At 41.6% G+C, this 142,307-nt stretch overlaps 5 protein-coding genes across 11 annotated transcripts in view; all 5 read left to right on the forward strand.

The window, feature by feature from the left end:
- RP2 (RP2 activator of ARL3 GTPase) overlaps positions 1 to 8,115 on the forward strand; it is a 16,426-nt gene extending 8,311 nt beyond the window's left edge. Inside the window, exons 2-5 of one of the 2 annotated variants that reach the window (XM_041468591.1) lie at positions 617 to 1,282; positions 2,913 to 3,027; positions 4,219 to 4,304; positions 5,587 to 8,115. In XM_041468591.1, coding sequence (XP_041324525.1) covers positions 617 to 1,282; positions 2,913 to 3,027; positions 4,219 to 4,304; positions 5,587 to 5,670 — 951 coding nt within the window. In that variant the 3' untranslated portion in view covers positions 5,671 to 8,115. Of the gene's footprint in view, positions 1 to 616; positions 1,627 to 1,883; positions 3,028 to 4,218; positions 4,305 to 5,586 lie in introns of those variants that run through there. The other variant, XR_005955237.1, reaches the window with a different exon arrangement.
- Positions 8,116 to 15,326: 7,211 nt separating this feature from the next.
- On the forward strand, positions 15,327 to 79,165 carry JADE3 (jade family PHD finger 3). Of its 2 annotated transcripts, XM_041468556.1 has the most exons (12): positions 15,327 to 15,431; positions 32,944 to 32,996; positions 47,053 to 47,112; positions 48,169 to 48,251; positions 58,571 to 58,728; positions 60,585 to 60,775; positions 62,899 to 63,110; positions 65,741 to 65,908; positions 71,331 to 71,447; positions 71,896 to 72,369; positions 74,097 to 74,214; positions 75,697 to 79,165. In XM_041468556.1, exons 3-12 carry the CDS (start codon positions 47,064 to 47,066, stop codon positions 76,581 to 76,583), a joined length of 2,457 nt encoding a protein of 818 aa, XP_041324490.1. In that variant the 5' UTR covers positions 15,327 to 15,431; positions 32,944 to 32,996; positions 47,053 to 47,063; the 3' UTR covers positions 76,584 to 79,165. The 2 variants fall into 2 exon arrangements, with proteins under 2 accessions (XP_041324490.1, XP_041324491.1); XM_041468557.1 differs by lacking the exon at positions 32,944 to 32,996 and having other exon boundaries at positions 15,353 to 15,431.
- A 6,456-nt stretch (positions 79,166 to 85,621) lies between these two features.
- Positions 85,622 to 97,706, forward strand: RGN (regucalcin). 2 transcript variants are annotated; one of them, XM_041468472.1, is made up of 7 exons: positions 85,622 to 86,297; positions 86,664 to 86,829; positions 89,578 to 89,760; positions 90,999 to 91,214; positions 92,674 to 92,805; positions 96,546 to 96,700; positions 97,433 to 97,706. In XM_041468472.1, the coding sequence occupies exons 2-7, from the start codon at positions 86,667 to 86,669 to the stop codon at positions 97,481 to 97,483; spliced, it is 900 nt and encodes a 299-aa protein (XP_041324406.1). In that variant the 5' UTR covers positions 85,622 to 86,297; positions 86,664 to 86,666; the 3' UTR covers positions 97,484 to 97,706. The 2 variants fall into 2 exon arrangements, with proteins under 2 accessions (XP_041324406.1, XP_041324408.1); XM_041468474.1 differs by lacking the exon at positions 85,622 to 86,297 and adding an exon at positions 86,352 to 86,389.
- Positions 97,707 to 106,026: 8,320 nt separating this feature from the next.
- On the forward strand, positions 106,027 to 111,869 carry LOC121354100 (regucalcin-like). The gene is made up of 6 exons (XM_041468475.1): positions 106,027 to 106,192; positions 106,642 to 106,824; positions 108,028 to 108,243; positions 109,700 to 109,831; positions 110,473 to 110,627; positions 111,819 to 111,869. Exons 1-6 carry the CDS (start codon positions 106,027 to 106,029, stop codon positions 111,867 to 111,869), a joined length of 903 nt encoding a protein of 300 aa, XP_041324409.1.
- A 19,481-nt stretch (positions 111,870 to 131,350) lies between these two features.
- The window catches only part of PLCXD1 (phosphatidylinositol specific phospholipase C X domain containing 1), a 20,770-nt gene continuing 9,813 nt past the window's right edge, over positions 131,351 to 142,307 (forward strand). For 2 of the 4 annotated variants that reach the window (XR_005955233.1, XM_041468526.1), the window contains exons 1-3: positions 133,367 to 133,548; positions 138,021 to 138,163; positions 141,468 to 141,604. Coding sequence is in view for 3 of the 4 variants with exons in the window: in XM_041468526.1 (XP_041324460.1) it covers positions 138,052 to 138,163; positions 141,468 to 141,604 (249 nt within the window). In the remaining variant the exon portion in view is untranslated. Of the gene's footprint in view, positions 131,427 to 133,366; positions 133,549 to 137,474; positions 137,566 to 138,020; positions 138,164 to 141,467; positions 141,605 to 142,307 lie in introns of those variants that run through there. The other 2 variants (XM_041468528.1, XM_041468529.1) reach the window with 2 other exon arrangements.

Here is a 142,307-nt window from a genome sequence, read left to right on the forward strand (position 1 = left end):
ACATAGCTAAAACAATCTCTGTATGTTTTGTTAGCACAAAAATCTTGTGATTGTTAGCACAAGACAATGCTGTGGCACAGATTAAAAAACTCTCTGTAGTTTGCAAACATAATAGAGAAGATACAATTTGACAGCAACGAGGTTTTCTTGCAATGTGTTGAGGTAAAATATGGCCAAGAAAATTACTCAAAAAAGAAAATACTGTGTATCTCCAGTTTTATGAATCTGTAAGTATGTTGGACAATTTATTTATCACAGTTACTACTCTGCCCAGAACCATCATCCTTGTTGAAACATTTCAGAGTCTACAGTTATAACTAGCACCCCTTGCCCCTTTCTTTATTAAAGGACAAACTAAGTTGCTTTTTTTTTTTTTTTTTTGTTCCCCTGGAGATTCTCAGAGGCGTAGTTTCACTTCTTAGTTGTATCTCAATACTATGTGTTCCAGTAGTTTACCTGAAAGAGTTGCTTCTGATCTTTCATCACTCATTGAAAACCAGTTTTTCCTGTACTATTCAGTGCTACTGCAATCAGTGCAAGTCAATGGGCACTTAGCATTTTAATATTCTCTGTATTGAAGACTTTAACCTTTTTTTAAATTTTCTTCCTCCTTCAGATTGACCCCAAAGATTACACTTTTTCCGGACTGAAGAATGAAACTGTGGGTCGATTGCCTGGGAAAGTAGCTGGGCAACAATTTGTCATTCAGGACTGCGAGAACTGTAAAATCTACATATTTGACCATTCTGCTACAATCACGATTGACGACTGTGTAAATTGCCAAATCTTTTTGGGACCGATAAAAGGCAGCGTGTTTTTCCGTGACTGCAAAGATTGTAAGTGTGTGGTTGCCTGCCAACAGTTCCGCGCGCGGGACTGCAGAAAGCTGGAGGTGTTCTTGTGCTGTGCCACCCAGCCCATTATCGAGTCCTCCACAGGTATGAAATTTGGATGTTTCCAGTACTATTATCCCGAGCTTGCTTTACAATTTAAAGATGCTGGTTTGAGTATCTTCAATAACACGTGGAGCAACATCCATGACTTTACCCCTGTGTCTGGAGAAAATAACTGGGGCCTTTTGCCTGAAACTGCTGTAGTCCAAGATTATGTTCCTCTGCCCAGCTCTGAGGAGCTGAAAGCTGTCAGGGTTTCCACTGATGCTACAAAGAGCATAATACCCATAACTCGAGGGCGGAGACAGAAAAACAGCGATGAATCGTGTTTGGCCGTGTTTTTTGCTGGTGACTACACAACTGCAAATGCCAGGAAGTTAATTGATGAGGTAAGCAACCTTTGTCTTCATTCAGATTTTTCAATTCCTAATTCAGCACTCCTGTGGACAGCCTCTGATTCTCCCTGAAGGAGGAATATAGAGTCTCTGTTTGTCTATTGACCATACTGATCAACTGCATTGTTTAAAACTTCAAAGCAAGGTAAGAGACTGAATCTCATTTGGTCAGTCAGTTGCTTTACAGTTGGCATCCTGTGAGTGGCACATCTATTCTCTAACAGCTCTGGTGTACTTTTCCATCATGGCACAGCAAAGAGATGCTCTGAAGAAAATATGTAGTTGATTTGATTAACTCGGTCAAATATAGACTAAGTGATTGACAATGCTTGTGAAAGGTATGTAACCAATTAACTTGTTAGCTTATTGTCCTGAAAGTCTCAGCTAACAAAAGTCTGTCCTGAGAGTTTTTGCTGTACTAATAGAGAGTCTTAAAAAGAAAAAAAATGTATCCTCCATGTCATCCAGTACTGGAACTCTTTTTCTGAAAGGGGCAGTGAGTGTTTATCATGGCTGGTCAGCTGTCTTCAATGACTTAAATAGCTTTTTTTTTTTTATTGGTCTTTCTTTTTTTATTTTTTTTCCTGTGAGACAGCAGCTTCCAAGCTTGGCTGAGTTTGTACTTTCCTGGGGCTAAAACCTGGGAGTGGCTGGCTGCTTTCACCATCCTGAAGTGCCAAGGATGTCACAGAGCAGAGCCAGTAACCATGGGCTACAGCATCTGAGAATGGTATCTTCAAAAGCTGCTGATCACAGTGTTGTATGACCAACTGAACATCTGGTGGAGCTCTTTCCCTTGGGTTTTATCTGCAAAACTCAAAGACAGAAAGCTGTAGGTGTCTCCTTGCCTCCCCACTGCCCAACTGGGCTTTTGTGGGACTGAGTCCTGAGTTACTTGAGTGAAGGGAGATAATGATACTTATGGGTGGTTTCTTTCCTGATGAAGGAACAGCTACAGGAGGAGGGTAATAGATGTGTTCTCCTCTGTTAGTAGTTATTTAGAAGTTAGAGTTAAGAAGGTGCTAAAGGACTAGTTAGTGAGTTTCTGTGGCAATCTAACTGCTCCGTAGGTTAATGGATGTTTTGGAAGTAAAAATGTATTAGCTCCTTTACCACGTGTTTTTAGTTTCATAAAAGACTTGGAGTAAAAAGGAGGGGGTGGGATGTATATATATGTTTTCAAACTTTGGTAACTATTTTTCCAAAACTGAAAACTTAGCAGTGGATAGATGAGAGTTTGAGCTAATGCTTGACTGAACTATTGCAGACCAAAGACAACTGACTGCTTGTTTCCAGATGCTGAATGCCTTTAACTCCCATTAGTTTCTGCTTGTGAGGGATTGTGGGGAAAAACACATAACCCTGGGCCCTAATATATAAAACAAAAACATTCACATTTCTTCCTCTAGGTGCACTAGGGCAGAGGAGAAAGTCTGGATGAATGGAATGAAAATAAACAGAAGTGTAGAAAAAGCAAATGGTCTCTGAAAAGAGCAAAAAGGGTCCCTTTGCTCTGAGACTTAATGTGTATGGGAAAAATGAGTCTATTACAGTGTAATCTGGATACTCAAGTTGAACTCTACCTTAGAAGCATTTTTAACATGAATTCTTCCTCTGTTAACAGATGACTAGCAAAGGCTTTCAGCTGGTACAGACTAAAGAGGTTTTAATGAAGGCAGAGGATGCTCACAGAGTTTTCCAGCAGAGTGCATTAGAATTCATTCCACTGCTGGAAAAAGGTGAGTTTGTGTTTTCTTTCTCCTCCTGATATAGAAATCTGTCACTAGAGAGTTCTGGAGAAGAAAGAGGAATGAAGGACAAATTTTTATTTCAAGGGCATACTGTAAAACCTGTTGAGATGAATTTTGGAAGCCTCAGTGAGGCCCTAAACCAGCCCAAACTCCTGAAGGCGTCAGAAAGAGTTATTTCACATGTATTTTGTGTTTTTGCTCCCCCTCTAGTGGTCCAACTGCATAGTTCAGGAGCAGTGGCACATGCAGATCTGCCTGGAGTGGTCAAAAATAGCTCATGCTTTTAGATTATTTCTGACTTGCCACCAGTGCTGCTCAACCACTGAGCTGTTCAGTGTTTCTCTATAAATTATTTAAGCAAATCAATATAGGTGTACATAAAGCAGATAAATGTTTAAAATTCTTGTTTATAACTGGTGTACTGTCAGAGTATTTCAGAAGCCTTCCTATTGAAATGACTGCAGCTGGGTTTTGTCTCTTCTTTCAGAAGTACTGACATCTTGTTATCTTATGTTACATGCTAAAGCTCACTGCACATTCCCAAACTTAGGAGCAACATGTAGGGTTTTTCATGGTGACGTGAGAGATCTGTGATGCTCATTGCAAGACTAGGACAAAAGTCATTGCACTTGTAAGATGCTAGTCCGGCTTATGGGCTATATGGCAGCCATGTAGGAAGAAATATCATGTTCAGAATGAAACCAGAGAAAGCAGATCTGCAAAAAGTGAGTGAGAACAAGTCTAAAAATCAGACAATTCACTATCTTGGGACTGAAGCAAAAATGCTTGAATGACTCAGTCCCACTCCAGATGTCTGTGAAATGGCTCACTATTTGAGCAGTATAGTCTGACTCATTTCCATGATGCCTTGCACTCCTTAGCATTTTTGTGCTATTGCTGCCTTTCAAGAAGTAAAACTGGAATCCTGCCCAAATCTCTGGGAAAAAAAAAAAAAAAAAGAGAGAGGAAAAAAAAGTACTCAAAACATGAGATAACACTGTACTTTTTTTTGGTAACATGTTTAAGTCTTTTTAATTCTTTATCTGCTGTCATGGTGCTGCTCAAGCACAAAAATAAAATACTTCTTGCAAGCTTCACAATTCCCTATGGGTTGAGAAATCTACTGTTTCAATGCCAAGCTTGAAAGTATTATTGATTTTAGATGGAACTATTTTCTAGGTCCAGTGGTTGCTTTGGAATTCAATGGAGACGGTGCTGTGGAACAATGTCGAAGCACTGTAAATGAAGTTTTCAGTGGCACCAAGGTAAGCTGGTGTATTGCTTTATTCACAGAAAATATTACAGAATGTCTGAGTTATTTCATGGTTAAGATATAGTGTTGACATACTACACAATATTTTTCAGTTCATGGGTAGTAAAATTGGAATATCCTTTTGATGTTGTTTTGGTTTTTGTACTCAAAACATGAGTTACTTTTTGCTGACAACAAAAGTGTCCTAGGAAAGAGAATTCTGAATTCCCATATCCACTGAAGAATACAAGATTTCCACTTAAAACTGTTATTTCACATAACAGCGAAATTAAGCTCTACAATTGTAGTACAAAAAAGTTCCACTTCAAGTCTTGGATTTAGTCACTTAACTTTGTGGTGTCCTGTGTATTAAACCACGACAAAGATAATATGATGGGATTTCAACTTTTTTCCATGTTTACTTTTGCTGTGTAGGTTACCACAGAATGCCTTCCTTCAAAGACAGTGTTCTTTTTTCTTCTGTCAGCTTCTTTCGCTTTAGCTTCCTTACACCACGCCTCCACTTTCCTTGCTGTTCCCTTTCTCTAAATGCCAATGGTTTTGAGAAAGTTTATGGAAACATTTAGAGCACTCCTGATGACAGGAGAGTGACAAACCCTTTGCTTTCAGGCAGTTGTTCAAAGAAGACTTGAATATCTTTAAGACATCTAGCATCCATGCAGCTCCTTGCTGTCTTTCAGTTCCTTTCAAAAGATTTTCTTGGAACTAGGCTGCCCAGTTTCTGGAAAACGGTCATCTTGTAGCTGGAGATGGACTTTTGCATACATTGATAAATTTTGAAAAATGAAAAAGTAATTGAAGTAACTTTTTAAAAAATAGTCATCTATTGGAGAAGCAATGAAGATATTTTGAGGGTAATATAGTACAAGGAAGTCTTTCTTACAAACTCTCCCTATCTGTTAAAGGAATGTAGTAGTCTAAGGATTTTATATATTTATTTTTGCCCCACTCTTCTGGAGAGAGTTGACTTTACCAATCAAAATACATTTAAATAGACACTAACTGAAGCTGTGACCCCTGAATAATGAAGCTCCAAGCTCCTGATCCTGAAAGCAAGGGTTAATGCAGCCAGCATGTGAGCTAGGAAAGGGTGACAATAACAAATGGAGGATGCATCAGGGCTGAGAGAATACTAGGATTTGTTCTGTCACGCAGTGGGAACCAACAGAGTTGTGTCTCTCATGAAATGCAAAACTAAAAATAAGCATTACTGCTTCCAAATGAGCACGTCTGCTTTTACTGATGCATAACTCTTTCCTTGTTTATCAAAACAGGTTTTTGTATCGGAAAGCAAAGCATCGGCATCTCAAGATGTAGACAATTTCTACAATTTTGCTGACATGCAGATGGGAATGTGAAGTTTAGCATGAAGATGCTCACGTATGGTTTGTCTTAGCACTTGGTCGTCACTTGGCTTGAATATCTCAGTAGTTTTGTAATTTAGTTTTGTATTTCTCACATATCCCTTTTATAAAGCCAGTGGTGGTTTTTAATACCATATTATCTCAACTGGAGTAAACTGCATAGCTAGCCATGTGCATTGTGTTTGAAACTTAAGCTTAATTTCAAAAACAATTGAGCTTTTCTACTAACTTTTTTTACAGTGATTTCTAAACATCTATCGACACTTGAATGTTTCTAGACAACGTCTAATGATTATACATATTTTAAAAGTGCAATGCTGATCCAAGTTTCATGCAGTAGTAATTGTTATCTTGCACTCAGACACGTTGTTTAGAAAGTGTATTTATGTGAAATTTGCCCTTCAAGATTTTCCCACATGCAAATTTGTCTTCACTGGGGGTCCAGGAAGGAAGCTGTAGTCATTTACTTTTTCTGAGAGCTTAGTCTGAAGTTAATTGTCCTTGTAGCATGCTTTCAAAAGTGGTTTGTGTCTTTGGCTCACTCTGCTTCAGCATGCTTTTTGAATGAAGTTGTTTGCAGCAGCATTTGTGGTGAGAGTTGTCACAACACCATTCTGGTAAGTGAGCACTTGCCAGGCTTTTCTGCTTTGAGGTGAATCCTGAGCATGAGTGCTCTGCTGAAGCTACTCTAAGGTCTGCTCAGGTTCTTTGGTGATACAGCTGCCTCTGGCATTGCCAGCTCACACATGGGATATATTTGAGCTTTCTTTGCACTTGAACAATAAACCTCTGGCATATTGGTTTTTGCTAGAAGGGACATAGCCAGTAGTCAGAGAAGGACTCTGATGGCATTAAAAACCCCTTCTTCCTTCCTAGACCCCATGAGAAGCTTTTACTTGCAGAAGTAATATAGAAAGTGCTGTAAAGTGCTACACACTGCCATAGGATTTATTTTGTATTAATTCTAAAGACAGACTGAAGAAATACTACCAGCATTTTGTGAGATGCATTTGAATAGTGTTCAGTAATAATGCTTATTGCTAAATAATGCATATTAGAATGCAAATCTATATGGGTATTAAACACATGATTGATTTATTTTTGCATATTGCATCCTTACTGACTTTTCTACATGAACTTAAAGCTTCAGTCCAGGTTTACAAGCCCTCTGTAATACTTGAACCAATTGTGCATGCAGACACACAAAACCAAATTTCATAATTAAAACATGGCTTGCCAGTTTGCATAGCCTTTACAATTCATTGAAAGGATTGGGGCTGTGTTGAGGTGCTAAAGCCATTTCCTCATTATGGTCATCCATCAAAAGGGAAGATCTTGCAAATTTTAACTGAAGATGAGTCTTGACTCATCGGTTTCACAGCTCTGGAGCTCCAAAGTGGGTGGCTGAAAACATCTCTAATTTTTTTGAATTAGAATGAAAGAATCATGAAAGAATTTCTTCTCCTGAAATTCATAATTCTGTAATGGCCAAGAGAGGTTCTGAACTGTCATCTTGTTGCTGCTGGGCAAATGCTTGCCTTTAGTTTAAACTCAAGAATATTCTTTAGGACCTCTTGTTGTAGTTATGCATAGATTAAATAAGGAAGAATATGTCCTGAATAAACTAAACCATTGGTGTACTGGAGGTAAGAAAATTGCCAATTCTTTGAAGTGTTTTTATTTGACAAAGTCGAGCCACCACCAGAATTCAGCTGGTAGCAGAAATTACCACTTACTTGCACTTAGGCAGCCAGGAATTTGTTTTTGTTTTTTTTTTTTTGGTAAGTGTGAGGTGAAGCCTGTAAAAAGAGCTAAAAATTTTATCTTGCTCTCCAAAGTACTAGCACAGCTCATCAGTCAACATGTACAGGAATTAATCTAGACATTTACAGTAAATGTATTATTTTGGTATGGACAGTACATTGAAATTGCATCATGTGCTTCAGAGCTGTCATTGTGTTATTTGTATCAGCAGTACTGTCTTGGTCTCTAAGCTTCTACATATAATATTTCCAAAGATACATGCTGACACATGATTGTGTGTATGTTTATAACTTATTTTTTGTATCATCAACCTGCTCTGGAAACAAAGTGCTAAATGGACTTTTGTGACTCCATTTTTTGGAGGACAGGAAGATTAATTGAAAATTAATCTAGGCTTGAAAGTGGAATAACTTTTCTACATGCTGGGAAAGAGCAGTGTTGTTTTTTTTTTTTTAAACATGGATGGTCCATTTATTGACATCAAGAATTTGTAATTTAAAAATCCCTATATAATGAAGGAGTTTCTCAATCCAATTATTTATCCATCTTTTGATTTCCATTTCTTGCTAACATGTGTTAACACTTCTAGCTTAAGAGTCAGGAATTCTTTGCATTACAGAATGGTACGTGTTTGATGTATTCTTTGTACATTTCTTGTGTAGCTTTTAATGTAATTTGTATTACACTGTGAATGTGATTCATAATAAACATTTGAAATATTTGAACTCAGGATTCTGAAGATTTCTTAAAATTATGGTATATTGAAAAATATAGTTACATTATATTAGGCATAAAAACTGGGATATTAAACAGAGATCTATCTTGAAGTAGATATTAATAGTTAATCAAAAATAAACTTTTACTCTCTAGGCATTCATCCTCTGAAAAAGGTGATTTTTTGACAGCAGGGATTTTTCGTCAGTCAGAGATTGTGGTGGTTATAGTAGTAAAATTGTTAATTTAGAAAGCAGGTGTATTTAATATCTGAAAACCAGTAAAATCCTCCTGAAAATAGGTAAAAATTTAATACATTTCCAAACATGGCTTTAAACTGGTCAGAAATGTGACTCTTCCGAGGTCTAGGGTAGCTCTCACTAAGCATAAATGTTTGGAAAGAACATAAAGTATTGTATCAATACAATTGTCTTTTGAATATATTGAGTAAAATTGTGAAGCTTTAAAGTAGCAAAGCTTTTGGTTTATCTTTAGCTATTATTGTACAATTTTACAGTTTGAAAACCATCTTGTTACCCCAGTTGGATCCAAGTTGCCTAATAATCTAATCTTTTTTTTTTGTGTCTGACTCATAGCAAAGCTGACCTTAAGTATTTTCACCATTTTTACCAATCACATCTTCAAATATGAACATGAAGAAGTATCTGTGCCCCAGTTGCTAGAAGATCACCCAATTTCTTTTGTCATATCTAATATACATGCATTCTTTTGCATGACTTTAATCCACAGACCAGGCTGCACTTATATAACTTGGACAGATTTTTTTTCAATTCCATAAAGCAGCCTTAACCTTTTATTACAAAATACTTGCTTAAGTCATTCTGACTAATAAGGGGAAAAAAAGTTTTACTGACTTAGTAAAACTCTGTAGGTGAATATTTTCTTATTTAAATGCTGTTTTTAAAGTATTTAGGTTTTATTAATACAGACTTCAGCGTTCTCCACAAATTTCAATCCGCGTTGACAACAGTATCTTCTAAAAGATGTCGATTTCAAAGGCCGTTTTCCTAAAAATTTAATGCAGAACATAGTGAAATTAATCTTTTAACACTTAGGAGCAGCCCATTTGCCTGCCTGATTATTTCCTAAACTCTTTTGCTATCAAGTTTCTTGTTGACTCATTGGGACCTTTGTGCCATTTCTTTTTGAATTAATGAGTAAGCCTCCTGAGGCCACAAGGGTGATATAAGTCTTTGGAGGTCTGCAGGAACAGCTCTTCAAAGGCATGTTTAAATCTGACCTGAACCATGTAAAATCTAGTCCAACAGTTTCAGAAGCTGTGAATAAGTGCCAATTGCAAGTATTGTCTCTAGCATCCATGGATTTGAGTGGGATGGTGCAACTGGCTGTAGCAATTCCTGAAGCTGTGTGCTGTAGTGCTGCATTTTGCTGCAGTATATGTTGGAAGGCAGCTAGTTCTGGGAGTCCACCCTGTTCCCTGGGCTTTGATTGCACAGTTTGCAGTATGAGCTATAGTCATTTGCTGAGGAAAACAATTTCTGAAAGGTAATCATTTGCTGTATTGCCATCCTGGAGTTTTTCTTAAAGCTGTCTGTTCTGAGCTCTGTCTCTCAACACAACCATCTACATATGGCAAAACCTTGCAAACATTAACCTGCTAGAAACAAGACATGCAGGAGGATTAACTGAATGCCTGGGAGTCTTGGAGCATTAACAGTCCAGACATTAATATCTTGGTGTCCAGTTTGATAGAAAAATGCTTTTTACTGCTTTCATCTCTTCAGAGTGCTCAGTTGCCATAAGGCTATTGCTGGTAATGTTTGTGGTCAGAGCCTTCCTGAGGCACATGTAGTCATTGCTGCTTCTGAGTAAGAGAGAAGAAAAGGAGGGGGAAGTGAGAGCTTTTAAAAAAGCTCTGAAGTTTTCTGAGTACATAAAGAAAAATGTGCAACTGCTCAATCCTTTTTTTTTTTTTTTTTGATGCATTTAGTGATAATCTCCAGCTATGACAATTTCATGGCCAGAGTATCTGAGTATTTTCCCAGAATGTATATTAAGCAATGTGGCCAGCATCTGTCAAGGACAAGTCATCCTCTTTTCAATTGCTCAAGGCTTTAAAATTGCCAGTGCTGCAAGGGTCTAGGAGATCTTTCAAATACATGTGGATTTTACTTGTATCCTTTTGCTAAAAAAAGATGTAGAAAGTTTGTCCTTCAAACAACAGGTAAAGTTCATAGATAGGAAATTACAGTGATGTTAAAAGGCTCTTGAACAGTGTTTAAATGAGTGTTTGTCTGATGTTCTCAAACTGCAAAGGCTGAAAGCAATGTGCTATTGTAAGGTCTACCCAAATGATGAGGCTAAATTTAAGGCAAAGCACCTCTGCAGCACTGGGAGCTCAAAGGACTCTGTGTCTAGATGACCGTGGTATGTACCTCTCTGCTTTTCCAACTTCATTTTAGCACAAGTGTTGTGGTAGTGAAGTCACTGTTCACAGAGTCATGTGAGAATCTGCACTTTAATTTTTAGGAACCTTTTGTCATAGGGAAGAAAACTTGGAAATCTTAGGTTTGTTTCTTTATTTTGGTTTGTCTTTTTATTTTCCTGCTTAAGCCATTAAACTTATGTCTCAAAAATAAAAATAAAAAGAATTAAACCTTTTGGGGGATATGGAAAGGTGGGGTCACCACAGAGCTGATTTCTGAGCACTGAAGGGAGCAGCAGCGCTACTTTCCCCTACTTACAATGATGCTGTCTGCTGTGGTGAGATTTCCCCCAAAATTATGTACATCACCAGAGAGGCAGCTAACTTTCCAGGTCTTTTAGGCAACTTTATTTCCTCACTAATACAAGCATAAGATGTATTCTTTGATTCTTTTTTTGTTAGGTACTTACTTCCATGCATTTAAGGTACAGAGCTATAATACTAATTGGTTTTGAAAGATACTGGCAGCCCTCTCCATTCTGTGCTACTGTCTTAGAATGAGAAAGATAAATCAAAGATCTCCCTAAGCACAGAACTTTGAACTTGTCAGATCCTGGGAAGTGAATCTGGCACATTTTGCTCTTAAGAGAGTAAATGGTTCATGATTGTGAAAGTTGGTGTTTTTTTTTTGTCTGAATGTGCTGATCTTTTTATTAAGGAAGAACTTCCCCCCCATTTCTGAAGTCCCTCTACAAGAAAAAAACCAAACACTTCAGGGGCCTTTTTTTATCGGGTCCTGGAGATAAAATGGAAGGGCTGTACTATGACCTGAAGGCATCCTTTGATAGCTGCCCCAACAGGTGCTAAAGGATTGGATTCAGTGTTTAAAGACTGTCTTTGAAGCTCTGAGTGTTCTTTGCTTCTATTTCTACTAGTGAGTATCAGAAACATTTTTAGTCACAAGGGTTTAGAGATGGCTAGCCATCCTTATTTGAGATTCTGATTTGCATTTTTTACACAGAAGAATGAAAGTTTCTCCACAGTCATAATTAATGCTCTCATTTGCAGGTGCATGTTTTTGCTTTATGGTAACAGTTCAATAGTTTTGCTCACTGTGAAAGGAAAATAAAGAAGTTAAGCTTTTCTGTCTCTTGCCAGTAACTGCCAATCCTTGCTCTGGTTTCAAGGACATTGTATCAAGTTTTCATCAATGGTATCTGCTCAATGATATGGGAGTTTTATGCAGCATCTATGCATTTCAAAGAAAAGAGGAATTACCAGCCTTTGGTATCTCTGTATTTCTTTTATCAGAGACAATTAGAATTACTGGCCATGGAGGCTTCTACGTGCAGGCTGGGAATGCCACAAAGACTTGGAGGTAAGGGTTTTGAATTAACTTCCCAGGCCTTTCCAATGCTTATTTCCCCCGACTATTCCTCTGTGACATACTTGTTGTCTTTTTCTTCTCTGGCATCTGATCAGTGATAGCAGTATAAAAAAATACTTTTTGTTGTTCAAATTCACTGGAGTACTTCTAGGTATTTCAGTTAGAGGTGCTTCTTTTGTGGCTCAGACCCATGTCAAACTCTGCGTGACCATCTTCTCAAATGTTAAATGCTACTGCAGTGTAACTTTCTTAATATCCTAATATACCACAGGCAGCTTTTGTACAGCTGAGTTAGGACTTGGTTCAACTTGGGTATGGTATATGTGCATACATTATTTTACCCTGATTATACCTCTTCTAGTTTCCAGATCATTCTTCCTTTGGGAAGACTTCCTGTTTGTGCTACATTTTATCAATGTGTTAACATCTGGCTTTGTAAATTCCTTATATTCTCTAGGTGCATAAGAGCATCTGTAGTTCATCTTTTTGTGAGCAAATGTAGAAACTGTGTTGCATGTCTTCAAAAAGAACAAAAGTGTACAGTCTACTTCCTATTTAGTCATCTTGCTTGGTGTTCCTATAGAAATACACAGTGAATGTAAAGCATTTATTAAAATTTGTAGCCTCACAGACTTTCTGATATGAGTTTTCCTATGTCACTTATCTTTTGGCTATGAGCCCACCACGTAGAGCTGTGGATTTACTATAGAATTAGAAGCTTGGATGTCATTTTCTCTTGACATGTGACAGCCAGTGTAGGGAGGTGTGTGTGATTCCAGCCATGGGAAATGAAGATAGCTGCTAAACACCTTTCCTGGGTTGGGCTGCATCTGCTCCTGATGAGGTCACTCATATATAAAGTAATCTGACAGGAAACTTCTTGTAAGAATGTTTCCTTCACTGATGGGAATACACATTCTGGATCCTTCAGAATGATGGATACTTTAAACACTATATGTGTGTGTGTACTGTGAGTATACTCTACTAAGCAGGTTTCATGGATACACAAAAAATATAAATTGCTTTGAAATCCTAGTGAAGATATTGGTACTTGAAAATGGTTTTTGTTTAGTTTAACTCAATCAGACTTTATTTCTTTTATGACAAGAAAACAGGCCTTTAGTACATGAACTTGGTTTTATCACTCTGAATTCCCTTCATTTGGGTCTTCAAATCTCTTGTCTTAAATTCAATATTGCTTGCCCTGCTGCCTGCTCCACCTGGTTTCATAGAAAGGATTTTACAAGTGGCAGTGGTAGGGGCAGCATTCTTGGTGTTTTACTCGATATTGTGGTTTTCTGAAGTTGCTCAGAGTGCTTTTTTGGCAGGTAAATGAACTGAAGGCAAATGAGGTGATTGCTGGTGTGTGAAGGAAGTCATACGTGTCAGCATTGGCATTGCTGTTTAGTTGTGGTCTAACTGCATTTGTAGAAAGCTATGCCTCATATTACACTCAGGAATATGAACCAGTTATTCCAAAGAAAAAAGATTTTTTTTTTTTTTTCGTTTTGAAGCAGGTAGTAGATGCATGGAAGTCCTTGCCAGCGGTGATTTACAGTCAGAAGCCTACAAGAATTCAGTGAGAGTTGACTTGGACAAGTACTTGGAGAAGTGATTTGTTGAGGGTTACTAAACAGATGCTCCACATACTACTGGGGAAACGTGATTAAGTACTTGGAGAGTACTCAGGGAAGTATCTTACTGTGGATGCCCACATGGGCCAAGAGGAAGTCAGTGCGAGGTGCCTGTGACTTGGTAGAGCAGGTGGGAGGCTAGGCTGAGCTATATGGAACATTTGGCTGAAAAAGTGCCTCCTTTCTTATGATCTGTTTCTCTTCATCTTTCGGCTGCTGTCAGAAAACACTGTAGAAATGCAGCCCAGGCACGCCAAACTATCCGTTTCATGCTTGCTGCTTATCTCTTCCTTTTTCTCCTTTGTACTCCTTATTATAATCTTGCTGTTTCTTCTCTGTGCCTGGCCTCAACAGAAGGCCTGTACCCAAGATCTGAGTTCCCAGGTTCCATTTCTTTCTCTCCACAGCCCTTCCATGCCTCAGTTACTGTGTGCATGGAGAAACGGGGCTGCAGCAGCCAAAGGATGATCTCCAGCTAAGACTCTTTGCAGCAGTTCTTCTGGTAAGGAAGGCAAAAGGGGTTTCCAGAGGGTTTGACACAAGCAATACTTGGTAATAGCAGTATGGGCAATGAGTGTGGGTGTGGGGTGTAACAACGGAGGAGGTTTGCTGAATTTTTGCCACTTTTTCCTTTATTCTGATGCTTCCTACTGTGCTTTCTATCCAGTGTTGTTTCAATGTCATAGGCTGAATGACTAACACTGATAGCTGGCTAAAAGCTGCCTTAAGGCAAACTTTATTCTCCTTATTTTTCAAATTGTGCCACTGAGTTCTCAGTTTAATGCTGGGCTGCGCTGAGATGGGTGCACTCAGAAGCTGCTGGAAGGTAAAAGGGATGTGGTGAGGTGTCTGGCCACCTCTGTCGCTGCCACCAGCTGCCCAGTCCAAAGTTGAGTCTTGGTAGCCAGTGGCTTCAGGGATGCAGACCAGGCATTGCCCCTTGGCTCATCTTCTGAAATGGCAAAGAGAAAAGTAACACATGGGAGTGGCAGGAGCCAGCTCCTGTCTCTCACCCTGACAGCCCAGCCCCCAGCCCACTGGAAGGGCTGAGACTGTGACCTTCCCTTCCAGCCCCTTCACAGAATCACAGAACGAATTAGGTAGGAAAGACCCCTTGGAGCATCGAGTCCAACCCATGACCAAACACTACCATGTCAACTAGACCATGACACTGAGTGCCAAGTCCAGTCTTTTCTTAAACATCTCCTGGGACGGTGACTGCATTACCTCCCTGGGCAGCCCATTCCAATATCTAATCGCCTTTTCTGTGGAAAAATTCTTCCTCGTGTCCGAGCTAAAACTCCGGTCATAGTTTTAGACTATGACCTCTTGTCCCGTCGCTGGCTGCCTGGGAAAGAGGTCGACCCCCATCTGGCTCCAGTCTCCTTTCGTGGTTATAGAGAGTGATAAGGTCACCCCTGAGCCTCCACTTCTCCAGGCTGAACAGCCCCAGCTCCCTCAGCCGCTCCTCACAGGACATGCGCTCCACACCTTCACCATACACACTGCCCTTCTTCCTCCCCTGCCGTCCGCTTCCCGCTCGCTCTCCGGGCGGGGGGCGGCTCTGCCGGCGCAGCTGGCAGGAAGGCCCGGCGCGGGCAGGGAGGGAAGGGGAAGAGGCGGGGCCTGGAGCCCAGCAGTGTCAATAATACAATAGGGCTCTTGTGCGGCCGCCGCCGCTGCCGGAGGAGGAGCGGGCCGTGCTGCGGGCGCGCCGAGCAGCCGGCACGCAGGGCGGGAGGGGGAGGCGCCGGGCCTGCGGCGGCGGCGTTTGGCGCCAAGGCCGGGCAGGAGGGAGGAGGAGGAGGAGGAAGCGGCGGCGAGCGCGGGGAGGCGGCCCGCGCTGCGGGTACGTGGGGCACCGGCGGAGAGCGCGCGGAGCCGCGCCGGGGGCGGCGGGCGGGCGGCGCGGCGGGCAGTCCGTCCGGTGTGGGCGCTGCGGCCCCGGCCGCGTCCGGAGGGAAAAGTTGCGGCGGCTCCAGAGCCGGGCGGGCGCTGCACCCGCGGCGGGCGGCAAGGGCCGGGCGACCTCCGGCCAAGCGCCCTTTTGTTCGCCGCAGCCCGGAGAGGCGGCGACCCGGCGGTGCCCGAGCCGGCGGGGCCCTGCGGAGCGCGGCTGGGCGTGGCTGGCGGGCGGGCAGACAGACAGACAGACAGCCGGCGCTTGTCCGCCGCCGAGCACCGCTCCGCCGGTATGTCGAGGAACTTGCTAGAACTGAGTTTGACAATGAAGCGCTAGCGCAGCCCTCCCGCCTGCCCGGCCGCGCCGCCAAGGTAAGTTTTTTCCTGAGCGGCGGGGGCGGATGGCCCCCCAGTGCCCCCTGTGCCTGCAGGCAGAGGAGCGGGAAGGTCCCGGCTTCACTTCTCCTGATCAAACCTTCCTCCCTTGCATGGTGTTTGCCTGTAGCTGTTCATCTTTCTGCAAAGGCATGGCTGCGTTCTACGGATGTACCGCGACCGGTGTGGTTAGCGGCTGGGGATGTAGTAAAAGTATTTATACTTGCAGATAATAATGGGATGATTAATGAGAGAATTTGGTACAGGGCACCCTAAAACACATCTTACCAGGCAAATAAACCCCACTTTTTCTGTCTTTTAACTAGAACTATTTTATAAAAAGTACTTGTAGTTACTTGAGGAGTTCAGCTATTGTTTGCAAATTGCTATAATGGGTAGCTATGTATTTTTATTAAAATATCACTAAATTTGCACTGTGCTTCAAGGCCCAGTGGTTTTTTTCATGTTCAGGAGAAAAGGGGTGCTGAAGACAACATCCAAGTACGATTAGAAAACCTTCAGTTACTGCACACTAGATACTTGAAAGCTGTTCTGCTTCTCTGTTAATGTGAAAGAGCCTTTGCCCTAAAACTGAAAGATTAAGAGAAATGTATTTTGTCCTGGTACTTGCAAGATGCTTAATCAGCAGCCGACTTTTTAAATCAGGTTGGTGCTTGTTATGGGCTGTTCTGTAGAGCATCTCGAGCACACCTGCTCATCTCTACACAGTGAGACTGCATCTTAGTGTTGGTTAGAGAGCTGGCTTGAGTGTGAGAGCCTTAGGCTGGAAAGGTCGACCTGGATGAAGGAATATGTTTGCATAACTTTCCAGCTTGCCACGGAGTTCCTTAAGGAGACATCAGAAAAGTCTTTACCTGCACTTACCAATGGGAGAAAATGCAGTTTGAAGTCTCTTTGGTTAAGAATGGACCTTTTCAAAGTAAAAGCAAATTAGTACTTTTAGGATCTAAAGTTTGTGTTGTTTTTCTTTTTTAACTGAACTTCTGACCTCTTTTCAGACTAGACATGACATGCCCTGTTTTTATTGCACAGAGGAGGAGAACTCGAAAGCTTTATTTGCAAAACTTGGACTTTAGATGCAGTAAAAGTAATCAAAATAGCAGAACTGTTTGTTACCTGTCCCTCCTTTGATGTTTCCTCTTTCTATGTTCCTCTTACAGAACAAGCCTCCCTCCTCCAGAGGGAAAAATTCCTCTGAGTTGGGTCTGAGAGTAGGTCTTTTTTTGTTATATTTTTGTTATGTACATGTAGCAGATACCCACAGAGGGGTGCCCACAGAGATATCCACAGAGGTTTGCTAGAGAACTGGTGTAGGAACATATGCAGTGGCATTTATTGGCAAGGATGCATGTTCATTTGGGATCTCATTAAAACCATGAAAATCCTCTGTGGATGTAAGAGCCTCGGATAGATAGATCTCAGTGTAGTGTTGGAATAAACGCAGCTGGTTTTTTCTGTGCTGTTCTGTGCACTTCCTCTCAGCAGCAGAAAATCAGGAAGTTTGTGTTTGGGATTTATTGGGATACCTGGGATTATTGTGGGCTTTTTGTTTTGATTTGTAAAATATACATACTTTTCATAGACCTGGATGATTTGCTTGTGGAGAAGAATTTATATGATGCCTTCTTATCTACAACTGAATATTATTTTTACTTGTACAGTTTTATATGTATATACCCATGGGCAGAGACATGTGTGTATGGTCACTGTGGTAGCTTCCACATGATGAATGCTGTAGAGCATTTTCCCCAAGAGCTTGCTGCAGCTGGTCTGGGGGATGTCTTGACTGATGACCAAAATTCCTGGCTAGTGTGTTGGCAAGTGTCTAAGGTCATGGTGAAAATGGGTAGATTTGGTAGACCTGGTGGGGAGAAGTGAAGCTAAACCCTGTACAAGCTGACTTGAGTTTGAAACACTCCTGCAGTGTTCCTTGTGGTCTATTTAGGTAGCTTATTTCAATCTTTGTAATTAATTCCTACTATCATGCCCCAGTGGGTGAAAAGTGGGGCATGGTGCCTGCATATTTTTGGTTAGCTTGGCAAGACATGGGATGCATCTGGAGGAGGAATGTGCACCCATTTCTGTTGTGCATCTTTTATCATCCATGGATGGAAATGTCATGTAAACATCTGTTTCTGTGGTTTGTCTTCTTCCTTTAGTCCCTGGAAGTCTCCTCCAGAGGCCGGTAAGTGCTTTGGGGGGCTATTACTTGAATGGGTTTGATGGTGTAGTGTTATGACCACTCTACAGACAATACCAGGCAATTTGATAGCAAAGAATGTTATATTCAAATGAAACGTAAGTTAACATTCAGATAAGTATAGGTATCATTCTCTCAATGCATTTTTTAACAAAAAATTTACTGTTTTGCCTAGATCAGTGGTAGTGTTATGTTTTAGTGGGTGACTTCTTTCATTATGGACAGAAATGGACTGAGCCAAAACTTGCTGTTTGCACATGTTGCTTAATCTCTCCACTCCCACAATTTTTGTGAGAGCTATAGCTAAGGGGGCTCGGGGGCTTTTGAATTCTGCAGGGAGGGGAACCTCTGAAACTGTGTGGTGTTTCTCTTTTCTGAAGATTTGAAGTGCCTGTAACGCTCGAAGCTTCATGTAATTGGAGACATATATACAATTTTTACATACTTTACTTAAAATGGAACTAACAAGTTAATAATAGCTCTTATCGGGGGTATTTATGTAATGGAAGCCAACAGATGCTATTTGCATCTTGAAGAGCTGATGTACAAAATGTTATGTCAAGGCCCTGGCAGGTTTTATGCTGGTGGAGGCTGGGTCAGGTGGGAGTGGGAGATGCTGGAGATCTGGAGGGCTTTATGGCACCTCTGAAAAGTGAGATAACTGTATGAAATGTTGCATTTTAGCACATAGCTTATTTTAATCTAATGCTGCTAATAAAAAGAACAGAGTTTTGATTTGAGAATTGATTTCTTTTATATTTATTCATGTTAAATAATCAATTACACCTGTCACTTTAAAAGTACTTTTCTTTATGCTGTTTTCCAGCTACAACTATGGCTCCCCCCTAAAAATTGTGTCTATAGGTACTATTTTTATTGATACTTCAACTTATTTTGACTACAGGAAGATATCTGGTAAATAAGTTTCAGAAATGTAATGTGACAAACCGGATGGTGCTTTCTGTGGAAAGATGCCGATGTAATTACCAAGCACCTCCCTGTTTCCCTGGGCTGTTCACTCTTTCTTATTCATTTGCTTCCAAGTTACCCTTTTCTAGATGACATCTGAACTTTTCCAACATTTAATATCTTATTTCAGTGTGTAGGAGACTAAGAATTTAGGGATTAGAGCAGTCTGGGATGCGTGATCTTGGACCTAAGGAAAGCTCCTGCATTTGTAGAGCAATAATACAGGCTTTACTCAGATTTAAAGGAATGGAAGAGACCCTGAGCTGTGAGCATGACTGCGGAGGCTCCACTGGCACTTCCTTAGTTGCCCTCTTCAGAGAAGCAGGAGAAGGTGGGAGGATAAGCTCGTGACTGCTGATGCTATTTGTTATAACTTTCTCCTGGATTGAATACTGGGATGCTTGCCTTAGCTTGTTAAACTTTGTTTGAAAACTTTGGAATGCGTTTCTTCTTCAAAGTACACCTGTTACAGCATTAGATTAAAGAGCTGTGCTTCCTGATTATTGAATTGAATGGTGAACATAAATCGTGTCATTAATGTCTCTTTGTGTTTTCATTAGAGCTCTAGGAGATGTTAAAAAACAGGTTTATGCCGCATGCCTGACTGATTGCTAAACTGAATATGCTTGTCACACAGTCTTGGGGGAATTATGTATTATTTTGCTAATCTACTGTTCTGGGCTTCCCCCAGCCCCCTCTCTTTCCTTTTTTCCCACCTTGCTCTAAAAAGTTACTTTTGAATATTTTCTGAGGGTTTGTCTTACCTGCTTAAAGCTCCTGACTGTCGATTGCCTTTGCTGGTGAAAGGCTCAGGCTCTTGCTCATGTCTTAAAGAGCAGTTTCATGCCTGCACAAGTGCTTTGGTGCGCAGCAAGTCCAGCAGCTTCTGATACTTAGGGTAGTGCAATGCGTGAGTAGCGGCTGGAATGCCTGAGATCCTCCAAAGGGAGGGGTGATGCCCCACACACCAGGAGCTGCAAAGTGAAACAACTGACCAGGAACATTTATTGGAAGTAGGTAATTTTGTTTGACTGTGTTATGAAGAGTTTTCCAAGCTGTTTTGTATTTTCAGGTAGTTCATGTTTTGGAATATGCTGTTGGGTTGATGACAGAATAATGAGAGGAGAACCGCGTGGGAGAAGTTCTGCCTGGGTGCTGTCTTTTAATTGTGCTATATAGTTTATCACGTAATATTGAATGACTGAAATTCTTTAAATCTGTAGATAAATGATGGATTTACTACAAGTGCTAGACAAGAGCTACAGTCTCATGGCTGTTCACAAGCCCTTGAAAACCGTAACTAAACTATGAGCTTTCATTCATACTTAAAAATGTAAGTCTTTGTTTAACAGACCTAAGGAGAGTTTTTTAAATAATGATTCCTCTATAGACTATGGTGGTATTGAGAAAATTACTACTTATAGTGTGCAAATATTTAAATCTTCCCCTACATATCAAGTATGGCAGAATTAAAAGGTAGTATTTTCTATCTGCTGACATGTCAGAAAACCTGACATCTTGAACCGCTGGATACACAAGTGTATGGGAGAAATGTCTATCCTGTCAAGGGAGGAAACAAATGTCCCTAGTGGGACTCCAAGTGTTTCATTCTCTTTACTTGTTCTGCTTTTAACTGCTTGTACTTATTTAATATTTTTTCATGTTAATTTGCAAGCTTTGATATAAAAGTGGCTGTAGAGGACTCATCATAGGATATAGTGTCAGTGTCCTGTACAGGTTTTGGCTTTAATGAAAAAACAAGCCAACTGAGGACCTTGTGGAGCTGAAATACTCAGTATGTGAGTGCATTAGGGACACACAGGAAAATGTTAGGCTCAGCAATTATCTGGCCAGGAGGAGCCTCAGCAGAGAGATAGGACTAATACCTCTCCCACTTTTATTAATACTTGGATAGAAAGAGCAGTAATAAAGTGGTGCTCTTCTTCCTGATTTCATACTAATAGACTCTTTTCCCAGCAGGAAAATAGTGACTGAAATAGTGATAACGAGTGATTACTCTGCAGTGCAATGTAAACTTGTTAGATGCTGTTTGATAGGAGGGAGGATAAAAATGCTCATTTCAAACACAGATAACAGCTTTTTATGGTAGTCTTTTTTTTTTTTCCCCAAGAACTGCTGACCAGAGCACTGAAAAAGGAAGGGGTACTGCTTGTCAGCGTTGCTGCTATGCTTTGACATCATTAACCTTGTTTGGGGGAGTTCCAGCAACTCTTCGGCTTCGGTCTAATTCAAGAGCAGTTGTGTTCTTTTACAAAAATCAAATTGCCTGTCATTTAAGTAACTGAAAGGGAGATACTTAAACCTCATAAAGAAGTTGCAGTCTTCTTTATGTTAACAATGTAATAATTTCCATTGTAGCATGAAATGAGCAATCTTGAGAAGTGAAGCATTTTGCTCAACAAATTTGAACTTGCAGCTCAGCAACAGAGTGTGCTAGGAGTGAGGGAGGAACCAAAAAGTTGATCTTAATAAGGTGCATGTTTATGAACAACAATATTGTAATGGCTGTTGGCATACCTAGGAAGTAAAATTCACTTCTTATGGTACTGATTCTTTTATGGAAGATATTTTTCAAAATACTATGTCTGTATAACAGATACTAATTTTCTTCACTTTCTTTGGTTAGTTCTTGTTCATTTTTTTGGGCCAAAGAAGATGAAAAAACCTGTGGGATGAAATAATTCCGTATTTTTATATAAATAGAAATAATGCAAAATGGTTTTGTTTGCTCTTTGCAACTGGTATCCATAAATTCAGGTGGTTTCATTTTGATTCTTGTAGTTTTGTAATTGTAATGATTCATACTAAAATTTCCAGTGATATTTTATGAAAATCGTGAAAGCTGTTCTTTATTCAGGTATTTTTCAGATGCCTAAGTTTGCTCAAGTTAGTAGTAAACATATTTTTGATCCAAATACTTACGTAGATAGCGAGTGCACAAAGAGTTTACTTAAAATGGCAACTGAATGGGATTTTGCCAGTGACTGGCAGGTTACATTCATGTGTGTTTCTGGAGTTTTGATGGAGATAGATCTGACTTGCCTTATTTGGTTGTGTACACCTGTACAAAGACAGAATATTTGTGGTATAATACTGTAGAAAATGGGACTCTGCTCTGAGCTCCAAGAAAGAGGAGGTTAAACTTTGTTTCAGTTCTTAGTATTCTTAGTAGTCTTTTCTCTGTTGCTTAAAACTGAATACATATGGAACTGATGCATGGTGTTTTCATTTTTCTTCCTCTGTAAATGCCTTAAGACTTCAGAAGGTGGGACATAAGTTATTAGAAAGCTTACACTCCTGCCAATCAGCTCAGTATCAGTCGGAGCCCTGTGACTCCCATTACATAGATTAAACTGGCTTAAGTGCTGTCTTAGATCCTTTGTTTGGCATCTTCTATGTACTTGTTCTAGATTTTTCAGAAGCCTCTATATGTAACAGCAAACAGGGATGTGCATTAATTTAGGGTACTGAAATCTAGTAGCTTTTGTAGGTGCCATTTCATTCTCTAAGATTATTGAACTACCTTTTTTTCTGTGTTCACTTGTGTGTGCTTGACTTCTACATTTGAATCAGTCCATTTTTGAAGTAGGAATCGGTTAAGAATTGGAAAAAAAAAGTCTGAAGAAACTTAAGAAAAAAAGTCAAGCCTCTATTTCAGATGAGAACTTGAACATGATTTGTAGTTCTTACTTACCTCTCTCAACCATCCATGTCTTTGATGCATTTGTAGTCTCCCTTTGGCTGTCCCCTCTTCTTTTTGACTTAACTTTCCAACTTTTTCCTTATTATTGGAGAAAACAGTGTTTCCAGTGAGTGCCTCACAGACTTCTTGAGACCCTATAAATCATCTAGGTAAAATTAAATTTGTCTCCTATACCATACTACAGACAGTATGGACTTCCAGATTATTTGTAGTCAACCTGAAAGTATTTTGGCGGACTTGTTGGTTTGTTTTTTTTTTTTGGTGTAAGTTTGCTCAGTCTGATAAAGGGGGCCTTTTCCTTCATCAATGTTTTTTTGTGAGGGGTTTTTTTTTTTTTTTTTTTTTGTGGCTGGTACATTTGTGGGGGTTTACATATGTGTATGTACAAAAGCATCGTGCACTGCAAATTCAAGTTGTATTTTTAAAAATTCATTAAAATAAGTATTTGTCATATTAAACTTTTTTCCTGGTGAATGCTGATATTGGTGTGATGACTATTTAGCTAGTGTTTAGCAAGAAACCCTTCTGTGTTATGCCTGTACATAGGTAAATTTTGCTTGGTTAAGGAGGTTAAGTCTGTATGTTGGACTTAAACACACATCAGCAATTGTATTTACTTTGGTACAGATAATGAGAGTGTTTCAAAACAAACTTGCTTTTATATAGGGAGGAACTGCTAGAAAAGTGAGACAGTGGCGAAGCGTTGGTTTAGGGGAATAACTTTTAAAACACTTTAATGCATCCTGGTTACTTGTATCAAACCCTTTTTTAACCATTTGCTACCCTAAGATAATTTTTTTTGTCAAAATGCTATTTTTCTTTCCCCCTTTAAATAATTTCAGGGAATCTGTCCTAAGCTCATTCTGTCAAACAAGTCAGCTTTCATAACAGTTTGAAGGTGTTGCTCTGGTGTGACTCTGTTACAATGATCCGACTGGTCATGTATACCTAATTCTGGAGTGGCATTAGTGTCAGACTTTGCACAAGGGCTGTACCAGTTGAGCCACCTTCACTCCTGTACCGGATTTCTTTGGCCATAACAAAGCGTCTTTAGATCTAACTTTCAGAGGTTTTAATGTCATATTAGGGTACTCTATGTCACCTCTATGCCTGTTTGTGGTCTCTTATAGGTTCACAGGGATTTAATCAGTCAGAATTGTGGATTTAACTGCATGATGGCAATTCTCAAAGGAGACAAAGCTCAGCTCCTTTGTTTACTTCTGCTTTTGAGCTTTCCAGGTCTGGCAGGATTATTGATGTTTTTGTGCTTCAGGTAAGCAGAAGTAATGTAAAACTCTAAGGGAGCAAACCTATTAAGGCAAGTTTTATCTTTTATTTTTTTTTTTTTTTTTGAATGCCAGTGTATTGTGAAGGGCAGTGTTACCTGCTGTCCTTGGAACTGGTGGAAGCCCATCCATAATGATATGGCTAGGGGACTGTCCAAGTCTAGTTTTATCCCTTGCTAAACAATATCAGAAGTTTTGCCTCCATAAAGGCAACAGCTTTGTATAGTGGAAGTCTTACATTAATAAACTACAAGAAAAGAGAAAGATCTAAATATTTTAGACAATTCTGTTAAAGGTTTTTCCTTTTGACAGTAAGTTTTTCTGACAGTGGGTACTTTAAAAAAGAGTAGTTTTCTTGCTTTACAACTTGGTCTTGCAATCCCCCACCCTTCCCCAATATATTTGCATCAGAAGATTTTAAGAAGAAATAAACTCAGTTTTGTAATTTAGGAATTCTGATCACAAATTTGTCAGATAAATGTTTTGCTAATTCCTGGCTTTGTTTTGGCACTGGCTTTAATTCCCATTGACTCCACCAAGACCAAAGTTTCCCTGCTTGTTTCTCAGAGTTTGTCATGTGTTTTGTCTAACTGAGTAGGAATGACTTTGGAAAAGGATTGACACAAGTTTCTCCTTCATAGCATTAAAAAAAAAAAAAACCAACAGAACCCTTTCCAACCATTTAAGATCATCTTCAATGAAGAAGGCATATTTGGTTGCTGCTATGGGATTTGCAGCCACAGAGGATGAAGGTGATGAAGTCTTGTTTACTGTGTTTTAGTGTCTGCTGCTTCATTAATCGTCATTTGATTGTGTTCCAAGCCTTGTGTTTTTGCGGTCTAAGGGCAAAGCTTGGGTGCTTTATTTATTTATGCAGTTTCTTTGCAGGGGAAGGTGACAGTTTAAGTGCTGGTGTGATGTCTGACCATGAAGGAACAGAGAGGCTTTCCTTATGAAAAATCACAAATACCAATGTGCCAAGTTTGATAAAGGATGTCAGAAGTACTTTAAATCACTGTGATAATCAGGTGAAGTTAACACTGTTACCTTTTTCTTGCCCTTTTTTTTTTTTTTTCCCTTCTGGGAGCTGACATTCAGTTAAATACTGAGTAAATGGTTTTATGTGAGGTGAGCTGTTTATGGGGGTTATTTTTCTGTGGCCACTGAGGCCCCTTAAGGGCCAGGAATATTCAGTATCTACACTGCTCTTTTCTCAAATTCGATATAGCTGGAGCATTTGAAGAAACTCAAAAGAGTGTGCTCTGTAGCCTTTCTGAAGCCCTGTGTTGTACACTGGTGAGCATCACAACTTAATGTGTCCAGAAAAGGAGACAGAATCTTTTCTTGCTGTCATCCAGTTGTGAGATAACTTTCCTCCTGTAATCCAGGCATAAATTATTCTCAATCTTTTTGCTTGTAGTTTCCTCTTTCTTTTTTTTTTTTCTTATTATTTGCATTGACTAGGATAGGAACAGAGACTCAGCAGGCTCATTAGTTGTGTAAAAGCGGGTGGTGGTTTGAGCCATGAGCTCCTCCTGACACTTCCTAGCAGGTGGTGGTTGGTCATCCTGCAAGTAAATGGTTGAAGCAAAATATCACAACATAGATAAGAAATGCTTGCACAGAGTGGTCTTTTGGTGAAGTGGTGGGAATGACCATAGATGCTTAAGTGCTGTAGGTAGGCAGCAGCAGAGTTGTGCAATGGAAAAGGGTTTGAGGAAAAGGCAGAGAGTGGTGGGGCAGATTCTTGGTGGACGAGAGAGGAGGACTGGGAAGATGGGGTGAAAACTAAGGACAGCCTTTGAAGGTGTGGCAACTGCTGACACCTTATGTGATGCTGAATTTGATGCCTAAAGAATGCATATGAGGAGAGGAGGAAGAAAGGTCCAAGCATGTGTCTGATTCCTGAAGGTATCCTTAACTGCAAATCAGTAGTTTAATCTGTGAGAAGAGAGAGTTCTGGCGTCATTCCCTGTTTGGTGTGTGAGCTGGCTGTCCTGAACATGCTGGGCACTTTGAATCTCACTGTCAAGACTTTCCATTTGCTGCATTGGGAGTTGAAACCTTGTGGGGTTTGCTGTTTCTTGTTCCAGAGCTCTAGCTTGAGTGCATTGAAATGCACTTTGGTATTACTTTGGTCCAAAGTTTAAATATGTCCCTTCATATTTAATATTGTCATTGTGTGGAGGATTCACATACTGCTTTTAGCATTTTTGACTCTCTTGTGTATGTGGTGAGGTCATGGAACTTGCTGTGGAGAATATGGAAGTTGCATAGCTGTGCCATCAGAAACATCTGTTATCTTACCATACTTTAGAAGTTCTCACACTTAAATACTTTTGTTTTTTATTTTAAGATTTCCACTAAAGATCTGTGTACAAATATAGTTGCATTAAATAATAGAATTTGGCTATGGAAAAAGATGCTTCTAGGTCATCTAGATTATTGCTTCTGAAATGTTTGTTTGAACCACCCTTCAGAAAATAGCATGGAACAGTACTGCCATCATTCAGCTACAGGAAATGCACACGAGCACATCTGTTTAGTACATGAGGTAGAAGTCGAATGACGTGGGTTGGTACTTAAAATCCAACTGGCCAGCATGTGGCTGTGGCTAACAGCAGGACATGTAATGATCTCCTTCCTCAAGAACTACATCCATTTTGTTTTGCTCATATCCTTATAAATAGCTTGGTTTTGCTGCTCTGTGGCTCATAGGCCTGTTTTCAAGTTTCTGGTAGCAGGTAGTGCCAAAATACTTTTGTTGTTTCTGCCTGTACCCCATTCCAGGCTTTGTGGATCAGGAAGCCTCCTGCCAGTTTCTGATATTTTTATCTTACTTTAGATCTTGTTCTGCAGCCTTCTGCCTGTGCATTTATATTCTCTTTCTGCTATATTCCTTTGTGTTGAGGTGCATCCTGCTGCAGGGAATACCTGCTCTTCAGAGAGAAATACATCCTGCACCAGGCTGAAGTAACACATCACCTTAACATTTCTTCCCGCAGAAGAGGAGCGGGGGTCTGAGCTGCTGTGCACTAACTGTCCTTGCATGCAGTTGTACACTGTAGCATCTGTCAGGGATATCTATAGATAGCTAGCTATACCCCTCAGTCTCTGATGTAGGGAAGAGAGATGGAATGGTGGAATAGCTACCTGGGATTGCTTTGCTCTCACCAGCATGCAGCAATACACATGAGTTCTGTGGAGTATCTGATGCACAGTATTTGCTGCTCCATGTCTGCATGGTGAGGTGCAGCCCTCAGTGCAGACAGTCCCAGCAAACCACTTTGTGCAGTGCTCTTTACACTCAAGTCCCATTTATTGTTGCCTTGCCCTCCGGCTGGGTTGAGAAGAGCTGAGCTCCATGGAGCATGTTGTGTTGGCAGTACAGCAACCAGGACTCTTGTCCAATCTTTGTTTAAACGTCAAGAGCTGCAGCCTCCAGTCCTCCCCCTGGGGACGTGGGTCAGCAGTTCTCACTCTCAGGATGTTTCCTTAATGCTAAGCGTAAACCTTTCAGGTTTTGTCTTAAATTTATCCCATTACATTTCACCTCTTACAGATGCAGGCTTTTGTTTGAGTAATTGTAGTCTCCTATCTGTATATGAAGAATGTAAATGACTTTGCATCTTAGAGTAGGTGTCTGTTTATGTTGGTGTTAGTAGCATTTCCCTGTAAGGGCAGCTTTTTCAGCCTGACTCAGTTTTTTTGCATGTGTATGTTACTTATGTTGTGTAACAATGATTTTCAAATAATCGATAAGATGTTTTGAGTGTTTTGCAGAATGGTTGGCACTACACACAAGCTAAATAACTGCTGTGTTGGGTCACCATCTGAGTGCCTGGGGCCCAGGACTTCAGAGCATTTCATAAAATGTCTTGATGTTACTTGTTAGTTGCCTTATGAAACCTATCCTTCTAGACATCCTGCTGCATTGTTTATCTGAAGGTGGGGTAAGCCGCTGTGGGAAATTTTTTTCCCACCAAGTTTTAATTGGTTGCTGGGAATTACTAAATCACTGGCTGTTATTAAGAATAGGCTTGTTGCTGCATAAAGGTGTCACAAAATAGTTTTGTGACAGTGGAAAGAAGTGAAGGTGCTAGAGAGTTGCAGGCTTTACTAAATGCTTTCAGTGTCTCTGATCTACCTTAAGGTGAGATGGACTGTCTTTAGATTTTTATAATGAAATTGTGAATTTATGCTGAATTACTTTGTTGGCTAAGCCAGTGTGGAAGGGGGATAAAAATCGCAAAGCTGCAGAGTACTCACTGTAGTCAGGATTATTTAGAAGCTTGTGAAGAAGAGGAAGAATAAACAACAAATCAGTTTATTACAAGCAGAAATCCAACACTGTTTGCTTCAAAGACTTTGTAGGGATTTTACAAAACTTTTCTTAAAGCTTACTGACTTTTTCTTTGCTACCTCTAATCACTGTAGGATAAGTATTGCCTGGAAATAGCTCTTCAGTTAAATATGATGGGTACTGTTTTGGTATTTGGATACTTGTTCTGTTACGATGTTTTCAGAACTATAAGGGAAAGAGTACCGTTACCTTCCTGCTTCATACTATATTTATAACCTCAAAGACTATTGGCTTTATTTATTTTGCTGTCTTGGTAGTATTAATTTTTAGACCTGCCTTTTGTTAGGGGTTTGTGTGATGTTTACTGGTAGTCCATGGGGGGCTGTCTGTATGGGCTGGATATCTGAAACAGTCTGTGAAAAACCAGGAAATTATAAAATTTTCTAATACCTTTCCCACCTAAGCAGTGTTGTATCCCTGGGATTATTTATGGAGGAGATGTGAAGCATCACAAGACCAGCTTTCTAATTCAGTTTTGAAAGTAATTTGTGAGGTAGGAATTGCACAGTAGACGATGCAAATTATCAGGCAATCCATATTATCAGAAGCTACCTAAGGAAGCATGGATTAGCTGAAATGCTCACAGGAATGTTTGTAGCTGCGGAGAGAAACTGAGAGGATAATTGCTAATTAGTTTCAAACAAGACAGGTGAATTAATATTTGCAATTAATGATGTGGGTAAAGGAATGAGGCCTCTGTTCATTCAATACCTGAATCAAGCTGGGTGGAGCTGCATGTCTACTTGAGAAGATGCTTTGAACTCAGAGTTACTTTGATTGGGGATGGAGTCTGGAAGGAGGGATTGGATGGGGCTGAGCAGGGCATGGAGGGGCAGCTCTGTGACATAAAGGTTTGGCTGCATGCCTGCAGGCTGGGAGCAGTGAGCCCCAGCAGCAATAATTGCTCACAGCCAGGACTTGAGACAACAGTCAGGCTCTTGCAAATGCAAATCCACTGGAGTTTACATGTAGGATTATTATCTTCAACTCATATGACAGTAAAGGATATTTTTCTGTAAAAAGAATAGCATTTTTGTGTAGGGAAGGATTCAGATGGGAAACTTTGTCGAGGACATCACAACTTCATACTGGTTTTGTGTGCCAGCCCTGGAAAGGGTGGCGGATGAAGAATCAGAAATGTAGAAGACATGTCCTATAAATAGAGGGTAAGAGAACTAACTGGGTTTTATTTAGTCTGGAGGGAAGTCAAGGACCTACTGACAAGAGAGTTAAGTTGGTGTTCAAACTGTGTCAAGAAGAAAGAGGTGAGATCAGGGTCCAGTGCTAGGAGAGACCTGGTAAAGGCTCGAGCAGCATGGGGAAAGGTGTACTTGAAGTGCTGGGACAAACTTGCTGGCAGTGAGGGTCGCACAGTGCGGAAGGAGCTCCCCTGGAGAGGCTCAGGAGCCTATGAAATGCAGAGTCTGAGTTCTTGGTCCTACCTGGCTGCCCTTTTTCAGGACCCTGGCAGATCTTTGTTCTGTGACCATCTCTGTTTTTGCAAATGGCAGTGCAGTGTGTGGGGTGGTTGATGAGAAAAGCACAAAGCTCTATTTTCAACCAGTCCAGTTCTTGTTGTGGTGGCTTGGCTGTTGGTAAGCACTGTGGTAAATTACAGAGAGAGTGATAGTATAACAGTAGTGATAACTACAAAAATAGATCTGTGTTCCAAGTGGCCTTCTGTTGTTATAAGTTGTATTTTAGGAAATAAATCTTGCTGATGCTTTTTTCCCTGGTGACGCTTAGTTTCCAGGCAGTATTTATGAAAAGCTAGTGTGCATTTCTAAGTTTGTTTTCTGTGTCTACACTGTCCTTTAGCTCCTATAATTTTTTCTTTCTGTTTCTTCATGCCACAGTTTCTGTTGCTGGCCCATTACTTTTTCAAATGCATCTGGAGAGTAGGAGTTAAGTCTGTTGGCAGTCTGTGTGGAAGGGAGAGTGATCATCTTCTGTGCATTCTTTACCTTGCTCCTGAATTTGCTGCTCACGGGGAGGTTGGTATTCTTCCATTTTTTGTAATCTGTTGAGGAAGAACCCCCTGATCATTAATTTGAGGTGACTTAATTTAGTGTTTCTTAATCAATATGTTAAGACAGCTTTTAAAGCTTTTAAAACAAGGAGGGGGGAAACAGTATTTTGGGGGAGCAACTGTATTTTTCATCCCATTTTGTATATTTGTTCATGGTTGTGAAATAAGTAAAGTTGGGACTGAAGATTATGACTATACTGTAAGGATTAGAGAAAGAAAACAATTTTTAGTTGAACCTTCCAGTATTTCAGAGTTCATCTTGGCATTTGACTGAGCAAATAAATGTGTTTTTAATGAAGAGTTCAAAAATATATTAGTTTTGTGGTTCAGCTGGAAGGCAAAAGCTGTGGTTTTGTTCACACTTAAAAGTTGTAGGCTGTGTTGCATTTTAATGATGCCATTTGAGTTGCTACAACCAGGACTTTGCTTGTGTTTCTATGGAAAACTTACATTAAATGGGATCAAACGGGACATTAAAGAATTATCCCATAATGAAATATGTCATAAGAAAAATTCATTCAAAGTCATGTTTGTAGAACTTAGCCAGCCATTTATTAATTATTTACTTATTTTCTTCACTTGCTCTCCCTCCTCCAGCGCATTTTGTGGGTGAGGCTCTTGGCATTTCTTAGCTGGAGGGCAGAGGCAGAGTAGTACCAGCAGAGCAGCAGTGGGCTGTTAAAGCAAGCCCCTCTGGTCACCCCCACTCCCTGGGGGTGTTCCTGCTGCCCCTGAGCTGGGTCCCTCTGGATGGAGCTGGGAGGGACCTGTGGATTGCTTCGGGCCACATGTGTGGTGGCGGTGGTGGCTGAGTGTGTGTGCTTATCTCAAGTTAAAAACCCGACCCACATAGTGTGATTCATGTTTCAACAACCTTGGCTCTGGTACTGCTTTGATCTACAGATCTTCTTGTGTTGCTCAAAGTTAATTGCTTAATGTGGGGTATAGCCAGAGAATGTCAGGAAGATGGGAAGAGGAACTTCGGAAGATTTAAAAAGAAGAGATAAACCCCCAGACCAACCAAGAACCTCTGCTGCCTACCCCCCCTCCCCCAAAACAAAAAAAAAAAAAAAAAAAAAAAACCAACCCAAAACAAAACACCAAACACAGAAACACCAAAAACGCCCAAAAGTGAAACTTTAAATCAAAGAGAATTAGTACAGCCAAAACTTCAAAATTTTGCATATTTTGCATAGTCAACAGACAGGAGCTGTAATATTTTATGTGTTCTCCTTTTCTTCCCCACCCTCCTGCCCCCCTCAGATTGTAAGGAAATGTTTTCTTTTGATGCCACAGCCTAAGTTGAGCAACAATAGTTGTAATAAGTAATGGGATCTGTGCCACTCCTCAGTGGATGGGTGGTTGTATCTTTTTCTTGTACTCCAGATGGGTGGAGGAGCGCAGATGTTAGAGTATGGTGCTGACACTTCGTCCAGAAACTGCCTTATTTCAGTTAGAAAAACATTGTCATATCCCCATTTAAAATTATTTTTCTTCTGGCAGGGTATGCAGTTATCACTTTCTTGGTTTTTACTTGCATCTTTGCTCTCTAATACTTTCTTGCACAGCTCATAGCTGTCCTGTTTTTGTTAACTTTTTGCTCTGAGGCATGGGGCAGACTGCCTGCCAGGACAGCCCTTGGTTGGGCTGCTGACATCTCTGAGGAGTGCTGGGACTCATCTGCTGGGTGTGACAGCTTTAATGCCTTTGCCGTGTGCATTACAATAGAGCACAAAACATACATGTGCATCATCCTGCAGGAGGGGAATGTGGGCACTTGGTAGAGGGAAAAATTCGTCCTATTCCCATATTTAATATTGCTCAAGGCTCAGGACTAGATTAAAAAGGGCGAGTAAGCAGAATCCCTGCCAGGGAAGCTAAGCTATTCGGGATTGTCAAGGAGAGGTCTGGAGGAATGTCGTGGGGAATTAAATCAGGAGCCACATGGAGCTTTCCCTCTATGCTTATTTAGTTTGCCCTCCTGTGAATTTCTAAGCATGTGTGGTTCATAGAAGACCCTCTTGAATGAAGAAAGCATCCGTGTATAAGGAGAAATCACTACCTTAAGCCAGCTGAATGTGTGCATCCATCTGAATGTGTTTGTTGAAGTGGTTTTATTCCCTAAACAGGACGGAGAAAGTACTAATTAAAATTTCATTTTGTTGGTATTGGTAAAGTTGGTTCCCATTCATGTTAAGAGGATGGCAAAATCAACTTTGAGAATATTCTTATAAATTTGTTTTTAGCTGTAGTACTTACTGCATTTCTATCATAGTATGTGCACATGTAGCTGTTGTATTTCATTTTTCCACATATCAGATGAGAATTGTGGAATTTAAGGCTTTATATTCTGGGCATATAATTTGCTTGGGAAAGTTGCAATAAAAATTTAATACAACCTTCACTTACTTGCCAAAAATTAAATTGTAGCTCAAACATGAAATGCCTGATGTCACTCCTACTACCTAAAAGCACTCCTTTCATTTTTTTAGGAGCTTGTGATGTCATCAGCTGAAGCGAAAACATCTACCTCATGACCTGGCATGTAAGTGAAGGAGGAACTGACACTTAAAAATAAAAAAATAAATGTGTGTGTTGGTGTTTACAATGTGTAAATTGAATCTATATACCTTCAACTTTCAGATATCACCTTTTGAATGAAAGCTTTCTGCATTTTAAAGGAATAAAAAGTCTTTTAAAGGGGAGGAAGTAATAAAAGAAGCTGTTAACAGTAACATTTCAGCCTGCAGGACTCCTTAATAATCTCAGTTAAAATCTGTCTTATGTATCCCATAATGTTTGAAATGCTAGTAGGCATAGATGGAATAATTTTATCTTACTTCAGTATTTACATGTGCTGCTTCTATTCCTTTTTGTTCTGTGATTCTTTTCTGGATGTAAATTCTGATAGTTGTGATGAATGCATGGTGATACCCTTCCTAAAATTAAATACTCTGCTTGTACAGAAGATTTAGATTCTGTATATATTCAAGATACTTCATAGTGAACTTTCTGCAGCTTTGTGACTCTATTTTATTCCCTTAAGTAAGCAAAAATATTTCAATCCTCTGCAGAGGCATTTTTAGATTTTTTTTTTTTTTGTCTGCCCACTCTGCTTTTCTTTTATGTGGTTTAGAGGATTAAAGTGCAGTCAATGCTTTGAGGGGCCAATGTCAGCGGTGAGCTGAGTGTTCCTAATTGGTGCCAACACCTGTCCCTCATTATGAAGCCTTGTTCAAGCTGTCCGGTGAACCGAGGTAACCGGTCTCCCTTGCATGTCTCTAATGTGATTATAAAGCCCTCTCCTCATGCAAGTTTTATTACTTATTCAACTTTTGGACTGATGTGGAAAGTAAAGCTAAGCCGAGCCATTTGGCTGGCTACCAAAGATTATAAGGAGTGGCAAAGAGAAGGGATTCACTCATCTCAATTTCAAGAATTTTAGATCAAAGCTTGCTTCTGTTATGACCGTTTAAATTTTTTTTTAAATGGGGGGAGGGGAGGACTGTTTTTTGGGGTTTTTTTCTAGTTTTCAATGTCAAATACTCTGAATTTAGAGACCAGATCTACAGACTCCAGCTGAGCTGTGAACATCTGAGTGCAGCTGCTATTGTGCATAACCCATTGATTTTCTGCAAATAGAGCTTTGGCCTTGACTACTCTTGCACCATCGCTTTGTCTTCGAGGGGTCAGGGCTTAGCAATTCTTTTCTACACAAAACCAACATCAGCCTCTCCTCCCACCTGATTCTGTGCTGTTAGCAGGGCTGTGATGCATTGTGCCTTTGCCATTGCGGTTGGAAAAGACAACCTCAGATAGATTTCACCAATGAAATTGATGGATCACTATCATGTTTGGGCTTTACAGGCAAAGTTTAAGCATGGTTGCATTTTTCTAAGTAGTTTAGGTGGGTTTTTAAGCATTTAGCTTGCAGAATTCAAGCATGCAGCAATACAGTGCTGGCTGGAGGTTTTGAGTTATTTCCTTATGAGGGAGGAGAGAGGCAGAATAACTTCAGATGTGTATCTTGGAAAGGTTTGAGATAATAAACCTGTAAGAATCACATGAGAACCCTATTAGTTATCCAGATTTGGAAAAACGTAAGAAAATGAAAGCGTAGTGGATTCTTAAACTTGAGACATGGAATTGGAAGTCTAGTTATTAAAGAGATTGAATCTCTGCAGAATAGAAGAGAACCCAAAAGAAAATCCCAAGTGGATAGGGCCCTAAGGTATAGGCTGTATTTGTACAACTGTTTATTTGATTTCTCCTTAAAAAAGAAAAACTAAAAATCAACAACTCAAGTACACTGGGAATGATCTAATCTTTTACTTAATAATTTTGACCAGAATAGTTCTGTGAACAGCAATCAACAAATTTTAAGGGCAACAGTATGTCAGGTGTCAGAATCTCTGCTGATTGTGCTCATCATAATCAAAATCTTATCTGATAAGCATACTCATTTCAATATTTATCAGCCTTCTAGACACCTATCTGATCTGTAGTCCACGGAGGTCAGGTTAGAAAGTGATGAATTACAAAACAGTGAAATCCATAGCACAAGAGGAATTAATGGGTTATGAGTATGTGTAGTTTCAGATGATTTACCTTACTCAATTAGGCCAGTTGCTGTCTCTGATAATGGTCAGCAGCGGACACCTTGGGAAAGAAAGCATTATAAAGTTCTATTGACTCTGCTTCTTGTAAAATTTTGATTTTGGGATTTCCAGCAGATTGACATGACATTGTGTTTAATAGCCCTTGTTCTCCATTTTGCCTAATTTTCTTCAGTCTGTTTGCTTTTCAACCTCTGCAATATGCCATAGTATGGAGTTTCTCAAAGTCATTTTGTACATAATGACTTTTATTTCCTTCATTTAGTTACTTTCCCTTGAAGTTTCTTCTGTAACTTTGTTTTCCTTGTCTACTGGGCCATGGGAAGCTGTGAGTAGTCTCTTCATTGTGTTTCTTCTCTTTGCCACTTAAAACAGATGTCCCCTCTTCTGCATCCTCCTTTCACAGATAATCTGTTTCATCTGTTACCCTAAAGCCGTGGTAAACTTTCCTTAGAGCTGCAGTTGGGGGTTCACATTTTACAAAGTACTTCTCCAGTGGTGTTGTGGCAACTAGAAGATACTGCCTTGCACTTAGCCTGAATGAGTGATCCACTAATGTTGTTCATCCATAGAGCTTTCTCTGTGTCACTGAGTGGGTGTAGCAAATGAAACCAGACAGGCTTGTGTTGGTGCTTGTTGCTGCTGCTCTTGGGCGTCCACAGAAGAATGCCTCTCTTGCATCAATGTGCTGCTCTCCTCCTACAGTAGTTTGCTACAGGTGATTTGGGAGTGTCCAAGTACTGTATTTTTAAAGACATTCAATTAATGTGTATGTTTTCATCTTCTTCAGACCTGGAAGTGTCCCACAGGTGCTGTGGTGTGGCTGTGTATGTGTTAACTAGAAACCATAGTCAGTGTTGGGATGGGCCACCAGCACTCTGCCTCACTGGCAGAGATGGCTGAGGGAGCAGCTGCAAGTGCCTGATTTGTGATCTGCTACCTTATGACTGTGTCTCCGTGAACAGCTAGTCATTTTTGGTGTTGCAGAGCTTGGGAGGTGGATGGCTGGAGTCTGGGGTGGTTTTATTCTGCCCCAGTCCAAGTGCAGGCTTGATTGTGCCTTCTCTCCTTTGCAGAGCCCCTGGTAACTGGTACAGCTGCAGTCTGCCCCTTGTCCTGCAGCTGGGCGAGGTAAGAGCCTGCAGAGAAGGAAGCTTCTTTACAGGTTTATGAAAACCTCCCTGACCAGGTGGAGTTGCATGTACAAAACATACCAGCTGCAGGTTTTGCATTGCATCATGGAGTCTTAAGAGTGATGCTGCTGTAAAGGTGGCTTTGTTTGTTTTGTTCAGTTTCATAGTTGTACTTTCAGTTGGACCCTCTTTTCCTGTTTCTCAGCAAAGATTTTAGTGCTGCTCTTGACAGCATGGGATTCAGTTGCAGCAGCTGCAGCATCTTGTAGCTCTTACTATATGAGTAAACATGTAGTGAAGCACCTTCCTACTTCCATGGCTTGTAGGCATTTCCATTCTTGCCAGTACAGGAGTGAAGACAAGAAACCTGCTTTGGAGGCAGACTCATGTCCTCACACCTTGGCATCTTTGGAAGGTCAGCTGTGGATAGTTCTTATCCTCAGGGGATGGAGAGTGTTCTCCTTTACTCTGAGTCCCCCCATTCAAGTCCCCATGTTCTTTGTGATCCACCTTGTGGGTTGGCACCTTTTCTCCTGTGCCAAAAAAGCCACGTGCATCAGCTGAGCTTCAGCACAGCTTGAGAAGGACATGTTTTCTACGAGGAACAGTAGAATAGTGTTGATCTAGTCTTAGTTGTTGAAATCTTATTTATTTCCACAGAACAGAAGAGGAAGGAGGAATTTAGAGGACTGTTAATGGTCAGTCCTGATGAGTGTGTCCCCTCACTAAAAATATTAAAGTACTTTGGCTTCAACTTGGCCATTTGATGAGAAATGGAACCTTGTGTGGTTTTCAGGATGCATCTCTTGACTGCTTTCCCAAACAAGATGTGGCATTTTTGAAACCTTGGGCAAATAGAATTGTCCTTTCCTCTTTTCAGGGTAGCATCACCTCCGTGAACAAATGTGTTACTTATTTAGTCATTGCTGCAGCTCATGTTATGACAGAGAAAAATACTTATTTCTGCCTCTACTTTGTACATAAAAATGGACAAACATTAGTTGGCCACAGTACATCTTTCATAGTGTTTTTTCCCCACCTCAGTTTGGTGATATAGAGAAACCTGAAATGGTATTTATTTTTATAAATCTATTTTAAATCTTTGACTGAAAGACGCTCTGTGTCCTCTGATGTGTTATATATTACAAATTGTAGTGCATAACATTAATTTAACCAGACATTAAAATTAATTTTAAATCATTAGTTACTGAAACAGATTTTTTATCTCTTCATAGGTTTAAAAAAAAAAACTAAAGTAAAAAGTATTTTAAAAAACTTTATAGTAAGTGATGTTTTGACATGGAGAACCAAAATAATAATGCAATTGCATATATACGTGTTGTGTGAAATGAAAATGTAGAAGAATATAAGTATTCAACCAGAGATTTGAAGTACTTCAAATACTATTTAGAGTTCTGGCTGTGGCAGTACATGTCCTTTAATTGTTCCTATCAAATGATCCCCTCAGTGCACTCTTTTTATTCGAGGAAAACTTTAGCATTCAGATTTATTTCAACTTGTAAATAACAGCCATTTCTTGTCAGATAAGGAAAGAAATTATCAACCTAATGTTTCCTGCAGGAAAATAATTGTGTTCTTACTTTCTTTGTGTCGGGTATAAAGATGCATATTGATGTTTTGTGCCTTTTACAATCCTTCAGGTTTTGTTGGTATGCAAAATTTTGCAGTGAAGTGGTTAGCCTCTTCAAAGAATTATAAGTAAGAAAAAAAATTAGTTGCAACAGATAAAATATTTAGTGCAGGCTGCTGTTGTTGATTCTTTTATTTGAGATTTGAAAAGAACAAAACAAGAACAGTGAAACCTACTTTAATATATTTATTAGCAAGTACAAAAACAATTATTATTTTAAGCAAGTGTTTTGTAGGATATAAGAACTGTTGCCTATGCTATTAATAGAAAAGTTGTTTTTCGTAATCCCAAATAGCACATACATTTCTAGATCCTTCCTTCTTTGGTAATATTTCCTGCCTGTGATCCTAGCTGCAATACTAGTACTGTATTTTGTCATGAAAGCATGCATTAGTACAGCTGAAGAAAAGGAAAAGATACAAGTGGGCAACTGCTGGCAGCATCAGGCAGATGGGGCAAAGTGGAGCTTCACTTGAACTAGTCTAATACTGGTTATTGCTTAATTTTCAATTAAGCAGGGATACTTCTATGGGATTCCTTTTGTCCCCATCTCCTCTCTCCCTGCAGTTTCATCATTGTGCAACAGCAGAACAATACTTAGTGCATCACAAGGATTTTTCTGCTGTTTTTTTCCACATGTGCATCAGCACAGGAAGGGCAGTGAGTGACAAGGTCACAGAATATGCACTTGGGAGACCTGGATGCAGCTGCTTGCTGATGCTGGAGGCTCCAGCATGATGTATGGCTGCTCTGCAGCTCTGAAATGTCAGGGCTTTTAGTGCTTGCTTAATATGAGCTTATCATGAGGGTAGATATGGTGAGGACTGAAAAACACTTAGAGCCAAGGTAACGTGAATCATACCAGTTCTTAAAATAGAAAGCCCAGCTAAGCGCTGAGAGGTTTTTCTGCTCAGTCATATTGGTGAAGCGTGTGCTGCTCCTGTTTCTCACCAGTGCTTGGCATGCCCGTGGCTGCAGTCTCCTTGCAGATACAGGGCACGTGGCTGTCTTTGGGTGTTGAACCCCTTGGGCAGTCAGCCCCTTGTTTGCCTGGCTTAGGATAGGGTGTGATGACCTGTTCTGGTCCATTTTTAATAGCAGTGCATCCACATCTGCCTTTCTTCAAAGCAGATGTTGTCCTTAGCTTCATTTAGTACTTGGGCTTTGTGGGGTTTTCTTTTCTTCTTTTGTCCCTTGGTTCTTGAATGTCTTAGTGTTAAGTCAGGTATGAGTTTGCTTCCAAGGAAGCCCTGTAAAACAGACAGAACATGTTCAATAACTGTGTCTCCCCAGATGAGGGCTCTTCTGAGTGGATGAGCTTCCAGAGCATGAGGAGCTGGGGTAGGTGCTATTCCATGGCACTTGGTGCAGGTGCAGTTAGAGGGCTTTATGTGAGCTGGCCCTGCCTCCTGGGCATTTCCTTCAGGGGTCGATTAGCTGCTGTGTTGTTTCCAACAGCCTGACAAGAGACAGTTTATGTGATGCTGAGCAGAGGAAGTGAGAGCTGTAGTGGCATCCCTCTGTTGACAATGTCATGCTGGTCACCTCAGCAGGTGGTGGTGCTTGTTTGCTCAGTATCAAACAAACACCACTGCTTCCCATTGTGACTTTCCCATTGGGAACTTGTTCCTTGTTTCATCATGCTGGGGACTTCCTTGCTCCCCCAGGGAGGGACCTACAGCAATGAGATGGACCTGGCTGGGGTGGGCAGGCACGGTACCCTTCTGAGGGCTGTGACTCCCTTTTCTGAGGGATGTACCCTCATTTTAGCCTTTTCCCTGCCTGGGATTGATGCCAGAGGAGCTGGGAGGTGGGTGTGAGGAGTGTTCACCGGGCTGCAGCCACGCAGACACACTTCAGGCATGTAAGCGTGGTGATGCCAGGCAGCACCAGACTGGTTGTGGTTCTAGGGACTGAAGGGATTTGTTTTTTTTTCCTTTATATTAAAAGCAGACTTGCATTCAAATGCAATATGGTGTTTTGAAGGAAATAATTTTGTGTGTCCAAATCTCTGCTGCTGTTTTAAGAAAATAATAGTCCTGTTAATAAACAGCTGGTATAAAACCAATGTTGTGTTCAGGAGTAGAAAACTGATAATGAGGACTGAAGCAGAGAGTAGCTCAGAACCACGTACACAGTGGTGTATTTGCTTGAGTTAATGACAGTCTGATGTTGTTTATTTTTGTTCTAACTGACTGCCCAGATCAGTATTGTCTTCAGGATGCTAATGCTAGAACTGCATGTTTAATGGACAGAAATATTTCCATCTAAGCCTGGTCCACCTGGCTGTTCTGTGTACAGGCCAACATGTGTAGCTTGTCTCAAAGATGAAAATAAGGCTGCTCAGTCACTGCTGGGTGTCAGGAGAACACTGGGACGCCAGTGCAGTGTAATTTCTTTGTAGCCTCCTGGAGAGTTTCTGCTGAGGTAAGGTGGCACTGCACGTGTTGCTGGTGATTTGTTCTTCTGAGGATTTCTGGTTTTCAACAAGCTGCTTGGTGTGAAGCAATTTAGAAGGCCTCCGTTGTAAATCTGCTCCCCTGCCCTTGCAGTGGGTCAGTGCATGGATGTGGTACCAGAAATTAAAAATGTACTTCTCTTTTCAAGGTAGGAAAGGTACTTGGAGCATGCTGTATTTTATTGTGTCATCAAAGCACATTATTAATGTGAAGTAGCATCACTTACCCTCTTTTTATACTTGGAAGGCAAAGTGATGATCACTAAGTACTTTGCACCAGCCTGAATGATGGATCGTCATGATAGAAGGGCACATGAAATGATGTCAGGGTTCCCTTTTGGCCCATAATCCACAATAAATGTGTGTGATTATATTTGGGGTTTCTTCATCCTAGTGTTATGATCTATCAGATTACTTCAGTCCAGTTCAGAATTTAACAATTTCAGGGGATAAGTCATGTTTTAATATGATATTTTGGACTTCTTTTTTTCTTCTGCTTCTTAAACCTTCAGTACCTTTGAGGCAGCTCCTGAATTGCTTTATATAAAGATGCAGCATACAAGGAAGACAGAGTTTGAGACTATGTGTTGTTGCTACTGCATTTCATATAGACCCATGTTATTAGCCAGATTCCTGTAATGTGCACTTCCTTGCTTGCTACAATTACTTACTGCCTAATGACAAAGAATTGGCTGTTGCTGGTACTGCTGCTTCTAAAATCTGGTGCATTCCTCCTTTGTTGAATTACAGATTATTATGTTTGTCAAGACTTAGTATGGAATAGTAGCAAGAAAAATTTTATTTTGTGGTAGGCCCAGAACAATCTTCACAAAATAATTCATTATTTTATTTTGAGAGTTAGGGGAGACTAGGATAGATGTGGTCACTCTGTTATGGACTTCTTGAGTAGAGTAGGAGTATACTACAAATTTTTAAGAATTTTCTGGTTAGAGTGGAATAAAAGAGCAATCACAGAATTGTTAAGGTTGTTACTTTGTTTGTTGATCATCCTCTTCTGTGAATTGTTTAACCTTTCAAACCTTTTCAGTGTAGCAAATATTGCTACGCCAGGTTCTGAGTATTTTTTCCAGTTTATATAGCCTTTTTGTGAGATTGGATAGGATATTAAAAAACAATAATAAAAAACCCAAACACGAGAGATCTCTCTTCCTCTAGTTATTTGAAAGGTTGTATTAACTCTATTCATATTTCGTAATTTCCCTGGCAGTTGACTATGAAATCTGACCTATTTAAATGGTTTTACTGTACTACATTTCCTGGAGACCTTTCAAGATAATTTGCTTCCTAATCTAAATTTAACAGTTACATAAACCACATTTTGGAGACTTGGAAATTGCTACCTACTGCATCTGCTTTTTTTTTTTTTTTTTTTTTTTTTTTTTTTTTTTTTTTTTTTTTTTTTTTGTAAAAAAGCCATATTGTAAAAATGTAAGTACAGAATTTTAATCTGAAATCTGCATGTACCCTGTCTTTTTGTTTTCATACATAGATGCTGTATCTCTTTTTAATAAAATAAAGTAGGTTACTTTTTGTCCCACTTGAAAACTTCCATAGTGTTGTGGCCAATTCCATTTTTGTCAGGCTATTTTAAGATGTGAAGAAGTAAAATCTCACAGGTCTAGGATATATTTGCTTAACAGTTTCTTGAATTTTCTGGTTCTGTCTTTTCCATCTTTATATGTCCTAACAGGTACTGAGTAGTGTATGGATGTGTTTAACCTTTGTCTGCAACAAACTGAAGCCAGGAAGCACGGCTATTCCTTGGAGATACTGTTTTGTTCAGAAATCTTGGCTGGCTGTAAGGATTCATTTTGTGTGCTTGTCACTGATGTCTTTCCTAATATGCTGTACAAATTCAGACTGTGATATCTCATCCTTGTGTCTGCTGTTACTGATGAACTATCCAGAGGAATGCATTAGAAAAAGAAGCTAAATGTAACACTTTATTTGGTAGATTTAGTTGTTTACTCTGATGCAAATTGAAAATGAAAAATACTTGTTTGTCTTGTTTCAGCAGGTATTTGATATGGGTTTTTGTTTTGGATAAGGCTCTAAATTTTGTTACCTGTCTGCACTTACATGTGCTGCTTGAGTGATTTTTTTTTTTTGACTAAACCATGGTAACTAGCTTTTGAAAAGTGGGAAGTGCCTTAAGTCAGTGATACATTGATTCTCTTCAGGGGCGGGAGAGACTGGTGATGGTGGCAAGTGGCTGCTTCTTGTTCACTTTAGCAGTGCAAATACTTGTGAACAAGCAAAAAGGAGCAAATATAACTTAGAAATCATTAATTACAAAATGTATCCATTAGATTTTTGGAGATAACAGTGTTACTATCTTAAGATTCTTGCGCATGCTGGCTGAGGTGTTGATTCCTCTTAGTTTGGGATTCGTGTTTTAATTTCAGCCAGGTGTGTTCAGGGTGGCTTTTTTCTGGCTTTCCTTGAAAGTACAGTGATGTGTTGGATGCAAGCATTGATTCTGTCTCCAGGGCAAAATTCGCAGTATGTGCAGCAGACTTGTGGAAGCCAGGGAAAGCTGGCAGTGCAGTGTTGCTGTCTGTGGCTGTTTTTCCTGGTTGTTTTCTGCTTAAACACACAGAAAGGTTCAGGGCATCTTGACCTGTGTTCAGTTGTTAAGGTGACAGCAGGCAGTGATGCTGATTTCTCTTTTTTAAAGTTGCAGTTCGTGTCTTAAGCTGTTTCAGACAGATTGGGCGTAAATCTGCAGCCATGGTTTCGCAGGTTAGGAGTGCAACAGGTATAGAATATGGTTCAAGTTTAGGAATAGCTCTACTAATTAATATTAAAAAGGATGCTAGCAAATGTTTCATTGTAGTAATTGCCTGCAGAGTTGAACATTTTTTTTTTCCTTCTGACATGATGATTTCTTACTGCTGCTTCTGTTTTTCAGTTTTCACTTAGAAGATCCCTGAAAGTGGACATCTTTAGAATTTGTGTATGTTGTCATGCAAGTGATTAATAAGATGTTAGTCCCTCTGTGCATTAAAAAAGAAAAAAAAAAAAAAGAGGGGCAAAACCACTTTATATATTATATTTGTATTTTTAATGGTAATTTTTGAGGTAATCTGTGCTTGCCTATAATGCCTGTGAACTCTTGAAGTCCACAGCGGAAGCACCCCTACTTACTTTCTAAGGTAGTGAGAATCATGATCTAGTGACTGAGAAACAAGGATTTTCTCCAGGCGTTTTGGGGGGAGGGTGGCAGAGCCACGTCTCTTGTGCTCTGCAACAACGTTTCAGTCTTGAGTTGCTTTACACTCCCTTAGCTTGTGCACTGAAACTGCTAGAGAGTGTCAGTGCTAAAACTTAAGTCTGTTCAATCAAGAAGTTCATCATGTCCATTGGCAAAATTCCTGGACAAACTGAAGGATGCCAGTCTGCTTTGGGCGTTTTGGACTGAAGCTGGGAAAGGTTGGCATCAATTTTCATGGCAGGGGGGAGTATTCTTGAATTGGGCAGCTTCTGATTCTTCTCCATTCTTCAAAGGCAGGTGAAGTGAGGCAGGAGCTTTCCCACTGAATGGATGTCACTTTGGGATCCCTCTCTAGTGTTTAGGGAATGGAAGCATCATTATCAGGGAGCCTTTCTGATGAACCCTCATGCCTTGGGGTGTAAGTGAGCTGGAAGTTGTGTGACATTCCCAGTGTACACAAGGGGACAGCGAAGTGGTTCTCTGTTAAAAAGAAAAGTGAAATCCTCTGTAGAGGTGGTCTCTGCTGAATGGTGCTGACGCTCTGGGTCCTCCTGCATTGTGTGGAGACATAGGGTGAATTTGTAGCCTGTTAGGCACTTAAATAACATGACTTACCAAACACAGCACACCTGTAATTTGTTGCAACTGTGGATTTTTGTACACTGTTGGTGTGGTTAATATTGCTGAAAAAATTAGACAGGAATCCAGTACTATAACTATTCAGGGCTTTTTTGCCCTCAGTGACTACTTTTTCTGTTTCTGGCTGCTGTCATGGAGGTGTAAATCTCCTGCCTGAGCTGCTACAAACCCAGTTCTCAAATAACAGCTTGTTACTTTTGTTTAGTGTGTGTTTGTTTGTTTTTCTACTCTCATGGAGTTTTTGCAGAGGTGAGCTTTCTGTTCTAAAGGTTTTGTTACACTTGCCATTTCTATGTAAGCTGTCTTTGAAGTGTAGGCATCTCTGCTCTTCTTTCCTAGTCGCCCAGGCAGAAGTCCAGGCTTCCTGGGTGTTCTGTCCTGTAGCTGTCTCTCTGAACCTCATGTTTGACCCTACTTTAATTGAATGCTCATGTTATACTTTGCACATAGCTGTCCTTAATACAGAGTGAAAAGGTTTTATTGCTGCATATTTATATAGGCTCTAAGAGATGGGAGTCGCCTGCCATAAGATTTCAAGACCTTTTAACAATTGTTAAAAAATTCACCTGAACATAAAACCAAAGCAAGTAGCAAGCACTTCCATTTCTTGCTAAGAACTGGAAGTGCTTGCTACTTGGTAAGAAATGGAAGTGAGGAATACTGCTCAACTCACCTAGACACTTGTTTTTGTTGTTTCCCAAGGTCTTCTAATGTACCTGTTGGTCTTTAAGGCAGGAAATGAAACCTGCCAGCAGATAAATTGTCATGGGCAGAACCTGCATTTTTTAGGGAGACTTGGCATGCTCCAAGGGGCTGTGTTTGGCCTGGAGTGCAAGCTCTCAAATGGGCACTAAGTTGTATTTGCTCTTCATTAAAATCTATCAAATCCTTTAAAATAAAATCTGTCGAATCCTTAAAATCAAAATCTATCTAATCCTTTAAACTTTGCAAGCTGGCAATATGAAAGTAGTCTTCTAGACCTGCCTTCAGTACCCTGCAGCAAACTTCAAGTCTGGTGCCCCCAAAACAGGTACAAAGACACGTCCTTCTGACCCAAGTGCTTTCTACATGTCAAACAGCTTTTGTCCAAGAGCTTCATGGAAGTTTCTTCATCTGTACAAGCTACCTTACATTGCTTGCTGGAAGCAAAGCCCTGTGCTGTTTTGACTGTTTAATTTTTGATGTCGGTCTTTTCTGGGACACCGGTCTGCACATATACCATGGCTGCCTTGTCTCCCTATGTTGCCTGATCTGTGAGAAGGTGAATTAATGTGAAATTATTTGTTATGTAAAGAAATTTTATACCTTAAGTGATGATGCAAATGATCTTTGTCCTGTGTCTTTGTCTTCCCCCCAGCTTAAATATCTGACTCAGAAATTCTGTATCTGCTTTCTTGATAAGTGGAAGCATTGCTTCCTTTGTCAGCTTTCAGGAGTGTGGACCATGTCTTTTTATATAACAGGTTGAAAGGATTGATTAAAACTTTGAGTGATCACTGCATTTAGATTCAGTAAACTCACTCTCTTATATACAAAAGACTGCTGAAATTTTCCACTAAATTAAACACTTGTGCCTCAAACAATTCAATTTCAATCTCTTCAAAGCCTTTGGGCAGGCTTCTCTTATCTGGAGATCTTGTTTATCCCGTGGTATTTGGATAATCTCAAGACCCATTGTACAGTAACTAATGTGGAGTGCTTATCAAATAGGATATTCAGCTGTGTTGCTTTTTTTAATGGCATGTGGTTATGTTTAAGCAATGAAGCTGTTTACACTTCAGGTGTAGCCAAGCTGGCACTTAGAGTACTTCAGACATTTCAGGTTCAGCTATCTGTAACCTACTTGAGCATATCTTCTGCTTAAAAAGAAGCAAAAAAAACCCCCAAAACAGTGTTCTTGTATATTGCTGCAGAATTACTTTTTACTTCTTTTCCTTATTGATTTTCTCATTCAATCCATTAAAAACATAGGGGTGATTTTATTTACTGCTATTAATTGTAAATTGTTATTGAACCTTAGTTAACAAATGTAACATTGAATATTATAGAGTGGCAGGACTAATAAGAATATATATGGATTTTTCTTGGCACTTGTTTAGAGTATATAGCTGATAACTGTTCTGATTTTTCTTTTATTAAGTAGTGGTGCAGAAAGTTCTTCCTCTCTCTCTGTAACATTGCATGTTGAAAAATGAATTTCAAAAAGTTCAAAACCTTTTTTTTAATGCAACTGGTGCAGTGCCACTGAAGTATTTCTAAGTGATACTCTTGATCACTTCTCAAACTTCTGGAAACCATATTGCTTATGAAATAAATGGTGGTCAGATGACTTAAATGGCATCAGACACTGCTTTCTATGATTGTCGCTATTTAAAATCTGCCTTTTGCTTTGCATCGATGCCTTAAAGTTTGTGTTTGTTTGTTTAGGTTTTTTTAAGGTGTGCCATATTTCTAAATCTTTGCCTTGCTGTGCATCCACCTTATTTCCTGGCCTCCACCCGTCTCTCAGCTAGCTACTGCCACCATGGCAACTCTTCCTCCAGCTGAACAGATGGGACATTGAGTGGAGCAGCGCACCGCTCATGCCCTGCCGGGAATCAGCTGCCGGGTTGCACTCCTTTCTGCAAAATTAAAAGCAGGCTCTGCCCAGCAGAGGCATGCTGGTTTTGAGGGTGCTCAGTTTCACAAATAGTATTGTGATCTAATAGTTGCTTGCAGAAATAAAACATAGTGACTGAACTGGGATTGTTTCTATGCCTGAGACCTCTTCAGAGGAGCTTTGCCTTTAGTTTGAAGAACTTGGCGTCAGCCAGCAGCCAGTGATTTTCTGGTAGAACAGTTGTCATCAGCTTGTTTATTTTCTCTTTAGGATGCGTCAGGATGAAACGCCACAGGCATCTAAGCACCAGTGACAGTTCAGACAATGAGAGTAAGTAATACCTGCTAGTTTTTCTTTGGTCTATCACCCCCTTGTGGTTTCGCTCTGTGGTTTGAGGGCAAACTGTTTAACCTCTTAAAAATAAAAGAAAAATATGTTTCTTGATTGATTTCTTTTTGCATTTGTGGTCTTTGGTGTTCTGAATCATGTTATAGGAGGAAAAAAAGGCAAAGGATCTTACAAGGGGAGTTTTGAGTATACTTAGAATTTTAAGAGAAACTTGTCTATCTTTCTCATTCATGGTTGGCAAGAAGAAATCTGTAAATCAAGAGAAATTCTACTGCCCAGGGTTCTATTCTGTGATTATTTTTTAAAAAAGAATCCTGTTGTCTCATGGTATGCAGAGCTTCAGCATTAAAATAGTTGGGGGTGACAAGCTACTTGAGCACTGTTCAACAGTTTAGTATGAAGTTACACTTTAAGTGTTTCTTGGCAGACATCTGCCTGAATATCTTTCAATTCTATCTGCAAGAAACCAAAAACAGAACAACCCTGTGTGACAGGGTCTTGTTTGTTTCTTATAAACCTGTGTCTATCTAGTAGCTCTATACGTAATAATGATTCATTGTCTTATTCACTGTAAGTCATTGATGTATCCTCTGCTGAAATAACATTTTGCCAGAAACATCTAAGATATCACACTATGGGTTTTTTGCATCTCTCTTTAGCACATTTTAGTATCATTGCTTTATTTTTCAGGGTTTTTTTTTTTTGAGCATTTTCAAGCTCTGTTTTCTTCCTTCCACTTTGTTAGAAGGGAGCTAAATGAAGGAAAGCAGTCTGTCTGCTTATTTGTGTTTACTCATGCTTGTATTGGGCAGAGCAGAGTGTACCCATAAACTTGGTGTGCTGTGGTTTTATAAAGAACGAGTGGAACAGGAAGAGCTGAAATTAAGCCTACAGACTGCCTAACAGGTTTTTTTTGCCCACATCTTGTCAAAAATTGTAATTCAAGAGATTGGAGGGCCTGGTGTTTCACTGGAAAAATTAAATGAATTGAACTGAGCCATAATGATCCTTTTTTATTTCTTCTTTTTTTTTTAACAGGTCCTTCCACTTCCTTTTCTTCTTGTTCTAAGTACAGGAGCAAGTCAAAAACACCAGCAAATGAACAAAAGAAGCCTGCTGAGGTAAGAACTGGGTTGGTCACTGGTAGTTTTCTTTCAAACAGTTTTCATTTTTCTAAGCCTTGAAGAAGTGAGTTATGAATTTAATGGTGATGAGTCCTTTTGTCACCTGTCAAATTCTCTGTGAACCCTTATTTTCCTCGCTGTGTGAGTATTATAGGAACTCTGATATTTGTTGGACCACAATGACTTATGGCATTTGCAGATAGTAGCATGTAGCCTGTTCTTTACCTGGAATTTTAATATCATTTTGAAATTGGCAAAAGCTGGTATGGTCTTACAGTTCGAGAGCATAGCACTCAAAGTGGTTCATATGTATGTGTTCAGGAAGGGTGCTGTCTTTCTGCTTCAGGATGAAACAGTAGGACACTTAAGTGGGTAGGATATGTATATGCAGTGTTTGCTGCTTTGTTACTCTTGGCTTTTTACTGTCAATGTAGCTTTTTTGTTTACTCTTCCATCTCCACCTGTTAGAACCGCAACACTTACCTTCACTGTCATGGGACCTGTACTGACCTATTTACTAAATCGGCATTTATGCACAATCCACTGCCCAAAGCCATCCTGTCAACCATGCCATTGGTAGCCCCTCTAAGTGGAAGATTTGTTGGCTGCCTTCTCCAGATTTTATGCTTGCTTTCTTAAGGTCTGAAGTCAGATACTAACAGCAAATTGGAGAAATATTTCTTGTTGCTCATTCCCCTTACTTGTTGTCACATTACCTCTGAATGAGTCCTCCAGAATTTTAGTATAACTGCTGAAAAAAGACTGACAAACCCCACTTTATTTCTGTGGAATTCAAAGCTATTTACTATACCAGCAGCTTTTTACCTGAGTGGTTACTGCTGTGCAAGGTTGTGTGAAATATGTAGGTTGTGCTCCTATAGCTTAAGCTATTCAGCAAACATGCTTCATGCTTCTTTTCTAAATGCTGCTAACTAGGTGGGTTTGGTGTGGTAAGAACACGGTAAATGATACAGAGTGTGTCATTTCTTTGGAAGCTTAATTCTTATTGCAAGTCAATTCAAGAAGACTCAATTCTAAAAGAAAATGCAAAAAAGTTAAAAAAATGGGCTAGAACTAGCTAGCTAGTTTTATTTTTAGTGTTTTATTTGCAGCTACCAAGAAGGTTAAGAAAAACTCACTAAGCTTTTTGCCTTTAAGATGTTGTTATGAGGATTATGGTTCTGTAAGAATTTAAATCTTAAAGCAGCTTGTGGCGACTGAGGTCTTGTAAGTGTTGCTCATGTGTGCCTAGGCAGTAGCTTTGTTACCAGTCAAGCTGTGCAAATGGGAGTTGAAGCACATATATTGCCAGGCTTGTTGCTGTTTCAGATACATGTTGGTGCTAGTCCCTTACCAATCTCTTCTTTCTGCCCAGCCATCCAGTTTTATTCTTGTATCTCTTCATCTTAGGGATTGCCCTATTACAGCCTTCTTTGAGTTTGGTCCATTTTTTCTCAATGTGCATATGTACATCAAAGCAATAATTATGAAGATGTGGTCCAGCTATGTAGCATGCAAGTTTTCTGTTTACCTAACTTCTAGGAATTAAAACGAGCAGTGTTTTCAGTTCCTCCTTTTCAGATCATCTTTGCTGCCTTTTACCAGTTCTGAGGCAAAATCTTGATTCCTTTAATGCTTGAAATATGAAACTTTGAAGAACAAAATCTGGAATATGCACTTGAAATTTAAGAAGTCTATTTCATAATGTAATCCTTCCAGTAATACTGGAATCTCTTTGTCATATTTGACTTAAGATTCTGCTCCTGGGGGGAAAGAAAGAAGAAAACAAAAAAAAAGAAAGAAATCCCAAACTTTAGAACATATCCTCTTTGGAAGGAGTTTCCTGAGTATAATATTTAAAAGATCCCTGAAACAAATAAAGTTATCCTGGAGAGGGAGTGGAAGGGAAGGTGACAGTAGTACTGTACCTCTTGTACACAGGACTTTTTTGGCTATTGTTTATGTTTTGCTTTTGTTCTGCTAGAAGCAAACGCTCCTCCAGCTCCTTTAAAAGCATATGCTGGGAAGTGTAGTATACAAAATGCTTTTGTCAGCAGAGCATTGAAATTGATTATTTATGCATCAAGTGGTGACAGGGGAGCAAAGCAAATACTGAAAAGAGACCCCACTACACATCTAATATCTATTAGATAGAAATTTAAATTTTCAGGCTGACAGCATCTCTTTAGCAAGGCCTCTCTGTAACAAGTTGGCATTGCTCTCCTTTCATTCACCTCTGCTTGCCAGGCAGCAGGCTGTTTCTTGAGTTAGTGATGCAGAAAATCTAGAAGGTCAAAGCTATAAATAGTTGTTTGGGAATATTTTTGTTCATGGTCTTCATACATTAAATTTTTTTTCATGCCAGTAAGCCTTGGTTTTTCAAATAAATTTCATATGAATACATATGCTTTCTTCCCCTTTCTCTACCATCATCAGCCCAACCTGAGTACCTGGGTTCTCTCCAAACAAAAGCTTGGGTTTGGTGCTCCAATAAGCAAGTAGTGAGTATATGTCCAGTTCAGGACTTACCTAAATATGCCGATGTCCTCTGAGGTTGCCTGTAAAAAGTGATGACTGGCTGCATCTGAGGACTGCTTGAATTGCCTTCCAGGTGCTTTAGAATCCAGGTGGGTTTGGGAATGGCCTCAGTGGAGCCAGGTCATGTGGTGTTACTGCCAGGCCAAGAGGTGTTGTGTAACAGTGCAGATGTCAAAGCCCATTTCCAGAGCCTGTATCAATCCAGCAGGGATGGATTGATTGATTGATTTATGTTACTGGGTTGGACCTGGTTTCAACTTACTCCAGTCTCCTCCTTGGAGAATAAGATGAAAACAAGGGAAGCCTGTAATGATTTTTCTTCAGACCATGGAGCTTCTGTAGGTAACGTCAAAAGGAGGGCTGTGTCTCTTTCTCGCTGTTCACCTTCTGGATTACAGTCTATCACAAACTACTGAAATGGTGACTTAAAAATTCTGTTATCCAATTAGCTTTAGCATTTACTGTGAATAAATAAGCTGTGTGGATGTTAGAGGCACACCAGTAATTCAAAGTCATAGCTGGTTTGGACTTTTATGATGATGTTGGCCACATACCATTTGTGGTGTTGCCCCTCAGTGGATTTAAACATAGACAGGAGGGACTCACAACCTTCTGCAGTAGGCTGTGTGGGATCAGCAGGGTAGGAGACATTTGGATGTCTGACTCAGCATGAAGCCTGTATTTGGCAGTTTCCTGTCTCCATGAAAGCTGAGGCAGAAAATGATGGCAGAGTAGTGGGAATAATTTTTGCAGGGAAAATGCATTAGCTGGACTGGCCTGTATGACTGACCATGTCTTTTCCCTTGTGCTTGTGGGGTCACAAAAGAGCCTAAGAGATCTTTATGACACTCAAATTTATGCATATATTTTTTCAATCCTGTCTCCTCCTTGAAAGTGCAAAGAAGTTAAGTTAGTGTTGTGCTTTTTTTTTTTAAACCCTTTCCATATAACATGGTAATATTTTACTTCTCTTTGCAAATAGGGTTTCGAATCTCACAGCAGGAGAATTTTTTAATCCCTCATTGCTGATTGTGACAGCTGTATTATCATGTGAAATGCAACTTACCTTCCAAAAGTAAATGGTCTGCATTCATTACTTGGGTACATGAAACTCTTTTTAGTGGCATTTAACTGCCACATAAATCGTAGGTCTTGATCCTGAGACTGTAAGACTGTAAGACTAGACTCTTGGCAGCAAATTGACTCTTTTTGCAGTTTTAAAGTGCTTTATTTTGTTCTGTGAGTGAATGGGCAACACGGTTAAACTATATTGCTTTGCATGCACCATGTGTAATAAGAAACTGCCACTTTTATGTGCATGCTTACCTTAAAAAATTCTGAATTATCTGGGACATGTACAGGCTTCCCAAGACCTCTGGCAAGCATGTGTTATCCATGAGCTACTTTTTAGCCTGCTTGGGTTAGTGGATTTTAAAAAAAAATGTAAGGCTGGAGGTGCAAACTCATCAGTTACTTTATGATTTTTTTTTTTCCCCTTTGTGATGCTGTCTCAGGCTATTTGAACTCTTTAGGAAGAGGTGGCCCAAATGCAGAAAGGTGTGGAAGAGCTTGCTTGTGAAAAGGCTGAGCTATTTTACCTTTGAAGTGAATGAACAGGCATAACAGTCAGTGTGAATGGATTGGAAACAGCAGAACTGGAGTGCTTCAGTCCTGCCTGTCCTTGTGATAGAAGAACTGGACAGAAAAGGCAGCCGTGAGCATTGAAAAATGAGGCCAAAACTTAGAAAATTTGTAGCAATTAAAAGGATATCCTTTTCATGCAATTAGGCTGGGAAGCTCATCTGCTACAGGAAGTGGTTGAGACTCAGAATTAAACAAGATTAAAAAAGGAATTGGACAGATGATAACAAGTACAGATTTTTAAAAATATCTGTATAAATTAATGCCACTTTAAAAATTGATTGTTAGGATTAACCCCAAAATCCAAAGCTTATGTCTGATTAGCAACCAGAAGGAAACTTGACATGTTCTTGCACATTCTTGTGGCTCATGAGATACTGTCAAAGACATGATGTTAGGTAGCATTGATTTAGTATCCAATTTCCTGGCTTTTCCTATACATGCTTGTAGAAGGAGGCTAGGAAGAGTCATTGCTACTTAAATGAAAATTACAATATTTCATTTACTTGGGTCCTGGATAATTCATTAAGCTAGTTTTAGGGAGTAAGGGGTTTTAACATTAGGATTTACTGCCTTGCTTGTCCAAATTGTGTGGACGTTTGAAAACTACAGATTTAATTCTACATATATTCCTGACTACCACAGCATTTTTAACATTTTAAGTTTCTCAGTCTAGTTGGTATATGTGCCTGGAGCTGTAGCTTCATTTCTATTTGAAATTTATGTTGCCTTTTATTTACTTTGCTGCCAAAAATCACTCAACCAACCAAAAGCCAAAGCAAACCTGCCTTAAGTTTCTACACTTCTCTGTAAGGTAAGTTTCTTGGTTCAGAAACTTCCTGCCCAGGTTGCAATGTATTAAGAGGTAAAATTCTACCTTTCCAGGATAAGCTCACCAAGTTTGTTCTTGGAGCTTCATCCCCTGTAAATGGGGAGTCTTTTGCATATACTGTCAAACACCCATACAAAGATAAAGTATGCTCAGATACTATGTGACTGTATTACACTTGTAATAAGTCACATTAGAATTTAAATTTTGTTTTATTATTTATGAGGTGATTTTAGGTGTAAACCTGCTGCTTTGTAAGTGTATTTGCTGAGGGTCTGTATTTGAGAGCTACAGTAGTAGAGTAAGCCTTAATGCTTGGGGGTGCTTGTGGGAATAAAAGTTACTAGATCCTTTCAAAGGAGAATAAAGAAAGATTATTTTACCCTCAACATGATGGAAAAACTCGTGTGTAATTTACATTTCACCTAAACTCAAGTGTTTGAGAATAGAATTTCAAACTTGGCCTTCGAGATGGATTGGGAGGGACACCAAAAATCTAGGAAAATGCTGGATGTTGTCTGGTTAGAGAGGATGCTGGCCCTCATTCCATGCTGTTTGCTGTAAAAGATCTAATATACTTTTGCAGGGAAGACAGGACATAGTAGTTCCCTCCTGCTTTTTAAAAAATCATAGCTCTGTGTTTCTGTGCAATGCATCTTCTGACTCCCCAAGAGATGGGTGTGAACTGAAAAGCCTGAGTTGCGGAGTTCTGCTGGGTGCAGGGGAAGCCTCATGACTGAAGCAGTTACATGCAATCCAGCATAAAGTGGGCTTTGATTGTAACAAGAGCAGTTAACCCATAATTTACCTAAGCCTTGGAGGTGTGGTTCCCAGTCATGGCCTAGATGCCTGTGACAAGCGACTTATTTGTATTGGGAGTTTGTAAGCAGTTGATCAGAGTGCCTGAAAGCACGGAGAATGTCACAAGAAGAAGTATTGGCTTACATTTTGTTTTTAAGAGATGACACAATCCATTTATTTTTCCTCACACATATACATTTGGGCAAGACATGGTGAATGAGCAGTGGCATCAGTCAGCTTTGGTAGTAGCTTACAGAGGGGTATTGGAAAAGTTATTTCACTCTGTTTTTTCTTTTCTTAATGTGATTTTAAGTTTGCAGTGGTCATGAACAGAAGGTGCTTGGCAGTCTGTGCAGATCTGATATTTGAATTGTTCATCAAAGATGGGGTTTGTAGAAGGCCATTTTTTTGTCAAGACCATTCTCTGTTTTCAATGCTAGTATTTCACTGTGAGTCTCTGTAGCATTACTTATATTCTCCCTGATATCTTTAATGGATAAGGATACTTCATACAAAATCATATTCTTTGTTTCAGAGCCTGATTTATTTAGAGTAAGCACAACAGGGTTCAGTGAGGAAGATCAAATATTGCATTTCCATAGAGTGCTTGCAGAAGGAGTTTGGGTTCAAATCATAGATGGCTTTTGGTGAAGTATTTTAAAATAAATTCTGAGAGGTTAATTTTTCTTGGACATACTCTTCTAACATAATTTCCAAATAGGACTCAGAAGTCTGAAAAACAAATATAATGCGCAAACTATATCTTTGCTATCATTGTTTCTTGGTGTATTAGTGCTTTGGGGGAGCAGAGCATCCATATTTCTCAAGACTTTTTGTAGAATTTAGCTTTTAAAGGCTTTATAGATGGCAATGTGTCTGCAGAGCTGAGCTCTTTTTATGTGTCTCATCCTCTGTCAGGGAGGAGGTATGCAATAAACAATAAACAAGCCACAAAACCAAAAAGACTGGAGGGGGAGAATAACTGGGACAGGTGACTCAAACTGACCAAAGGGATATTCCACACCATAGAATTGTTTTATAAACTGGGGGAGTTACCCAGAAAGGGAGCTGATCTGGGTTTGGGAAGCAGGGTCTGGCGCTGGTCAGTGGGTGGTGAGCAGTTGTATTGTGCATCACTTGTTTGAGTTTTTCCGTTATATTATCACTAGTGTTACTATTATTTACCATTATTATTGTATTTCAATTTATTTTCAATTATTAAACTGTTCTTATCTCAACATACAAGTTTTACTTTGATTCTACTCCCCATTCCACCAGGTTTGGGGGGGAAGACAGGGGAGGAGTTGAGCAAGTGGCTGAGTAGTGTTTAATTTCCAGCTGGGCTTAAAACCACAACATGACTAAAGAACAAGGTCTTTTGTTCCAGATTTAAGCCCCATTTCTAAAGCATGAAATATGTAATAGATGTTCTCAATGAAATGGTAATGATTAGATTGAGACAATGATGACATAAGCAGACACATTTCATTGATGTAATTTACTCAAAGTGCTGTACTGCTTGTGGTTGAAGCTAAAAATTCCTGGCAGCAAAATGAAATTTTAAGTTCAGACCAAGCAGTCTCACCATGGTAAGGCTAAAACTCGTTTGTACTTTTGTGCTCTCTTTGCTAAAAATTATTTTTAATAAATCTCACTGTCACACAGTAACTACTGTGGAATGCTCTGAGTGGTGGGGAGTTTCCCACTTCTGTGTGGCTCTGGGAGCTGCACTTGGTTATAGCTCAGCTCTGCAAGGCCTTGTTCCGTTGTGTGCTAAAGACACTTGCCCCAGCTGAGTCTGGTTGTGAGGAGTGATGTTTCTGGATGGGAATATCTTATAAGCCTAGCCTTGGCATGCTCATTTTTCAGGTATTTTCAATTTGTATGATATTACAGGTGATGTAAAAATAAAGTTGAAGGGTTGTCCTTTATGTAAGGTAAGAAGTAGAGCTACTTTGAGGTGATGGAAAGATTGACCACTCTGCTTCATGGGCTAACTGGAAATTCAGGTGGTTCTTGCCAAGGGGGTGAGTGTGTGCTGTGGAGCAAACTAGGTGTTGTTCTCTGGACACAGTTAGTAAAGGAGCAGCATTTATTTGTTTTTCAAATAAATGTTGGAAAGAGATGGCCATGAGGAGAAGCTGGCTATCTAAACCCTGGAGGCATGTGTGCTGCTTTTTCTGTAGATGGCCTAGTTCATAGCCTTAAGGCTGACTGCTGAAGTAGAATTTACTTGATTTGTCAGAAAACTGTTTGTGTCCCCTGAGTTTTTTTTCTACAATGAAAGAAATACAGATTGAGTATTCTCATGCTGCCCTCTGCGAGTATTTTACTGTTGGAAGACCCTGCTTTGGCACACGTGAAGAAATTAAGAATGACTAGAGCTAAAGATTGTGATGATTCCAAGTGTCTGCAAGAAATCCTCAACTGCACTGTTAATCACAAGTATGGACAGGCAATTCTTAGGAAGTCTTAGCTGAGTTTTGGAGTCCCTTAAGGTTTCAAGAGTTATCTTTTTATTGATTAAATCTTTACCTGTACTGTAAACTGTAGAAATCTGAAGCAGAGAACTTTGTTGTGGCATGGTGATGGTGTGGTTAGTACTGACAACGGTGAAAAGAAACCCAGAATAAGTTCATGCTCCAGGGGGTTTGTGCTCTAAAAACAGTGATACAGTTCGCATACATAAGGGATGATTGGAAGACTTGCTGCTAAGCAGTGTAGTTAGAATACTGATGCCTTTAATAGCATTTTTCATCTAGTGGTTAAGTAGTGGGTTTGATTGGAAATACTTCACTTTTACATTCTGTCAGTGGCTTAAAAAGTAGTTTGTAAAGCACTTACCTCAGATAAGATTTGAGAAATATATTTTCTGGTAATTAAAGCAGTCATTGCACTTCCCCTGTTTCATACTTTCCCCTTCCGGTGCTCTTTGGAATTGTGCCCTGTTAGTGCTTCTCATAATTCTGGCTCTGTACCTGTAACACATAAAACTAAAATGCCTTTTAAGTGGCATAAATAATTTTACATTTTATTTTGGTGTGTACATATAGTGCTTGAAAAAAAAAATGGATGCTTGCAGTCTCAATGCTTTCACTCTTGACATTCAGATTTTAATACAGGCCTGTTATGTACCTGAGGAGTTTTATACAGAAGGCAGCAGTGAACAGTCTGTTCTGAACCAAGACACATTAACAGCAAATACAAGACCCTTGAATCTGTGGGTTTGAGTACCCTCGGTCAACTTGCTCTCCTGGCCACCCATATGAGATGCAGTTGTAGAACATAATGAAGTAACACTGATGTTCCAGGTCACCAGCAGCTATTTCAATACCTGTTTAGCACAGAGACTTTTTAATTAATATTTACTGGATGATTTCCAAGAACAGCTAAGAATTTTTGCAGTAGGCATAACTGGTCTGGTACTGTCAAATTGAAAAGGGTACGCAAAGATATTGGGCTCTGAGATTGTTTATTACTCTTCTGGTTATAAAACTGAATTGGTAAGAAGAGAATTCAACCTGTCACAACTTACTGCAGGGATATTTTCTATTCCATTTTATGGCCCTTTGAGGATTTGGTTTCTTATTACAGTAATACAGTTAATTAGTTGCAATGTCTCCCTAAAACCAAGTCACAGTTACTGTTTGCTTTACTGAACATTAAGCTGGTGCAGTGCAGCAGTGGAGGAAAAAACCCATAGAGGATAAATATGCCCTTTATTTAAATTGCACGCACCTGTAGTTGACAGATATTGACATTAAGTAAGCTTTGAGATGACTGATAATCATGTTTACATGCTTGTAAAAACTTAACTCTCTGGAGGCAAGTGTAATGGCTGGGGATCTGCTGCCATGGTTTGCTTTGTATGAGGGTGATGTTTCATGGTATAGGTTTGTTAAAAGATACTGAGGCTGGATTTTGTCCATCACTGCTTACACACAGAGCAACACAGGTCTTGTGGTCCAGCAAAGGCAGCTGTTCATCTTTGATCTCAGAAGTCCCAACCAATAAAACTTCAAGTGGTTTTAATAAATGAGCAAGTGCCTATCCATCAGTTTTGCCATGGCAACTGTTTTTAGCCCATGATGAATATGACAGTTTAAAGTAGCTGAACTGCGTGAAGGAAAAGGATATCCTACCTTGTGTCTCAGTTAGGGTACAACCTACAGGCTGGCAATAAGCTGATTGAAAAATATGGTGAGGAGTCTTGAATAGGATGCAGGCTTCCTTTCTCCTCTCTCTGATTGCCTATGAAAACTTTCTTCCTTCTAGTTAGCCCTTGGGCAGCAGCGTGGTTTTGAACTAGTGTCAACTTCTTATCCTGCTATACCTAATGCACTAAAAATTAATAATCTAGGTAGTTTCAGATTGATTTGTGTTGATACTATGTTAAAAATTATCAATGCACAGGCACTGTTTCAGTGTAGGTAAGAAAAATACCTGCCACATTCTTTAACACAATGCTCTTTCTCAAATCCATCTTTGCACTCTGTGTTTCCTGCAGGTGTTCCGCAAGGATCTCATTAGTGCCATGAAACTCCCAGATTCTCACCATGTCAACCCTGATGAGTATTACGTCTTTGCGGACACATGGAAGCAAGAATGGGAGAAAGGGGTTCAGGTTCCAGCCAGTCCAGAAACTATTCCGCAGCCTTCTCTCAGGTATTGGGGATCAGACGTGGATCATGTGTACAAGATGGCAACTCAGAGAAGATGGTCTCTCAAAAGCAAATTGTCTAAGTGCAGTCAGATTTTCTCTGTTGGTATGTTTAAATCTTCAGTGCAGCCTTCAGACATGTTCTTAAACCACACAAGTGCCAATTTGGAAAACATTTCTGTGGTGCTTCAGTCCAGATCTCATTCTGTCTGCACGCTGTTAGAGTATCTACATTGCGAGTGTAAAGAGATCTTTTTTCCTCAGGCACATGGTGCTATGGATTAAAAGCTGTTTTTTATTTGAGCATGGGGAGTTGAATAAATTAAAAATAAACCCATATCTTACGCATATTACTTGAAAGGTTTCCCTACACTGCATGATGATATCAATCGCTAGACATGCAGTTATCACTGATACCTGATAAAATTGCACATTTGTTTATATAATCTAATTTTGGTTATTCTCAATGTTTTAGCTTTTTCTACCTTCTCTCACCACAGTTGGCTGTTTAACGTTGTAGAAGTTCAGTGATCTCAGATTCTGAAGATAAGATAAAGAATCTTCTCTTCTCTCACACTGTGTTTAGGCTAGGGAAATATAGCACTGTAGTCCTGCAGCACTTCCTGGTGGAAACAAAGCACGTTTGAGCACAGAAAGGTTAATGCCAGCATGCTCTTCAAGACTAAGATAAATCAATTGTGTGGTGAAAGTGCTGAGTCAGCATAATTTAATTTCCACTGATGCTATTGTCACTAACAAGTTATTAAAAACAAGTATATTGCAGCTCAGATCAGCAGTATTATATTAGAGGGAAAAAAAGGACCAGAAAAAAAAAGCTCACAAGAGAACTAGAGGAAAAAATGAGCAGGATAAAGGGGGATGAAGAATGGCAGAAGGACATTGTTTGTGCTAACATTGATAATCCACATTGTCCAGTCAGAATTATGTGGGCTACAGCTTGACAGCTGCCTCCTCCTTCTTTGCTGCCTTATTTTCTAGAGTTTTTATCTTTTCCTTGTCCTGTGGAAGGTGAGCTCCAGAAAGCATGTAGAGCTGCTCATGCATGGCACTGTTCCATTCTGTATGTCTCTGGCTTCCTTCCTCGTGTAGGGCTTTTTGCACTGAATTCAGAGAAAGATTGAACTTTATCTAGTTAAGATTATTCTTTCTATTCCAAAATCAAACCAATTAAACACAGAATTTTATCTCTGAAAATACTTGAAAGAAACAACAGAAAGAAACAACAGAAGGAACACAAATCTTTTTCTCCATTGCTTCTTGGATGACTTTTCCCCTTTACATTTTTGCTTGGCATCAGAATGTTTCTTGCATAACAAAAATAATGTATTTGTAATGTGGATAAGGTGTCATTTACAAAATAAATGTTGACTGAGTATCCGAAATGGAGAGCAAGGATTTTCCCCCCTCCCCACACACACACACACACTACAGTAGAATTACTACAGTAAGCTTTCATGGAAAAGCTGGTGTTTTCAAGACATCAATTGGCAAGACTTCCTTATATCATTTAGGGAGAATATAGATTGTATTGGTTTTGTGCATAATAATTTGTGGGTTTCAGAAACAGTTGCTTTGTCGTACCAGTAGCATTTGTTAAATGGAAGTCATATGGACAGGCTTACATTTTAAAAAGGGTTCTGTATATGTAGTAAACCTTGGAACATTTTGGGTGAAAAAATGACATTTACAGAATCCTGTCTCCCTAGGCTGACTATACTTGCTGGCTAGTTTAAAATCTGCGAAACCCCAGCTTTCTTTGCACTTACAGCAAATATTTTATGTCTTTCAAGGATGGGTTTTAAAAAGCTGTAAGTATTTATTTTTTTCTTTTCATTCACAGGGTTGTAGCAGAAAAGGTAAAAGAAGTACTGTATACACGACCCAGAAAATACATCCACTGTTCCAGCCAAGAACCCACAGAACCAGGTTACATCAACATTTTGGAACTAGCAGAGTCTGTGTGTCGCTATGACTTGGATGACATGGACATCTTTTGGCTCCAGGAGCTAAATGAAGAGCTTACAGAAATGGGTAATTCCACAACATGTTCTCATTTTAAAAGCTGCACTTAATTTCTGCTGTTGGGGTTGTAGTCTGCTGTATAAGGTCTCTGAAAGATTGGTGAATGAGAATTGAATGGTAATGCTAAGAGAAACAGGAGCTAAAAAACTAAATACTTTCTTGATCTGTTAATGTTTTATGTTTTACTTGTTGTGCCTAAAAATTTCTTGATGTCCAAAATCATCTGCAACTTCTGCAGAATGAGGCAGGAGAGAAAAAGCCCACACCAGGTGGAATTAATTTCAGGACTTCAAAAGTTAAAGATTTTATATAGGGAAAGCAGATGTTTCCATTTCTTGAACTTGGAACATATCTGCAAATTCTGAGTTCTGAGGAACTTGCATGCTGGGTTCTCAACAGAGTAATTAAGTTTCACACATGTTAGCCCATTCAAAATCAGCTAAGTAAACTTTCTTTTGCCATGCAAGTTGTGGGTATAGAGGTCTATGAGCAGGAGTGAGCTATGGAAAATATTGGAATTATCACTGGAATAATTTAATTGTGGTGGAATAGCCTGTGTGGCTATTCTTCCATGGGTGATTGTAGGTCCTTTAGGAAGGACAGATTGGCATCTCCTGCATTGGCTGTTAATAAAATAAGAAGTACCTATAGAGAAGTGATAATCAATGGCCGCATTGTCTGTAACAGCAGTGAAATAGTGGTGACTGAGATCCAGAGAGGAGTGAGGAGGGGAAGTAGTTTTTCTGGTCCTGGACTTCAGGACAGCATGTTTCTACCTAGGGTGGGATCTGGGAGGCAGCTCTGAAGGGTGGAATTACTGAAGAGAGCTAGCAGGGCTTCAAGAACACTGTCCTCCAAGCACAAGAAAGTTCAATTATGCATTCAGAAAAATGACTAGATATGTTGGGAGACGGGTTTGGTGAAGTAGGGAGTTCATGACTGAGCTCCAGTGCAAAAGGATGCACATAAGTAGAAGCAAGGATAAATAACTTCCCGGGCATACAGGCATGCTGTAGGCAAAAGCTGTTAGCTTTTCAAGGGGGCAGATCTCCATCCATGGAGATTTTCAAGATATGACTCCATGTATCTGCTAAGCAACAGCCTTTGTGGGCTTCCTGTTGACTCTGCTTGGAGTCCAGGCAGAGGTTGAAGCCCTCTGTAGGACCCTTCCCACCTGAATTATTCAGGAATTCATTTAATTCAGGCAATGAGAAACATTAGGGCATGGGAGAGAGCACTTTAACTCTCCCTGTTTATTGTTTGTAACAAGGAATCACAATTAGTAGCCTTAGTTAAAATATTAGCCTCTGCAATTAATGTTATGTGAATATCCCAACATCTGAAGGCCTGAGTCAATCATAAGCTGTGAACATCATGATCATTTTTGAGCAAGGATTTTGATGAGATGCAATTTGGAGATGTCTTGTAGCTGTGAACATCATGGGGTTTCAGTGCATGTCCCGAAGCTGCAAGCTGAGGGCCAATCTCTTAGCAAATACTTTTAAAGTGGTCCTGCTTATGTTGAGTTTGATTAGTGGTGAGTACATATAGCATATGTAGTGTTCACGTGAACAGAGATGGATTACAAGAGTATATTTGTCTACTATCTTATTTTTAAAAAAAAAAATCAGAAAAATAAAACCAGTTTTCATCATCATCATGTTTTGATCACCTCATCACAATGGACTTAGAGGTACTGGGTGGTGCAACTTTCATTACAAGATAAGAAGTATTCTTGATAAGTTTTATTTCCTAGGGCATTAGTCTACAGAAGAACACAGTGTGTGATTTTTGGATTTCATTAGTGTTTAGTAAAATTACAGAGGTGCAGGAAGGGTTGTGTGAGAGCAGCCAGTAGTTACAGCAACTGCTGTTTTTTATGCTGCAGTGCTTTCTTCCAGGTGCAGCCTTGTGGTTTGTGTAAAATTTTTACTCAAGTAGTAGTTCTGCTTGTATTTATAAAACAATGTTATAATTAGTCTGTGAGTGAAAAATCTTGTCTATTTTTATTTTATTTTTAGATGCTGTGTCTACTGCATTAGTTGCTCGAAGTTGTCTTTTTTCTCTTCCTGCTTCTCTGACTCAGAAGCATCTGACTGTCCTCTAATTACCCTTCCCTTTCTCTGTTGTAGGATGTGGGCTCCTGGATGAAAACACGATGGAAAAGACAATTGAAGTGCTGGAGCGGCACTGTCATGAGAACATGAATCACGCCATCGAGACCGAGGAGGGGCTGGGTATCGAATACGATGAGGACGTCATCTGTGATGTGTGCCGGTCCCCGGACAGCGAAGATGGGAATGACATGGTGTTCTGTGACAAGTGTAACATTTGTGTCCATCAGGTTAGTGCCTGCAGAAACGTTGACACTCTCCTGTGGTTTAAGTTTACCCAGGCAAATGTGGAATTTGAATGGAAGTTGAATGCTAAGTGGAGGACTTCGCAGTTTTCTGGCAATAAGAAAGTACTAGGGCATGGGAGAGAACACTTTAACTCTCCGTTTATTGTTTGTAACAAGGAATCACAATTAGTAGCCACACATATGAGGGGTGGTGCGATATTGAGGTGAATTTTTGGACTATAACAATTACAGTAGATTAAGTGGCCTAGCATAGTTTATAAGTGGACAGCTACAGTCTAGCAGGAATGCAAAGTGTGTTTTTGGGACATGCAAGTATTTCCTCTGTGACTGTAAATAATTGTTCCCCCTATTACTAAATCTGCTTTTGAAGATAAACAGGACAGGAAATAACTGGCTGGCCTGTTTGTGAGAAATCTAAAGATCATTTGTTTTAGAGCTTTTTTTTTTCCTTTACTGACTACTTATTTAGTCAGACGTAGACTGCCTAAATTTAGCCATCTGGAATGGTATGTAGGCACTTAATAGAGTGATCTTTTTCAGAAGCCATCAGCACCTGCAAAAACCATGGTCTCAGTCTGAATGGTGATCATGTTTGTAGTGTTTCAGATGCAGTCAAGACTTTACACTGCCTGAGCTCAGCATAGTCAGGTAAAGATATCCTTATAATCAGAAAAGGGATATGAATCCTGTAGTTTTTGTGCATCCTGTTCTGGAAGGGAATTTTGCTACAAATTAAAAAGGGACCAAGAAAGTTATTTTTTCTTTAAATGCATTTTTGTACTGATTGCAAGTAATATTTGGAGAACATATCTGACTGAAAAAAGACCTGTCACCTCCCTGCTCACAGTGGGCTGGCTTCCAGCCTGGCTGCTTTCCTGATCTGAGTCCCTGTGTGAAGCAGCCTGTGAGCCTGAGTTGGCAGTAAGGTGGCCAGTGACAGGAATATGGCTGGCAGCTGGGCTGCCTGCTCCAGTCCTTGCTTCTCCCTGTTAAGGAGTAATGATGGATTTGCAGTCAAAGGCTCATGGTTGTCTCCTGACAGCTGAGTTTGAGTTGATGGTCTGCTGCGTCCTTGCCCCTCACTCTTCCCTGTGCTGGATCTGCCTGAAACAAACTGGAGTGTCTGGGCTAGAGTGAATCCTATCTATAACAGGGCTAGAGCAAATCCTAACTATAACAACAACTTGTTTCATTTTTAATCTGGATCATTTTGGTTCAACAAGTAGTCTCAGGTCTGTTTGTCATCGCAAGTTTGGAGGTGGAGGGGAGGAGGAGTGTGAGAAAATTCCTCCTTCATTGGTACCCTGTTGTGCTGGCTCAAACACATTGTGAAATTACTGTTTTAGTAGTCTAGGCATCCTTTGCTTATCAGTTAAAATTAGAAAATAGTTTCAGTCAATTTCCAACACCCTAGATATGATCTTAGATGTAATGCCACTTCTGCTCTAGTAACAGAAAGACTTCTGGTGGGAATATGCCACAGAGGAGGAAAAGAACACTTGTAAAATTTGGATTGCAGCTCCCCCTGTTGGGCTTTTACAGGAGTTGTCATATGAAAAAAACCCATTTAGGTTAGTCAGTCCTACCACATTTAATTCAGGGAAGTCCCCCTCCCTGCAAGCTTGACATAAATGTGCAGTGTTTTATGATATTGTTTAATATTAATTACTGAAATCTTATAAGCAGAAGTCTGGGAAGGCAAGTATGGGAATTTTCTAGTAGATTTAATCTGAAAGAATGGTTTCAACTATTGATCCCATTCTTTTGAGTCTTTTAATGTTATCATTACCAGAGATAGTGTTAGAAATCATGAGATTTCCTGTGATATCCACCCTTTTGATAAAAGTTTTATTTGGAGTGGTTGAGTGAAATTAGACCTTGGTGGCAGCCAGTGATTTCAGATACGCTCAGCTTCATGGAGGTAGGGGGGATGTGTATGTACAGCAGGATCCACCATTGGCTCCATTAAGAACCACAAGGAATCTGAACTGGAAACTAAACTATTTATTTTACTTTTTTATTTTAATTCTCAAACCTAGCAAAACTTAAGAAATCTCTTGTTTTCCATGTGGTTAAGTACAATACTTGGGAAATAGGTGTAAACCCCAGCATCTTATAATTTGTTGTAATATTATATAAATATTTAAAGAAAAGTTCACAGAACTGTAACCACAAACATTGCAGGAAATTATTTTCAGTCAAACATCGCACATCCCTATCCCTAAATAGAATTATGTTAGAGCATTACATTTTTAGCAGTAGGAAATTGTGATTTTAGAAAGTATTAGATACAAAATCTAATTTAAATGAATATCCATGTTGTTTACTTCAGCAGTTTAAAAGTCACTAAAGGCAAAGGTGAAGGTTTGTAACACCAGTGCTGTTGTGCAGTCCCAGTGGATATGTTTTATAAATAGGTGTAAAAACTATTGCTTTTTGAGGCTGTTTGTCCTTGGATTAATTGACTCATTTTAAGGTAAAGAAATCACAGAAAGATTAAGTGAAAGCCAGATTGTGCCTTTACTTTTTGAAAGCTTTGCTCTGTGTGATTATGAATGTTTGTGTGTGAAATAATTTCAGCACAATGATTCCAATACCTGTTTTTCTCCAAGGCTTGCTATGGAATCTTAAAAGTACCTGAAGGGAGCTGGCTGTGTCGCACCTGTGTCCTGGGAATACATCCTCAGTGCCTCCTCTGTCCTAAAAGAGGAGGTGCCATGAAAGCTACCAGGACAGGGACCAAGTGGGCACATGTGAGCTGTGCTCTTTGGATTCCAGAGGTAAAACCCTGATTTCTCTCCTGTCTTTCTCTTCTTGTTCCATCCTCTGCCTTTTTGCATTTTCATGATTTAAGGTCTTTGACATAATACTGGGCTTTTTTTGATAGGGCTCCTCAGTCTGTGAAGTGTGGGAGAGAGTCCAGATTGTATTCCATTAATGAGTCACTTTGGCACCTCCATTTATTCAGCAATCACTTCTTTGAGTCATTATGGTATCTGTGACCTGCTAGAAAGGGCAGCTGATATAAGCTGTATCTTACAACTGCAGCTTCATTGTCATTGATATATCTGTGCATAACATATATGGAGAGTTTCATAATGAAGTTTTACACTTCCTCCTCCATTTTGAATCAAGTTTAGCATCACAGTGTAGTTCTATAAAACAGAAAGTTCTGTTAGATATAGATGGAGTTTGTGTTTAATTTTGCACTTGGGATATTTATGTTTTCTTTCTGGTAAGATTCACAAATCCATTATGGTGGGTGGTTTAATGTGAGACAGTAGCCAGATCTGTCAGCACCATAAAATCAAGGATACAGTGTTTTCTGAGTGTTCTGCTCCCAAGTGCAGACAGGTGTGACATGTGCACAGCTTTGAGGAAGATGTTAAGATTTTGGTTTGGTTTAATTTGGCTTAGTAACCGGATATAATGTGTAATTCTTAGTTGTCTCGGGCATATATATATCTGCTTCTTAAGAAGATTATCTTTGCACTTTTCCTTTCAGGCCTACTTGTAGTTTCTGTTATCTCTTTTCATCTTCAAGGAGAGAGGAGTTGAGGAAAAAACCCAAAAATATTTCTTTTTTTAAAAAATCACTTTACTCATGTGCTTATGAAGTGTCTTACCTGGAAGCTCTCCTGGCTCTGAGCTGACTGATTTTTCTAAGAGATCCATTCTGCATGTGGTTGCTTTGCTGTTCTCATCAGCAGAAGAGGAACGGTGAGGTTTGGGGATGTGGTGGTGGCTGGGCAGGAAGCTCACCCTGACTTCCTGCCTGCCCATCTCCCTCTGGCTGAGGAAGAGAAGTTACTGGGGGACACCCAGGGTGGGAAAGCTTGAATCCAGCTGTTTCCACAGCCCATTCAGTGATTCCAGGTTTTGGACACCTCTTCCTCTCAACACCAATGCCAAATGTGTCAGGCATGCTGAAGAGGTGGCACATGCCTGCAGGCATGGCAAATGCCTCTTGGATCTATTTGTAAAACAATTCAGTTACCAGAGAAGCCAGGAAACCCCTTTGTAAATCTCTACTAAAATGGCAGGTCAGTTCCTGTCTGGAGTGGCCTTCTGTGCTGCAGGGGGCAAGAAAGACAGAGTTTGAAAACCCAGGGATGGATGCTTTTGTGGAGAATGTGTATTATCATGTATCTATTTTTTTTCTTCCAAGATACTAGCATGCTGGAGCTCCCTAAAAGAAACATTAATTATAAAGTCACTGGTATTTCTTGCCCTAACAAAGTGAAGCAAGGCAGGAAGCAGGGAGAAAGGGGCTGTAAACATCTGTGTCTTGTGGCAAAAGGCTCAAAGAGGCTTTGTGAGTCACCAAGTGTAGTCTAGCACTGTTGCAGTCAGTTGTGCCAGGTGTTCTGCATTAATTCATTCAGCACTTGTCTTAAAATCTTTTTTTCTTCCCTGCCTTCCTTGGGAGTTAATGCTGTTCAAAGGCTTTCTTTTCGCTCCCTTGAGTGATTGGGACAATTGAAAGTTTTTACTTTCCAAAGAGTACTCATAGATTTATATCCTCCTTTTCTTCTGCCTTTGCTTTGCTTTAGCGTAAATATGTGGTCTATTTCATGTTTTTTTAAAAGGTGTTCTTCTAAATTTAAAAAAAAATCAAAAAAGGAAACACTGATACCAGAAAACCTGTATTGAGTGTCAAGGTTGCTCTGCCTTAGATAACCTATTACAGATGTGTCCTCTGCCAGTCAGTGTGGTATTAGCTGAAGCAGAAAGTGATTACACCCCGCCTCGGCTGTAGAGGAAAGATAGAATTTGCTGTTGTGAGTGGCTGTGCTCAAGCCACTGGGCTGCCCTTCCCAACCACTGATGCAGGTCCTTGTGTCCTGGTGCAGCTGCTGGTGGCACAGTTAGCAGGGAAGCAGAGGACAGCAGCGTGGTTGATCGTGTGCATAGCAGATAATAGGCTTCAACAACCCATTGTCTTCACTCTCTCCCACTCCTAGAACTTCTTCAGAGTATAGCAGTCAAGATGTAACCTGATGCAAAGTGAAGAAATAGAGAAAATGACTACGTGTTATGGCAGATGGATCATTTCTGCCTTGGAATGGGAGTTCTTGGGGGATGAAAAAGGTTGGCTTCTGCTCTCTGGATCCCTTGTGAACAGCAAAGTTCAAACAGACTTTGCCTTGCGTCCTCTCTGCAGAAACATGCAGGTGGCACAAGGCCAGTATAAATAAATTGCACCTGACTCTGTAAGTGCCTCTTTGTGCTTTTACAAAGTGGGGTAATATCAACAGTCAGCATTACAAGCTGAATGAACAGTATTTCCAATATAAATGTTTCCTGACGTTATGAGTCTCCTCTGGGGAAGGAGCAGGGAGAATATTTAAGGGGGCAGAAAGGGACAGGGAAGAGGTCTGTGTCAATTCCCAGCTCCTGCTGGGAAGCCCAGTGGAAAGCTGATATTACTCAGTCTCCAGAAAAAAGTCATTGTAGATTCTGGTTAGTTTTTGAAAAGAATATAGACAACCTGACACATTAATACAATCCCTTAATTCCTAAGGGAAGTATTGTTTCTCAGCGTAGGGGTAACAATCTTTGTACAATATTGTTTCAGAAATACCTGTGCAACTTGTAACCAGCTGTTCTGAGCATGGTCAAGTTAGGTTCATTAAAGTGTCTTTCCTTTTGGAAGCAAAAAAGCTACATTTGATCATACTGAAGAGCACTGACCATGATTTTGTTGAACTACTCAGGCATTCCAGGGACAGTCTTGTCACTTTTCCCCAATTTATAGGAATGCCATGAGAGGTTTGAATTATTAGTCACATCTGTCTCATGAGTGCATCATGTATTGCCTGACTCTTCTTTAAAACCTGAACCTTCTGAAGCATCTCAGTGTCTGCCTAATGAAGACTTGTGGAAATGCCATGCAGCTGGTTGACCTCAGTATATTCCAGAAGATGTAGGCTTGCACTTGGCAGAGATCAGAGAAGGAAGTACTGTAACAAACATTATCTTATTTGAGTCCATTTATGTCATTAATTCATGAACTGTTGGTCAACTTTTTTTTTCTAATGTGGAAATGATGAACCAAGTAATCTCTTGCAAAGCTGTTCTTTCCACCTACTTAAATGATGGAGAGAGTAGCAAAAATATTCTGAGCATAGCAACTGTGGCTTAGCACTGCTGTCTTTGCGTAAGTCTACCTCACTGAGGAGGTCTGCTGAAGGAAGGCTTTTCATCCTTAGGGATTAAACAGGTTTTAAAATTAATATGTGCATCACATGGTTGATGATGTACCTCCAAAGAGAAGCTAAAAAATTCAGCTTTGTCTACTGGCTCTTGTAAAGTTGCCAATTTAATTATCACAGGTTAAACTAATTCATCCAACCCAGATTTTCCCGGGTGTCTCTTACTGTCGATTTAATCTATGAAAATTACTATAAAGTAGTGCTCTTAAAGTTTTCTATATACAAAACAAAATAATTGTTGTTCAAATCTCACCCTTAACTGTTTTTTTTAGCCATCAGCTTTCTTCTGGCCTTACAGTGCCGCAGAGCATGACCTAGGAACCTCCTTTCTTTGAGTTCTTAGATTTGACCCCTTTGAGAAGAAGCCCATATTCCCACCACAGGAAATGCAGGTCTGCTCTATTCAGATGAATTGTTTTTAGGAAGTGTAGAGTATCAGCATTGTGGGTTTGGTTCAGCCAGGTAGCCCTCCAAGGCACACAACTGCTGAATTCAAGAAGTGTTGTAGAAGTGTCAAAATCCAAGCTTTTGGAGACTGGTGTTTTTGGGGCAGTTATCCCACTGAAATATTCTGTTGTGTGCCATTCTCATACTGGCCCAGTTCTGCATGTTAGTCATTCAGAGCTGGCCAAGTTTTTGTTTCTGTGCTTGGATAAATCCTGTCAGGAGTGGCTTAGGGATGCCTACAGATATAGATATATCTGTTTTGGTTCCCAAATCATAGAGGAAAGTCCTCATTTCCCTATACAGACAACAGGCAACTGAGAAACTTCTATCACAATGGATATGTGGAAGTTTATATAAAAAAAAGAATAGGAAAAACTATTTTCTCTATATATGGAGGGGTTTTTTTCCTTTCTTTTATTAATGTCTATAATCTGGTCTACCAGAGACAAATTGATCATCCAGACTAAGTCTGTGAAAACTAGCATAAGACAATATGTCCTGCTTTGTAATAAGAGTTTTTTTCTCAAAAGTTGGTTTTTTCTCAAATTATATTTGATACAATCCATAGTTAGGAAGGAGTATTAGGATTATCTCTTGTGGTGGGCTCTTGTGGTGGAGAGGTAGAGCTGGGAAGCAAGGCTTTTCCTGGCTGTTGGCTGATAGATCTGGTTCTGTCCCAAATATTGGTTGACAGAAGTAGATACTGTAGCAGATCTAGTGATTTTATAAAATGGACTTTTCAGGGAAGTGTTTTGTTCTGAGGGGCTTGTATTTTGGCATTTTTTAAGTTAGACCTGTGAAAGCAGCACAGAGGTGAAAAAAACCCAAAACCAAAACCATGAGGGAATGGAAAGGTACTTAGAGTAACACTTGCTGCAGTCTCTCAACTAGTAGTGGTTTAGGAATGGTATTCCCCAATTTCATGTTCCCACTGAAGCACTTCAAAACATGCACCACTCCCTCCTCCCTTGCACCAGGCTGGAGAGGGGATTTGGAGGCACAAACGGTAAGGATCATGGATCGAGAAAAGAAGAATTTATTGGAAGCAGCAAGTGAAATAAGAAAAACAAAGAAAAACGAACTGTAAGAACTACAATATCAGTAACAGAGCCAGCGCTACCCTACCACTGGCTTCACCCCACAGTTACCTGACCAGAAGAGAACCCTTTCCCCCACTCTCAGAAAATCATATGAGCTGGTATAGAGCTCTGGGTCCTAGCCATGCTCCCTCTTGGCTACTGCAAAAATTAACGCTGTCGTGGCTGCAATCAGGACGTTGGTTCATAACAAGGGTGTGCTGTAGGTGCCTCAAATGTTTTGAATAATTGTAACTTTGAGTCACCAGGTTAAACTGATAGTATTCCACACTGTTGTCTGTGTGTGGGATCTTTTGGGGTCCCTTTCTGAGAAGTATGAGTACATGGAGATCTTGCTGGAAGAGAAATGAATGGATGGCTTTCTTCTTCTGATATAAGTGGAGAGCTTGGCTTTTTTTCCCCCTTTGATAACTGTTTTCTGCGCTGCTGTTTTTTCTTTACAGGTTAGTATTGCTTGCCCAGAAAGGATGGAGCCAATCACAAAGGTGTCTCACATTCCACCAAGTCGATGGGCTCTAGTGTGTAGTTTATGCAAACTGAAAACTGGTGCTTGCATTCAGGTACGTACTTGTCCCATAGTGACTCTGCAGGGGTGAGTCTGTCAGAAGGGCAATTTTAGTTTTGTATTTGTTCTTCCTGTGTTCAGAGATGCTTTACAATGGAGTTGACTGTTGGACAGATGTCTGCTTCATAGCCATTTGCTATCAAATTAGTTGACCAGACAGAAGAATTAGTCTGTGTTGCCATCTTTTGAATAAGGCTGCGGTGTTTAAGAGCCACTACTGTGTGTATCAAAGATGAACAGAAAACTTTCACTGAACTCTCTGCAAACAAGAAAATCCTATATTGGGTAATACCAACTTCAGAGGGATCAGTATTTTTAAGAATGTGTAGGAAATTTGTTTTGGTGGGGATGGGTTTTCATGTAGTTGTGGTAGTTATGTCCTTATTTTTCTAGTTTGCTGTTACTGTTAGTAATTGAGGCTTTTTGTTTTATTTTGTCTGCAGTGCTCTGTGAAAAGCTGCATCACTGCCTTTCATGTCACCTGTGCCTTTGAGCATAGCTTAGAGATGAAGACTATCTTGGATGATGGGGATGAGGTCAAGTTCAAGTCGTACTGTCTAAAGCACAGCAAGAACAAACAGAATTCGCTGCCTGAAGTTGAGGAGCACCCCAAGAGTGTGCCAGAGCAGAAGCAAACAGAGAGTGAGAAAACGAGCCTGCGAGCCCAAAAACTCCGAGAGCTGGAAGAAGAGTTTTACTCACTAGTAAAAGTGGAGGATGTTGCAGCAGAGCTGGGCCTTCCTAAACTTGCTGTAGACTTTATCTACAATTACTGGAAATTAAAGAGAAAAAGTAACTTTAACAAACCATTGTTTCCTCCCAAGGAGGATGAAGAAAATGGCTTGGTGCAGCCAAAAGAAGATAGCATACATACTCGCATGAGGATGTTCATGCATTTAAGGCAGGACCTAGAGAGGGTAAGAATTAACTTGTAAAGTTTTGAAAAACTATTTGCAGGTGAGCAAGGTCTTTCTTTGTGGATGAAAGCGAGAATGAGGAAAGCAAAGTGAGATGATTTAAAAAATAATAATTAAAAAAATAAAAAAGAAGGCCTTCAGCTCCAGTCTTTTGATACGCTGCACTGTCTGATGCAGAGACTTTAGGGAGCTGCCTCTCTCAGTCCAGTGGAAAATCCAAGATGAAAGTAGTGCTTCCTGACTTGCTTAAAGGTTATTCCTTTATGTATTTAAAGATGCATATTTCTATGCACAATGGACATATTTGGTAATTGACTCTATGACTTCAGCTTCAGTTGAGTAAGTGTTTAAAAAAATGAAGAAACTTATTTGACCCACTGTAGTAGTAGTTAGTGGTGCAAATTAAATGAGAAAAAATGTTACTTTTATTAAACAAAAAATAAGAGTAAGGCTTGTTACCACTGCCCATTAGGTTGGCCTGTTGGGTAGGGGTCACCTGCAATTTTCAAATGCTTAGAGGTAGGTAGTGAATGTATAAAAGGTAATATAATAAAACAGATGTGGTGAGGAGAGGAGAAGTAAAAGCAGAAGAGAGGTAATAGGGAAGCAATATTGGGAAGAGAACAACGTGAAGATACAGGAAGATTTTTGGAGCCAAGATTTGCACTTATCAGCGTAACTGTTGTCTTTAATCTATCATAATCAATCCCAGATACTTTCCAGGACTGCTTTAAATATGGAAGCTGACTTTGAGAAAAAATATAGAACCCATAATATGCCTCAGATGGTGGGTCGGTATTTGGGGATGGGGATTTTTCAAGAGACCATGTAAGCTTTTTGTTTGATAAATGTTTGGTTTGCACCAAAAATAGTGTTGAAATTTATATACTTATTCTGAGTAGAGGTGATTCATAGTTTGAAATGCCTGTTTTCAAGTTTCTGAACTTCTTCAGAAAGATTTTCCACAAGATTTTCTATTCTGTTATATCTTGGGATAAATATAAGTTTGGGAATCTTGGAATTTTGTTTCTAGGTAAAGAGATTCCAGTTCTGAACCGATGGAACTAAGTGCTGGGGAAAGTATGTTTGTCAGATACCTTTCAAGCAGCCCCTACGTTGTTTCTATGTTTCAAAAGCACTTTTAGGTGTTTATCAAGAACTTCCAGTGTCTCTTTTTACTCTATTGCCTTAGGTGGAAACTTTGCTATTAACTGAAACAAGTAGAATTATGTGGAACTGAATCAGAATGGTTTGGGCTGGAAAGGACTTTAAAGACCCTCTAGTTCCTGCACTCCTGACATGGACAGGGACACCTTCCACGAGACCAGGTTGCTCAAAGGCGCATCCACACTTCAGAGATGGGGCCTCCCCAACTTCTCTGGGCAACTTGTTGCAGTGTCTCACTGTTAACAATGTCTTCCTTATGCCCAATGTAAACTTACCCTCCTTCGGTTCAAAAATGTTACATCTTTTTCTATCACTACAGGCTCTGGTCTCTGTCTTTCTTAGAATCCTTCTTAATATAAGGAAAAACTGCAGTGAGAACTCTCCAGAGCCTTCTTTTTTCCAGGCTGAACTTCTATTTTTTTTTTAATAGTTAGGTACATTCAGTAATATTCACAAGAACTTTACCAAGGGATTTTGCATGTAATGTTGGATAGTCTTTTAAAACTATGTCTGGGTTTATTTTCTTATTGCCTTTTAAGTCTTCTGTTATTCTTCCATAGGTAAGAAATCTCTGCTACATGGTAAGCAGGAGGGAGAAACTGAAGTTGTCCCACAGTAAAGTACATGAACAGGTCTTCAACTTGCAAGTCCAACTCATTAACCAGGAAATTGCTGCAGGTAATCACATAAATGTAAAATATTTATAAAACCTGTCTGTATTTAAACTAAAGCAGTGTATTCTCTTTATCTTCCTGGTTAGTGCTTTTAACATGTAAAAATGCCTTTAAGAATCAAAGTAGCAACACAGAAAGAACTCTATAATCGTTTAAAATATTTAGTTGAATATTTCTTTACTTTGTGGCTGTTTCTGGTATATGCCTATTGCTTATCACTGTGGCATCCAGATAGCAGAAGTGAGCTGGTGGTGATCTCTAGGTTTTGCACCGTTGTGCTGCTGGGGTGTGGCACTGGTTCCCCACAGCAAGCTCTACCCCTCTGCTGGTTCTCCAGCTGAGAAGGCTTTTTTGCTTGCTGTCACCAGCTGGTTCCTTCAGGCAAGGGAAAGAGTGACTGATGGGAATTGCTGCTGTTCTCATGTGCCTTGTGCACGTCATGAGCACCGCAGATTTCTTAGTTTGACATCTGCATTTGCTCTCCTTCCTTCCAAAAGAGTTTAAGTACACTGGGTATTAATAGGGACTAGTAACTGTTTGGGAATGCTGAGGTGCCAAACCCCACTCTGCCCTTTGCATTTACAGCAGCTTTTTAAAATAAGGAACACAGCATTAGGAAAGAGGAAGAGTGTATGCATACCAGTGTAGTTACTGGGATTTTTTTTAATAGGAAAGGCAGCTATTTTTTGTGTGAAACTAAGATCTCGCTGGTCTTTCTAGATACATACTTTACCAGTTAAGGGTGAAATCTTTGTGGTTTTTTTCTCTGCCCCTGGAACATGGATAGGTTTTGTTAGTACTGATAAGGTTTTTTTTTTTTTAACTGTTTTAGATCAGACTAGTACTTCATGGAAGCAGTGGCACTCTAAAGCTCCTTGCTTTTCTGTAAATGCATTTTATTAGAAATGTCTACTAAGTTTATTTAATATCTTTACAAATACAAGTGTATTTTTTAATACTTATTATAATGGCTTGATACTTGCAGTGGACGCTGTATGCATGTATTACCACAAACAACTCCTATGTTGAAGTAGAAAGTCTTCTAAAGCTTAGAGAATGTTATAATACAAAGCAGAGAGTTGAACTAAATCCAAATTGAAACTCAGTTTGAAGCATTGTTTTTTCTTCATCCAAAACTGAATATGAACCTTTTTTACAGCTTTGTTGGAACAACTTCAGTCATATCTCAAAACTGGTTCAATTCACTGGCTTAAAGCCTCGTAAAAAGGGCACATTGTTGTTTTTAATGGAAATATTTAAATGCTTACCTAAATTCCAAAGCAGTGGATAATTTGGAACCGTTTGGTTATCCCAACTTCTCCTTAGTGTCCTAAAATAATTTCACGCTAATTATTTGCAAATGCTTCTTACTGTTGCATGACCATATAATGGTCTATAAAAGTTGTTACGGATAGCAAAAGAAATTATGCTTTTTAAAAAAGCCTTTTTTCTTTTTCTTCTGCTTCCTCACCTCTTTCTCCTGTAGGCCATACCCTGACAAGTGCACTAGAGAACACACTGTTCTACCCACCTCCCAGGATCACCCTGAAGTTAAAAATGCCCAAATCAGCACTGGGAGACTGCAAAAATAACTCGCTGAAGCCTGGCAACAGACCGCTTTCTCCTGACAACAGCAGCACTGTTTACAGCAAACGGAGTGTGTCAAAGGAATCATTTGAAATTAAAGCAAAATCTTATGCCAGGTATCAGCACGACAGCAGAAGTAATGGGCTGCTGGCAGGGATCGGCAAGCCTCGGAGCGAGGCAAAGGACTCTGGCCCCATGCAGCTGATGGAGTTTCACCGGGGCCAGCCTTCCGGGAAGCCTTTAGCACTCCAGGCTGCTTTGCATGGACAGTCTTCCATCGGGAATGGGCGGGTGCAGCAGGAGAACTCAAGGCTGGTGTCCAAATCCAATGGTCTGATGGGCAGGGCGGGAGATGTGAGCCAGAGAGACAGCTCCAGCCAGACGTCCTACGAACAAGAGTCTGTGCTCACAGCTCACTTGGCCAGCCAGAGTGGATTCCGAAAATCCACCATAGAACATTTCAGCCGGTCCTTTAAAGAGGCTACCAACAGTCTGGTGAGGACCACGGAAGATCTCCGGTGCTGTGAAAAGCCAACGAGAAGACTCGCAACAAAAGATCGCTTGTGGAGCAAGCAGACACTTGAAGGTGCTCCATACCAGGACAATGATGGGTACTGTCCTGACCTAGAGCTGAGTGACTCTGAAGCAGAAAGTGATGAAAACAAAGAACAAGTGAGGTTAAGACGAAGTAGCTCAGAGAGAGAAAGCCCAAGTAAGGACTTTGGAAGAGACTGTCACAATAGAAACAAAAAGAATATGATATCTCACAGTTCGGTACAAAGGTGATTAGAAGCCCCCACGGGGTAATTCAGCCTTTATGTATTCCAGTGTACCAGTGCAAAGCTCAGCATCAAAAGGTTCCAGAAAATAGTCTAGGACCTGTTTAGGAAGAGCTGCAGTAGGGGATGGGGGAGGGGAGAGAAATCAGAGTAGTTTTGTTCAACTGTGAATTGGTTTGCAGTCTTTGCAAGGTGAGCTCAGTTATCCACAAAGTCATGTGGAAATTGTGTCTTTTATCAGAGGGTAACATCTGGGAGAGCACAAAGCAGTTAATCCTGCAAAAATTCAGGAAGCCGTTTCCCCCTTGCCAGCTGAAGGGCAAGGCACCGTGTTCATGTGGAGGTAGTCTTGTGGTGGTGGACAGGTTTTGAAGAGGTCCTTGCATTGCTCTAATGTGTTGCAAGAGACTGCAAACGGAGACACTGAAACTGCGTTGTTATGGCACCTGCAGTATGGCTTAGATCCAGCAATGCACTTACGGATGTGTTAGGAAGTTAAGCACGTGAAAAGTCCTGCTGGTTTCCCCCGGGAACGTTTGTGCTCAGCTATCCGAGCACATGCCGGTGTGCTCTGCTGGATCATTCCCAAAGTGACTACTAAGTGATGATCCCCTTCTGCAGGAGGCTTTGAACTGCAGTGGCGTTTGCAGGCTCCCTGCAGAGGGCGGAAGCAGGCGTCGCTGGCACTGCCAAACTCGCTGACCTCTAGACGTGCCCCCCCTTCCCTGCTTTTGCTGAAGGTTGTGTTTCTCTTCACAATAATTCGCTTATTTTGTAAATATACAACTTCTAGTACTTCAGTTTTTTAATCTCTGTACATAGATGCTTGTTGTGGGATGCACTTGTAAATATTTTACCCAGCTAACAAGTACAGATGGTTAATTTTGTGGATAGTGTTTACAAAAGTAGATGTACTACTTCAAAGAAAAAGGCTATTTGACACTTACATTTAGGCAATCACCGGTGATGCCAGGTTCCTCTTGAAACTGAGATTTCGTATCCAGAGGTGTTTTTTACCTGGTATTTTTAAAGTCTGCTGAATTAGAAATAATTTTAGCTGAATTTTTTTTTTCAGGTGCAAATTTTCAACCCTAGTTGCCTGAATACAAGCATAGGAGTCTTCTGGCATCTAGGTCTGTAAAATTTTAGCCAGTCATCGTTTAGAGTATGATGGTTTAATTAAAGATGGGGTTTTTTTTTAATTCCTGAAAATCTACTATTTTATTACACTGCTTTTCAACCTCTGGATGAGTTGCTGTTTCCCAGTCTTAACACATTTTTTGTATGTCCTTTAAAATCAGCAGTTGTTAAATAGCAGTTAAATTTCAGCCAGTACCAACTGAGGAGTTGAGAAGGGAAGGGAATGAATCCCCTTCTGTTTGTTTCAAAGACAGGGGACTTTTGTTGGAATGCAAACTAACTTCTTGTTTTACAGATGGTGTTGTGTTGATCAACAAAGCTACTGCACTATTTTTGTCTGAAATGCTGTACATTTCATTAACACACAATATCCTCTGTCCCCACATCACTGGCTGAAACGACCCACAGGTTGTGTAGGGCACGTTCTACAGCTCTGTTGAGGGTTCAGTTTTGTCTACAAACAAGAAGGTGTTCCCCCCACAGCGTGAAGATGGCTATGCAGGATCTGAACAGCAGCTTGGTTTCGCTTCACAGTTTTAATTTATTGCTTTTAGGTTGGGAAATGGCAATGACATTTTCAGATTAGTTTTAAACTTTGAAATCTCCCTAGTTGCAATAGGACTAGCAGGTCAGGGGCTGGAGGACTCTTCAGTAGTGAAATAATTTTTTAAAAAGTGTACTTGGCCAATCTGCTCTCTTTGCTTCATGCATCTTATATTTTTTTTTAATTTTTTTTTTTTACTTCTTGATTTTATGTATATTTGTGTAATTGATCTTTCTAAAGCTGTATCTTCAAAATTATTTCTTTTGGTGTAAATATGCAGTAGCAATTTAGGTTTCCACATATTTTATTTTTATGGGAAATGCTTTGTGTTCTAAGCCATGGGTCATTCAGAATAAGTAAACAAATGTCTGTTCATTTGTATTCTGGTTCTGATTCTCTTAGTTCTCCTTCAATATTTATTAGTAATCCTCTCTCACTGGCCATGAAATTTTATGAAGCTTTTATTGGGAACACTTATCTGGGAGGTCAGCAAAGTGTTCATGTTATTTTGTAAGCATATGACAGAAGAGAGGGAAAATGGTGCTTCAGCAAAACTCAGCATTTCTGCTCTTCTGGGGTTATCAATTCAGTTGTTTCCAGTCTGGGCAATGGTTTTGCTAATTTTTACATGATTTTAATAGACATATGAAGGAGCCCTTGGTTATGTAGTTCTCAAGTATTGTCCCCAAAGTGCATTTGCTAGTTTTTATTGTGCGTTCGGTGGCTAACTGTTTGAAGTATTACCTCTTAACCTTATTTGTCAATTTTTTGTTGTGTTTTTGCATTTTGTTTTATATATATAAATATATATATATATATTCAATTTTCCAAGATGGACTCGGTCTTTTTCAGATGTCCCCTTTTTACAAGTACTTTTTCATTAAATTATGAAACTGCTAACAATATTTTCATTTGTTGTGATTTATTCAGGGCTTTACCCTCTGTGTCTGGCAGGTTGTAAAACTCATCAGTACTGCGTCCATCGGGAGTAAATTATTTCTGCCGATTTGGCAATACTTTAACAGGTTAAGTATCCAGGGAAAACCCTTCCCCTTCAGCCTCCCAAAAAAGAGCCGCTGAGCACTAATTTGCTGTGCATAGCAAATAGTGCAAGCCTGGCTTTTGTTTCTGCCTAGCTGAGCAAATGTAACAGACCATTTGCTGCCCTGGCCTCTCTTTTCAATGTATTTGCTTATGCTGTGGTATGGCTGCTTTTCCCTGCTCGGACAAAGTGAGTTGCAGAGGAAGAGCCGTAGCCAGGCCTTCTGTCTGATGCTGTTCTTGTGCCCGCAGACGTGCGCGCTGAGCGCCCACCAGCCTGCGGGCAGGGCACCGAGCGGGGCCGGCGGGCTCCTGGGCACTCGGCTGGTACCCGACCTTCGCCTGTAGTTCCCCCTGCTCCCGCAGGCCGGTGCTGTGAGGCACCTTGCTGGCACAGAGGAGCTGCTGCCTGGCCTAGAGCAGCGAAGAAGGAGAAATGAGAAGGTGGAGAGGCAGGTGCTGGGCTAGCTGATCTCAGAGCATCCCTCCTGCTCTGACTGGCTCTGCAGCTGGCAGCCTTCAAGAAGGATGGGGTTTGCAATGTGAGTGTAGTGACCCTCCTGCCTGAGATGGCTCTGGCAGCAGCAGAGTGAGTCAAAGCTGAGCCACCAACAACACGCTTGTGGACTGGCTTAAGGACTGGAGTGACTGAGCAGGTGGCCCCAGGCAGGCTGGAACTGCAGCTAGAGAAGGCTTGGGTGAAATGGAGCCCAAATCCTCAGCTGAAAAGCAAACAGGAGGTAAAAAAAAGGGGAAAAGGCAGTAAAGGTGCAGACAAAGGGAAGAAAAGCCAGCACTAGGAAGAAGCAGTAAGTGTTGGACTGTTTGTTGTTATTCAGGACCAGGATTTTTTCTTCCCTAAAGGCATCTTGCAACAGATACCAGTAACAGACTTCCTTGTTGTGACTTTCTGGCTGGTGGCTTCTAATTCCCTCTCCACATACAGTCTGCTTGTGGCTGAGAAGTGGGAAAGACAGGGCCAAGGAAGGAGATTGGTGTCCCCATTAATTTGGAAACAGCTACTATTTATTTGTAGGGTCTTTTCAAATAGCTAAGTGTGCTTACTTGTTGATGGTAACATGGGCCAAGGACTAAAGGGGCTGCACAGTGGTTCTGAGCACCATCATCTCTGCATTTATGTTTCTGCCCTAAAAGAAATGTTTCTCAATTATAACTTGTGTCTGTCACTTGTGAATGTTTTCTTTGCACCATGAAAAATCAAACGATTGAAGGAGAAGTTACAAATGTTTGGCTATTAAATGTAAGCCTGAAGCATTCCCTTGATTGGATGTGGTCGCTCTGATGACCTGGCCTGGATGTACAGGCTGTACTGCATGGTGTGGATCTGAGACCTGGGAGGGAACCAAAGCCTGCCTCTGTGAGCTGTGAAGATAATCCAGCAAAACCACTCATTCTGATCTTGGGAATTTGGATGATCCCAGAACTTGTAAAGGTTTAGTACTGCAGGGAATTGACACATCTATTAAGAAAATATGCTTTTCATGCGAATTAAGGAACAAAAGCTGCTTGCACAACCGGGGAGCTTGGCATGCAGGGAAGGGCAGAGATGGAAAACAATGGAGTGCCTCAATGCAGCTTCCTTAGGAAGAAGTGAAGACACACAGACTTCTGAGCTCTGGTTTAATGAGATTCCTTGCTGCTGCTGCTTCTGAACTTCCTTTTACACCAGCTTCATGGCTGAACACTTTTGCCACTCCTGAGGTGAAACTCTGTGGTATTTACCTCTTGCAGAGATGATTCTGGGATAACTGCTGTCAGGCTCTGCTCCTATCCAAGTGAGTGCATCTAGTGGGATGTGACAGGTGGATTAAAGTGACTGCAAGCAGAGACTTCCGAAATAAAAGGTTACATGGCAGTTGGGTAAGTTGTTTGAAAATAGCGGATGAGCATGACTATTTCTGTTCCTCAAGTTCACCCCTCTGCAGAGCCTGGATAAATTTGTTGGGACCACGTGGTTGTAGGAGAAGCAGCCTCGCATATTTGTGTATTAATTTCCCTGCCTCTGTATGCAACTTCCAGATAATCTTTCTTTTTCCAGTAGGCTTCTTTTGTCTGGGACAACCTCCTGGATCCACCTTGCCCTGCCCTTTCTCTGGGATTCTCCTTTTGTTTCAGGTTGGGCAGACCTTCCCTGCCTTCCACTGCTTTCTCAGCAGACTTGGAGTTGGGTATCTGCCTCACCTTGGCTGCTTTATCTGATATACATTGTTTTAAATCTCTGGGTAGGTTCCATGATGATACCTTCATGGTTTCTTTTGGCTTAAACATCCTGAAGACATTTTTTTCCAGTTTCAGTTGTTTTTCCTCAGATGCTGCCCCACCCACCCCATCCTGAGGAAGAAGCACTGGGGAGCAGGACACGAGTTGTATTTTGATAGTTCCAGTGTTCTGCTCATGAAACCGGTGGGCCAGTCTTCTGAGAAGGATTTAAAACTTAGCTCAACAGCAACATAAAAGGAAGGTGCCATCAAGAAATCTGGTCATCTGAGAGCTCTTGAGCTTATGACAGACTTCAAGAGTAGTACCTATAAAAAGTGTTACATGCCACTTGGGAAAATGGCTCTGGTTATACCTTGGGAAATGCAGGCCCTGGTGAGGGAATGGGTAATCTGAGAGGGAAAAACACCTCTGAGCTAGCCCACCCACTTCACCTGAAACTGCGGTGTCTGGTTGCATTCCTTTGTAGTTCTTTATCTCAGAAGGGTGGTGCTGAGTTGTTTGGGAACCCCTGTCACTGGCATTTTAGGCTCCATTTGCATCTGGTTGAATGGAACCTGATTAAAGCCCTTTCCCTCCTTAAAACTGGCTCAGCTATTGTTCTGTTGTCCCCTCTAAAATGAAGATAGGGGCATTGTTTCATCCTTTTCCTTATTTAATCATTATCCAACAAACCAGACGTCTCTCCTTGCTAAAGGAAGCACAGAGGCTGAAAAGCTGGATGAGCCAGGTGATGGAGATACTAATAAGCAAGTTGTAATTTACACTCGTTACAAATAGCTGGTACATAAACCAGACTCCTCAAATTGTCTGGTTGAACATCTTAAATTAAAACTCTGTGAAGTCACCCTAAATCTGCAGTTAATTTGAAATTTAATTTTGATTTGGCCAGAAGAAGGATTTGCATGCCTGTAAGCTGCAAACACTGAAAGCACTGTTGCTAGATCAGTTATTTGAATGAAAGATGCTGCCTTTCCCTCAAGTCCTGGCTCTGTTGCATGACCTCTGTTGTGACTATAATTTTGCAGCTGCTGTAGCACATATCAATGCTCTTTTTTTTTTTGTCCTGAGGCAAGCAAAATGCAAATCCAGGTCACATGGGGTGCAAAGACCAGAAAAGTAAGGCATTAATGAAAAGTGTCTTGGCTGTGCTCCACTGGAGAATGCTTTCTGAAGCACCCTGTTGCCCAACTGTTCCCAGTACAGAGTGGAGAGGCTCAGGCTGGGAACTCCAGATTTGTGAGGCAGCTCCAGGCAGCAGAAACCTGCAGTTCTTGGTGCTCCCATGACAAAGAAGTTGGAGGTGTAAGTGTGAGAGTGTGAGGGTGTTCATGAAGCACTGAGGAGCCTAGCTGCAGTGGGAAGGGTCACACATTTGCTTAAGCATTGTATTCTTAAGTGAGATGCTTTTTCATGAGCCTGTGGCCTGTACAGAAGGAATTGTGCTGAAAGAAGTCTGTGTAATAAACTGTAATAAGTAACGGGTACGCTTGTCATTTTTGTGAAAACTGTTTTTAAAGGCTAAATACTTCAATATGACTTCCTGGTGATTTGGTGCAATCCTTTGTAGAAAAGATTCCCTGTCTGAGATTCTTAATCCATTCTGCATTAACTTGTGTGACAGTGCTGTTAGACACATAAATTAGTCAATGGGCACAAATCTGCTGGTGCCACCTTCTGCCAAGCAGACATTTGCAAACAGGAAAATGGAGTACTTTGGCAAACGTTTTAATGTGTTTAAATACGCAACTGTGATCATCCAGACAAGTAAACAATTGAAACTTCTCAGCAGTTTGATCTCTCCTGGAGTTACTTGTTGCTTGCTAACAAATAAAACTTGATCTGGATGCACAAGCCAATTCCAAGAATTATACTTGGCTGCAAACAAGTGCATGGCAGTGCCAACTCTTCCTTTCCTGTGAACTGATGGCAGTGAGTGATTTCACGTCTCTACCTTTGCTCTTGTTCAGTGCTTTTTCCTTGTCCGTCCATCTGTGCACCCCCAAATGCAGTATTACCTGCTAGGGAAGAATTCCCACATGCCCACTCTGGCTGCCCTAATGGATTTAACAGGCTTGCACTGAGGTGGTGGCTCCTTGGGCTCCATGGCCCTTGGCACAGTCCCTGCTCTCAGCTGTACCTTGCCCCTCTGCCAAGGTGGCCTGACAGACTCAGAGGCAGCTCTTGGGGTACAGAGAGCTGATACACAGCATTTGCACTTCATATCAGCCATGGATAAGGAAGGAGACCTCACAGTAGTAAGGAAGGAAAAAAGACAAGGATTGCTCTAAAGATGAAGAAAATAGCAGGATCAGGCTCATAAAAGAAGACAAGAACAACTGCAGGAATGAGCAGAAGTAAAACCAAGTCTCTATAGTGCCTGAAATAGTCCAGCACCTCTTCTTGCCTACAGTTGTTGAGGGTGGGGGGATTTTTCCATCTCTGTGGTGCTCTGGGCTGTTCTCCAGAACTGCTGAGCGTTCCTGACTGGCAAGAAGGGTAATGGCTTCTGGCAGGCTGAGGGAATCTGCACGCTGGGGGAGAGCTGTGACTTCACCCTACAAGGCCTCCCACATCACAGATCTCCGCTTTGTGTTCTTCATGGTTGTAGATAAGTAAGAATTCCACTTCCCTGCTCCCTCCCAGCATGTGGAATAAATGCTAAGCTACCAGTGTGTCCTGTGGAAGCCACAGAGGTGCTGTGTCAGCTCCCTATCAGTCAGATTTGGCCACACAGTAGACTCTGTGGCTGCAGTGCAATAGAGGGAAGTTCCCAGTGGGAAGGCACAAGGCAGTACAATCTTTGGCAGCCACCTCTTCTGTGTTCTTCTCTCCCACAGTGAACTTGTACTGGCAGAAGACTTTATCTGATGCTCTCTGTGAAGGCACCCCACCATGGAATCCTCCCTGCTCTACCTTTCAACAAGCTTGGATTAGCCAATACAGAGAAGACACATGGGACAGCACTCCTGCTTTAACTAGAGATCCAAGCTCCAAATACATGTCACAGAGTTTGTGTTGTAACCCAGTGCTTACAGAAGCTGTTAATTTTCTCCCAAGGTGTGTGCCAGCACACAGCTTGTTTTGATGCCTCCAAACCATGCTGGCAAATGCTTAAGTCAGCAAGGAACAGAGACTGCTGAGGTGGGTTGAGGGTGTATCTCCTCTTGGTGCTGGATTCAGTAAGCTCTTGCATTGTATCCCAAATAGCCTTGTAGTGTGCAAAAACAATGGGAGAGCAGTAAATGTGGCTAAGCTTTGTAAGAAGCAATAATTGTTCTTCATTGTACTTAATGAATTCCTTGATTCTTTGCATATGGATTTGTTTTGGTTTTTTGTTTTTTTTTTTTTTTTTAATTTCTGAATCTTCTTTCCATATTGTGAAGTGTATGGAAAAAAAGAGAGAGATGTGGCACTTTTTTTTCTGAAAGTTTCTCTTTGTTGATTGTTGCTAATAATTTGCTTGCCTTGGGTCTGAGATGAAATCCTGCTATTTGTTGTACATGCAGCAGTAGGACAGAATGAGAAATTAATTCAATGCTAAGCACTGAAGGAATACCATGGAAGCCTATAAAATAGAAGTCTAACTGCTCAGATAAGGTGACAAGAAGTTAATGAGTATCACATCAGTACTTCCAGAAGAAGCCTACATGAAACATATGTTGGTAAGGTAATGTAGCCATGAAGTTTCCAAAGATACCAGTAATAAAAATAAAAGTTAGCAAGTGAACCCTGGGCTGTGACCACCTGCTTTAAAGGCAACCAAATAAAAATATTCAACAGGAGATAATTGCTGCAAGGAGGGTGTATGATAAAAAACACATAAAATCTGTAAGAGGAGCTGTGTGGGGACTCTCTCCTAAAAGACCCTGCTGGGTGCTGTGGGATCGCTGATGTGCAGTGCCCCTTGAGTAAAGGGAAGCCAGCTGGAAACCAGAGTCTGCGTGGGGAAGAGGCGAGCCTTGGAGCAGCTGAGTTAATTCTGGTTTGTGGGGATAGAGCGGCGAGCCAGCTCATGCCTGCCTTGTGCGCCTGACTTTCCAGGTGGAGACACACAAGCGTCAGAGCAGTGGGACTGAAGCCACTTGGTGTCACTGATCCCTGTGGGGATCACCAACTCCAAGTCAAAAGGCAATAGGTCATGGGATGCTGAAGAGGAGACCTGGGATAAAAAAAGTACCTACTGCTTTAAACTTGAGGCCTGGGAGCCGGAGTGGCCATAGCACAGAGATAACCATGTGCAACAGACAACTCTATCTGAAAATTTTGTTGCCAGCTGTTTGCCTCCTGCCTTTGGAAGTATTTGAGACTAAACAGAACGGGGACTAAAAGAGGACAGGACACGCTGAGGGCCTGGGATAGCTGGATAACCAAGGTGCTGCTGCAGGAGCTGTGAAGGATCGCTGGTGCTGGAAGTCGGGGCCGGTCTCTGCGGCCACCTACACCAGAGCAAGAAGGCAGGGAGAAACCAGCCCTTTCGGGAATTAGCCTCTCCAGCGGCTGAGCAACTTGGCCACCGTAGTGGGAAAGAAAGCTCTTCTCCCTCTTTTCCCTCCCTGCAGCTCCTGGAAGAGGGGTGCCGAGCCGCTGCTGCTCGGACAGCCGCCACGGCAGCTCCTGGCTCTGGCCGTGCGGGAGAGGAGGATCCCGCAGGGCCCGGCGGGCCAGCCCGCCCCTGCCGGGGTACCCAAGGCGCGGCGCTTCCCGGCTCCCAGCCCGCTATAAGAGCGGCGGCGGGAGCGCTCCTGCCGGGAATAGGTACGGCCGGGGCGTGCTGGGGGCGCGCTTCCGTGTTGTTGTGAGTTATTGGTATCGATCCTTGCCACTCGTCTGTCCCGCGGTCCCGGCAGGTGGGTGGGTGCAGGCACACGCCGCTGTGTGCGCGACACGGCGGCACACGCGCTGCGCCCCGGCAGCCGGGCGTGCGGGGAGGAGCGGCCTTTGCCTCCCTGCGCCCGCCCGCACCCCATTTCATTTCTCCCCTCTCTTTTAATAGTCCCCCTACTTTTTTTTTTTTTTTCCCTTTTTTTTTTTTTTTTTTTTTTTTTTTTTTTTTTCCCCCGTTCCCTGCCCGCAGGCCGTGGCGGGCCCGGGGTGTAACGCGGGTGGCGATTCCCTCGGCAGGCCATGTCATCTGTCAGCATCGAGTGCGTGGCCAAGGAGCGCTGCAGGATCGGGGAGTCGCCCGTGTGGGACGAGAAGGAGGGCGCGCTGCTCTACGTGGACATCACGGGAAGGAAGGTGTGCCGCTGGAGCCCGCTCACCCGGCAAGCACAGGCCATTCCCGTGGGTAAGGAGCCGCTGGAAAAGCCTCTGTGTGCGGGAGCTGCGTGCTGGGACTCGGGCTGTGTCCCTCGGCAGCTGCACGGTGCTCAGATCGGGAGACCCTTCCCTACAACCTGGGTTTCCTCGGGCGCCAGCACACTGGGAGACACTAGACAGAGCATCCCTAGTTCTGGGGTCTTTCCTTATCATATTTTAGTACTGGGTTATGTTTGATCTATTTCTTTTCCCTGTAAGTTGTCCTCATCTCGCTCTCTTTTATTCATACTTTGTCCCAGAGGTAAAGTTCTTCTGTTCGTGTCTGTAGTAGTTCTGATGTGAATGATCAATGCTCATAACATTTTCTGTATTGAAAGACGATTTCCAATAATGCTTTAAGAAGTTGATACTTCTTTAAGGTAGTGGTGTCACTGGCTAGAGTCTCAATGGTTCAAGTATTTTTTCCATAAAGGAAGAGATGTGCTAACTCACATTAAAAAAGGGCTGCAGATTTACTGCTCGATGTGATAGAGTAAATATTTGTGTTGGGAGACAGCTCCTTAAGTGGTTTCAGTGCAATTTATTATTTTCTCAAGTTCAATAGCACTTGGTGAAAATCAATTTTGCCTACCTATAAGCTGTTCGGATTATTCACTAGAAACTGATCTGGGCTTATCTGCCTTTTAAATTACTGTAGTTGTCAATTTCAAGACGAGAAAAGGCCTGATAGTGATTTTGGAAGTGTTGCTTCCCAAACTTACTTCCTCTTAGCTTAGCTGAGGGAGTGTGCTTCTCCCTGCCTTTCCTCCAAACTGATTTACTCTCAAAGGTGTAGTCTTTTAATTGTGGCCTCTCTGGAGAGGTGGAAGGGACAGCAGCTGAAGTAGCTCCAGGTTTTTTGTTTTTTTTTTTAATTGTTTCCTCTCTTTAGTAATAAAACAGTTATGATTAATAGCTGTGTCTTTGGAAATGCCATGATTAAAAGAAAAAAATACAACCCCCAAACAACCAAAGAATGCCATAATATTATAGTAGTGGGCTTCCAAAGTGGAAACTAAGAGAAATTATTAATTATTAAAGCTTTTATTAAGAGAATTACAACAATGCCATGCTTAGAAACAACTTCAAATGCCCTTTATAACTTTACAGGGGGAACACCATAGCTGCATAACTGGGCCTGGAGGGGAGACCTTATGTTCAGTTTTATATTGGGCGTAAGATGGTGCTGCAAATCAATCGATTCCTGCAGATGCTGCTTAGGCAGAGCCCTCTGGGGTCACAGCAGACTGAGCTGGGTGCATGGGCTGAGGCACTCCTCGTGCTGGGTTTGTGCAGCCAGCACTAGGGTGGCTGTGTCCTCGTGCAGCCCTTGCCTCTGGGGTGCAATGTCAGGAAGGTATGGAGCCGTTCTGGTGGCTGCAGGGGCACCTGGATGTCCAGCACCTCCGGTGGACAGCTGTGCTTGGGGGCTGCTCCCCCAGGCTGGGAGGAGTGCCCTGGGCGCTGCCCAGGAGGAAGGACTCTGCTAAGCCATGGGCCCAGGCGTTTTCCCGGGAGAGCAAAAGTAGACTTGCAATCCCATGCTCTGCTAGGAATGCCGCTGCTGCTGATACAGGCAGAAAACTTCTATGAAATATTTTGATTACTGGCAATCCAAAGAGCAGCAAAATTACTACACGTGGCAGGTGCCACACACGGCTGAGGGGACATTGCTGCCCTCTGTGCTGGCACGGGAAGAAGGAGTGGCACTCAGTGAGCCTAGACCACCAGCAGCCTCAGCTGCTAGAGCTGAGCTTGCAGTCGGGTGTTCATCTCCAGTGCTGGGGACAAATTCCGATTTCTGTCACGGTGGTACTGCTGACAGGGCTCCAAAGGGAAGGGGCATCCTGAGCCCTGAGCAAACAGCTGGAAAGGAGCAGTTCCTCGTGTCACCCAGTGGTGGCTGCTGGTGGTTATAAGTGTTTGTGAAAGTATTACCTAATTATACCCCTGCAAAGCTATAAATACAACAAATATTTCAGTTTTAAATTAGAAAATTAGTAATTAGTCCCATTTATAGAAAATATGCCAGACTTGGTTGCCCTGCCTGAAGTTATTGTTCCTTAGATTGCATCTGATTGTAGGCTTTTACAGAAATGTTGTCTTTGCACTCACTGGTTTTTTTACTAATTCCTTTATAATAACCTGTAATTGAGGTTTTGTGCGTAATAGCTCAAGTGAGTGTAAGCTAATCATGGAAAGTGAGTGTGAACTAGTTTTCTGTTCTGTTTTAGCTCTTGGGAAGCTCTCCCGCTCCTTGGTGTGTTTTTGGTGCTGCTGGAGGTTGAGCAGCACAGCAGAGTGTGGTATGGGGGTGTCTCTCCTGCCCCGTGTGACCTGTCCCAGTGCTTCCATCACTTCACGGCTCATTTACACAGGAGCTGTGCTAAATAAACACCGTTGCTCTAGAGCTCTTGTGGTATTGATTTTTCCCTTGGAGAGAGGAGAACCCACACAGTAAGCTATTGTACAAAGCATATGCTCCTGTCCCCTTTTTATGCTTACTTTTTTCAATAAAGCACCTAGCACATCTAGGTACTGGTGGTGATTATAACTCCTGGTAGCAGTGGTAATACTCGAGTTCCATGACATAATCTGTTTCTATGTATTTAAACATCAATTTTGTTGGTAGAAAAGTGGGTGGTTTCTCTTGCCTGTGGTTTTGCTGAGTTCAGTTGGCATGTCTAAACTGGGCAGGAAAGAAATGTCTCACTTTTCAATTTCACCCCGTTTCCAGATGCTCCTGTGAGCTCCGTGGCTCTCCGGAAGTCTGGGGATTATGTCATCACCCTAGGAACCAGGTTTGCTGCTTTGAAATGGAAAGAGGAGCTGGTAACCACCATTACTCAAGTGGACAAGGATAAAGCAAACACCCGATTCAATGATGGGAAGGTGGATCCTGCAGGGAGGTATTTTGCAGGTATGCTGCAGTCTCTTTCTTCCCTCTGGTGCTTGCTGGAAGTTTTCCTTCATAGTTAAATGGTGGGGATTTTTTTTTGTTTTGTTTTCTTCAAACAGAGCTTAAATCCTTGTACAAATTTGTTTATATCACCTGGGCACTATCTAATCTGGACTCTTTTGTTAAAAAGAGGCTGACTACACCGAGCCTGCCTAGTTTAAGATACTGGCCTTGCCTCTTTCCTGTCAGCTGCTTGTTTTGAATACTGGAAGGGTGCCAATAGAAAATACTTTTCCAGTGGGAAATTTATTATATTGTGTGGTTTGTTCTCTGTAACTCAGAATATTATTTCTAAAATCTAAGGGACTATTCATCCTGGAGATGAGAAGGCTCAGGGGATCCCACCTGTGTGTATGAGTACCTGACTGAGGAGGGAGTAAAAGAGATGGAGGCCAGGCTCTGCTCAGTGATGCCCACTGAAAGAGCAGAAGGAGAGGGCACAAACTGAAACTCAGCCAATTTCGTATGAACATAAGAAAACTCTTTTACTGAGGATGAGCAGGCAATGGAACAGGTTGTCCAGAGAGAGTATGGAGTCTTCATCCGTGGAGCTCTTCAATGCCCAGCACTGGTGGGAGGAACCCGTGGGTGTCTGACCCTGCTCTGAGCAGGGGGTGATCCTGGGTGATGTCCAGAGGTGCCCTCCAGCCTCAGCTGTGATGCTGTCCTCCTGATTTTTGAAACACCATTCTGTGCTTTGCTGTGTTGTTCAGTCCAGAGACCTAACTTAACCTGCATTTACCCAGCCTCTCAAGAGCCAGTCTCAGCTGCCAACTTCAACGTGTAAAGATGAGATTTGCTTTAAAAGAGGCTTTAGTGTAAGACTCATTCTGAGGGAGGAGGTAATTTTTTTCCACTCTCTCAGCTCTACAAGGCATTAAGATTTATTGTAAGTTAAATGCTGGCCACACCTGTCTTAATATATGAGTGACTGAATAAAATATTTTGCAGGAATCACGCTGCACACTATTTCTGCTGCAGAAATGTTCAACAAAAGAACAAAGGCTGTGTTTTGCCACCTTCTGCAAAAAGCAAGCACTTTGGAAGTATTTTCTTTTAACTCAGTTTCTTCCTCAAATTTGAGAAGCCCCCCGCTTCTGCGCTGGCAGTGTGATCACCATTGCAGTGAGAGGCTGCCCCCAAACCTGGAGGAGAGTCCATTTGCTCTGAACTGCTTTTTCCCCTTTGGCTCTGCACAGGTACAATGGCAGAGGAGATTCGTCCTGCCGTGCTGGAGAGACGCCAGGGCTCCCTGTACACGCTCTTCCCCGACCTCTCAGTGGTGAAGCACTTTGACCAGGTGGACATTTCCAATGGGCTGGACTGGTCGCTGGATCACAGAACCTTCTTTTACATTGACAGCCTCTCCTACTCGGTGGATGCCTTTGATTATGACCTCCAAAGTGGAAAAATCGGTATGAATGGTTGTATTCTAAAGCAATTGTTTGTGCCTAAAGATTGTGGTGTTTGTTTCTGCTCTGGTTATTACACAGAGATGATCAGAGCTTTGAGGGATGAACAGAAGCCACATTAACCTCTGTCTGCGCCTGCGTAGGCTCCTGGCTCAAACCAGTCAGGGTCGTTTGGTAATACTGTAAACTATTTAAATTGGCAGTTTGAGTAGTAATCTCTACTACTGTTACCAAACACAAGGCGTATCTGATCTTGCAGTAAAAAGGACAAAGTGTATCTCATCTCTCTCTTCCTGTGGCTGCGTGTTTCTTGTTGCTGGCAGCACAGACAAAGTGACAGCGGCTTGTAGTCTTCCACAAAACCTCTGCCAGCTTCTCTAGATATTTTTTCGCTCTTCACCGTGTTTTGTTTTTTAAATACAAGCAATACTAAAGGAAGATTCTGCAGAAAGAGCAAGGCAACAATGGTAGCAGAAACTCAAAGCTTCCTTAGTTAATTTAAAACACAACAAAGCCTTAAGGGCTTCTACAAGCTAGGGCAAAAGAAAAATTCCGGTGACTTGGACTAGTAATTTGATTTTGAGTACATGGGCTGCAGTATTTTGCTTTAAAAGAGCCCAGCCAATTTGATGTTTAGTTTTAAAACTCTGAATTTAAAGTAATTTTGGATGTAGCACCTTGTCCTAATGTCTCTCTGCTTTGACTTACAACTGAATTTTTCCCTAGGAAATAGGGTACTTTTCTCTCTCACTCATTTTTGCTCGCTCTTTCTGTGGGCAGTCTGACAATCCCCAGCAGCAAAAAGGAAACTCATTAAAAATATTGCTGCATATGAGAAACACTGAAGTTGTCAGAACATAAAATAAATAATGTTGGAAAGTTGGGTTGAATTTTCCTGACTAATAGTGGATAAAAGTTCAGATAGAGTTGTTTGTTTTTTGGTCAATAGCATGCCTTTGAAATTGATGCTTTACCCCTGAACTCTGTGTTTATGTAAGCGCTCTGTTTACAGATCTGAAGGTCAGTTTTGTGTTGAAACAGTGATTATTGCCACGTTCCAGCAAACAGTTTGAAAAGTCTCCAACTGGAGCAACCCATACTTGAAATGATTCAAACTGCTTTTAAAACAAGTAATTAATTTTATTAATATATCTAACATTAATTTATTCAGTTATTAATTTAATATTGTAAGTAGGGAGCACGAGTGGTGCACTAGAAATGAATGCCAGAAAGGATTATACTTTCAATGGATAGAAACTGGTCCACAGGCTTTCATGCTGAGAAACAACTGTCTCGGGGAAACAAACAGGGCAGCAGACACAATCTGTTTCTTTCATGGGAAAAAAACTCAGGGCCTCAGCACAGCTTTTGAAAATAGTAGTACAAATAACTCTGCTGGGCTGTGACTGATAAAAATTTTAACAACTGTCTCACTCAGTTCTGTGGTTTTTTAACGCTGCAGGCAACCGTAGGAGTATATACAAACTGGAAAAAGAGGAGAGCATTCCTGATGGGATGTGCATTGACACAGAAGGCAAACTCTGGGTGGCTTGTTATGATGGTGGGAGAGTGATTCGCATTGACCCTGAGACAGGTGAGTCCTTACAAAAGTGGACTGGAATTTTGTGTTAAACAAAACAAAACAAAAGAAGAAATAAAAACATGGAATGAGGGGTGCGGTTTTTTTCACCTCACAGAAATGGTGTATCTTTTTCTTTCTGTGCTCTTTCTTTCTTTCTTTAATTGTTATTTCAAACAATTTAATGTTCCTGCTCTCAAAAATTACCTTTATAAATATGTCTCCTTTGTTCCCAGCATCTGTTCACATGACATAATCATGTTGGAAAAGATAAAGTTGCAAAGGAGACCAAGCAGAGATCATTCTGCTTGTGAATTGTTTGAGTTAGCATCCTCTTGCATCCTCCAAAATTAAGACCAGTGTTTATCCCATTGATAAATGGGAAAGATGACTTAAAACCATTTTTGAGCCTTGTTTCTTCAGCTTAGTGTTTTATTTTGGGCAGCCTGCTGGATTTTATTACAAGTCCCATGGCACACTGATGCCAGCAACATCTTTTTTATTGTTGGAAGTTACTTGCACGATCAATTTTGCAATTAAATAATTAAAAAATATTTAATGAATTCCACAGCATTTTATCATTCCCACAGTAATGTCTTGGGTGTGCCCATTGTCTGAGTCTGTTGTTCATTGCTGCTCTCATTTGGACTCTAGTGATGTGCCAGGGATGATTTACTCTGGGTGGAAAACACATGTAAAGCACTTAAGGGAAACTGAACCGCACTGGCTGCAAGGGGCCGCTGGGTGAGAATGAGAGCATGATTTTGTCAGATCCCAGACAGCACAAGTTTGCATCATGCAGCAGAAGAGCTACTGCACTGGGATACATCTGGAGCCTAGCAGAAGGCTTGGGGTTTTGTGGGACTGTGGATTCAGGGGTGCCAGTGCCTTGTGTGCAGCACGTAGCAGACCCTGGCACACGTGCACCAGCCTTGCTTCTGGCTCTGCTGGAAACCTCTGCCATTTCTGAGTCTTGTTTCTTCAGCTTAGTGTATTATTTTGGGCAGCCTACTGGATTTTATTACAAGACCCACAGGACAGTGTTGCTTTCCCCCTCACCTTTTGATCTGTGCCCATCCAAAATCTTGCCAACCTGTAGGACTTCTCCAGTTCTGCAGGGTCTGCACTCCAGCCCTAGGAGAAGGAAGCTCCAGTTGGGAGATGCCAGCAATGCTGGGACTTGTTTCTGGACCCACATCCTCTCACTCTGGTGGGCAGAGCAACCCTTGGTGACATCCACCAGCCCTCTGAATACCCTCCTGGGGTAGTAGGTTCAATAATTTTTCCTCTCTGGTTCGCTGTTTCTACCTTTTTCCTGCCTGACCTTTTTTTTTTTTCCTCCCTGACCTTTTTTTTTCCCTTTATTTTTTCACTTATTTTCCTTTTCCTTCTCCCTTTGGAGGTGTTTTCACATGGGAAAGCTAGAAGCAATAGTGTCCATAAGCAGATGTGTAGGGATAGCAAGAACATTGATGGCAGAGTACATATCCCTAATGCACTCCCAGTCTTTAACTGTGCTCACAGATGGATGAGGTAGTGATGTGTTGGTAGTGAATTTCTCAGTGTACTTCTCTTCCATGAACCTGTTCTGTCTCCCCCTCACCCATGTCATAGCACCTGCAGAGAACAGTGTTGTGAAGTTTCATAGGGTAAGTGTCCATATCAAAAAGAGCCACCTTTTTTTGTGAATATCTCATGCTTACCTGCCCTCTCGTGCTATCATTTTGAAGTAATATCTAAAATCTGAAATTTGTTGAATTCTGAATGGATTGTAATTATTTAGGGAGATAAACCAGTCAGGTTTAAAGAGAATTCTATGAGAGCCTCTTTTAATGCACAATAGCCATTAAGTGTGGCTTGAATGGCTGTCAGCCAGTTGCAGATACATCCACCAATAAGGGCTCATCTCAACCACGTGAGGGATTTTCAGGTTTCAATGATAACCAAGCCTGGACTTTGTTTTTAGGGCAATGGGACCAGGAAGCCTGTTTGTTTGGCGTCTTTCCTGAGTGGAGGTTTTGAGGTTCAGGATGAAGCAGCTTTTCAGGTTTAGGCTTCTGTAGCAGAGATGGCTGCTGCCTTTAGATTGAGGATGTGCTACAGGGAAAGGCTGATGGCTGATCCCATGGGGTTTGCAAAGGACTCAAGGGGTGTCCAGCGTACATGCTACCGAGTCTTGTCATAGCTTCTGGTCACCTAGTGACCTGCTAGTTTTATTCTTTAAATTGGAATCCTAGAACCATTAAAGCTGGAAAAGGCCTCCAAGATAATGGAGTCAAACAGTCAGCCAGCACTGCCAAGTCCACCCCTAAACCATGACTTTAAGTACCACATCTACATAGTTTTTAAATACTTCCAGGAATGATGATCCCACCACTTCCCTGGACAGCCTGTTCCAATGCTTGACAACACTTTCAGTGAAAAAAGTTTTCCTAATGTCCAATCTAAACTGCCATTAAAATTTTATAGTACTTCCTAATGATTAGTTTTAATATCCTTTGATTTTTATAGTGTCAAAAAGATTTGCTGTATTTGTCTCTTCTATAGAGACCAAGCACAGAGTAATACTCCAGATAGAGTGTAGAGGATCCAGGTGCAGATTTTCTTGAACCTCCAGGGAGACACCTCAGAGCTTTGTAAATGATATCTTTCAGGCTGTTATCCACTGAGAGCACTCTACCAGTGCAACCAGGTCCTATCCCCTTGTCTTTGGGATTCATGCCTCTTTTCCTACAGTCCATGTTTTTTCCTTTTGAATGCCCTTCCGAATTCCTTCCTCCCAGACTTGGTGTCAGTCAATTTCTAGGGTTCCCAGCACTGAAGTTACTTTCCTGCTATTTCAACACATCACTAAAGTTAGTTTCTGTAAGGGAGACCAAGCCCTTTGCACATGGAATTGGGAGAACAGAGAAGTAAACACATTTTGTAAGGAAATTCATGTGCATATTTCTAGAAAGAGAAATTCACTTGTAGGTACATAAGATAAGCATAATGGGAATAGGCTGTTGTTGCCCAGGATTAGCAGAAATTTTGGAAAAATCTGCTGCAAGATGTCTCGACAGCCTTCTGGTTAGGGCTAGAGGCGATCTGTTCACTACCATCATTAAGACTGTCGTTATTTGTTGGCATAATAAATGTAGTATTATTTATGGTAGCGCTAGGTTTTTCATAAACATTTCACGTGTCCCGTGATCCGTATTTTATGCAAGCTTGATTTGAAAGACTGTTGAAATTTCAGGAAAAACTTCTAGGAATTAATCTTCCTTAACCGCAGGCAGTAGAGGTGTAGCAGGAGGTACGCCTCCGTAACGCCGCACGAGGTCTGCTCGCTCCAGGCTGCCTTTGTAGTTAAAAGTAGAAAAGTCAGCAGGTCTAGGGCGTGATTCATGTGACCTGTTTTAGAGAGGAATTGTATTCCATTTCCATTGACTCCATGGACAGCTTAGATGATGAGCTCAGATACGTGTTTGTGCTGTGGATGTTAGCATTTAATTAGAGGACAAGCTGGGATTGAAGTGGGATTTGTTGGTGATACCTGAAACTGAAACTTGCCAAATGATACATCATCAGCAACAGGGTTCACAGAAGTCTGGTTTCTCCCTGTCATGGTGCTCATCAGTCAGGATGGGACCTCCCCTAGCCCTGGTACCCACTTTTGCAGAGCATCTAGCTCTACAATGGTTATTTGCGATAATTTATTTAAATTTATTGTTCTAAGTTGACAAACAGGGAACATCATGCATGTTTTCCTCCAGGAAAAAGACTCCAGACTGTGAAACTTCCCGTAGACAAAACAACTTCCTGCTGTTTTGGAGGAAAGGATTATTCAGAAATGTTTGTGACTTCTGCTAGTGATGGGATGGATAAAGAGTGGCTTTCACGGCAACCGCAGGCTGGTGGGATTTTCAAGGTGAATGATACTTTCTCCTTGCATTTTAGAAGACTATTGTTTCACTCCTGGTTTTTTTCAGGTAGAACTCCAGCTGGCAGTGGTGGGAAGCTGGAAAAAGACAGTTGTTAGAATGTTGGTCATATATGTCAGGCTGTTGTTTGTATTTTTTGTTCCTCTTACAGAAAGTTAAATGCATTTAGAGATTTGAAGATACTTCAGGGTTTAAACTTTGTACTAATGTTGATAGTGCAAATTTTCTGTGCAATCATCTCTTTATACTTCTCCCTTTCCCAACACTGTTTGCATCTTCTATTTATGAAAAGGATGGGTAAATACTTACATGTCTTAATCAGTGGCAGATAAAAGCATCTGCTTTTATTTACTTTCTAGTTAATTATCATGAAGTTATCTCTTTAAAAAATTGTTCCACCGGGATTTGTTTTAAAGCCCTGCTCTTTGTGTGTGCATGCCGAAGGTTACATTGTGAACTGCAGAATTAAGGCTTAGCAGTATCTAAGAGAAGAGGCTTTTGGGGAATGGACTCTGGCCTGTGATTGCTGAGCTTTAGAGAAAGAGCATGCATTGAAATTCCAGTCTGTGATGAGCTGATGTGTGCAAAATATGGTAGGATGTCAAGCTGGAGGACGCAGTCCTTTTCTAAGTTAAAGCATGTCTAGTTATGTAAGGAAACCAAGTGTCTAATAATGGTGAATTATCACTATAATTTTTTTTCTCTCTGTGTTTTAACAGATAACAGGACTGGGGGTGAAAGGAGTTCCACCGTATCCATTTGCAGGTTAAATACATTCCTCAGAATGGATTGGAGAGGGCTGACGTAAGCAAGACAAGTCGGAAGGTCTTATCCTGGTGTTCAGCATCTTTTGCTTGGAAACCATAACACCATTATAATATTTCATCAGGAAAGGATGAAAAACTACTGAAATACATGGAATATTTTAAAACTGATCTTTTTTCTCCCTTTAAACTTACTTTTAATACATGATGGTGCTTTTTCTCCTGTGCTAAAAAGATTCTCATCCTAATAAGCTACTGTTGTAATTATATTTTATGATTAAATAATATTTTAATATATTTTTATTGAGTATTCTTCTGTCTCATTTGCAACTTATGCTATATTGTTTTACTGATTAAACTAGTTGTACTGTCTCTTTTACATATTTTGGAAGTTCCTCATAAAACGCCCTTTTAACGGTAACTCTGTTTGTCCTATGATGTTCTCAACAACTGAAACATTAGCACCTCTCACTGCATCTGCAGCATCCTTCTGACAGGCCTCAGCTGTGGCTGTGCTTAAATTAACTCTGGCTGGAACTTACCACTCTCTCCCCCGTGCCTGTTACCATGTTGCTCATTTTGTTAAATATAAACCCAAAATTTTGGAATCCAGAACCATGTCATTTTCTATCCTTTGAAGATCTTGGCCTGTTCTGAGGACATCCATGATGACAGGAAAACACTGGGCGTTCTTGGCCATTTGTGCATAAAGCACAGCCTGCACGTACCTCCTCCAGAACCAACGTCCCCCAGAGCACAGAGAGGCATGGCAGGCCCATATGGCCAAAAAGCCACTGCTTTTACAAATGTGAAGGGAAGACCTGTTGCAATTTCTTCACACCACCTGTTGTGAATGAAAACTTACTCATGGGATTGCATTTTTGCTTTTAACTTCAGGCCTGTTATCTGCGGCAACAACTGTGATGTACCTCAGTTGGATTTTAAACTGCAGAATTTTGCTCTTGGAATGTTACATGTTCCCATGTTAGTGCACATACACCTGCAGGTGGAATAGCTGTGTGTCCCCATCCTGCTGTGTGAGGGTAACCCACCAAGTGACTGCCTGTGGCAGTGCATTTTCTCTCCAGGTAGCTCCAAGAGTCAGCACATAATGGTTTGCCATTTCTGCAGTTGGTTTGTGATGGATCATCTTGTGTTGGCTGTGCCCTCGAGTGTGCAGTGGGTGACTCAGCTGCCCACCAAGGCCTCGGTGCTGCTTTGATCCTAGGGTTCAAATTATTTTGTGCACATTACTGTTTTTCCTCTTTAAATCATACAGGGATCTGTCTTGGCAGCTGGGGAAAAAAAAAAAAAAAAGAGATTTAAGCAGCCCCACTTCAGTGTGAGGCAATGAAGGAAGCTGGGCCTTGTTCTTTGGACTGTCCACATCCTTAATTTATTTTGTGCTACAAGGCAATCTAAAGGCACAATCTAAAGTCTACTCAAGGCACAGTATTGAGAAAGCTTGAGTTGAGGGAGATGGTGAATGTGGCAAATTTAGGGCTCTGATCTCACTAAAGTCACAAACCTGGTGATACCTGCAGCTCTGGAACCATGCTGTTGGGCTGCTGTGGTTGATCATTAATGGAGATCCAGAGATGCAGCAGAAAATAAGTGGGCATAAGCACAGATAATACCCCTCTGCCATTGCTGTGGAGGTGTTGTACCTGTGCTCACCCTCACACCACCTGGCAGGAGGGTGATTGCCAGAACAACATAAAAAAACAGGCCAATCTTTTTTATGTTGTTGCTGCATTAGAAAAGTGAGAGCAATAGCTTGTACAGGCATGAAAAATTGGGTCAAAGATTAGTTTATCAGAGTTAGTCATGAGACACGGGGAGGAGGACATGGCTGCTGGAGCCCCTCTTTCTCCATGCTGTGCATGGGTGGCACTGGGCAGATGTCTGAATAACACGCTTCTTTGTGCTTTGTGAGTGTGAGAGCAGAGGCAGGTAAAGCAAGCTGCTGCAGACATTTTACAAATGAATGCCACCTCCCGCTTCAGTAAAAGCACCTACTTGGCTTTGCTGCACAGGTTTCGTGGGCTTCACATGAGCGGGAAGAGCCAACTCTGCCAGGAAAGTTGTGTTTTTAATACTGCCGAAATGCCCTGGGAGCGCGTCTCAGCGCAGCCTGCGGTGCAGAGGCTGGGGCTGCTTCCAGCCCCAGGAGCCCAAACTGGTGCTGCCGGCGTATTTTCACTCGAGTCCCATGACAGAGTGCCGGATCTGGCAAACTGGAGCTGAGCCGTTGCCGGTTCCCTCAATTAGGAAGGCTTCCTGACTTTTGTTTAATCCCTTGCTTATTAATGGCGCTCACCTCTTTGATCACAGATCAGTGCTGATTTCAATTAGGGTTGAGCAAGAGCTCAGTGACAGGAAAGGCTGTATCAGGAGGAGCAGCTGCTGAGCCCTGAAGGGTTTCTTCACCCTCATGACCAAAATCTATAGTCATAGGTGAAGCGTAGTTGTTCCCAACCAAGCTGGAGAAAGCTCTTTTAATCCTTTGCTGGCAAAATAGCTCTGCTGAAATAAAAGCAGGCGGCACTGACTGCCTGGGGAGCTCCAGTTCTTCCCATCTCGAGCACAAGGGAGGGACCAGGCCCTTCCTACAAAAGGGTGAAGCCAGGAAAAGATAAGCTTTGGCTTCACTTTTGGACCACGCTATCAAGTGGGATATCACTGGGGTGAGTAGCTATACCTGTACCTGCTCGGGGTTTTTAATGCGAGTGTCTTTGTTAACTCTGCCTGTTAGAGGGAGAGTTCTCCCTCCGAGAGCTGCAAAGGTGCATAAAAACTTTTAAGAGATCAGGACAACCAAATAACAAGCAAAGCTGAGTTTCTAGAGCGATGAATGATGGGATGGACCCTCAAGGGGAATAAGTAACACAAGTATATTTTGGAGAGTTATGGGGAAAAAAAGGGAAGTGATGGATTTACTAAATGTTTGCAAAGCCACAAGAACAAATTCTGAGCTATTGTCTGAGCACATGCCTGTGGGGAACAGAAGACAATTACAATTATTTAAATACCACATTATGTGGTGCGATAATGCCTTGATATTCTCCTGACTACTCTAAGTTGATAAAAAGTAGGGACTACAAAAAGCAGTGGGTGAGAGTTGCACCAGAGGACAGCAAAGCAGTGGGAAAGGAGAGAGGAAACCACACCAGAAGGAGACGAGTGGCTGGGTGTCAGCCAGGGGTACAGGGGCGCGTGGCTGCCTTTGGCCAGCTTCACTAGAAACTTCTGCTTTGCAACCCAGCAACACTGGAAACAAAGTGCATGGCAGGGCCAGGCTCTTTATGTTGTGGAAACAATTAATAGAAAAGCTGGCTGGCTAGCAAATACACACACCTGCTACTGCAGAGCTGCACCACTCATCAACAACACCACAAAACCTTTGAGAGGTGTCTCTTCCTAAAGTGACCGACTTCTGGAAAGGCAGATGTGGGATGTTGAAATGGCAGAGTGGGAGATGTGGTAATTGTGTTGGTAGCCTAGAAGTGGTCAGGGTAGGAATAAGAAATGCTGCAAAATGTGGCAGGGGCATCCCCAGAGCATTTGCAGCCACGTAAATAAATTAGAGAGACGTGTTCTGGCATAATTTTCTCAGCTGCTGTACTTCCTGTGCCACCGCTGATCCAGCATCCAAGCTGCTCACCCAGCATGCTGCACATTTGGTGTTTTCATTTGCAGCAAGGTGAATTCTTTGTCCCTCTGCCTCACTTGGTTTTATGTTGCTGTAGCCTGTGATGGGGAACTTACGTCACCAGAAGTGAAAAGCTGTGTGGAAAATGTGGTTTTCTCTTCCAAAATCCATTTAGAGAAAATACTTTGGGAAATATTTTGCAGAAAACAAGATAACTTATATTTCTCAGGCTTTTTTTTTTTTCCAGATGAAAATTAATTTTCAGTGAAAATTATCATAAGCCAGAATTTTCCTTTTGAATACATCTTCCAGCTGAAAATGCTGTGAAAAACATGCATATTGTTCTACTTGAACCTCCCTTCAAAGTTATCATCTAGGTTATGAAAAAGAAAGCAGAGAGTAACATAATATTTTTCTGAGAGCAAGCAGAGACTGAGGGTTTGTGCCAAGATAAGATGGAGCCATTGGAGGCCAAGGAAATCTCAGAAGGGTCCTCAAGGCACCCAGAATCATGTTGTCTGTAATACAGTGATTTTGGAAGGAGTTTGACTTGGAAATATATCTGGCTTTTTCCCTAGTAATGTTTGAATTTGTCTATATCTTAGGGCTGCCATTTTTTAATCTCTGAGTGTGGATTGATGGTGACTATGGTAGGATAATACATCTATCTTGTCTACTTGTTTATCAGGGAAGCGTGTTCATCCTGTGAATCATTTGAACATCAAATTACAAAGTTCATTCAAGTCTTTCATGAATAAAGAAATACATTGTTCCTCTATGCTGGATTGGGGCCAATTTCTCCCAAGTGGCTTCTGCCCTTGCTGAGTGTGACCCTGTCACCAGAACTCTGGTGGCCACTCTGGTCTCTGCCCAGCTTGGTCTCTGTCCCCATGGCAAGCCTGCCTTGTCCCCACCTTGCTGGCCCTGCCATCACCTTCCTCTGCTGAGCAGGGCTGGGTGGGAGAAGGCACCTGGCATCTTCCACCTTTGCCTCCCACAGACAAAAAAAGAAGGCAAACGCCCAAGAAGGAAGAAAATAAAAGCCAGGCAAGACATCCCCATCCTGCAGCATCCGTGGTAATTGCTGAAACTGCCTGGTAAAAGTCCTTCCCTTTGTGTGCTACAGGCAGCAGCTTGGAGCTTTTTGCTAAAGTGGGATCAGGCTTTGCATGCTCCAGGTGAGGAGCCCTGTGACTTCACACACAAGAAGGTTGTGGCACAGCTGGGAGTAGGAGCCAAGTCTTAAAGACAATAATAAGCCTTAATCACAACAATATTGTTTGGCTTATCGGAGTACTACAAAACCCTCCCTCGCATCTTTCATTAACCTTCCCTTTTCAGCACCCTAAATTTTGGAAGACTGGGTTAGCCCTTGGGCAACTGAATGGTGCAATGCCTCAGTTTCCCTCTCGCAGTCTCCCGACATGAGAAAAATACTGAGCAAGGATTTTTCTCTATCACATGTCCTGCTGCTGGCACTGCAAACCAGACCATTCAGAAAGGCTTTGGTCCCTGCCTCATCATTCATGTGACTGCTGACTGAATACAAAATGTAAAGGGTTACCTGCTCCATGCAGATAACATCAACTGGTGCACATTTTTAACCGTGCTGAAAACAGCAGCCAGTTTCATTGGACCAGTGCTGGAAAAGAGTCACCAAGCCAGGTCTTGCACTATTTTCCTCAGCAGGTGCGTTGGTGTGATGAACTGCAGAGTTTGGCAGTGTCCTCCAGCTTGGTAAAGATATTCAGCTGTTTGACTGAGGGGAAAAGGATTCTTAAAATCCTCTGATTTATGCAGATGGTTGCTTGACTGTATATTAAAAGTTTTGGCTGTCTGCCTGCTTATTTGAAGGTTCAGTTTGATGTTAAAAATGGAATTAGATGTGTTTGCATGGGAGGGAGAGAGGGAGGGAAACAGCATAAAAAACTTTTAAGGCCAGTCATTAATTTGTATTTTACTTGTATCTTTTTAGGGGTACTGAAATAACCAACTTCTGTACAGATGATTTGAAAAGGAATGTGGACAGAAGTCTAGAAAGACAGAATGTTTTTACATTAATTTTTTATTCCTAACAGGAAAATTTTCTTATAGTCTCAAAATTCTGGTAAATTTTACCAGTTAAACAGTGTAACAATTTAACCTGGAAAATGTTTCAGTGGCACCTGTCCAACCCTTGTGCATGAATCCAGGAGGCTGCAAAGCCAACAAAATGTTGGAAAGAGGGTATAGGCAGGGTGAATGTGATGGTTTTTTCTGCGAGGATTTTGCTTTGGGAGAATACAGAAGTATTTGGTGATTTTTTGTGTGGAATTTCTCCTCTTTCCTTGCATGCTTATCTCTGATGGGTCAGTGCTGTACCTAGCAGGATGCAAGGTGCCACAGATAAAGGTGCCCAGGTGGGAGGATGCCTGGGGAGTGATTATCCTGGGATATTTTGAGCCAGGTTTTTGGGGGTCATTCCCTCATTTTTCCCTCTGAGGTGCTGTATTTGGTGAAATGTTACTGCTGCATAGTTCCGTGGGGTATCAGCAGGGAGGGCATGGCAGGAAATGAGCAGAGCACTGAGCAGAAGAGGGACATGGTCTGGATAGCACCAGAGCTGAATCCCTCCCAGCTTGTGGGGACTATTTTGGAGGGCAAAAGATGGGTTGGATGGTCCTTCCTGTTAAAAGCCTCCATTTTCAGCTTCTTGTAAAAATTAGTGAAACCTCAGCTAGCAAAACACAGACTTTCCCTTCTAATTGCTCTCTTCTTAGAAACAGGGAGGGGTGAGGATGATTTGAGCCACAATATTCACCAGTATGGAAACCTCCACAGCTGGAGTGACACACGGGAGTTATTTCTTTGGCAGAGGGGAAGGATGCTGTGGCTGAATGTGCAGTCAGGGAAGGCCCATGGGACAGGGCAGGTCTCTGCAGCATCGCTGGGGGAGCAGGGGAGGGGGAAGCAGCCAGCTGGTGCAGGCAGGATGGTTTCTCCCCTGCCTATGCCTTGTGACACAGCTGGCAGTGGTGTGATTGTGTACTCCTCATGTGACGTGTGGGATGGGTCTGTGAATCAGTATTTCACCACGGCTTATCTGCCAGGCCCCTGTTCTGGTGTTGCAGAAGTTCGACAAGGGGGATGTAAATGAAACAGAAGCTGGTGGGAAAAGAAAGGTTTAATAAGGCTCTGTTGGGTCAATGAAACAGCTGACAAGACAAATACACACTGGCTGCTGCAGATCTGGAGGCTTTCTGCCTCTGCAGGAACCACACTGCTGCCGGGCTGCAGCCAAACTCTTGTTTTACCACAGGGGTGAGAACAGCTCTGTGCTTCCCAGACCATGATACAATAAAGTCAGCATTGTGTCTCCAAGCCTCGGGTGCCACATATGGCAGCCACATGACACAAAGCTTCAACCCACAAGAAACTCACTCCTCCAGCTCAAGCACTGTTTAACAGGTTTCTGGAGGTTAAAACTTGGCATCTTGCTGTGTATCTTCATTAATGCTTTAGATGCTATTTTCCTGTGTGGAACATCTTGCTGCCCAGCCTCTTGTGGCCAGTGTATTTTGGAAGGGAGAAGGATATATTTGATAGATGGGTTGTTTGAACCTTACCTTGGTGGTGTGACTCATTGCAGGAAAGGCCCCATGTCCCTCAGACCTGGCATTTCCACTCACAGTGATTGACTGGCTCTTCCCACGTATTTTGAAGTGCATTAATGCTAATTAATTATTTGTACACCTTATCGCCAGCTCACCTACTAGGAAACAATACCCACTTGAAGACAGTAATCCCTAGGACTGATGTTATGTCAGGGGTTGGCTGCCTCCCAAGAATTATCTTCCAATCTGTGGAAAAAATGTGCTGAGGCCAGTGGGTGCAGCAGTGGAGGCAGTTCCATCAGGGGTGACTGAGGCAGTGAGTGGGCCCCTTTCTTTTGTAAGACCTGAATGGTGGAGGTTGTTGCTCATTTCCCACCCCACATCAAGGTCAGGGCAGGCACAGGATCCGTGTTTTGGAGCACATCAGTGGGTACTGGACACAAAACTGGTAGGTTGTGCACCATGTGTGGGTGTCAACCAGCTGTGGCTGATTGACTGATGTCCCTGCAAGCACCCTGCTGCAATGGGGACAGGGTAGACAGAGCATGAACTTCTGGCAGAAGCAGGCATATGAAATGGGAGCTTCACTGGTGGCTTTGGCCCCCTCAAGCAGCAGCTGGGGTAATTGCACCCCACAGCCTGGCACTGGGCAAAATTCTGAGTGTGCAGCAGGGGTTGGAGATGAAGTTGGAGCGCTGAGGGGGATGATGAAGGGGAAATCTTAGAGGGAAAACAAAGCAGTAGAATTTCAAAGGCAGGAGCCTTCCTCAGTATTTGCATATTCTCACTTACTTGGTGTGGGAACAGGCATTTGTTGTGCAGTGGCCTCTGTGGCGAAGTGGAGTCGGTGCTGTGGGTGTGTAAATGTCTTCCTGTGGAGGAAATCAATTCACTTGTGTTAATAGGGCAGAGCCTTGATTTTCCACAAAAATATTGATCCACCACTCATTGGTGCTGCTGCCTTCTGATCCCTCCCTGTGGTCAGGGGGACCCTTAGGATCATGGATCCCCAGACAGCAGCTTGGTTCCAGCTTAGGGCTATAGCCCCAGCACTCCTGTGCCTGGAGACAGGTGCCTCATCAGCAGCTGTGGTTTAGGAAATTTTGGTAAGGAGAAGCTTTGGCACCTCAAGCTCAGTTCCAGCCATGAGGCTATGGAAATGTCATAAGAACCTCCTAAATTACTTTGTCATGTGGGATTTGGAGTGCTTTGCTATTTACAATCTCTGCTTTTCAATATTGTAGGGATGAAAAAATTCACATGAGAGCTTTTAATTACATCCATTATTAACTTCCCCTCAGACCATGTCTTCCTCCATCAAAATTGAGTCTGTTGTGAAGGAGAAGAACCGGATGGGAGAGTGCCCAGTCTGGGAAGAAAGGGAGAATGCACTTGTCTACGTAGACATCAACTCACAGAAAGTTTGCCGCTGGAGCCCAGTCACCAATGAGGTGCAGAGCGTGTCTGTGGGTAAGAGTCCGTACTCACTGCTTCATCCTGACATCTGTCTGTCCCGTCCACTCCTCCTTCTAGGGGTCCTGCAGGTCGGTGGTCTGTCTTACTTTCCATGGGACCACACTCCCTGTCTTCCCACAATGTGTTGCTGAGCACAGTGTGGCCTAGGCCAGCCGAGCAGAGTGCACATGTTGCCCCTGATAAGCCTAAATGGGAATGCATGTTTCATTTGGGACCTGCAGAGGAAAAGGTACAGTCCTAATGGCTATGCCATCCTGGAAGGTGGAAAAATCCATGGAACATAGAGCCAGTGAGATGTGCTAACAATACCAGGGCAGAAAGACCTTAGCATCAGCTCAGCCTTTCTTGGCCAGGGATGTCCCAGTAAAGCCGAGATGCCCTCGGTGAGGGCTGAGTGATGGCCTCAGAGCTACCCTCCATCTTCTGCTCTCTCTCACCCACAGATGCCCGTGTCGGCTCGGTGGCTCTACGGCAGTGTGGGGGCTATGTCATCGCCCTGGGGACCAGGTTTGCCTTCCTGGACTGGGACACCCAGGCACTCACCACCATCCTTGAGCTCGAGCAGGATAAACCCAACAACAGGTTCAATGATGGGAAAGTGGATCCAAAGGGGAGGTTTTTTGCTGGTAAGTTCCTGGCAGAAATTTCCCCTGGACCAAAGGGAAACTAATTGTAGTGTATTTTATATAAGGCATTTTTATTTATTCCCTGTCTTGTAAATGCTCTGCTTGGTTACTGCCCAGTGGAGGAGGACAGGGGACTCTACATCTTCTGACCTAGATAAGGACAGATGCTGTTGGCAAGGCCATCTGACAGGAAGGTTCTCATACTTGGTGGATGGTGTTTTTCAAACAACTGCCTTCATGGAAAAGCCAGTGAAGGGCTCATGGAGGGGGAATTTTTTCTAGAGATGTAGAGAAGGATGCACATTCTAGAGCAGAACATGAGCTGCAGTTTGCACCCATTATGTGCAGCCTCTCTTGGTTAGCCTGTGAAAAACAAGGATGTGGGGGGAGATCCTCAGCCTCCTGAAGGCAAGAAGGAAGTTTAGGTTGTGTAAAAGGTCTTCACCCACAGGGTGGTCAGGCACTGGAACAAGCTCCCCAGGGAAGCAGTCATGGCACGAAGCCCGACAGAGTTCAAGAACTGTTTGAACAATGCTCTCAGGCACATGGTGTGCACCTGTATTTTAATGGTCACAGCCCATTTAAATTATGAAAGTAGCCTACAAAGAGCAACAACAGAAACAGCATATGATTGATGCCTGCCTGCATCTTGACTTTTGCTGTGAGCAAAAACTCCACCCCCTGGCGTGTCCTGGTGGCCCTTTGGGTCTTTGATGTCTTTGACTTAAACCTCATGGCAATGCAGAAACAGCCAGGATCTGCTCTGTGGGAGGCAGCTGCCCCTGATCTGCTCCTTTTGCTCTTTCTCATCAATCTGACAGGACCTATTAGTCCCTTTCACTAAAGGATTGCAGAATTGTAGAATCATAGAATGGTTTGGGTTGGAAGGGACCCTTAAGACCATCTAGTTCCAACTTCTCTGCTGTGGGCAGGGAGACCAGATCACTCAAAGCTCCATCCAGCCTAGCCTTGAACACTTCCAAGCATGGGGCATCCACAACTTCTCTTTGCAACCAGTGCCTCACCACCCTCACAGCAAAGAATTTCTTCCTAAAAATATTTTCTTTTTAGGAAGAAAAGGAAAAAAAAAATCACAATCCTGTGGTTCTCCCTAGGACCTCTTGGTAACATTAGAGAAGGTTTTTGATCAAACACGAGGAGCAAGCTTCTACTTTCTAACCAGTGCTCCCACTTCCATTTCAGGTACGATGGCTGAAGAGACAGCACCAGGGGTCCGAGCGAGGCGGCAAGGAGCTCTCTACACCCTCTTCCCTGACCATTCAGTAATAAAACAGCTAGACCAGTTGGACATCTCCAATGGTCTGGATTGGTCCCTGGACCACAGGACCTTCTTCCACATTGACAGCCTGTCATACGCTGTCCATGCCTTCAGCTATGATGTGCACACTGGAAAGATTGGTACACGTGCTTTTAAATTTGCTGATAAGTAGTGCCACTGCTCTGTCTGCAGCAAGACCCGAGCCTGTGAGATCCAGGGATTTATTTGACAGATCTCATATCTGCTGGTTACAGCTTGTTAGCTGGCTGGAACATTTGGTGTTCCTCAAATTTGGTTACTCACAAGGTGTATTTGGTGAACAAACTTTTGACAGTCTTTCAGCGTTCTTTCATCTGGAGAGATGGCTCCTGTTCAAGGAGTTGCAGGGAAGAAGCCATTTACACTGCAGAATGAGAAACAGCTTTTAGGATGGTATTTATTCTTGAGTGCCATCTACTGGAATTCCTTTGATTGTACTAGCTCCATAAATACAAGTGGAGAACGTGCATGTATGTATTTTACAGTAAGGTATTCAGAGGATTAAGCTGTCATTGTGACAGAGTTTTCCCAACAAAATTTCTGAAATTAAGATGTTTTCAAATTTAACTTAAATTCATTTTATGGATAAACATTTTTTATTGCATCTGCAAGGAAGTAAATTTAAGTGTAAGCAAAATGAATCTAACCTAATTTCAAGACTCTTTGAAATATTTTCATGCTGTATCAGCCTGATATACTCCACAGGAATTTAAATGGCTGAACTGCCTTTGTACTTTAAAGAGTGAAGACTTTGGGTAATCACAGATGAAAATCACACAAAGTAATTGCATTCACTCAGATTTCATTTTGTTGAGAATATCTTTTTCTACAGATTTTAGGATATAAGATTTCAAAAGAGGATATAATGCAACATTTCCCCCTGCAAATATAAAAAAGCAACATGATTGAGATTCGTAGTCTTGGCTTTATGTTCACAGCTGTCTATTCTTGGGTAGCATAATGACCAGAAGGTGCTGGGTGGGTCAGAGCAGGTGATCCCTGACCCATGGGCCCTGCTCCATGGACCTGAGTGCTCACCAACATATCTGCACTGCATCCCTGACCATGAGTTGGTATCCAGGTTTAATCAAAACTGGTTGCTTGGTTGGACATTAAAAAGTAAAGTTTTTGATCTTTAGCTAAGAGAGATTGCTTATCACCAATGTTTAAACCCAGGTAATTATTTATGTGACATATCCAGGCTGCCATGACCAATAAAATCCAGGAAAAGTTATTGCACTTGCAGCAGTTGTGTTGTGGCAGGCAACAGGTGGGTTAACAAGAGAAATGGGGGCATTTTGTTCTCTTCTCTTGGTAAAATAACAGGAACACTAATTTGGTACAATGCCAGACTGAAATGACTGTGCTGGGGACTTGTTTCTGCCAGGCTGAATTAGGCTTTTAACACATCTGCAGAACGCGGGTGTGATGTACGTCATGCCTTTCTCACAGAAAATGAACGTAGCTGTTTGCAACAGCATGGAAGGGGTTAGACAGGGATCTGATACAGAATGGGTAGCAGCCCACATAACATCAGCTTTGTAACTCTTCCTGCAGCCTGCCCCAAGCTTTTGTACCATCTGGAAAAGGAGGAGCAAATGCCTGACGGGATGTGCATAGATGTAGAAGGGAAGCTCTGGGTGGCCTGTATTGATGGCGGCAGAGTCATTCGCATCGACCCAGAGACAGGTAAGGCCTCCACCAGTTTGTGCATATAAATGTGAGGGGAATGGCAGCAGGAGGAATGGTTTGAAGGGGAGATAAGGTGAAAAATATTGCCCATTTCTGCCTTGTGGATTGCCAAGAACATCACTGACTCAGGCTCTGATCATGTAAAGAATGCAGCTCCCTGTGCTGCCTTCAGTGTCAGATACTCCTGCTCCCATGGTTTGCTGATGAACTGTGCACTCTTCTTAATATTATCACTGTCAAAAAAAAAAAAAAACAAAAAACAAAAAAAAACCCCACAAAATACTGCATACAAAATTTCTCAGTGTTGAAAAGTTTAACTGGAAAATGCTTTAAGGAACAACATCCATCCAAAGCCAGGTGTCCCTGCCCTTCCTGACCTCACACACAGTACTGCTTTGTTTTGAGAAAAGTAAATGGAGCCTTGCAGATGTGGGGGAGAGCCTGAAAAATAGTTAGAAATGAGGCAGATGGAATAATTTGATTTCCCCACAAACTGTCCTTTAGGATGTGGTCTCTGTCTGAAGGTGAGGTGTCTTCTGAGTAAATGTCACATCTGTGCCATGTGTACTGACAGTACATTCATAATTACATGCTTCCTAAAAAATGAATATTAGAAAACAATTGCACATTTTTCCCAGGCAAAAGAATCCAAACTGTGAGGCTTCCTACTCCAAGGATCACCTCTTGCTGCTTTGGTGGAAAAGACTACTCAGAAATGTATGTGACTTCTGCATACGATGGACTGGACGAGGCCACCTTAGCCAAGGAACCTCATGCAGGAGAGATTTTCAAGGTGAGCAGATTTTATTTCTTTGTGTACATCAGATCTGCCAAGCCTCATGTTCTGGCCCCGGCCCCCTTTGCTCATCCCACTCACCTCATGAGCTGCTCCAGGTGCATTGCTTGTCCCCCAGCCAGGCCCAGCTGCTTTTGCAGAGCTGCTCATGCACTTGGAAGGAAGACTTGGAGAAATTACAAGTTATAATGTTGATGGCTGGGTTGGCCAAAGTTGGCTGGTCAGGATCTGAAGGCTGTGAGTGGGTATGGATCTGCCATATGGATAACGTGTTCTGTAATACACTGCAAGGAATTGCTTTTATCTCTTCCTATACTTTAATCACTTCTACAAATTTCATTCTCTTACTTAGTTTTAATTGTGCCAGGAAATCTAAATGCTTACAGAACATATTTCTCCTTTAAAAATTAAATGTTTAAATTTACCAGGGCAAAATTTTGCATCTCAATCCAAAAACTTTTAGGATTTTTTTTGTCTGTTAAAAAGGATTGCTACTTTTTAAAAAACATTTTTGTCTCGGGCTCTTGAATCTGAAACTTGTTTCTCTCTTCATTTTTTCACTCCATTAGCAAAAAGCACATCAGGAGAATAAAATGTAGTTCTTACTCAGCAATTGCCATCAACCCAGACCAAGCTCTTTTATCAGTTTGGCCACAGGATGAAGACATGTTACAGTAGGGATGCAGATCTATTCTGGGATCTGGGACACTCCTGTTGAAAGCAGTGCTTAGAGCAGAGATCTCATGGCTGAGAACTGGTATATTCAAGCAGCACATTTTAGAAGCCCACAGAAGGATTAAATAAGTGTCTTTTCTGGTTTTGTTCTCGAGTTCTCCAGTTCCACAAGGGAATTGGTGTTTTCCAAACTCACATTTGTCTTGCATGGGCAAAGCATGTTAAAAATTACTATGAATTGTTTTGAAGATGAGGACTACATGCAAGAGCCACAGATAACATTTAAAATAGCAAAATTATTGAGTAGTGCTTGATAATCTTAGTGATCTTAAAGAGTTTGGAAGAACTCCAAGTAATGACTCCTTTTGGGTTTCTCTTGAAGCAGGGGACCCTCACGTAGTAGTCTGTTGTTATGATATTTGTTCAGCAATGTTTGAATGCTTTCATTATACGCACTTGGAGATTTATCTGTTTCCTTTCTTTTATCTTTTAATTTTTACTTTTTTAAAACAGATAACAGGCCTGGGTGTGAAAGGGATCCCACAGAATTTCTATGCTGCTTGAACCTTGACACTAAAGAGCAAAGAAGAAATGCTTCCATCTTGTAGTAAATCTGACTGGAAGAAGTCAAATGAACTACAGAATTTATTTGTGTGAAGATTTCTAAGCCCACATTTGTGAGTGTGCTTGTTTGGAGTTGAAGATATTTCTTCCTCTGTGGGCCTGTGGCTTGATGCAATAGGTTAGAGAGGTAAAGTTAATCTGTGTTACACCTTGATAGCTTTTGTGACTTTCCATAAACCTTTAAATGCTCAAGCGTAGTTTTGCTGAACTTTCTGATGACCAGCTCTGGATTTTCAAGTCTGTGCAGATCCCAAAGCAGAATCTGACTCCTCATGTTACAGTGATGCACCAGCAATGATATGGCAGATTTTAATAAACATTTTAAAGAGTGGTGTCTTGAACTGGACTGTTCCTCTGCTGCAGGATTCCTCTGAGGTTGTTTTTGGTGTTTGGTTTTGTTGTTTTTTGTTTTTTTTTGTTTTTTTTTTTTTAATGATCAGACCTATTTGTAGTATCCAGATTCCATTTTTACATCCTCATTAGCCTTTTTCAGGCTGTCCTGTCTTTAGGACACCACTTAGGCTGCTGAAAATAAACTATGCAACTACATTTAAAGAAATGCTTACAGATGTTTTTTCTCTGCATTCAAGATGTTACCTTGAAAGCACTGACTGACCACACACAGTCAGTGCACACACAGGCTGTGAGCCACCAGGACAGCCTGGAATACCAAACAGGGATGCTTGGTGGAGTTGTCCTTTCAGGGGTGATATTTACACACACACACACACACACACTCACACACACACACACAAAAGAACTTCCCTTTGCTTTACAGCCTTAATGTACCCACAGCCTCACTGTCTTGTTCCCCTTTCTTCTGGTGCTCAACCACTCCCATTTCAAGTATTTCCCCCCTTTTTCCCTTTAGATCCTCCCCTCCTTTCTCCTACAGAAAGTACAACATCAAGGTGTATTTTTAGAGGCTGTTTAAATAACGACCCAGCTCTACCCTGGACTCACTGAAGCACTGTGATCCTTTCAGGATTTCAGAATACTCGAGACCTGTAGATACACAGCGAAACCTAGCCTTTGCATTGAGTTTGCTGTCTTTTTGCTGCCTGGAAAGAGACACAGCACATAATACATTTTCAGATCTTTAATGCTGACACTTTGTAATGTTGCATAGAAGGCAATAATAGGCATCATTTACCAGACCAGATGTTTCAGTGTCTTCCTCTGAGGTATTTGACCTTTTCACCCCTGCTATTCAAAGCCCTCAGACACTATGTATGAGTAGGAAGAAAGTTCTCTGTGCCTCATGAGGATAATCTCCCCCTATAACCCATGCATGGAGGAGCAGGGGAACTGTGGTTAGCCATGCAGAAATATTAAACACAGTTTCCATGGGGCTGTATGCAGGTTGCCTCTAAAATTAGCTGTTTTCTCTAAACCCAGCACCCCTCTCCTAGCCGGGGTCCCTCACAACAGTTTTGAAAGAACCAAACTGGGTTGATTTTTCCCTTTAAAAATACCCATATTGCCCAACTCTCTTATGTGGTAGCCTTCTGGCCTGCTGAAAAGAAAGAGATCTAGTGCTGAGATCTGATCAGTCATGGGGTAGGTCAAGCCACATGTCCTAGGAAAATGTTCTGCCCATTTCAAAGGTGACAGGAGAAGGTTAGGTGGTATATTTGACCCCTCAGCTGAACTGGGCCACAGTCCAGAAAGAAATCTGAGATCCAGAGGACTAGGAAGGGAGCTTTATTCCCTAAGTACTATTGAATATACTTGGCCACAAACAGGATTTTCCAAAGTGCATTATTTCAATGCAGTTACCTGAAGTCTACTCTAAAACCCATTTTAGGTGTTTTTCGGACACTTGCTGTAGATAGTTACTTTACATCATTAGCAAGCACTTTGCTCCTATGCTACTGGATCAGATAATTTGTATAACAAGATGAAGGGGCTTGACCTATCACTCCTACCTTTTGCCCTGGAAGGGAGGTGAGCCCATGGAGCTGCACAGAGACAACTTGATTGAGAAATAAAACATTCAGCTTATTGTCATGTTTGCTCAACAAATAGGCTGTTGTTTTTCTTCCTAAGTCATAATTCCAACAGTAATTAAACTGCTGGGGGTTCTTAAGAGCAAAGGTGCTAAATGCCCTTTGGCACCATGTCAATGCCAAACTGGTATAAGGAACATGGAGAATTATGCAAGATTTCCTGTTTACCCCATCTGGAGAGGAATGTGATGGCAGGGTGTTTGGAGTCAAGTCGTGTGTCCTAACCTTTAATTAAAAAAAAAAAATATAGGAAGTGAGTGCAGATACTCTATTTAACAAAAAATACCCAGTTACTTGCAAAATTGCCTACTTAGTAGGTCCTTTGCTCTTCCAGAAAAGCAAAGTAGATAATTTTGAAACAATTTACACTTGAGAAATGCTTACTACCCCTGAAATGTATTTTTTTTTTAGAGCTTTCCCAGGCATGTAAGCTGGAGTTGCTGGTTTTTTATTCTCCAGCCACTCCTTCCTCCATTTCTAAAGGGAGACATGGTGCATGGTGCTCTCAGAGTCCAAGGTCTGGGTGCTTTGGGAACTCTCTCTTTGCAGCACAGCTTCTCAAACCAAAAAAGGCTTGAAGATAGATGAGTTTCTCTCTGCTACCCAAAGGCCCACTACTTCGCTTCTCTTCAGATTTCAGAAGTTGCCATTTTGTGATTTTGCTTTCTAAAAGAGAGTGCTAATTAAAAACCATGTTGGGGCTATTCTCCAAACTCAGTTCACCAAAGTGAGGCCAAGGCCCTTGCCTTGAGGCAAGGGATGAAGGCATGAAGGAAGCTGGTACAGGAGTGGGTTAGTTCCTTTTGTGCATATAGGGAACAATATGGTATCCACAGTCTTTGCTGAGGACACACTCTGAGGTGGTTTCTCAGTGGCTGAGAATTTGGGTTAGCCCTACATAGGGTCAGCCCTACCCCACATGCTCCTGCCCAGAGGTAACCTACAGAAAAAAAAAATAAACAAGCTAGTCAACAATATGGCACAAACTGATGGGAGCTGGCTTCCATTTTAAGGGATTGCTCTGTACATCCTGCCTTTTATAAGTATTTATCATGTTTTATCTATATTTAACCTATACCACACTGGATGATATTAAACTAACAGTATTTTAAGTTAGCCATTCCATACTTCACCTTGTGAATATAAAAAATGTGCTGGTGACTGGCTGGTTTTGTAAAATTCTCTACCTAACTACAGCAAAAGTTGGTCTGAGCTCCCTCTTAGTAACCAGGCATTGGTTAACTTTGTTTTTGAAATGCAGCAATCTGGAATAAAAATATGTTGAGAATTTGGAACTTAAAGCTTTTGATTTGTACAGGTTGTGATAGCCTGCCTTTGATGCAGCCAGAGTTGGCTTTCTGGACTGTGAGAACACATTGCCAGCTCATGTCCAGCCTCTCATTCACCAGCAGACTCAAGCCCTTCTTGGCAGTGCTGCTCTTGGTTACTGTGCTGTGACTGATCCAGGGTCTTGCAGATAATCTGTGTCAGGAGCAGGAAACCAACTCCATTTCCTCAATGGCAGTTCAGTGATTTACCCGCCACAGAATCAGTGAAAAATAAATTAAATTACAGGGTAATCTGAAATTTGGGGAAGCTTTCCAATGACTCTCCAGGGCTTTAAAGAGAGGAGTTACTTCATTTTTGGCATTACATCTCTATAGTTTTGTTCATGCCAAGCATTTATTTTCCACTACAGAAACTGCCTCAAGGCTCAGTGGTTTTTTGTCAGCTCTTCCTTTGCTGATGTACACTAGCCTGACAAAATAGTTGTCTTTCTTTTTTGTACTATAACATTAACACAAAAACCACACAAACATTAACAAAAAACTTTGGGAAACTATTAGGAAAAATTTAGGGTGCTTTGTTTCTTACATGGAGATGAGAGAAGAAATGAGAGCTTTTGCAAGCCCTCAGATAAAGAATGTGTAAATAAGAAGATGTAAAATCTTTATTAAGGATTTCAATTTTAGTCTTTAACATTGGAAAGATATTTTTTTCACCTTCAGTTTTTTGCTTTCCTACTAATATTTCTAGTGACAAGAAAGCTTAGAAATAGAATAATGGAAAATTATTTTGTTCTGCAATGGTGCTAGCTTGCTGTTTTTGTTTCCTCTTAAAAACCTTTCCCTAATTCTGCTTTCCCAAAGGAAGGATAGTGCATGGAGACCTATTTATATAGCTCCAGCACTTGTATCTTCATCCTGCATGCCTAGTGATTCCCCCAGTAACTCTCTATATACAAATAAAGAAATAAAAAGATAAATAAATATATTTTTAATAATAAATAAAGAAATAAATTCTCTTCCTAGATGTAGGAGAAATGTTAGATGCTTTTGAAGGCCTCCAGTGGGAAATCTACTCCAAGTGAAATGAATTTTTAAATGTTGTAATGTCAATAACTAAGTGCTTACTTTTGGTAAATTGGAGCTTTTTTGACATCTTCAAAACACCTTCTTCCTTTTATTGCTGATTCATTTACCTGAGGAAGACTGGTCCAACAGGTAAATGCTGAACCATTAGACACAACCAAAACCCCAATCACAAATAAAACAAAGGCAGAATTCTTTGCATGTGGGCCAGCTCCTTTATTTTTACATCTCTGTGTGGTATACAAACCATATTTATTACATACTTTTGACCATCTCTACTAAAATCAACTTGGCATTGGTCAAAGATCTCCTGTAATTGTTCCTGCTTATGCAACGTTTGATTCTTTTTAAGCTACAAGACCAGACCAGGTCAATGATTCAAGTAGTAGAAGATTCAAGTAATGCTGGAGGGTATAAGTTCAAACCTTTCTTATGTGCCTTAAAGGCAGAACTCTGAGATCAGCATACAATAGTCAGACAGGACTGGAGAAAATGTTTATTGATATAATTTTTAATACTAGCCAGACAACAAGATTTTCCAGTGATACATTGCCTGAGGGTAACCATCCCTAGACAGCGCTAAAATATTCCTTCATTCTGTACTGCATGTACTACCTGTGTGCTGAATGTTTGTGTTATCTGTGATATAAGAATCTGGTAAGGGGAATAATAAGACTTTAGTGGACATTTTCCATCTTTTTTAAAAGAAAAGGGTTTTAACTGCCACCTCTGCTAAGTTTTGCATCTGTTGACCCACCTCAGTCCAAACTGGATTAAATGATCTAACCAGCACCATTCTGTGTGACAAAGAAGAGGCCTCAAACTGTGATGAAGGACTTCTTACCTATTTGATGTAAAGACATCAGTTTCACAAGCATTACCTCCCCTGACTATAGGACTAGGGGGTACTCCACGAGGACAGGAAAGCCACCCCCACCTCAGTACCATATATCTGCCTATGCTATGTCCCACTGCATTCTTGTAGTGTACTTCTCTCACATATGCAGCAAAGATAGTCTCTGTAAATCTGTCATTTCCCAGTAGTCAGTCTGACAAATACAGTAATCCTGCACTGTGGCCATTAGAGAATCAGAAATCAACAGCAGAGACACCAAGTGTCCATGACCCAGCAGGTGAAAATGCACCTACAGTCTTTGCCACACAATGCAGCAGGCAAATGAAGAATAACACAACACTTAAGGTATCAGCACAATTAAAGGAAGGAGATTCTTACTGATGGAAGACAACTTCACCTAACTTAGTTAAGTCTAAGCTAACTCTTAAGTTCTTATGAATTCCTTCCTGATGGCACTTGCAAGGAGAGGTTTCTCTGTGTTCAGCACAGAAGGAGCCATTTCAGTTTGAAGTGTTCTATTCCTTTAGCAATAAGCCCATCTCACTTCCCTAAGACAAGAGCAGATACCTGTTATTGAGCTGGTTTAAATAGTTTCTGGAAAACACTAGCTCATCTCTCTCATCCTTCCCATTGTTCTGTTTCCTGACAGAAGTGTTTACCCTAAAGAGTGAGCTCGTGAGGACTCCATGATTTATGGGTACCAGGTGGCTATATGCTCTTAAGTTCTATGGCCCTCATAGTATCTAGAACTTAAAAATCTTCTTCAGTTAATCTATCTAAACTTAGAAGGTCAAAATGATGGATTTACCAGTCTTGAAAAGAAGACCTTATAATGACACAGGGGTGATTTTGTGCTTTTCAAATCTCTTCATTCTGGATCTTTACAGATGCAGACAGAAATCAAGATGTTCATTTTACATATCAAATATTCAGAATTCCTAAACACTTTATTGTAGAATGAAAGCTGAAATGCTAAGGTATGATCCCAAGCCCCATATATGATCTGATAGAAAATAAGGTTTATTTCTGGGCTGTGCTATAAAGTCTATTTGTGATACATATACAGTAGGGAAAGGAAGAAACACTTCCTTGTGTTCTGTCTGAAGAACTTGTCTTGAAGCCTGCCTAGGACATAGCTTCAGCTTGCAAGCTTTATGTTTTATCATTTGCATTATGTTTGACTAGTAATTATTTGAAATGACAAATTCCACATCTGCCAGTTCTGTGGACATTTGACCTGTGTGCTGGTACATGACAAATATAATATCACAATATGACTATTTTATTCTTATGTTGTATTATTATGAACTATAAAAAACTCCATGCTTGTTTAAATAAAATGGAGTTTGCATTTAGTGTTATAGAATTGCCTTATTTTTACATTGTGTGGGCATGTATATATATACAAATATTTAATGTTCTTTCTGCTCATAGGACTGAAACTAATTACCTAGATTTGGTATATTTGGGGAATTTGATATAAAGAAATGTCATGTTTTCAGGGGAATGTCCAGCTGTGTTGGAAAAGGCATGCTTTTAATGCAAGAGGTCTCATCAGTATTCTCCCTTTCCTGTAATTCAGTGATGTTAACTTTAAACAGGACATACATGAGCAGCCAGCAGCCTGGCATACTCCTAAATCTTTACACTGATTTCCAGTGTTCAGAGCCTTCAACCCTGTAGGCAAACCCCAGATTGACTGGAAGCAAGTGCATGCAAGTGCATATCTAGACATATTCACTCTCTGATGCCACATCAGTAGCACATGAAACGACTTCACTTGCAAGATCTCAAGTGCTCTGGGTTGTGCTGTTGATGACTGAAGCTATCCTGAAATTGACCTTTGTGTTCTTATCAAACAAAACGTGCTAGCCATAAATTTCGCAAAATTTGGCTTTTGAATGCAAGATAGACCTTCAAATTGCATCTTATTCCCAATGTTTGTAGCATAAACAGAAAAGAATTGCGGGGAAAAAAAGATTGTTATATGTTGCACAAGGTTACTGGGGATAATGAAGAATATTTGCTTGGAAAGAAATGCAGTAGATTGCTTGGAAAATTTTTGATTTAATCTGGAAAAATATTTCTGATTCAAGAAGTAAAGTGAGTGAGTAAAGGAGAGATTTTTGTGTATTCATTGACAATTGTGAGGAATGGACAAGAATTTGAGGCTGGAAGGTCCATTGAAGAGTGGCCATTAGAAAACTGATTCATGATTATTCCAGTACAAGATGGAGGAATAGCAGCTGAGTGACACAAGGCAGACTTCAATAAAAGCAGTTGAAGGGTTAGTGCTTTACAAAAAATACATACAATAACACAATATCCATCCACAGGCATATACTACCCTACCGTGAAAAAAGAGAGAAAATGCAGTAAGAGATCAGCTTGATTAAAGCATGAACTGTGCATGAACCTTAAACACAAGAAAGGATCAAGCTGGAAGCAGAAACTAGGTCAGGCTACTGAGGATGAGTGATAAGTATAACATGAAGATAGAGGAACAAACTTTTAAAAAATAAAAGCTCAAAACAAGATGCATCTACCAAGAGGTATAGTAATATAATTTTAGAAGTGCAGTTGTAACAGAGGGAGGGTGAAGGCAAGGATGGATTAGTCAGCTGTTCAGAAGAGAGGAAAAGATATTTCTAGATGATACTCAGATGGTAAAATTCTGTAATATTTTTTTGCCTCTGTCATTAGAAGAATGATCAATTTCAATTGAAGGATATTATAGTCCATACCAGCAATGTAAGTAAAGATGTTAACTTTGAACGGGAAAATAAAAATTTATAGTTTTTCAAGTCAACAAGGGATTATGAGTTTCCTCATGAAGATATTGAAGAACTTCACAAGGAATATTGGATAATAATGTTTTACCTAAGAACATGTTATAGGCAGGTAATGTCTTGAAAGTTTCAGGAAGAAAAAGATAGCAATTGTCTTTAAATAAGGAGAAAGGAAGATTAGGGTATGATTTAGCCACTAGCTTAATTTCAAAAATTAATTTAATTTTTTGTATCCAGAAAAGGTTAAAAAAACTGACAAAACAAATTATTTGTTAGTACTGAAAGAAAACAAGGATGTGAACAGCAGCCAATAAGAAATTATCAAATCTATGTCATTTCTTCCTGCAGCAGAACTGGATCTAAAAACTGCGCCATGCCATGTCATGTCAGCAAGGCAGCTACCTCTTTATTCTGCCATGGACCTGTTCATCCCCAGCGGGCACCATTTGAAAGAGCTGCAGATTAAATTTATCTAAGATTGTAGCTTGTTTGAGCTGCATAAAGCACCAGTTTATGGAGTTTGTTTGTGTAGTGTGCTGCAGTATTGACAACCTGAAAGTCAAAGAAACAGTTGGTGTTGATGTTGTGTTCTCCTTCTGCACCAAAACAAGACTCATGCAAGCTGTATGGGTGGGTGGGTTTTGGGCTACCTCCCAAATGCTTTGCCAGATTCTGCACAGCAGGGAACAGACAGACTAACTTTGGCTTTAAAAAAGAGTACTATGGACACACTTGACCGCGCTATCTTGTATATTTGCTGGCCTGGAACAATTTGGCATCTGGAATTGTGTCTTCCAGTCTGGGATCTCCTAATACTTTGCAGACAAATACTTTGCAGACACTACTCCTGGGGTGACTACCCACAGCAGTGTGCTCTTGTTGAAGACTCTGCCAGTCTTCAGCCTGGGCCAGAGCTCTTTTCACTGGAAGACACAATTCCAAATCTCGATAACCTTCAATAAAAGGTTATTGCTTTGAAACCAACAAATTCTTCACTATGTGGTCAGGAGAAACAGGCAGCTTTAGGGTTTAACTCAGCAGACTCATTTTAGAGGCTGATGAACTGCACACTTTTGATTAATTACTCCCTTTGATTGCAAAAGGAGTCTTAGCTGTGTCATGCTTAGCTGGGTAGTGCATCAGTAGATGTCTCTGCTGCAGGTATCTGTGAAGCTTATTGAGCTGAATCCCCCTTCTGTGTTCTGGTGACCTGGACTTGTCCCTCAAATGTTGGTAGCACTGATCAAAAGGTGAAAATGTTACCTGGGAGCTCACTGAGTGATGTCATAGGCTTGTGCCTTTGGGTGGTGAGGCTGTGTAGTGGCAGTAGTCACTTCTACCTTCCCAGTGCCTGGAAGGCTTTTCCAAGCTCAGTTCTCAGAAGGAAATTTATGTAGTTTGGCATAGGAATCATCTCTGTTAAGGGATAATGGAGCCTGACATGGCTCAATTTGTTTCCCCTCATTTGATAAGAGTTTTCTTTTTCCCAATTAATAACCCTCTCTGCAGCTTGTTATATCCATTGCACTGCTGGCATGAGAGTGGGGTGTAAAGGATACCAGAACACTTGATAAGAGAATCATTAAAGGCTTTGGGTTGAAAAGGACCTTAAAGGTCATCTCATTCCACCTCCTCTGCCACGAGAAGGGACACTTCCCAGTCGACCGGGTTACTCCAAGTCCCACCCAGCCTGGCCTTGAACACTGCGACGGATGGGGCATGTACAACTTATCACAGAACCACAGAATGTTAATGGCTGGAAGGGACTATAAAACTCATCTAATCTGGCCCCCTCCTGCCTTGGGCAGGGACACCTTCCACTAGACCAGGTTGCCCAAGGCTTTATCCAACCTGGACTTGAGCACTGACAGTGTCGGGGCATTCACAGCCTCCGAGAGCAACCTGTTCCAGTGTCTCATGGTAAAGAATTCCTTCTTAATATCCAACCTAATTTTCCCCTCTTTAAATTTGTACCCCTTACTCCTTGTGCTATCATCACAACTTCCCTGAGCATAGCCTTTTAGACAAAACTTTGTACAGATACACAAGGACCATCTTCCTGGAAGAGCTGGAGAGACATCAACATTATCATCTCAGCACTCTTGAGTAACTGATGCACACACCAGATTGTTTAAGATCTCTTTAGCAGATTTGAAGAGCCCCAGCCGAGCCCCATATGCTGCCTCCTACTTCACTAACACCTGGTGGGTTTTGGTGACATGGGGTCTGCAGTAATTGGAGTTAGGGGGAGTAACTGCTGAGAGAGGGGACGGTAAAGGTTAGTGCCCAGGAAAGCTGATAGCAAGCCCTTCAGACTCCATCCTTCCTGCTCGGGCTGCTGCTGATGTTGCTGCACTCTCCCCATCACTGCCAATGCCAATGAGGTCTGCTTGCATCCACTTTCACAAGAGTGAGTGGGAGTAACATGAGTCAGCTCCTTACCACTTCTTCAGTGCAGATGATCTCTGCTTGGCATGCAGGCATCAAAGCTGCCAGGGTGGTTTTAGGGTGGCTATCCTAGGAATTTGCTCTTGGTTTTCCATAAGAAGTAGGTCATTGAGAACGAGTAGCTATTTTCTACAGTCTGTCACTAGGGACTTCCCAATAGGGCAGATAGCAAACCTTCTCTTTAACAATTGGTTTTATTAATTTTAACCGCTTATTTCCATGTACAGTTGATTGTTTATGCAAAGACTGTCTTAGGGTGAACTGTAGTTCATAAGGGAGATTTCCTGTAATGTTAGTAACTTCTCTTATACTTAAAACCACATAGGATAATTTTATAAACTTCTAATATATTTTCAGCATCTGCTTTAACTGTTTGTGTAGTTAAGGGGTGAGGGAAAAACTGATGTCAGTAAGTGCTAGATTCATAAATGTTCTTTCTTTTTTTTAAAGTAGGGAGTTTTTGTTGTTCATTCTTCCTCTATCATAATTCTCAGGATGAGCTAGCGACTAGGATGATTCCTCTTCAAACATGTTACTTATAAATATTTTTTAAAACACTTCCCCCTTAAAGAAGCTTCATAATCTGCAGGTTGAACTTTTTTTACCAGATAAGATAAAAGAGGTTGAGAACAGTGATGCACTGACCTCTGCTGGCATCATCCTTTCTTACTGAAACTCCTTTTAAATGCTGAATTTGATACTCCAGAAAATAGATGATACATCTGAGACAAGACCTGAGGCAGAATCAGTTCATGATGAAGCCACATTCTAATGCTACATTGAATTTAGCACTATGACTCTTTAACCAATCCACAGTTCTTGGGCATAATGACAAACAGTGTTGATTTCCTAAAGAAACTCTCAATCTTATGTGTTAAATATGCTGTAAGAGCTGGATGATTTCTTTTGTACCAGCAGGCTCTGAGTTGGACCAGGTATTGGCTGTCTGTCCTTCTGTGGCAACATAAGGCTGAGATGTAAAGAAAAAGTGTGTGCAATGTCTCTGTCAGATGCTCTGGCTGGTGATGGACAGTGTGTCCCTGCCTGACTCCAGCCTGCTCTGTACTGCCACATCACCCTGAGCCAACAGGAACATCAGGCATGTCTGTTCACACACTGTTGGCCTGTGACAGTGACCTTCTCTGCAACCCCTGAAGCAACAGCGACCAAGTAGCTCCCATTAGAGCTGCATCTCTCCTGGAGATGGGGTGCTTGTTGCCAGAAGCATTAAAGGAAGCTGGTGGAGACAAATGGCAATTTCAAGGCTGTAGTCCCTCTGATTTTGGTTTGGGATGGAATGACTTACTCTCTAGAAATCTAGAAATACTCTCTCTACTATAGCCCCTGCTCTCTGGCTCTGATCCTCCTCTGATGGGAATGACTTCCAGGTGCAAGCCAGGTTTGGTTCAGATGAAACTCCAGGTGATACAAAGAAGTGATGGGTAAAGCAATCAAAACGCTGCTAAGGAGCATAATACTCTCAGGAAACTGAAGACTGTGTGCAGGGAGGAATAACAGTGGGACATGATTATGTGAACCATGGCTGTCCTAGTACCAGGAGCTTTCCTTTACTGTTTGCCCACACAAGGACTAAATACCTCAGAATTTACAGTCTAGGAGACATCTGTACTCCTTTCCAGTTGCCTGGGGGCACCTGCACGACTTGTGTGTATTTAAGAAATTCCCTAGAGACTTCTAGGCTTACTGAATAACTGCAGGAAAATCTATGAATCCATATTTTGTTAGTACTCCTGTCAGTCTGTTTCAAAGTGAAGTTATGCCTGTTCCCTGTGGGCTAACCTTTGGAAATAAGTTTTAAAGTAGAGTGGAGAAAGAAACAAGTTCCCCAGCCCTTGTTTCTTACATAGTGAGCAAAATGGTTGGCTTTTGTTTTGGAAGGAGACCTGCCTAACTGAGCTGAGAGGGACTGGAATATGAAGGGACATGCCTGCTCAGGTGCTGCTCAAAGAGGAGGCTGAGCCTCAGCTGCTCTGTCAGAATATGAGTCATGTTTTTATTTGTATTTTTCTGAGCCTGAATTGAGAAAGCTTGTACAAGAAATTTTACAGCCCTTGACATCACTCTGCACTTTTGCAAGACAATAGCCTGACATTTTGCCCTAGGTGTTGGATTAAATAGTAACTGGAGATTGTGCAAATACTTCTCTTAGCCACAATTATCATGCCAAGGTCTTGCACAAGCTGGGGACTTCTGCGGCTGGGGTGGTTACTCTAACGCGTGACATTAAGATAGCAGCTCTGTATGTCTGTCTGTCTGTCTGCTTCATTGTTGCTTGGGTTTTTTTTGAAAACACTGGTAGAAAGCCCACACAGGAGGACCTGAGGGAAGAACCACATCCTGACCACCAATGCTTGGCATCAGGGTGAATCTGGGTGGTACAGAGAGCCCACACTGAGCACAGGTAAGCTGCAAGCACACCACTCTCCTGCTGTACACCAGCATTTTGACACAAGCATGTCACTGGTTTTGGTTCTCTTACACTCCAGTAAGCAAGGCAATGGAAAAGAACACAGACTTCTGCATAAATGTGCTTGTACAGTTGTATCCTATATTTCCTTTAAATTACCCTCTCCTAAACTCTGTTTGTGAGAGCAAAGGTAGTTGAGACCATAAGAGCAAACAAACTTGCATTTCTCAACCTCATGCTAATAGTTACAAGCCTGAAATCATTTGGGGATTTTTTGCTTACACAACAGCTGAGGTCTCTTGGGTGAAGAGCAAGTTTCACATGTTTTGATGCCTTATGGATATGCTCTCAGAAAAATTTTTATCCTTTTAGAACAATTGTTTTCCCCTTCACCCAGCCCTGAAGTGATTTATTAGCTTTAACTAAATAATCTCACCATCTCTTTTCAAGCTGCAATACTAGGAATGTGGCACCAGCACTTTCCTTTCTCAGCAGTACACCTAGTGGGTAAAATATAAATGCAGGGACAGCAGAACTGTGTTCCCCTTTTAGCTGCCCACTTGCTCTCCAGCTGCTAACTTTTGGCTCTTGCATGGCGGTATCTTGTGACCTCTTTTCCTCACAGTTGCCTTACAGGGCTAACCTGAGCCACTGTGGGTGACCATTTTAAATTTATCATACTTCCTCTCACAGGCAAAAAAAAAAAAAAAAAAAAAAAAAAAAAAAAAAAAAAAAAATCAATGTCTTTGGCTGCCTCTGTCCTGAGGTTCTTCTCTTGTGGTTGTCCAAACTGGGGGACCTTCTCAAGCCCCTTGTACAGAAATGAGAAGCACGGAGATCTGTGTGCATGAGACACGTCTGGAACACTCCCGATTGTGCTCCTCAACAGCAGAGCTGAGAGACAGCTCTGTGCCCAAGCAGTAGGCATGGTCCTTGCAGATGACAGGATCCAGTGGGAGAGAGCAGGTTTGGAAAGGAGCAACCTGACATGTATTGAGGCTGAGCTTTTGCATCCCTTGGTTGACTGTATGAAGGAAAGCAGGTGTTATTAAAGACAACTGAGTTTCCTTGCTGGTATGATCATCAATTAAAAGGAAAGGGACAAGCAGCAGGAAGAAAAGGGGGGTTGGAGACTATGGTCATACCACCAAAAAAGTAAGGGCACCTGAAATGTGAGTCTTTAGTAATGTGGTGTCCTTAGGAAGGAGGTAGAAATCGACCAGAGAGCTTTGGTAGCAGTATGTCTCTGTTTGAGCCAATCTGAAGAAGGTTAGATGGTGGGCATGCTAGATGCACTCCTTTCTCCCTGTTGACTTCAGAGGGTTGTTAGCTTGTATCCAGAAGCAGCTGGGAAGAAAGAAAAGATATGATGGGAGGAGAACCAGGTGTATGACAGCATACACCCTATCTGCTAAAAAGAAACACCAATTAAAAAATCATGTTGGTCTGGCTAACTGTATGTCCCACGAGGCTAGGACTGTTTGATTCTAACTGTGTTAGCCCTTCTGATTCTGTTTTTCTGGTCACATCTCCTGGCCTGGAATGTGGCTGCAGCCTCAGAGCACGGCTGGGGCTGCAAGAGCCCTTGCAGGAGTCTCCTTTTCAACATCCTACCAAAGCCAGGTAGGAGTGGGATGGGATGGGATGGGATGGGATGGGATGGGATGGGATGGGATGGGATGGGATGGGATGGCTGCTCAGGGCTTGGTCCACTTGGTGCTGCAACACAACTACAAGAGGAGATGCAGCAGGGTTTTAGATGTAAAGGCTACAGATGTTTAAAGGTGAATCACCAGGACCCTCTCAGACAGGGTACCAGCAGCAAGTACACCCTGCAGTGTACAGCCCTCTGCAAGGCTATCAGCCCCCTCTACCTAAGGCAGTAGGAAGAAAGTGAAAAAAATCCCCTTTCTTGAGCCTTCTGCCCTCTTAGTCTGTGGATGTGGCACTTGGGGACATGGTTTAGAGGTAAACATGGTATTGCTGGGCTAAAGGTTGGACTCAATGATCTCAGAGGTCACTTCCCCAACTTTAATGATTCTAGGATTCTATGTGACCTTCACAAGAGGCAAGCAATGTCCATTCCTTTTCATTTGGCCTAAACCCCAAGGGTCTGTTAGTCAGGTTATCAGAACATTGAAGAGAGGCTGTTTTCAAGAAACTCATTATATAATTGATAAGATTTTGCATCAATTGAGCTTATGGTTTAAAAAACAACGGTGGGTAAGAAAATAGGAAGAAAACCTGTACCAGATTAGGCAACTGCGTAAATCATTTCCCTAAAAAAAAAAAAAAGTTCCCTTCCCCTTATAAAAACCCCAAGCCCAAACCTAACAAGGAAAAAAAACACCAAAAAGGAAATAACTCTCCTAGGTGCCAGGTTCTATTTTGTATAAACTATCAATTGTTTGGTTTTGTGTTAACTTCCTTTCTCCACAAGTTGAGCCCTGATCTTCCTTTAAATACGGTGCAGAGACTGAAAATATGGGTCAAACCCTGCAGGCTGATACAAAGTTTTGTCTACATCAGAGGATCTGAGGACCATTTCAGCATCAGAAATGGTTCAAATATATTTAGAGCAATGTCTGAATTTTTAGTTGATGGTTCTTGTCACACCCATGAACTTAGTGAAATTCTTTCATTTTTCTAGCACAGCTGTTCATATAGAAAAGTCAGTAAGTGCAACAATGAGCAATGGGTGTGACATCATGTTCTTCACTTGTAACCAGGGAACAGGAAAAACTTGCATTTCAACTTGCCACCTATGTCCTTGCTTCCTGTAGCTTCTAACATTGTGCTGTAAAAAAATGTGCTTATATGCTCCTGTAAGGAAGATTTATTACTCAGCTTTATTAACATAAATTGATTAGTTGCCCCTGCCATGATGATTTCAGGTAAACTAGATATGGAGGTATATAACAGAAAGAAAAAAATTTCAGCTTTGTTTTCACAGAAAAACTTGTCTATCAGGAACACCCTTATCCATGGAAAAGCCAATTGTGAAAACAGTCTTCACACTTAAGTCTTGTGTAGGATTTTTTTTTTTTTTTTTGGTAAGAGGAAGTGGATTTTTTCCTTGGTAAGGCATGGTGTGGTTACAAGAGTCATTGCATCTGCTGTCCAAGAGAAAGAAAATTGCCATGGAAAACGAAACATGAAAACTACTACAGTCAGGTGGGGTTTGGTCACTGCTAGAGCTACTCTGTGTCTTGCTTGTGACATTCATGCAGACAGCTGCTGAGCTTCCAGTGCACTGGAATGGCTTCTTACCACTGCTTTTACTGGAAGGTGGTTTGTTAACATTTTGGGGCTTGGCAATCTGCTTTTATGGCCAGACAATATTGTAGTCTGCATGTTCTACATATAGCAACATTCCCTAATAAAAATGCTATGTGACAACCTGAAGGGTACTTATTATACTATTACAGAGTTTTAAGATGGGCATATTTAGTGTATGTCTGAGTACTGATTAATTAGCTTGGGCACAAAACCGCCATAATACAAACTGTCGGTGGGAAAAGTTAACTGGAATGTTTGTATGAACCCTTCCAGCAAAACTGCTATCCTGGGTGTGCAGGAGTGGGCCTACCCTGGTAGCTGCAGCCCTTGTGTAATTTTTCACCTCTGCATTCCTGACTCAAGTACCAGTGGAAAACAATCTACCAATGGACAGTGGGATTGAGGAGATGTGGATAGGAAAACAAAAAAGGTCCAGTAATATGTATCAAGTAGTTTATAAATGACTGTGCTATTAATTACTGCCCTGTGGTAGTATGGGAGGTCAACACGGTGCTTTGTTACCCTGTAATAAAATAAGTAAATGTAATAAGAGATAAAGTACTTAGGTTATCTGTCCCCTTGGGAAACCTATATAATTTTTCTGTTATAGATTTTAGCATCTAATATTAGCAATATTTGACCCAGACTGACATCCTAAGCTCAGCTTCTACCACCCCTGCATCTAAATCCTCTGCCATGGATGACTTGTGCTGTTTGCAGAGTGAAGTTCTGTTGGAAGATGAACATTTACTGCAAATCACTGCAGATCATGCCTGCACTGCCCAAGACATCCATCCTTGCCTGCTTTTCCTATTGTGCCCCGATAGGTGTGAAATACAGGCAGAGACAAAAAAAGAAGCACCAATTCTGTGAAACTGACAGATACAGCTCTGCAGGGCACGGAACAGGACTGGTTCTGCACTGAGGATGCAGCTTATCTGATCTGTATCAGCTTGTGAGTCATTGTTGCTGAAGCATGGACTTTAAAAGGTCTTGCTCCATGGCATGTTATGGTTGACAGTACAAATCAGCAATACATGGGAGAAAAATAACTCACCAGCTTTAGAAGCATATTCAGTTATTTCCCAGCAATCCATTATCAACCCAAGGTCATCAAGGCTTAACCAACAGGAGTTAAAGAACCACAGGAGTTAAAGTCTGGATGGCTTAAAGACCCAGACATTGTTACCTCCAACCTTTGCCCAGTACTGGAAATTTGTCCCGAAGCCTAATTTTCACAGCTGATCACAGAAAGAAAGTGGGATGCTATTTATGGCACTGAAGGACCCATGACTCACTCCCTCAGCTTCATCAAAGTGATGAGTTTAAACACAAAAAGAGTCCTTCCTCCTCCTCCCCATTGTGTGCCACCCAGCTAGAAGCTGCACACAGGAAAGACATGGACAGGGAACAGTGTCTTGATGGTCCTGCTTTTCCCAGGGCGATGCTTCAGCTTCATCCTGCCCAGGCAGCTGCCTCTGATGCTGAACTGAGAGCTGCCTGTGTGGATGAAAACTGTGAGTTTATAGTCACATCAGCTTCTCCAGGGATTGGGACGTCAGAGTAGAGGGCTTTGTTTCTGACCTGTTCCAATTAAGAAAAAAGACAGAGATTCATGCAGGACAGGAAATTCCCACAAGTTTGAAGGGTTAGATAACAAACTAATGAAAAAGGGAGGAATGAGGAGGTTTCCTTTCTACCTGTAATGATCCTTTCTAGGGGATTTAATTTTTTGTGTCCCCCCATCTTCTCTGTTAGGTTGTAGCAACAGTTCTCTTCTAGCCCAGTTTTCTTCTTGCTCATGTTTTCTCAGATGCTGGGTCTGAGGAGAAAGTTTTGTTTATCTCCCCCTTAAGTTTCTCTTCCTAGTAGAACATTATGAGCAGCTCTCCTGTGCATGTTGGAAGGGCTTTTCTTACCTTGTTTTAAACACTGTTAGTGCCAGACATGAAGTAAGCTGGCTGTACCAAAAGCATTTTAGGGTGTTTTAACTCTTCTTGTGAGTAATGATGTAGTTAAGTTGAAATGAAAATCTTGCTTGCTTCTGTTTGAGAGGAAGATTATTTTGCCTGCACCTTGATCCATGCCCACTGAAGCCTCTCTTATATTGGTGGGAATGGATGAAAATGGAAGAATTTGAGGATTTTTTCCACATGTTTTTCTGTTTTAAAAATTTCAATTAAAATTTTCACTAATAAAATTCAACTCTATTTTTTCCTCTCAGCAACACTGTACCCCATGTCTAACCACCCCAGTAGCATTTTTAACAGCCACTGAATTTTATCACTGGCTTTGCCTGTTGCAAATAACGCCAGGGCTGTTTCTTCATGGTGGAATTGGCACACTGCAATGTTTTGGCAACCTAAATCTCACCCCAATGCTTCTCCCTAAGATTTCCTGCCAGCTTAGCAGAGACACATCTGGTGCCAGATTAGCAAAGACACATCACTGATAGGCAGCTCCACACAGGGACCAAGCACAAGGAGGGCTCCAGACTGCCTGCCATCCTCATTGCATCCTGCTCACAGCATTGAAAGCTTGAGTAGCCATTGTGGTCTCTAGAAGCAAACACAGACAAGCAGTTTCAAGCTCTCAGCAGGTCTGGGCTGCATTTTTCTTCCCAGGTCTTTTTATTACCCAGAGTGACCTCCCTGGTGCTGCAAGCTGCCTCCTCGATGATTCCCCTGCTCTTAGGAGACATCATGGCTGCTGCCCCTAGATATACAACCTCCTCTCAGAAATATTAAGCTGTCTGTTTGTTCCAAAGCCAGAAATTAGGTGAAGGTTGAGAGGACTTATCAGTAAGTCCTGACAGGGACAAATACACACATTGCCCAGGGTGTTGGACACGTCCTCAGAACAAACATCCCAAATCCAGGCAATTCAGTTAAAGCTGTTTAAATGCTTAGTGGTATTTCTGTACATTACAGCATAGAGTAAAGATGTTCCATATCTGAAAATAAAAAACTGTGTTGGAAGACAAAAGTCTCATGCAACATCTCAAATACTGACCATTTTAAAAAAAAGTTATAAACTTCTAATTCATCTGAACAAATCAACTGATTTCTCATAGACTGAGAGCATCACATTTTGGTATGCCAAAGTGTTTAAATATATAAAGTCCACTTTAAGGCTCTATGACTGCTGCCTCTGTGACTAACAAACCAGAAATTTCACTCTGACCCACAGCTATAAATCAGACCTGCACTTCCATCAATCCCCACACTGATGTATCTGCCTGTTTTGACTCACTCAGATGCTACCAGCTTCAACCTCTTCAGAACTGAATGCTTCAAAACTGATAAGCTCCTTCTGGGTAAGTTCTTTGTCTTTTGAGGTCTGTCCCGTCTTTTTAATGCAGACATTTATTTTGTGAGGAGGGTAAATCTTGGGCTTTTTCATGTCCTGCTTCCTCATCTTGAAATTTGCTTATTATTTCTGCAAATACTGACAAAAGTTATCCTTGCCTTGACTGCTCCTCAGAAGACATGCTTATTCAGGGCTTTAATCATATGCTGATTAACTTCCTGTCATTGGCTTATGGAATTCCTAAATCCCTCCTGAGAGATTGTGATCTCAGAGCTAAACCAAGAGCAACTCTCTTGACATCTCTAGTAATTCCAGTGCAAACAAAGAACTGAGACATAAACTCAGACTTGAAAGGGTAGGAATTAGAAGAGTTTGGACAGGGCTAGAGATTTCCTGACAGAGTATTTCTGTTGAGGTGAGACCTGCAAGATCATATCCACATCACTCAGCAGACACTTCACATTACCAGGGTGTAAAGTCCTCTGTTAAGGCCCTCAGAATAAAACATGGGATTTCAGTTTCAGGTTCTTTTTGAGTTTTCTGTTACTCATTTCAAATCCACACCAAAAAAGCTTTTAATTTTTTCTCTCCACAGTCATGTTTTGCCTTTTAGTCCAAGCAATTTCACACAGATTTGTTTCACAAGACTGGAACCATGTCTGGCTGTACTGTATTCATCATGGTAGTATCCAGAGACTGCCTGACTGTTGTTTTGTCACACCTTCATAGTCTTAACTTTCTAAGAAAATGAAGAATTAAAGTTGTCTTTGATTTTTACTCCTAACCTTTTCTTATTGAAATTCTTTCCTATTTATTTCATTCCAGGAAGGGCACAATAACAGTTTTCTGTAATTGTTCTCAACTACTTTCTATCATGGTGGTGCAAAACCACACAGCCATCAAATAGTGTCTTTTCTTTCCTGCCTTCTCCTTTGCTTTTCTTCATTCCTTTTGGCATTTCATCCTTTTTGTGCCAAGCTACAGCTTGGTGCACATCTATTCTGCATCTACTGGCAGCTAGTTTTGTGATACTCTGTAAGACCTGATATATAAACAGCAGCCTGGACCAGTACATATGACTGTAATCATCTCCATGAAGCCCAGGCAGCCTGCTGTCCTGGCATTCACCAATGGAAATATCTCATTTAGCTGACTGTTAACCTGATCTTGCTGCTACCTACAAGCTAAAACTACAGCAAGTTTTGCTCTGCACATATACACTGCCCTGCCTCATGCAAAAACGGGTTAGCGAAAAAGGCCTATCCGGAAAATACATCCTTGATTAAGAAGCACTGCAGCAGCCTGAAGTTGCTAATCCCGACTGCAGTACGATCCCACAGCACCTAGATCACAGCTCCGTTGTAGATGGCACTCTAGGAATGCTGCCCTGTGGAGAAAGAGGAGCTAATCTTCTTTATCCATTCTTTCAGCTGGAGTTTCAGCTCACCATTCTTTACTTAGGGAACTGCATGTTTTAGTGCGCTTTTGGAACACTAAGGGGTAGGTCAGATCCTTCCTCCATCTCTCTGGGAAGGCTGAGAACACACCCTGCTTCAAGAACTGCACCGAGGGTATGCATATTTGCCTCTACATGCCACTCACTCATCTATTTACCTCCTGCCTCTTCACACAGGAAAGCTTTTTGGAGAGCTTGCCAAGATTTCTGCCAGGTGGCATCGTAAGTGAATTTCACCACAGCTGAGAGCCTGACAAGCTCTGCTGGACAGACACAGCAGGAAAATAAGATACTTGTAACGTATCTGTATATTTGTAAATATTTATCTTAAGCCTTCTTGCATTAATAGATTTCAAATGCAGCAGCAGCATGGCACACACTGCTACCTGGCGCTTCCCCCGCCTGTCCCTGCCCGCAGGCTCCTCCTGGAGCAATGCCCCGTCAGCCCAGAGAGCGGCTCTGCGCCTCTCCACCACAGTGGACAGCGCCACTCCACCACAACCACTTCTCCTCCTCTTCTTCATCCCTCCCGCCCCTTCTTCACCTTCCTCAAACCTGCGGCCACTTCAGCCGGGCGGGGCAGCTCCGCCCCGCCTGGGTGCGGGGCCCGGGGCGAGCTGGGGTGCGCACGGCTTCCCGAGGAGCCGACATGGAAACGGAGTCGTTCCTCGGAGTGAGTACAGCAGTGGCGAGGGAGAGGGAGGGAGGCAGGGATGCGGCTCCTCGGGGGGTCCGGCAGCGGGAGGCGGGGGCAGCGCGGAGCCCTGTCCCCACCCAGGGGAGCCCTGAGGGGCCGGCGGGCCGCTGAGGGGCTGGCGGGCCGCTCCTCGCCGGGGTGCTCGGGAACTGCTCCTACAGGAGTTCCTGTAACTCCCGTGAGGGTTTTTTTAGCTTCTGGGTCGGCTGCAGCACATGTTTTACTGATGTCATCATGAGTCGTTCTTTAATTATATCTGCCTCCCGGAACTGCGTTGGCCGGGGTTTGGCCGTGCCCCAGCGCTCGGGGCCGGCGGGGCACAGCCGCTCTGGGCGAGGGACAGTCCCGATGCTCTCGGTGTCCTGGGGCTGGAGGATGGTGATCTCTAGCGGCTTTACACGTCTGCATGTTTTATTGCTTGTTTATTGCATGTGTCACGGTAAAGTCCTCAAAACGTAATTGCTGCTGTGTGCAGAGCACCCAGGGCAGGTCAGACGGCTGATGCGAGCAAGGGGAGCGAGGGTGGTTAGGGCGGGCTGCTCCTGACTGGAAGCCAAGCGCCCACCAGAGTCTCTCTATCACTCTCCTGCTCAGGGAACGGGAGAGACAAAAGTAACGAAAGGCTCATAGGCCGAGATAAAGATAGGGAGAGATCACTCACCAGGTACTGTCACTAAAAAAGGGAAAGCAGACTTGACTTGGGGAAAATATTGATTTCATTACCAATGAAATCACAGTAAGGTAATGAGAAATAACCAGCAAATCTTAGAACACCTACCCCCCACCCCTCCATTCTCCCAGGGTGCAACTTCACTGATGATTTCCTGATTTCCTCTACCTGCAGTGGCACAAGGGGATGTGGAATGGGGGCTGAGGTCAGTCCATCAAATATTGTCTCTGCTAATCCTTCCTCCTCAGGAGGAGGACCCCTCACACTCTTCTGCTCCAGCATGGTCCCTCCTATGGGAGACAGTCCTCCACAAATTTCTCCAACATCAGTCCTTCCCAAGAGCTGTAGTTCTTTGTGATCTGCTCCAATGTGGGTCCTTTCCATAGGGTCACAAGTCCTGCCAGCAAACCTGCTCCAGCGTGGGCTCCTCTCTCCATGAGACCACAGATCTTGGCAGAAGCCTGCTCCCACATGGGCTTCCCATGGGGTCACATTCTCCTTTGGGCATTCACCAGCTCTAGTGTGGGACCCTCCACAGGCTGCAGGTGGAGGACTCTGCTCCAGAACGAATCTCTATGAGCTGCAGGGGCACAGCTGCCTCACCATGGTCTTCACCATGGGCTGCAGGTGAATCTCTGCTCCCGTGCCTGGAGCACCTCCTGCCCCTCCTTCTGGACTGGCCCTGGTGTCTGCAGAGTTGTCGCTCTCACATATTTTTACTCCTCTTTTCTTGGCTGCTGTTGCACAGCAACTTTTTCCCCCTTCTTGAACCTGTTACCCCAGAGGCTCTACCACTGTTGTTGATGGGCTCAACCTTGGCCCGCCTTGGAGCCAGCTGGCATTGCCTCTGTTCTACGAGGGGAGAGTTTCTGGCAGCTTCTCACAGGAATCAGCTCTGTAGACTCCCTCACTATCAAAGTCTTGCCATGCAAACCCAACACAGTAGCTTATCACAGTACTGTGTGTAGGGGGACTTACCTGTCTGGAAAAGGGGAATAAAGAAGGAGTTCTTATTTGTGAAGTTTAGGATTTAGTCATGAGAGACAGCAGCTAATGGCTGCAGTTTCATTTCTCCAAGTAAGCCTTGGTTTCTCCCTAGAGGTTGCCCCTCATACACAAGGCAGCAGCTGAGTTTAGAGGTGGCAGGGTGAACATCTAGGGCTTTGCATTGCATGGGGGAGTGGGACAAACCCTGGTCCAGTCACTTTTGTACAGGACTTGGTCAGCACATGGCCATGGTGCAGTTCCTGCCAGGCACTGCCAGTGGCCGCCATCCCCAGTCACAGGGTACTGCGGAAGAAGAGGATGAGGAGAAGGAGATGTGCATCTCTCACATGTCTGTGTTTGCAGGACTGCAGCATGTCTTGGTCTTTGCTGTTTCTGCTCTCTGCTGGCTTTCCTCAGGCCCAGCAGGACACTCTTTGTGAAGTGTCCTGGTCCTGCAGAGGTTGGGGCATCGATGGCATCTGTGCTGCCTGTGGGCTCTGGCTGCACAAGGGATCTCTTGTACAGCTCAGTAAAGGCAATTGCAGAGCTTGATGCTTTTGCAGGGACTCCTGAGCACGTGCTGTCCTGTCTCCGTGGTGAACTGGAGAAAGGCATGGCAGAAATCCAGCTTTTTTCTGTCAGCTGTGAGGCTGTGCCTGTGTTAGCCCAAGGAAGGCAGCGAGAGCACATGGCAGGAGGAGAGTGGCAGCAGGCAAACCTGCACCCTTGGATGCATCCTGGGGGTGCTGTCAGTGCAAAGGAACCTGTGCCAGGACAAGGTGTGATCGCCTGGCAGGGCTTAAGGGTCTTACTATGGGTCCCTGGGGTAATGGGTGCCTGCTGTGGGAGAGCGTGGGTGGCTTTGGGGTATTGGAGAGCCCCAAAGGCTCTGGAAAGGGAGCTGCAAATCTCCCTGCTCAAAAGAGGAAAAGCAATGCTTGTAGTCAGGTCTCTAGTCTGCACACAAGAGCTGCATAAGTGCTGCCATATGCTGGTGTGTTGCAGCCTCAGAGCTCCTGTCAGATTCAGAGCTGGAGAAGAAGAGAGACCATCCAGTCTTTATAAACAGAAATGCTGTTTTAAGCACCTGCAGCCCCTGCCTACGCTGATGCTACTTGGTACAGAGACTAGAGCAGAGCAGCTGTGGGTGAGCAGTGGTGTGCAGTGTGATGAAGCGTGAAACAGAAAAAGGTGACAAAATGAGCTGCAGACATCTGTTGTCTGAACAAGGGTCTGTGGGGGACAGAAGCTCATCATATTAAAGTGCAAAGGATCTGCCTGAGATCTGAATATTTTTCCCAGAATAAGAATAGCTGATGTGGCATATAGAGACCATTTGTTTCTTTCAACTCAAAGATGCACCGAAGGCACAGCAAGGCAGGCTAGGCAGGTGATGCTTTGTGCATTGGCTGTATAAAAGCAGATTGTATCTTTTTGTGTTGTATGGACATAAAACTTAGGAATGAAATTCCTAAAGTTGCCTTTTAGATGGCCCTGTGTGACTGTCAAAAGAAAAAAAATCTATCGCACCATGTTTAAGGAAATGTTCTTCATATAAGCACTCTGTCTCTCCAGTATCTAAGGAAAAAACCAACCACCTCCTAGGAAAATAATCTTGAATGAATGTGCTAAGATGCAGCAAAAGGGACCAGGGACCAGTGAGGGTGTTTGCAGAGTACAAAACATTAAAAATATGTATCTGACTGTGATTGCTGTAGCAGACAAGAAGCAATCATTTACACTGGCAGCTTTTTAAAAAGGCTTTAAAAAGGCATTAAAAAGGCAGCTGTGATATTGGCAGTCACTGTGCCATCACTGTGCCAAAAGAAACTCTCCCACTATCTGTGACAAAATAAAGCCTTGAAAGCAGGGAAAAGAAGGAAGGCTGTAATCCCCAGACCACCACTTGAACTAGGAACATCCTAGGGAAAAAACCCCCAAAACACGGAGAGCTTATTTTTGTGTTCTGCACAATCCAGGAGATCTTAAAATGAAAAATTAACACGATAACTCTAGCAGGCCCTGGTGATGGCATGATTTCACCTGAGTTTCCTTCACTGGCACTCCTGCATGACCACTGCAAATTTTGCAGAAGATCCCAGAGAAGAACTGTTCCAGAGTAGTTTCAGGAAGGTCAGACGAAACTGAAATACTTATGATCCTGGACTTGTAGGGGCAATAAACACATCTTTGGTGTTCTCCAGAGCAGAAATAAGGAGAGGAAAATTTTCCTCTTTGACCCCAGATGCTGGCATGACCTGCAAATCCAGTGTCCTGACATCTTTGTAAAGGCTTTTCATAGAAGTACTCCTGTGGCACCTGTTTGGATCCTTAAGGTAAGTTCTCTAGGGTCCTGAGGATAGCAGACCCAGCCCCTGTCCCAGCCTTGCCATTGGTCCCATTGCTGTGCTCCTGGGACTGCAAAGTGTAAAGGAATGGACACAGTTTCATACTGGAGGGAGGTAGTCTTTGTGGTTTCACAGTAGCCAGTACTGACAGCAATTTCTCCATACCAATGAAACTGTGTATATTTGTCTTGGCTTGATTTTTTCTTTCACTTGGTCAGTTTGCAAACCTGAAGCTGGAATCCACCCTTTGGCATTGTGCTGGGAGACAGTGTTATCAAAAGCAGCGTATGTTGTGGCTGACAAGCTCTTGACATTTTTCTGCAACTACTTGAGGGAAGGATTGGCATTTTTTAACATCTAGAAATTCTTCCTACACAGGTGCAATGCCATTAATTCAACAGCAGTATATGGAATGGTTTATTGTTTTTCTTTTTCCCTCCCAGAACACCCTATGAAGTCCCAGAGCACATACCAATGGAAGGCCCTTTGCAAACCTTCGTTCACGTCTGCCATGAAAATGGTCAGTGGATGTCACAGTTACCAGAGAAGCTCTGGGATATTCCCCTCTATAACTTAGCTCTTCCAGGTAAAGATGAGCTTTTGTTTCTCCACTGTTTTGTTAGCTTGCCATTTAAGCATTGGAATATCCTGTTTGTCCCATTTCAGGATGGCTATGTTATTATTTGGGTCAGTGTGTGGGGGAGAGTTTGTGCGATGTTATGTGAATAATGTTGGTCTGTAATGTTTGGGGTTTCTTAGAGGGGAGGGGTAACAGGATTTTTTTATTATTTTTTTAGAAATTAAAAGAAAGAGTCACTTTGAATTATCTTGTGAGATACTAAGGATTAACTTATTTGGGCAATGATAAAATTTCCCTAATTAATTCTTGTGATTTCCTAGATAATATAAATGTTAAATAAATAAAATGTTTTCAGAAGGGGAGAATTAATGTTTTACCTTATTATTTGTTTCTTTGTAGCGCCTAAAAGAGGCTGTGAAGTTGCAGAAAAAGGAGAATTGAGACTTGTAATTGACATGTTTTTATTAATGCAATCTGTTATTTTTCTACATGATCCAGTTTATAAAAACCAGATTTATCATGTTATGCGTAAATGCATTTAAATGATACCTGTGTATTATTAACCTTTCTTTGGATATATTATTGCTTCTTTCTGCTGCCTTGATTTTTTTCCCCTCTCATTCTGTCCAAAAAAAATTATGGTATAATGTGGTTTCACTGATACATGGGGAGGCACAGAAGGACCATCAGCTCTTGAGTGATTCCCTTTGCCTCCACATCAAAAATGGTACTAAAGAAAACTCTCACACCTGTAGATGTGACAGGTAGCTTGGGGAGAAAGCAGCACAGTGTGTAGATGAAAGTTTAGGCTACAGGATCGTAGGTTAATTTTGGGAAAGGCATATATTTAGAGATAGTGTGAAGTCTTGTCTTCAGTGGGTAGAGCCTTGGGAGAATCCAATAATTGTAGTGTTTTGGCTTTTTTCTGCCTGTTGTGAACTATTGGAGTGTGGAGTTCCAATTAAAATTGAAACCCAGAAACTTATTTCATGGAGACTTCTTAGATAATGTAATTTGAATTGATGTTAACTTCAAAACAAGCACATCTCTGTTTAGGATAAAGCCTATGTAAGAGGACTAGGACAGGTGCTATTAAAGAAACCCCTCTAAATTTCTTATTTAACCATCAAGAGAAGAAAAAAGAGAATATGTATCTGTCTTATGACTGAAGAAAGAAAGTAATAGTCTTCTCTTTTTCTATTTTTGTTCCTATTGCAAAAAGTCATCCAAAAGTTAGTAGCACACTCAGTGGGATTTTGTTTTGCTGGAAAAGGAGCCATGTTGTTTCTATAAGACTTCCACCTGGTGTTTCTTGGCCATCTTAGAAAGTGGAGAACCTACTGACGGGCTTGTTTGCCTTCCTGGCTCTGCTCCTAAGGGTGACCTTGTTATTCTTGAAAATGTTTGTTGTTCTTGTGAATATGCCTGCAGGGAGAACAGGCATGAAGAACAGTGGAAGGCAAGTCCATTTGAGCAAACATTTGACGACTTTTATAGAACATTGCAGGCTATTAGCTTGGAATACTTTGGTGTCTGTCCAGCTGACCCACAAAGCTGATCTAGCCCAAGTCAGAACACAAACAGATCAAGACCAACCAGGTCAAGACAGCTCTGGCAGGTTTCCAGAGGGAGGAAATCCAGTTTGGAAGTGGAAGTTTATCTCATAGAAGGCATGCAAGAAACATGACAGTGTGGATTCTGAAAGCATGATGATAAGACAGTGGCAAATCTCATTAATTAGTGTTGTGCTTGCACCAGATTCAGCACAGTGCTGCTGGCGAGGTGTGGATTCAAGGTCTGGAGCTATTTGGCTTGGTGCTAGCTCACTACCTTTGCATCATATGTGTTGTGTCATGGATGTACCATCTTCCTTTCATTACTGTAACTCCTGACATCACAAATGACTCGTGAGTAAAAGATTACTATCCGTTTGCTGGTTGGCATCCATAGATGCAACACCCATCAATGGAATCTTGCTCATCTCTCTCAGACTTGGATTTGGTCCATGGATATTTAATAGTTTGACTCCTACATCTTCAAACACATACTTCTTCTATTGCCTACCCTCAATACTGATCTCCCATCTGCAGTGAGTGTGTTTTGGGTATTTGAAGCAGTAAAATAAATAAAAAATGGATTTTAGAAGGTGAGAAAATTGATTGAGACATCAAACTATTATTGACAGTTCCAAAGAATTTTTACTTCCAAACCAATCATTTTTACTGTGTTTACTAGAAATATTACCACTGGCCCCAGTAAGACTGACAATTCAAGAAAGCAGTTCCTAGCACCAGTGAACAACTAATTTGACAAAAGACTTAAACCCAAAAATGATAAGCAAATTCTTTGCAGATATTCTGTTAAGATCCAAGCAAGTCACTTCACTGAGTTGTTAGCTTTTCTTATTAATGATTTATAAAACTGGAAGAAATAATGGAACAGAAAAGCTAGCAAAAACACTGGTTTTGTGTCCTGATGAAATTGTGAGTTGCAATAGCTTCATCTAAACATGATGCAAGAGATGTGTCAGATTTATTAAGACGTCAAGGAAATAAAATAATTGGGCAGATTGGTCTTGGCTCTGATGCCTGCATAATTCCCTGTGCTGGAAAGAGTCAGGTAATTTTAGAAGTCCATCAAATGAGGATCTTGTTCATCTTTCACTCATAAACTTTGATTTGCCTCAGAAACCTTCAAGCACCCACCTTGTTGTCTTTATAGGGGAGGTGGGGGTTTACTTCAGGGGGACATTTTTAGCAGATATTTAAGATATAAATGGTTAAAATGCCAAGTTAAGTGTTGGTCCAGTCAAAGGTGTAAGAAGATGAATTTCTTCTTTCAGTCGTATTTTCCCATGCAGAAATGAGGGTATTGAACAATGAAATCCTGCATTTGGACAACTCTGAAAACAGGACAATTTCTAGATAAATTCAGCCTTCAGCTATTTATTCCCTGAGAAAATATGTTTTCACATCAAGGTAATTATTTTGAGGGAAGACACTATTTGAAACAAAGAATTTTATTGTGGTTTGAGGCAAACAACAGTCATGTGTAGTTCAGATGGTTTATTGAAAAGTGTCAATGCCTTCCCTTCACAAGAATTTCATGCTAACCTTATTAATGTTAGGTGAACAACCTCTGTAGACAATTCCACCTTTTTGCCATAACTACAGAGGCTCTCATTCAATATTGGTGTGTGGCTTGCAAATGTGGTGGCCTATCAGGTGTGCACATGAAGCGTAGCCATGGAATGTGGTCTTGAGTAGTTAAGAAATGAGATTTTCTGTACATTTATTTTTGTATTCTACAGGAAGTCACGACACTATGACCTACTGTTTGGATAAAAGCTCTGATGTCAGTGGCAACGAGTCCAAGCTGGTGAAGTTTTTAAACAAATGTCTGCCCTGCATTGTGCACCCCATTATCATGAAGTGGTCTATAACACAGGTAACCATTGTCTGGTGCTCTCTTCTTGCCTTGGCAAAGTTGAAGCTTGTGCTGCAGGGCTGAAAGCGTACCATGACAGAATAGCCTGCTGCCCAGAAATCTGTGCTCTCTTGAGATACCATGCTTGGGTGTTGTAGTTTAACTCCAGCCAGAAGCTCAGCCCTGCACTGCTGCTTCTCATTGCCCCTGGGTGAGATAGGGGAGGGAGTTGAAGAGTAAAAGCTGGAGAACTTGTGGGTTGAGATAACGATCTTTAATAGGTAAAGCAAAAGCCACATGTGCAAGCGAAGCAAAATAAGGAATTATTTCACCACTTCCCATGGACATGCAGGTGTTCAGTCATCTCCAAGAAGGCCAAGCTCCATCATGCGTAACGGTGTCTTAACAGGACAAACACCATCACTCTGAACGTTCCCCCTCTTCTTCCCCCAGCTTTATATGCTGAGCATGACTCCTTATGATGTGGGAAATCCCCGTTGTCAGTTAGGGTCAGCTGTCCTGGCTGTGTCCCCTCCCAGCTCCTTGTGCACCCCCAGCCTCTTTGCTGATGGGGTGGGGTGAGAGGCAGAAAAGGCCCTGACTCTGTGTACACACTTCTCAGCAACAGCAAGAACATTCCTGTGTAATCAACACTGTTTCCAACACAAATCCAAACCACAGTTCCATTCCAGCTAATATGAAGAAAATTACTCTTTCTAAATCC

Source organism: Pyrgilauda ruficollis, unplaced genomic scaffold (genome assembly GCF_017590135.1).
Source record: "Pyrgilauda ruficollis isolate IOZ18807 unplaced genomic scaffold, ASM1759013v1 scaffold22, whole genome shotgun sequence".
Lineage (NCBI taxonomy): Eukaryota > Metazoa > Chordata > Aves > Passeriformes > Passeridae > Pyrgilauda > Pyrgilauda ruficollis.

Bases quoted from the DNA above. Each gene is read 5' to 3' on its own strand.
- JADE3 (XM_041468556.1), top strand. From the start codon at position 47,064: ATGAAACGCCACAGGCATCTAAGCACCAGTGACAGTTCAGACAATGAG. The intron at 58,729-60,584 runs GTATTGGGGATC...TTTCATTCACAG, and splicing joins ATTCCGCAGCCTTCTCTCAG to GGTTGTAGCAGAAAAGGTAA. The intron at 72,370-74,096 runs GTAAGAATTAAC...ATTCTTCCATAG, and splicing joins TAAGGCAGGACCTAGAGAGG to GTAAGAAATCTCTGCTACAT.
- LOC121354100 (XM_041468475.1), top strand. From the start codon at position 106,027: ATGTCTTCCTCCATCAAAATTGAGTCTGTTGTGAAGGAGAAGAACCGG. The intron at 106,825-108,027 runs GTAAGTTCCTGG...CTTCCATTTCAG, and splicing joins AAAGGGGAGGTTTTTTGCTG to GTACGATGGCTGAAGAGACA. The intron at 109,832-110,472 runs GTAAGGCCTCCA...CATTTTTCCCAG, and splicing joins TCGCATCGACCCAGAGACAG to GCAAAAGAATCCAAACTGTG.
- RGN (XM_041468472.1), top strand. From the start codon at position 86,667: ATGTCATCTGTCAGCATCGAGTGCGTGGCCAAGGAGCGCTGCAGGATC. The intron at 86,830-89,577 runs GTAAGGAGCCGC...CCCCGTTTCCAG, and splicing joins AGCACAGGCCATTCCCGTGG to ATGCTCCTGTGAGCTCCGTG. The intron at 96,701-97,432 runs GTGAATGATACT...GTGTTTTAACAG, and splicing joins AGGCTGGTGGGATTTTCAAG to ATAACAGGACTGGGGGTGAA.